General features: G+C 48.6%; 2 protein-coding genes across 5 annotated transcripts; one reads left to right on the top strand and one right to left on the bottom strand.

Annotated features, from left to right (window-relative positions):
* Positions 1–34,672: 34,672 nt before the first annotated feature.
* Positions 34,673–104,927, top strand: SPTB (spectrin beta, erythrocytic; the record flags this gene model as incomplete). The annotated part of the gene is made up of 35 exons (XM_084239607.1): positions 34,673–35,122; positions 51,315–51,466; positions 52,566–52,739; positions 53,658–53,749; positions 54,123–54,203; positions 54,487–54,602; positions 54,963–55,075; positions 55,874–56,061; positions 57,669–57,786; positions 58,653–58,811; positions 59,651–59,953; positions 60,615–60,765; positions 61,387–62,257; positions 63,338–63,475; positions 75,719–76,475; positions 76,715–76,917; positions 77,025–77,115; positions 78,288–78,434; positions 79,691–79,954; positions 80,348–80,554; positions 80,969–81,058; positions 83,565–83,843; positions 84,400–84,530; positions 85,354–85,558; positions 85,806–86,180; positions 87,506–87,750; positions 88,736–88,874; positions 89,300–89,384; positions 90,122–90,318; positions 90,564–90,613; positions 91,145–91,220; positions 101,865–102,127; positions 104,140–104,313; positions 104,575–104,617; positions 104,760–104,927. The coding sequence occupies exons 1-35, from the start codon at positions 34,975–34,977 to the stop codon at positions 104,925–104,927; spliced, it is 6,993 nt and encodes a 2,330-aa protein (XP_084095733.1). The 5' UTR covers positions 34,673–34,974.
* Positions 104,928–109,744: 4,817 nt separating this feature from the next.
* On the bottom strand, positions 109,745–135,003 carry PLEKHG3 (pleckstrin homology and RhoGEF domain containing G3; the record flags this gene model as incomplete). Of its 4 annotated transcripts, XM_084241316.1 has the most annotated exons (18): positions 109,745–110,478; positions 110,980–112,393; positions 114,020–114,136; positions 114,735–115,016; positions 115,897–115,961; positions 116,373–116,462; positions 118,916–119,014; positions 119,264–119,297; positions 119,506–119,592; positions 119,825–119,917; positions 120,192–120,374; positions 120,622–120,753; positions 120,830–120,980; positions 121,086–121,132; positions 121,437–121,506; positions 122,697–122,794; positions 123,571–123,957; positions 134,980–135,003. In XM_084241316.1, 18 exons carry the CDS (start codon positions 135,001–135,003, stop codon positions 109,745–109,747), a joined length of 4,107 nt encoding a protein of 1,368 aa, XP_084097442.1. The 4 variants fall into 4 exon arrangements, with proteins under 4 accessions (XP_084097442.1, XP_084097445.1, XP_084097444.1 ...); XM_084241319.1 differs by lacking the exons at positions 116,373–116,462; positions 134,980–135,003 and adding an exon at positions 115,520–115,542 and having other exon boundaries at positions 114,648–115,016; positions 115,923–115,961; positions 123,571–123,951; XM_084241318.1 differs by lacking the exons at positions 116,373–116,462; positions 134,980–135,003 and having other exon boundaries at positions 114,648–115,016.
* Positions 135,004–142,793: the final 7,790 nt, after the last annotated feature.

The following is a 142,793-nucleotide window of genomic DNA, read 5'->3' as shown; positions in this document are numbered from 1 at the left end:
AACCCAGCTTCTAGAAAACGATGGTTAATAGTGTCTCATTTGGGAGAGGGATTATGTGGGAAACAACAAGTGGAGGTTATTAACCTTGAGAGAGACTCAAGTGAACCTCAAGAAAATACTTTTAGTAGAGAGCCAGAATTCAGCTATGGGGAATTAGAGTGAAGCTGTGGTGAGGGGGAGAAGGCAGTGAGTGCAAACTGCTTTTCAGGGAACTCGATGGAAAAAGGACTGTTTGAGACAGGAGACATGTCATGGAAATTTTGTGTTGGAGAACACAATTTGGAGCTGAGCAGCTGAGGAGCCCTTGAAAAGGAAGTTGAGGTGGTAAGGCAGTGAGAGTTGGGGAAAGCATTGCTGGATGGTATGCGTCTCTGGAAGGTTCCAAAGCACCAAATAGGAGATAGGGTAGCTGGTCAGCATGGCCATGCTTGTACCTTAATATAGATGACCAGTGTAAGCTCATAAACAGTTGTCAGGCCCCTGTCACATGCAGAGCACCATGGGAGATGACCAAGTGCATCCCATCCTTGTGAGGGGCTGCATGGGGCTCCGCACAGGGGCTTTGTGTTACTGCTTGTTCTCCATGCCACCAAATGCCTGGCACAGATTACCACATGCATTTGTCCACACCATGGCAGATTTGCTGCACCTGTGTCACCACATACTGAGGCAGGTGCCATCCCCTCTCTTCTTTTTTAGTGTTCTTTTGTGCAACATATGACATATGTGACACATGTGGAAGCTTGGAAGCATAGTAATAAAGCAACTATTCTTTTTAAATTTTTAAAAATTTTCTTACATTGTTCTTTTTCATACAATTATTTGATTTCTCCCCTCAGGGGTAGTCTCCATAGTTCTCCCACCACCGTATCACCTGTGAACCGTCACCATAGTCCATGTGTTCTTCCCTCCCATTTTGACCCCTCTCACTCCCTTCATGTAGGCCTCAAATCTATAGTTTGCCTGTAAGTTTTGTCTTTTTCCTGACCCTCTGTAGGTTTCCCTATATTCCATCTATAAATGAAACCATCTGATATTTTTCTTTTTCCTTCTGACTTATTTCACTGAGCATAATCCATTCCAGCGCCATCCATGTTGCTGCAAATGGCATGAGTTTATCTTTTTTGATCACTGAGTAATAATCCATTGTGTATTATATGCCTCATCTTCGTGACCCACTCATCTGTTTTTGGGCACTTGGGTTGTATCCATATCTTAGCTGTTGCAAATGATGCAGTGACCATTCTTGTATTCTCACTTTTGCACCTACCTCCGTTCCCCTCCCCTTTTCTCCATGCTCAGATACCTCAGGTCCTATTTCTCTTGAGAACGTGGACACATTTATATTGGGACTCTTCCTGTGCCTCTCAATGCTGAATTCTGGGGCACCTGGGCTTTCTTTAAAGCAGGGAAAGAATAGATGATGATCCTTTAGGGGAAACAAAGGGGCTCATTCAATGAGTTGGTGAAAAGTGAGCCTGCTGGTGATGATGATAAGGGAGGATCTTCTTTCCTGAAAGCTCTCTGGGTGTGAATGCATTTTCTTTGCTTGGTTCATGTCACTGGGGGTTTTCCTTCATGTCCACCGAACTAGAGGGCTCTTTGCTAGGAAGTCCAGCTCCTGCCATCCCAGACTCTATTTGGGGGAAGGGCAGAAGCCCAAAGTTCAGGCTACATTTGCTCTCTTGGAGTAAATTTTTCTTTGACTCTAGGAGTATGAAGTATTTCATTCACTGGGAAATATGTGACTTCAGTTTTTGCCAACTTTACCTTTCGTCACTGAGATGAGGGGGGAGACAAACTTTTTACTCATACTCTTTTCAAGGACGCTTAAATTTTTCTTTTTCTTTCTTTCTATTTATAAATATAATACAAATTTTATTAATTTATAAAATATTGCAGAAATACACACTGTAGAAAGTAAAAGTTCCTCATCCACCTTTCTTATCCCCTTTTACTACAATTTGATGCATATTTCTCCAACATTTTACACATATACTAATAAAATAAACAATTGCTATTTATGTGTACTTTTTTTTTTAAGATTTATTTATTTATCTATGCAAGCACTGGGTACAGTCAGAAGCGCGGGAGGGTGAGAGGATTCACCAGAGCCAGAGCGGAGAGCAGAACAGGCAGACCGATGAAGTACACTGCTGAGGGGAGCAGTGGGCGTGGCAGGAGAGGTCTGCGCGCCATGTGGGACCCTCACCCAGTGGCCAGGGATCGAACCGGCGCTGCAGAGGCTGAGGGCAGCTTTGCAGCCCAGCGCTCAACCTCTGTGCCACCAGGGGAGGCCCTATGTGTACTATTTAACAAGGTCATTTTACCACATACACATACCCCTAGATTTTCCTTATTCAAAATGGTTCCTTTGTGTGGAAGAACCATACCTTATTTAACCAGTTTTTAAATGATTAGTTTGTTTTTATTTTTTGGTGTGTTTTTGTTTTTGCTCTAACCAATATTACAGAGCTAGTTTTAAACTGCTAGGGTGTTCAGTAATAAGAGGCTCATTAATGAGTCCAAGTGGAAATGGCAGGTTGGCCTCTGTGCCCCCCTCCATGCTTTCCTCACAAAACAGTGAGAGATCTCTCCATCATCCAAGGGCCGCCTGCCCCTTTTAGGCACCAGACACCAGCCTTTTGTTAGGAAGTGTTCTTGGACCAGATAACACTGCCATTTTGTTTTGAGTTTCTGCTTTCCTTCCTTCTTTTCTGCCTCCTCCTCCTTCCTTCCTCTTACTAACTCAGTGTCCAATCGCAGGTTCCTCGCTGGTTCTCTCTTCCAGTCACAGTCACCTAAGAATGTCTAGGCTCTCCATGTCTTACCCTCCTCCACAGGGCCTCCCGCTCCCCTCCCTTTGATCTCATTTTATCCCCTGCTCGAGTTTCCAGTTTCTTTTAGGTGGAGCCATTGTTAATATCCCCTGGCTTCTCCTGTGGTGTCATCTGCAAAGTATACTAAATCTACGCTTCCCCAAATCATCTACCCTAACCTTTAAAGGATGTAAATACAAACCGAGTTAACACAGTTGCCCCTTGGCCTGATGTCACCTGGTACTTGTCCTCACCCTCTGTACTGTAAATAGTAAATTTCCATTCCTTGTGAGGCGACTTCATTTCTAGTGGAAACTCCTGCTCTCTGGCGTGGCACAGAGTACATGCTTTGGCTATGGTCTCACCTGGCTTCCAATCCCGGTTCCAATCCCGGTTATCTACTATGGCCTCAGTAGGTAACTTCATCTTTTTGATTTTCATTTTCTTCTTCAGTAAAATGGAAATAATGATACCCTTCTTGCAGATAGGATTGCGCTTTAGACTGGATAAAATGTGTGTCAGATGTCTGGCATATGGTAAGTGGAACAAAAATGATGGCTTCTATTGTCATGATAGCTTGGTTTCTTGTTAGCAAATTTGTTAATTTTTAGCTGAGTTCATTATGTTGTAAGGGGTAAAAGAATCCATGCACCCGAGATCCGACTAGAAATGGATCCCATAATTATGTAAAATTTTGAACATAAATATTTTTGCCAACTAGCATTCCTGGCAATAATAAATAAAATAATGCAACAAATTTAGGAGAAGAATTCAGATGTCTCTTTGAAATCGCTTATGCTAGAAATAATTTGTATTTCCCAGAGAATAGCTATTCCTTTGTACCCCAAATGTTTTCCAGCATCTGGATATTTTTTCTCTCTGAGGTTCAGTAGTTGAGTTGAAAGATACTCTTTGTGGTTTGATTATTACCACAAATATGCACCAAAGGGCTTCTAAACAAAGACTTTCCTAGATCATTTGAGGGATTGCCATAGATTAAAATGGAGATGGTTCTCTCTGTACCTTTGGTGCTTGCTTGCTGCGTTTTGGGTTTCAGACTCTGCATTCTGGAGTTACTTGGCTTGATGTCCACTCTTTACAATTTTGGTGCTAATTCCTCAAGGTGATACAATGGGCCATATGGACAAATCATAAGGAAATTAAAACGTGAACCCAAATTTTCATTGAGTCCCAGAGAAAAACCAAGAACTTTGTTCCTCACAAATACAGGTAGTGAAATCATCCACAGTCCCACAGCACATCAACAATATCTCCTGCCAGCTTTATCTCTTTGTGCTAGCAATTCTCATGCCTCCCTACAGCAGTTCTCCCACACCTGACACCAGCCAGTCTCTCTTCCAGTGCCAACCAGGAACAAATTCTTGAGGCTCCCTACCCCTTTTAGGAGCAGCCACCTCATTTGAGGTATTTCGAATTCCTACATGGACAGGCATTCCATAAACCCTGGGAATCTTCCATAAACTGTTCATTGCCCTGGATGGAGCAATTCATAAACTCAAGGCATTCTGTTTGCAAAGTTTGCTCCTACTAATCCTTTTGGGGCAAGTTGGATAGTATAATACCTGACTTTTCAATGGAAAAAGTAAGAGAAATGACTTGCCTAGTATATCCCAAAGTTATTACCAAGACTGAATTTTCTCTTCAAATCCTGGCTACACTTGCTCCTTTGCTGAACTTGGCTAAGCCTCATGTGGACTTCATGCTGAGCTAGCTTAGCAGATGGCTCAAAGGCAGGCCAGCAGTGCCCAGAAAGTTGGATGGTCTGATGCTGAGGGGAAGAACTTAGTGGGCTCCTCCCTCCCTCCTGCCGGATGTTGCCTCTCTGGTGGCTGCTGTGGAGAGTCTTGGTGAAGGACTCTTGGCCCGACCTTGTAATGTGAGCGGTCGTCCGGAAGCTTCTCTCCCTTCTCAGGAGGTGAACTGCCTTGTAAAATACCAGCAGTCTTGTCTGCTCCTGAGGCAAGCTACCTGGACACACAGCCTCTTGAGGATTACTGTGTTTTGCCTGCTTGAGCTAGGGGGAACCTTCAGACCCCAGCATTAGTACATTGCTGTTTTTGCTTCCCTCCCTGGAACCAGGGAAGGAGGCTCTGCGGCCAACTGGGCTGTGTTCATCCTTGCCATCTGCCAGGCCTCACTCCTCGGGCTGGAGCCTGGGCTGCTGCCAGTGCTTCCGCAGTTGCCTGGAGTCCCAGCTCAACCCAGGTGTCCCGCTGGGGTCGAGTTCCAGCCCTGCTCTGCAGCCTTGTGAGAGAAGCTGGGGAAGGGTGGGGTCCAGTGAGTTCCCGCTGAGGCAGTCATGGTGGATAGGCCCGACTGAGTTTCTCCCTGCTGGCACTCAGACACTACAGCCGCCTGGTTTTCTTGCTTTGTTGTGTGTTTGGTTTTAGTGGGTTTCATGGTCCCAATAACTACAAGAGGAATTGTATGAAAATCTAAGTTTGGAGGCCACGTACTAAGCTCACACTTCTCTCCAGCTGATTGTTACAGCACAGAGGGAATGCTATCTTGTGATAGAAATATTTTCTTTAATACAGTTCTTTCCCTTTTCATTTCCCAAAACATTTTTAAAATACTTCTAGAGTGTTATCTTCATATATCATAAAGAATAATCGTGTTTAGAGTGAGATCCCCTCTGGTGATGGGCATCTCTGATCTCCACAGTTGAACTACCAGTGGTGAGAGGAGTTCTTGCTAGACTTCTCATAGCATCTCGTTGACAGTCTGTGTCTCTCACATTTTCTCTCCCTCTTTTTGCTTTTTCTGAGCTGTTGCTGCTGCTGCTGCTGCTGCTTTTTGGTTTAGTTCATTGCTCCCCAAAGCGTTCTGCTGGTTGGGAAGCTCTTGGCCTGGTTAGTAGAGCATGAGGGCCGCCCTCTCTTCCACGGAGCCAACTGGTTCCAGGCATCCCTGCTGTCGTTTGACCACAGTGGTTGTGAAAGGCACCTGCTTTCTGGCAAATGGCCATAAACGAAGGGCAAGAGCCCCAAGGATGATCTCATTCAGGCGCAGTTTCCTGAGGGTGGTGCTCCTCCATCTGAGGGCCATAGCTGCACCTCTTAGTCAACGCCGCTCTGCCCAGTGAACTCACTGGTTGGAAAGTTTCTGGGGTTAGGTAGCGATAGTATTTTGTTCACCTGGAAACAGTACCAGGTTTCTCAGTTTTCCCCTTAATGAAGGGCAAGGCCTTGGCTGGAGGCAGGGTTGAGTCTCCCAGCATCTTTAAGGATGGGATGGAGGGTATGTTGAGGAGGTTTCCTCTCACCCTTGTGGCTTCCTGAGCCTGGTTAGTGGGAATTCCACAAGCTCGGCTGAGGCATAACTGACATAAGGAGTGTAGCGTTGGGCCTTCTGGAGGGAGAAAGAGCTATGTCCAGTCAAGAGTCTGAAAAGCTATTTATTGAACATCTTTGTCCAGTGGTAAGTGTTAACTTTTGCTAAGCTCCCACCAAGTGTGAGATCCCAAGCTCTTCTGAATTATTAAGCCTGTCCTTTCTCTTGCTGTTTTTGTGAGTAGCCTATAGACAAGCCTGGGTTTCTGCCATTGAATGAAATTGTCCTTTGACCATGTATCTTGCCCTACCCACCCTCAAAACTCTATCTTTTACCATCAAACATTTCAGAAGAACAGGCTACACTTAATATTTTGTTATTCATTCCACTCCGCACTGCCATTGGGCTTCTGTCCCCATAGCTTCACAGAAACTGCTCTCACTGTAGTCACTGGCTGTGAATAACTAAAGCTCCCTGTGTTGGACACTGTTATTTGCTCCCTGCTTCTGGGATCTTTCTCCCTTGAGACTTCCAGATGTTGTATCTCCTGGTTTGCCTTGTTCTTTCATGACTCTTCCTCCGTGGAGGGGGTTCCCCAGGTTCATCCTTGGTTCCCATTTTGGACACCCTATGCCCTCTTTTGGGGCAATCTTATCTACTTTCAGTGTTTTTGCTGCCACCTGTTTATTGCTGATGATACAGTAATTCCATCCCAGACCATTCCCCCAGGTGTAGGATATCTAGACTCAGGCTAAGCATTTCCGCTGGGACATCCAAGAGGATGTCTGAGACTCCTTCTGCTGGCCTTGCACAAGCTTTTTTCTCATTCTTTGCTTGTCTGATTTTTCCCACAAGTATCAATTTATAGGTCACTTCCTCAAAGAAGACTTTCCACATCCCCCAGGCTAAGTGAGGCCTCCCTGTTCACTTTTGCCAAGTCCCCTGTTCTTCTCCCCTGCGTCTGTCTGCAATTTGTGAATTGAAAATTATTTGCAATAATTTATTAGCTGTTTGTCTTGCCTATTGTACTGAAAGCACCATGAGCAGAGAGACTTTATAGTTTGCTTCTTAATTATATATACCCAATATCTAATACCATGGCTAGCACAGAGTAAGGACTTGATACATATTCTGACCCATTTAAATCATCATTCCTTCTCCTCAACTTCCTCCACTTCTTGTAATTGCCATCCTAGTCAACCACCATCACTGCATCACACAAGTTGGAGAAGTCATTCTTGACTTTCACCTTCTTGTAACTTGTCATTTCTATCACTCACCAATACCTCAGACAGTTTTGTAGCCTGATCTCTCTGCCTCATCTAGATTACCAGAATCTCAAATTCATGCCCACATCATCTCTGCTCTCAACTACTGCAGTACTATTCTAATCATTTTCCCTCCCTGTAATCTTGTCCCTTATATATTAAATTCATCCTTCTATATCCTACCAAAGGGATCTTTTAGAAGACAAATCTAGCCACTCCATCCATTTAAAACTCTTCTTGATTCCCTATTACTCAAGTTCCTTACATGTTGTAAGGCCTACTGTGATATGGCCCCTGTCTGACTCTCAGCCCTCTCCAAGCTCCTGGCAGTTTCCCATGAACTCCAGGCTGTTTCTTCCTTTTATGCATTGCTTATGCTTTCCTCTTTCTTGGAGTGCCCTTGCTTGCTATGCCTACCTCCTCTCCTCTGTCTCCTTCAATACTTGAATAGTTCCTTTTCCTCCATAAAGACTCAACTCTGATCCCTACCCACCTACACTAGCAGAAGATCTTCTGTACACTTCCACTGTACTTCCATGAAAGCTCTGGGTCTATCTGTTTCCCTCTCTCCTTTTTTCCTTCCTCCCCCAACATTATATTAGGTCCTAGTCTGTTTATTAGGCTAGGCTAATAAATAGGTCTTAAATACTCAACTTCCAGTTCCTGAGGGCAGGGACCAGGACCAGGTTTTAACCATCTTTGTAACCCCCATGCACAGCGAAGTGCCTGGCACACAGTATGCCTTTTAAAGCAAAGAACTGGATGAGCTTGATACGATGGGACTGAAGGACAAACTTAGACTACTACCACTACTACTACTGATATTAATAGGAATGTTCTGCATTCTTCCCAGGTATCAGGTATTGTTCTAGATATTTTACATATATGAGGTCTTTTTCCAGTTTTATTGAGAAATAATTGACATCCATCACTGCATAAGTTTAAGCATACAGCAGGATGGTTTGATTTTTATATATTATGAAATGATTACCACAATATGAAATTATTTTTATGGTGGCTAACATCTGTCATTTTGGCTAACATCTGTCATTTCACAGAGGTACAATGAAAAAGAAAAGAAATAAGGAAAAATATTCCCCTTGTGATAAGAACCCTAGATTTTACTCTTAACAGCTTCCCTGTATACCATGCAGCAGGGCTGGCTATATAATGTTGTATATGACATCTTTAGTACTTACTTTATAACTAGAAGTTTGTGCCTTTTGATCATCTTCCTCCAATTTCTCCTCCCCAGCCTTAATCTCTGCCCCTGGTAACTACAAGTTTGATAACTTTTTCTATGAATTTGTTTATGGCTTTGTTTATTTTTAGATTCCACATCTAAGTGAGTGAATACAGTATTTATCTTTCTCTGTCTGACTTATTTAACTTAGCATAATGTCTTCAGCATCCATCCACGTTGTGTAAATGGCAAGATTTCCTTATTTTCTTTATGATTGAATAATATTCCATTGTATTTACAAACACCACAATGTCTTTATCCGTTGATGGCCCCTTAGGTTGTGTCTATGTCTTCTTGGCTATAGTAAATAATGCTACGATGAACATGAGGGTGCAGATATCTTTTTGAGTTAGTGTTTTCATTGCCTTTGGATATATTTCCACCATAAGTGGAACTTTTAGATCATATGGTAATTCCATTTTTAATTTTCTTGAGAATCCTCCATACTGTTTTTCACAGTGTCTGTATGAACTTGCATTCCACCAACAGTATACAAGCTTCTCTTTTCTCCAAATCCACACCAGCATTTGTTTTCTTGTCTTTTTGATAATAATCATTCTAACAGCAGTGAGGTGATAGTTTATTATGGTTTTAATTTTTATTTCCCTAGTGACTAGTGATATTAACACAATTAACACTAGTGATATTAACTAGTGATATTAACTAGTGATGTGGACATTTCTGTGGGCTGTGGGTTATTTGCAGGGAAGTTATGTCAGGTTCATGAAGAAGACATGTGGGTTAATGGAAGACTGGTTTGGGGTCATCTTTGTCCTGTGTCCAGTAGTTTTCCTAATTCTGATGTCTGGGAGACCAAGCTTAGCCAGTCGGTACTCTAACACCTTCTTGAATGGGGATGAAAATACATGAAACTCTGGCTATCACTAGTACCTCAAAATATTGTTTGACAGGAGGAAAAGGTGGCAGGGAAAAGTAGAAAAAATTATGGCATCATTGGGAAAAGAGGCTATTGAGAAGAAAGGAAACAGTATCACCATAAAAATAATTTAATAGTTTTTGCATAGATAGGTAACCTAAAGAATGAGGAGAAAATCCAAAGTTCTGGTGTTCGAACTGCCTGGTTTCTCCCAACAGTTGGAAGCTCCATTTAGGGGAGGGGACACAAGTACCTTGGCCCAGGCTGTGGATCTCTGAAAGCAGCTAGGTTCTGAGAGCCAGTACTGAATAACGGCTCTGAAACTTGAAGGTGTTTGCCAGTGTGTCTGTATTGGTGTGATGGGATAAAGGTACTTTAAGAAATAGGAGGCAGTTTATAATATCTGAGATTGAATCAATTAGTTCTAAAAATCATGCTGGTAACGTTTCAAGGTGAAGTCTAAAGACTCCATTCAGAGGAGTGTGTGAGTAGGGTTTGGGGAGACCCCTTATCCTTCTTTATAAGCATTAAACAGGGTGGCCTGATACTTGGTGGGTGTTCAAACATTAAATGCTTCTCCCTGCCCTCTTCACAGATGAAAACACAGGAATTGGCATACTTTTTCAGTAAATATTTTTTTACTTTGTGGGCCACAAACAGACTCTGTCACACATTCTTGTTTGTTTGTATTATAATTCTTTAAAAAAGTAGACTCTTAGCTTAGAAACCAGTTGGGTTTGTTGTTTGATAGTTCATAGTCTAGCGGAATAATCTGGCTCTAGCTTCAGGCTCTGCCATGTGCAGTGTGAGTGTTCCAAGGGTCCCAGTTTATGTTAAACCTTGTCTGAGTAGTAGAGCCAGTCTAGCATGAGGTGGGTTAACATTCTAGACCTGGGGTCTGCAAATTCAAGAACCCTGGGCCAAATCTGGAACTCAGGGGTCACTGATTGCTGAAGGAGAGCAAGAGGTTACCTACCACATCGCTTTCCAGGCCTGCTGATTACCATGACAACAAATTGAGTTTTGGTTAATGGAAACAGCAAATGTCCTACTTTAAGGGTAACTGTGTACTAGGAATGGCCCTCATCTTAGTAAGAGGAGAACCCCTGACATTGGAGTTGGAGCAGATTACCATTCAGCAGGCAAAAATGCAAAGTTCTACCTTAAGATGCACAAATAATTGCTTTGTCTACATTGAGTTAGATTCAAATGTCCATGTTTTAATAGACTGGGACCAGAATTTCTAATTATATTGGTGTCATTCCCTATTTTTTTCAAGGGACTAAATTGACTTAAGTATTACTATGATGCCCATTTGTTATTATAGAATGGATTTTTAAAAGTATTGAGAACTAAGAGGAACCAGGACTAACCAACCTTTCACCTAACCCCCCACTCAGGGAATGGAAGCTAACTTTGGCTTGTGTTGTTTCCTTTTTCATGCCAACTTTCTAGTCTCTGCTCAACTTCTTTGAAGCCATAGGGAATATGTGTATGGAATTCTCAATTTTTAAGGTTTTAGGAACACACTGGAGCACCATCCTATGATCAAACATGTTCTTTTTGTAGCAAAACTTACATTTACATGAAGGAGGATAGTTGAAGACTATCAATTAGCCTAACCTTATTTCAGGGTAGATTTTGCCATCAAATGAATTACAGCCTTTATGGTTTCAGAGATTTTTGAGTTGCAATTTCAGAGTTGTTCCAGATAAGGGATTATGATCCTTTTGTCTCTTAAATTAGGCTGAAAGCTCTGTGAATGAAGGGAATATATGGACATAGTAGGTGCTCATTAAAATCCAGTTTTTTGAAATTAATATAAACATGGTGTAAGTCAAAAGTGTTATGCAGCTATGGGTCAACCAGCCTTTATTAATTTTTCTAATTTCAAATTGTGTTTTCACAATGTTGGAATTCTCCCTGAGTAACAGTTAAACTCAAAGCCATCTTGCTGGATCATAGGCTGGAAAGTTAGTAAACTAAGTAAAAGCAATTGAACTCTATGTGTTGTGGAGGATGAACTGGCTACTTTGTGGGTTGTCTTGCAGTTTTGTACTTCACTAACTACAATATGCACAATAATTGACTTACTAAAAATATTGATGAAAATGAAATATTGGTGAAAGTTAATTGTGCCATAGTCTTAACTATTTATCTTAACCATGCACCAAACATGACTAGATGATGTACTGACAGTATTGGAAATGTTGCCATCAGCAGGAGCTGGATATGAGGTCATCCTCTCAGAATATCTGGCCAGCTCTCTTCCCAAGGCTGAGGCTCATTTGATTTGGGAGCTCCTACTTTGAGAGAGATGAGGGGGATTTGGAGTGGGCATTAACACAAGTAAAGAAAAGGAATGTGTTTTTACATGGGGTCCACAGGAAAAGGCTGAAGTGATTTGGGTCATGATACTAGAAAATAAGAAGTGTGAGAGTGATCTCTTTACATGTGTGCTTATAACCAGATTTCTAGCTAGTATTAAATGTAAAATAGGAGGAACCATCATTTGGTTATTTTTTAAAAGGAGATTTAAATGACAGTAAAAGAATTAAAACGAATCATTAAAATCATACACGTGCTGGTTATGAGTCACCAGAAGAGATGATTAAAAAGGGTCATAGATGGCTCTTCTTAGGGATATTTAAGGTCAGCCTTAAACATCTCCTTGATCAGTATAAATATAAGATACAGATGAGAGGGATGAAAATATAGGTAAAGTGTGATCAGGTGTGATCGCCTAGTCAGCTTGTGCAGGAAGTGGCATGTGAGGTTGATGTGGAGTGCTTCCCTATGGAGAGGGCTGCACCCAGGAAACAAGGAACACTCTCTGCAAGAACTGGTTTGTGCTTGCTGAATTGACAGCCAACGGTGGGATGCCCTGTCAGGCGTGGACTCCACAGCTAGTTTTGAGTGGTTTATTTTTAATCTGACCGGAAAAGGGAGGGAATATAACAGGTCAGCATTTCCCACCAGCTGGCTAGATGTCTCATGGTAAGTAAATGCTCTCATCCCGACTCTCTAAGTCCTGCTGGTTGTTTTCACTTAGGAGTTTGGTGGTTCCTCCTATTTCTGCCTAGGAGAATATGTTATAATTGAAAGCCAGTGTAGCTTGAAGGAGCTTTAGCCAACCTAGCAAGATATCTGAAGGATAGCTCATTTAACTTACCCACGGACATGTCCTGGAAATGTCTTCCCTAGGTGCCCTCATTAGGGACCGCTAAGGCTGAGACTCCGGCCTGTGTCTGAGAGGGCTGTCTGCAGATAATGTTCTGTTCATTCTCCATGTGCATGGGACACATATTCTCACTTGACCAAGATTTTGACTTTTGGTGTCTCTTCAGAAGAGAAGAGCAGCAACCAAGTTGGACTTCCTTCAACAGGTCTGTTGGATCACTATTTCCTAGTGAAATTGTTTGAATTTTCTGGAACTTTGAGGACTGATTGCTTGTCCAAAACTTGGCTATATTTTGAGGCTGCACAAATTTATGAAAACTGGGGAAATCACACCCTGAGGTGATTTTGCACATTGGCAAGTGGTTTTTCTCGCTGTTAAGAGATACGAGGATGTGGGTGCTACTAATGGGTAATTTGTTTCTGAAAGCTTAGTGGACTTACTACAGACCACCCTGGATCTTGATATTCATACTTTTGCATTTACACACACACACACACACACACACACACACACACACACACACACACACACACACACACACACACCCCCTTCTCTACCCTGAGGTTGTGGCTAGAGTTCCTATGTCCACTTTCACTTTATAAACAATACTCTAGAATAGAGTGGAATCTGATTAAGTTAACTTTTTTCTTAGTGTCAACATCCAAGAAAGTGAAGGATCAATGAGACAGTCATCTCTGACCTGTGTTTAGACCCGGTTTAAATGACCCTTGTGTGCATATGGTTCGCATAGTACCTGTGCATACTCAGCTATATCATCTCCCAGTCATCACCTTACTCTAAGGGGATCATGAGTTCCTGTCTGTCTTTCCTGCAGCATGCTGCCATGAGTCCTACAGGTGCTCAATAAATATTAATTGAATTAAGCAACTGTCACAACACAGGTGCACACATTTCTCTGCCCTTAGCTTTCTACCAGCTACAAATACAACTTGTTCATTCAGCTCTTCTTGCAGGAGCACAGGTCCACCCCTCTGTGCCAGCACAGGCTTTCTGCCATTGGTCATGGTCTAAGTGCCTTTAGCCCACGTGCTCTGCTCAGCACAAAGCCCTGCTAGCCCTCATGCCCAGATCTGATGCAAAACATGCACACAGTTTTGAAAGGCTGTGCAGCTCCCCCATTTTCTCTCACTCCAATGCTTCCTGACCCTTCCAAGGGTATAAGAATAAGCTCCACTCCCTCCTCACTTCTGGGCCAGGGTTTTTAATTACCTTGCAGTCTTTGTTCTGTTGTTGAGATCAGGCTTCTCTCTGTAGGGAGAAGGGAATTCCAGCCATCCTGATGCATTATAATCAAGTTACTCACCACAAGTCAGGAGTAACAGTTCTCTGCTTTCATTCTGATCACAGCAGGTGATAGGGGAAGGTAGCAGCTACATTTCGTGAGGTAATTTAGGCTGTGGTTGCAACAGTGCTTTACAGTGGTGGTTTGTAATCATTTAAGAACCATGAAGCCTTTCAAATTTTTAACTCTATGGTCTACCAACTTTATGCATAAATGTAGAATCTTTAAAAAAAAATTGGCCCCAACTATATGACTACAAAATATATTTAACAAATAACAATGCTCACATTAAAAAACAAATTGATAAACTTTTAAAAAGTGAAAAAAAATTTAGTCAAAAATGAAATGTATAGATGAGCCTATTGCAGAAACTCATTATTTTGCAATGCTGAATACAAATGGGAACCTCTGGTCCCTAAAAAAATGTTCATTTCAAAAGCTGTTATACCTTAGATGAGTCTGCAAGCTGGGCAGTCCTGCTGTCTAATACTAGTGTAACAAAAGAACTAGCAGATAAACTTTTCCTTTTCATCTCTGGAATCCTACAGTTTGGGAAAACTTCTTTAAAGTCTGAGAGCACAATACAGTGCTAAGAAAATATTTGTGGAATGAATGATCACAAAGCTGCAAGTTTTGTTCTCATGTCCTAGTTAAGAGGAAGAGAGTGGCAGGCTTTTTTATTTGAAGGGCTAAGATTGCTGCTTGTAAACAGGTTGGCAGTTCCTAAAGACACACAGCCACGTGTGCCCTGCAGTCAGCGTCTGCTCTGTATTTGTTTGTGTTTGTAATATACGTACCAATCGGCATACAGAGTTCTCAACATTTGGCGGGCTAGACAGCTACTTCTGTTCAAAGGCAAACACTTGTTAAATGAGTATTTTCTGATAAGGATGTCCACATGCAGCGGGTGTAGCAAAGTGTGTCAGGCACAAAGGGGAGATAAGGGGAGCGGGCCAGTGCTGCTGTGCCCAGATAATGGGTGGGGGTTTAGGAGGAGTTTCTTTCATACAGTCACAGGTTGGTTTGGTTATGGAGTAATTTGGATTTTTCATTTCTCAGTGTTTTGCATGTCTGTCCATCTCTCTGTCATAGGTACAGAGAGCAACAAGTGCTCAAGGACACGGGACTCCTGGGTCTCATTTCTGGTGGGTGTGACTTGAAAAGCTCAGGCATTGGGGCCTCCCCTGGTGGCGCAGTGGTTGAGCGCTGGGCTGCGAAGCTGCCCGCAGCCTCTGCAGCGCCAGTTTGATCCCCGGCCACTGGCGAGGATCCCACATGGCGCAACAGACCTCTCCTGCTGCGCCTGCTGCTCCCCTCAGCAGTGTATTTTGTCAGTCTGCCTGTTCTGCTCCCCGCTCTGGCTCTGGTGAATTCTCTCACCCTCCCACACTTCTGACTGTACCCAGTGCTTGTATAAATAAATAAATAAATCTTGAAAAAAAAAGAAAAGCTCAGGCATTTTAGCAGTAGCAGCTTCCTCTCCATCTCAGGGGGTGCATGCAGCGCTCACAGAGGGAACAGGTACCTGTCTGTTCTATAGTTTAGAAAGAACAGATAGCATCCTGAGCCCTGAGGTCATAGCTCAAGTGTGATCCGTAGAATGCAATTAGGATGTCTTTGGGAAATGTTTGAGTAGTTTTGGTAGCAGTGGAATGGGGAGTGGGAAAGGATGATAGATCTGACTTTCATACACAGGAACTATTTTTGGAGAGCCCTAACATCTTCATATTCCTTCTCCATTGAAATCCTGTTAAATGTTAACATTTAACAAAGCTGAAATTCATCATTAGTGGAGATTTGTCCAAAATTTATGCCGTCAGACCAAGGTCAGCCAGGTGTGGCTCTCACTTCACCCCTTGTTTCTCGTGGTTGTGTGACCATGGGAAGCTCTTTACCTTCTGTAAGCTTCAGTTCTTTCATTTGTAAGATGGAGAGAGTGAAAATCACTCATATGAGTGCATTGGTAATGAAACGAGAGCAGTACACCAGGCACAGAGGATGGGACTTCCCGTGTACTAAGTACTCAAGAGATGACTGTTACTATTTATGTTGTTGCTACTGTTGTCATCTTGTTTTCTGTGGACGGTATCCCACAAGTGCCAGTTCTTGGAGATACAAATTCCTGTTGTGTGTGGGAACCTGACCCCTTCACATATGAGTACTCAGCAGTCTGCTTGCTTAAAATGCAGAATTGTCTGGAAACAGCTGTGGACAGGTCACAACTGAGCTTCAAACAGAGGATATTCATTCACTGATAATCAAGGGTGACGGTCAAATGAAGACAGGTTGACTCTTCCAGCCCATCACGTTCCCACAGGGCCTCCTGCTAAGCAGCTCATGGCAGCTTGGTTAGCATGTACTCATGTCAGGCTTTTGCTCAACATGTGTGCCATTTTAAGGGTGGGTAGATTCTATTGTCAGATCTCAATGGCAGACTTCTTTGTTAAGACATTCTAAAGACCTAGCGCAGATCACTTTTATAATTAAAAATAATCTAGGAAAAAGTAGGTTGGTTGAAAGAAAATACACCAAATTAATAATGGTCCTGACTAAGCTAAAACACAGCCCTATTTGGGAATGAGAGGTTAGTGGTAGTGGGGCAAAGGTTTGGGTTGAGGCACATGAGCAGATGTTAAATGAAAAAGTATTTGGGGTTGCTCTCTGTGCTTGGCACTCTGTTAACAACTCTAAATACATTATCTCCCTTGATCCAAATAGCAGTGCTGTGAGGTGAGGACTATTATAACTCCACTTTAGAGATGAAGAAACAGTGAGGAACTAAATCCAGAACCTTACCCCTGGCAATCTATCTCTAGCCGCCCCTAATCACTGTTCTATACCGTCTGATCAAAGTTGCCTTATTTCTGCCACTAAATGCCCTGCATGCTACCCTGTTTCTTTCTGGAAGATGGCTCAGGCCCTCGCTGAATATAGGCATGTTGCTGCCATGTACTAGAGAACATTGAAGTGTGGGAAGCTCTTTGGAGTTGCTTGCAGACTATTTTAGCAATGACCCACTCACTTCTCTGCACCTTTCAGATGACCTACCCTGGCTATGTGTCCACCACCCTGGCCATGCACACACCTCCCTGGGAATGGCAGACACTTGGCGGCTCTTACTGCCCCTTGGTCCAACCTAGCCGTTTGGAGTCAGGCCTCTTTAAGGAAGGAATGTGGTAGCAGATACTTTGCAAGCAGCTTAGCCTGATTACAGGGTAAGGTGCTGACGTGCCATCTAGTTGGGAGTTTCTGGGTAGTCCATTTGCAGTGCTTAGAAATTGGGGTACCCTTGCCCCGGGTGCTTTCTGATGATAACATTTGCCGCGCTCTGTAACAGAGATGAGAAGGGTGTTATCAAACTGCAGCACTTTGGAAATCCTTCTGCAAGAAACCCTCTTCTAGTTCTGCACCTTGGGGTTTCCTTGTCCTGTAAATAGGTACATGTGTGCTGTGTTAAAGGGACCCTAAAAATAGAGAGATGACTGAAGGAGGATGCTGGGGAACTAAATGTAAACATGTTTCCTTCTGAATCTGCCACTTGTTTGTCCTGGGAAGTTACCCTGCTTTATTTTTCTGTCTTCTCTTCACTGATTGGGGAGGTGGGGGTGGAGGTGCTTGAAGATCCTCAGAGAAATTGTGGGTCTGATGTAGACTGCAGAGCCCATGTATGTACTAAAAATTAAGGGTTGGCTTCACTGTGACCCTCAAGGGCCTCCTCAGCCTCCTCGGCCTCCCGCCATGATCTTTCTTTCCTGATGCGTTTCTTGATGTCCTGGTGCCTGGCATTGAACTGGATGTGGAAGAATCTGTCTCAGATGATTTAAAGACTGTTCATAAGCAGCCAGCTCCTTTGATCTCTGCATTCCTTCCTGCGGAGGGCTTAGGCAGGCAGGCCTGTGATCTCAGTGGTTAAGGGCAGGGGCTCTGAGTCAAAGTTGGAATCCGGGATAGGAATCCTGGCTCCTTCACTTACTAGCTGACTGTCTGGGGCAGATCACTTAACCCTCTAAGCCTCAGTTTCCCTACCTCTAAAACGAGGATACTGTGAGTGACTGCCCCACAGGCTTGTCTAAGGATTCAAGGCAATAGTGTTTGTAAATACCAGTGCCCGGCACAAGGTAAGTTCTCAATAAATACTTGATGACAACAACTTAGCTGAAGAAATTCACCCCCTGTTACCAGGTGAGAGAACTAGAGCACAGAACAGAGAAAGCAGTTTCTCCAGTTGTTTAAATTATCTGTCTTGAGGACAAGGACATTCTCATTATGAGCATATACATAATAATATGCATTGAGAAAGTATTTTGTTAAGTGCATAGATGCTCGTAATGATTTTCCAAGCTACCAAATGGGCAAAAAGGATGGAGACAGCAGCAAAATATAGAGGTCATGTACATCTCCCCAGTAATGTTTCTTCCCTAGAGGAAGGTGGTCACTAGCCTAGTGGTTGACACACAGATGGGCTTCAAAGCATGGCGCTCAGAAAATGTGTGCAGCTGAACTCCAAGTACATGAAGGAATGATGAAGAAAGGGTTCTGGGGGGTCACACTTCAGCCAGGTGAGGTATACCAACAGGTGTTCTTCAAGTCACAAGGAGGTTTCCTAGAATAGCTTCAGCTTTCTTTTGGGGAACTGGTGTCCTCCAAGAGTAAGTGCAACATTCTTGCCCTGTTAAGTTCTGGGGATGCATCTATAAATAATGCCAGAGTTATGTATATGACCATGTATTTGAGGCAGTCCACATTATCCTTACAATTTTTTAAAGTTTTTGATTTTTTAGTATTTATAAAAGGTATTTCGAAACGTTGAACCGTGAGTTTAAACAAATGTCACAAAAAATATCCACTCTGCTGACTGTCATTACCATATGCAGGAAAGATCCAAATAAGCATGTTAGCATGGTGGGGTATTCTCAGTGGCCAGAAAGGCAGGAAGTAGCCCATTCTAAGTACTTAATCTCTAAGTCTAGTTTGTTTAACTGAACCTGAGATCGATGGTGTCTCTCCCACTTAGTCCATAGGGTCTTTAGGAGGATCCAGGAGAAACTGCGGAGGAGACCTCTGAGAAACATTGCTTACATGAGCCCTGTCATCAGCACCCAGCTCAGCTATTACCTCTTCCAGAAAAATTTCCCTAGTTTCTCTATCTTTTAATATTCTGTCCCACTGCTGTAATCCCATGACATTTTATTTACGCCTCTCTTTTGACACTTAAAACAGTTCTGTGTTTTTTGTAACGTTGTTGATATCCATGTCTTAGGCAATTCTGAGGGCAGAATCCATGTCTGTGCCATATTCGTATTCTCCATTATAGTATCTTCCTCCAGAAAACCCTCTCATTATTTCAGAATGTAACAACTATTTTACATCATTACCTGAGCAGTTCATAATAATGATAGGTTCTCAATAAACAGTTTTTGTCTTTTTTAAAAAAGATTTATTTATGCATACCAGAACTGGGGTACAGGACAGAGGTGTAGGGGGTGAGAGGATTCACCAGAGACATAGTGGGGAACAGAACAGGCAGAATGACTGAAATACACTGCTGAGGGGAGCAGCGGGTGAGTCAGGAGAGGTCTGCTGCGCCATGTGGCTTGCTCCCTGGCTGAGTATTGAACTTGTGCTGCAGTGGCTGCGGATTGCTTCATAGGTTGTGTCTTAACCCTTTGCACCACCACCTAGTTTTTGTCTTTTTATTTGGTTTTTATATACAGTAAAATTTACTCTTCAAAGTACATTTCCATAGGTTTTGACAAATGCATGCAGCTGTAAAACCACCACAGCCATCTTCACCCCCCAAAATTTCCTCATGTCCCTTTGTTGCCAGCGTCTCCTTCACCCTAACTCCTGGCACTGCTTTGTTTTCTGTCCTTATAGTTTTGTTTTCCCAGAGTCATATAAATGGAATCATGTTACAGTATGTAACTTTTTGAGTCCAGCTTCTTCCACTTAGGATAATGTATTTGTGATTCATTCATGTTGAGTGTATATCATTTGTTTCCTTCTTATCACTGAGTAGTATTCCTTTTCTGTGAATGTATCATAGTTAGTTTACTCATTCACCAATTAATGAACATTTAAATTATTTCTTATTTGGGGTATTGTTAATAAAACTGCTATATAAACTTTGCATAGAGGCTTTTATGTGGAAGCTTTTATGTGTTTTCGTTTCTCTAGGTAAAAACACGTAGGAGTAGCATTGCTAGGTCATATGGTAAATGTATGTTTAATTTAAGAAACTGCCAAACTGTTTTCAAAGTGGCTGTACTATTTTTGCATTCCAACCAGCAATGTTTAAAAACTCCATTTGATCTGCATCCTGACCAGCACTTGCTATTGTCAGCATTTTAAAAGAAATAGCTCTCCTGAATAGTATGTAGTATTGTGGTTTCAATCTGCATTTCCTTAATGACAAACGAAATTGAATATCTTATCTTATAATTATTTGACATGCATGTAGTTTTTGATGAAACACCTATACTTTTTATTCATTTTAATCAAGAGAATATTTTTTCTTATTAATGTGATTTGAGAGTTCTTGATATATTCTGGATTTAAGTCCTTTATCAGAAAAATGTTTTGCAAATACCTCCTCCTAGTCTGCAGCTTATTTTCATTCTCTTAATCTTTCAAAGAGCAGACTCTTTATTTTGATGGTCAAATTTATCAAATTTTTCTTTTATGATACCTGAATTTTTTATGCATCATATTGTTGCTGACATATCTAAAATATTTTGCTTAACCTAACTTCACAAAGATTTCTTTCCTGTTTTCTAGAAGTTTTATAGTTTTAGCTTTCACATTTAGATCTATTATCTAATTTGGGTAAATTTCTATATATGATGTGAGGTATGGTTGAGATTCATTTCCTTTCTCATGTGATGTCCATTTGTTCAGTACCATTTGTTGAAAAGACTATCCTTTCTTCATTAGATTGTTTTTGTAACTTTGTCACAAAATTGCCCATGTATATTGCCAGTCTATTTCTGGACTTTATTCAGTTTATCTGTCTGTAAATACTTGTGCCATACTATGCTATTTTGAAGACTGTAGATTTAGGGTGAATCTTGAAGTCAGGTAATCTGAGTCCCCTAGTTTTGTTCTTTTCAAAAGTAGATTTGCTGTTCTATTTTCTTTGCCTTATGTAAATTTTAGAATCCGCTTGATTTATACCAAAAATAAAAAAATCCTGCAGGAGTTTTGATTGGCATTGCATTGAATTTATAGATCAGTCTTGGAAAAAATGACATCTTAAAAACACTGAATAGTCTAATCCATGGGCATTGTATAAGTTCTCCATTTTTTTAGATGTTTAATTTCTTTCATCAATCTTTCATAGTTTTTAGCCTATTCTTGCATATATTTGGTTCTGTTGACACCTAAGTATTCTATATGGTTTGGGCTACTGTTATTTAATAAAATCTGTTGTATTAGTGACTAACCAGTGCCAACCTACTTGTGAATACTTGACTTGATTCTGTCATCAAATACAGGATGCTAGAATAGGATTGGCTAATACATCAAAGTCCCTAGCCATGGCCAGGCCAGCAGTGAGGATAAGAGATCTCAGGATACTCTAGAAGGCAGTAAATGTAGACTTCATTCTGACACCCTTCTATGTTCTTTAACCTTGGGCTGTACCTTCTCCTCGTATAGAATCTGCCTTGTAGCACAAGTTGTACACAAAATTAAGTCCATGTGTTTTAGGGATTCTCTAAGAGGAGCTTTCTCTGTAGGTGCAGTTGAATCCCTTACTTGATTTGAATATGCTGAGTAGCCTGTCCAACCTAACCATTTTTTTTTAAAGATTTATTATTTATTTATACAAGCACTGGGTGCAGTCAGAAGCATGGGAGGGTAAGAGAATTCACCAGAGCCAGAGCGGTGAACAGAACAGGCAGACTGATGAAGTACACTGCTGAGGGGAGCAGCGGGCATGGCAGGAGAGGTCTGCGCACCATGTGGGACCCTCGCTGGCAGCCGGGGATCAAACTGGCGCTGCAGAGGCTGTGGGCAGCTTCACAGCCCAGCGCTCAACCGCTGCGCCACCAGGGAGGCCCAACCATTTCATTTGCCTGGTTTGGTTCCTTAACTGACTCTTTCAAAACCCTTATTTGTGTGAGGTATTATAATCCCATAAGGCCCTTATTTAACAGTGTTCCCTGGGCAGGATACTCTGGATCCTTGAGAAGAGAGTCAGCTTGTTCCATCCAGTTAACATGTACTAATTGAGTATCTCCCTTGCACAAAGACCTCCAGGGTGAAAAATGGCACCTTTCCCTTTGAGGACCTTAAAATGACAGGGAATTAAGTTGTCAAAGTCAATTTTGTTTGAAAGTGGAGATGTCAGGGTAGATCTAAAAGAGTACTGCTTGGGTCATTCAACCCAGTGGAAGAACCTGGCATCAAGAGAGGGTGGGAGCCTATGGATGCTTGAGGCAGAGATGAAAGGGAATGAGAATTGCAGAAGGGGTAATAGAACAAGCCCAGTAGACTCCACCTACCATGCACTTAACTTTTTGCTCTGAGAGAGTGAATATTGAGCAGACCCACGAACTTGATAATGAGAGATGCTGTGTATTGCAAATAGCAATACCTTGAATTATCTATGGTGCTATACAGCTTATACATCCTTTCCATATAACTTTGTTTAATCTGTACAACAGTTTCATGTGGTAAGTATATGAATTAACTGTTATCATAGAAACTTTAAAATAAATTTTTATTTTAATTTTATTATAGATGAGTAAATGGATATAAATTAAGGAGGAAGCTGTGCTCCCCACAATTATCCAGAAAATCAGCTTCTTCCATCTGTGGCCTGATCCTTTAGGTCCTAGGAATTAGGAAAGAGAATTATGGGGAAGATTTTTATGGGTAACATGCATGTCACTTCTGCTCATTTGATCACACAGCCACACCTAACTACAAAGGTGACTGTAAGATACCTTCAAGTTGCAGGTATAAAAAGAGTAGAATTTGGACGCTGGAGGCCACAGAAGTACAGGGTGTGTCCCTCATTTTACAGATGGGGAAACTAAGGTACAGAGTAGTTAAGTGACATATGGAAGAACAGAGAAATAACAGCTAACAGTTTGAGTGTAGGTGTATATAAATGGGGCACTATACATAAAGGTCTTAGTAAATTCCAGGTTCCCTTCCTAGTTTTAGGCCCTTCTACACAGTTCTATAATGAGCCATGTACTTTTCCGGAGGACTGTGGGTAGCAGAGTGAATACATGAGCCAGTCCCTATGGTTTCCATTAGCAGAACCAAGGGAAGGGGACTAAGTGGACACTAGTGGCCCAAAGGTTCTCTCTCTGCAGGCCTGTAAGACTGTGCAGGGCAGGAACTGGCCCTGCCAGGTCTGAAGAGATAGCACTTGCCTTTGCTGCTCGCTTGTAGGCAGCTTCGTGTAAATCTCAGAGGCCAGTCCTCCTGTGTGAGACCCATCCTGGCTCAGGATGGGAAAACCCTCTAGCCAGCAACTGTTCCCTCAGGAACCCTCGTGGGCCCAAGCAACTTTTAAAAGATTGCTTTTAATTTGATTATTTTAAAATCTCTAACATAAATGAATAACTAAATTGGCCCTCATAACATATATTATTCATAGACACAACTTTTAAAATAGCTCCTTTTTGTTCATGTGGTTCATGTGGCAGAGATACATGGATAGAAACCATCTTATGACTGACATTTCTGTGACACAAGAAAAAAATATATAAAAAGGCTTCTCAACTTAAGTGGATTGGAGTTTTCCTGGCTAGTTGAGTTCACCTGTATTTTCAGCTAAGGAAACTGAGGCCTGGGCTAAGCCAGAGCAGCTCTACGGGGTTTGAGATTTGCAGACAGTTGTAGGACCATGGCCCTGTTGTCATTGCCCACCCCGTCTGTAACCACAGTCCAGCCAAAGAGGGAAAAATGGCAGGAATGTGTGGTTGAGGCATCAGGGGCAACTGTGACAATGAAGGGATCGATGCCCAACTTGAATCCATGGTACTACTGCTCCAGGCTGCATTTCCAACTCCCTTCCCACCTTGACCTCCAAGCTGGCTTCCAAATAGTGTCCTCTGAAGGAGCCCCTCTTATCCTCATAAGTTGCAATGCTCTGCATTCTGCATTCAACATTTTGTAACCCTTTTCTTATTCCTGGCATCACGCTGGGCAGTTGGGACAAAAGAATGAATAAGGATGTCTCTGGCTTCAAGTAACTTACAGTCTATTGGGAAAGATAGAAATAAATTATTATCCTACAGTATGTTTGAATGCTTTGATGAAAGTAAGCACTGAATATGATGAGAAGCTTCCCGACTCTCACTGCACAGGGGATGGCGGTGGAGATGAGGTTTCTGGAAGGAAGTGAAGGTCAAGGTGAATTCTGAAGGATAAATTATTCTAAAAAAGGAGTGTTTTGGGCCTCCCTGGTGGCTCAAGGGGTTAAGCACAGCATTCTGTAGCTACCCGCAGCCACTGCAGCAAGAGTTCGATCCCCGGCCAGGCAGATACCTACATGGCGCAGCAGACCTCCTCTGACTTGCCCACTGCTCCCCTCAGCAGTGTGTTTCAGTCAGTCTGCCTGTTCTGTTCCCCACTCTGTCTCTGGTGAGTCCTCTCACCCCTGACACCTCTGGTTGTACCCCAGCTCTTATGTGCATAAATAAATAAATCTTTAAAAAAAAAAAGGAGGGTTTTCTGAATTTAGGAAACAGTATATTAAAAGAGAGTGTCCAGAGAGAGCCAAGACTATGAATAGAGCTTATTAAAGCAGGGGTATATAATTGAGGGGAGTTGGGAGGAAGGGTTGGGTGGAAACAGTGTTCAGATAGGGGATGATCACAAAGGGCAGTGACTATGATTTATTGTGGGTTTTTTTTTTTTTAAATAGAGGCATGCTTTATTTATTTATTTGTTTGTTTGTTTTTTTGTTTGTTTGTTTGTTTGTTTATACATGCACTGGGTACAGTCAGAAGCGCGGGAGGGTGAGAGAATTCACCAGAGGCAGAGCAGGGAGCAGAGCAGGCAGAAGGACCGAAGTACACTGCTGAGGGGAGCAGTGGGCGGCAGGAGAGGTCTGCGCGCCATGTGGGACCCTCCTCTGGTGGCCGAGGAGCAGCCGGGGATCGAACCTGCGTCGCAGAGGCCGCGGGCAGCTTCGCAACCCAGCGCTCAACCGCTGCGCCACCGGGGAGGCCCTTATTGTGGGTTTTAATCTATCTTCTGAGGTAGAAAAGCACCATTAAACTATGGAAGTACATTATCATATTTGTGTTCTAAGATCATTTTGCATGATCTTTCTGACTGCAGTATAGAGGATGGGCTGAGCAAATGGAGATACAAAGAATTCAGCAGGAAACCACGAAACTTATGAGGGGGAGTAATGGAGACATAGTAGGATAAAGAATTGAGAGACACTGAGGGTACCAAATTGATGAGATCGTAGGAGAGAAGGAATGGGGGAGATCATGACACCCCAGGTTTTCTTGGGTCATTGGAATTTTTGTGGACAGGGAACATCACAGGAAGGACTGGACAGGGATGGTGATGGATTCATTTCAGGCTCATATTGGGTATGAGGGGCCTGTGGAACTTCCAGGTAAATGTTCAGAGAGAAATTGGAAATTATAAATGGAATTTGATGAGTTAGATTTGGAAAGCATTAGTTTGAGATAGTAATTCAAGTCATGGAAATGAGGGAGATAGCCTAGGAAGAGTATGCAGACAGGAGTGGAGTGGGGTCCCAGGATAGAACTTTGGGGGCATCATGATTTATGGGACAAAGGAAAAGTAACCCACAGAGCAGACCAAGGAAGAAGGGTCAGAAAGTTAAGAGAGAGTAAGGAAAAAAAGAGAGAGAGAGAGCGCGCAAGGAACATGTCCTAGAAGGCAAAAGAAATGATTTCAGGAACTTTTGGAATGGTCAACAGAATTTAACACTGCTGAGAAGTCAAGATAATACCTAAAAATCATTTGTTTTAAGCATTAAGGAAGGGAGGTATTGGTCACCTATAGCAAGAATAGTTTCATGAATGATGGAGGAAGCCAGATTTTAATCAATTGGTAAGTAAAGTGGGTATGAGATGAGAAAACCCTCATGAATATAGTTAAAGATGCTATATCTGTTCTTACCTTAGGAGCAGTGGGCAGAGGTCATCATATTTCCCAGTTCATCACCATCATTCACTAGACAAGGTCCCTCCCCTGACTAGTTGATTGATTTATTTCCAATTTCCTTTTACACTCCTCTCATTCCACCTACAGGCAACTATTTCCATATGTTTGAGAGTTTCCCTTTTGTTTGTATCTGTTCTTATGTATATTGTTCTCTATGCATCTGTTTTAAGTTGTATCAATGCTGTTATAAGCTCAACTTGCTTCTTATTTATTTTACCAGTGCTATTTTTGAGATCCTCCCATCTGCCATGTGTCCACCTTGTGTTCATTCTCCCATTTTACTCTCCATCCCCCAGTAATGGGCACACAGTTTATCTCTACAACCCACCACGTCAGCCAGTGCTGCAGCAAGCATCCTGGCCTATGTCACTTGTTATACCTGTGTGAGAATTTCCTTGGTCTCTATGCCCAGAAGCAGAGCTACAGAATGACAGTAACCTGCGTGAGTGCTGGCAGGCTGCCCTCCAAGTGGCTGGGCCAGTCCACGCTCTGCTGGCAATGCTCGAGGTTTCTGCTCTGCACGTCACCATCGACCCCTCCCATTATCCAGTCTGCCTGTGGTGTCTCCTTCTTGTTTAATCTGCATTTCTTGGGTAACTTAATTAGCTTGAGTGTCTCTTCATGGGGTTTTAGCCTTTTGGGTTTCCTTTTCTTTTAAGTCACCTGTTTGTATCTTGGCAATTTTATCAAGAAATTTGGCTCTGAAAGGGAGAGAAAGGATGGCAAAGAGAGGTTTTATTGAGGCTGGGAAAGACTTGAGTATGTTATGAAGATGGAAGGGATAAAGAGCTAAAGGTTATCTTCATCCTAGCATTTGAAGGATTGACAGAGGGGAGGATGGTGGGAATCTGGCCTCACCAGTAATGGCAATGAGATGGCAAGGTGGAGAGGGAATGGGCTTGAGGAAGGGTATTGGTGCGAGGACCATCATCAGTTTTCCCTGGGTCTGTCTTGACAGCCCCCTTTGGCATAGAGGATGCATGGAAAGGAGAAAACTGACTTCACTGAGATTTTATGAAAATAGTGTTGTTTCCAAATGTTTGAAAATTGTATTTGTTTTAAATTTCAAGGCGAGATGTCAAATGTTCAGTATATGGGATATGACATAAAGTTTTAGAACCACAGAAGAGGGACCTATAGATCCTCTCCAACTAGGATCCTCCCCTAATGGAAGCAGAGTTAGCGTGGCTGTGAGTTCAGTACCAAAGGGCTTTGGATTAGACTCTGTGTGGCAGAGAGTTGCTGAAAGCTCATGGGTATAGCGTATTGTTATGAGAGTTGTACAGTGTGTATTGAAAGTGCCGAAACAAGACAGTCTCTGAACAGACAGAACCGGACCATTACACAGATACAGGTGGGAAAATGGTAAGGGATTGAGGGAAGTGGAAACTTCAGAACATAAAGGAATGATGAATGAGAGACACATTACAGTTGTAATGACTGGCCTTGGTGATGAGTGACTATTGAGTGGGAAATTAAGAATAACATCCTCCCACATGTACTCAATACTTGGATGAGCTGACTGAACGAGGAGTATGTGGATTGAGGAGAGGGCGGGATGGAGGAGTTAACAGAAGCTCCAGACTTTGAGCTTAGAATTCTAGGAGGAGAATATTTTTTTTTTAATAGAGGCATGTTTTATTTATTTATTTATTTGTTTGTTTGTTTGTTTGTTTGTTTATACATGCACTGGGTACAGTCAGAAGCGCGGGAGGGTGAGAGAATTCACCAGAGCCAGAGCGGGGAGCAGAACAGGCAGAAGGACCGAAGTACACTGCTGAGGGGAACACCGGGCGGCAGGAGAGGTCTGCGCGCCATGTGGGACCCTCCTCCAGGGGCCGGGGAGCAGCCGGGGATCGAACCGGCACCGCAGAGGCCGCGGGCAGCTTCGCAACCCAGCGCTCAACTGCTGCGCCACCGGGGAGGCCCAGGAGGAGAATATTTACTGAGCACCTGTATGCCCCAGACACAGTACTAAGCACTGGAATGCAATAACAAATAAGGCAGACATGACTGCTGCCTGCAAGGTGTCTATAGTCTAGGGAAAAAAACGAAGAAACCAGCAGATGTAGGAATAATTACCATTAGGAGGAGTGCTGCAAGGAGTCAAGCTACAGAGGAGTCAAGCAGGATGCCCTGGCTGTAGAGAAGACACGAAGTGCCCCAGGCAGAGGGCACACATGCTGGGGAGGACAGGATGACCTGAAGAACTGAAAGGAGCCTGCTGGTGGCGTGTGTCACATATAGGGAGAGGAGCTTGTAGAGGGAGACTGGAGTCAGACGACGCATGGCAATAAAAAGGCATTACCTTTTTTTTTTTTTAATTTTTTTTAAAGGGTAGCTTTTTTTTTAAGATTTATTTTATTTATACAAGAACCAGGGTACAGGCCAGATGCACGGGAGGGTGAGATGATTCACCGGAGACAAAGCGGGGAACAGAACAGGCAGACTGACGAAATACACTGCTGAGGGGAGCAGTGGGTGAGACAGGAGAGGTCTGCGCACCATGTGAGACCCTCGCCTGGTGGCCGGGATCTAACTGTTGCTGCAGAGGCTGCGGGAAGCTTCGCAGCCCAGCGCTCAACCACTGCCCCACTGGGGAGGCCCTGTATGACTATTTTTTAAATAACATTGATAACATTTTAATAATAAAGTTAACATTTTAGTGTACAAATTTTCTAAATATATATCAAAAGTATCATGTGTCTTACCCCAAGGCAACACTTAATTTCATTTGCTCCCCACTGTATTTAAGCAAATTTCAGACTACAAGTCATGCCCACTCCCTACATACTTCAATATCTCTAAATATGTTCTGTTTCTTGCATAACTAATTATCACACCTGACATAAATGACTCTAATTTCTGGTTATTATCTAATATTAAGTCTATAACTCAGATATCCCTGGTTCTCAAAAATGTGTTTTGATAGTTGCTTGATTTAACATCCAAACAAGTTGCATATTACATTTGCTACTAGATCTCTTAAGTCTTTTGATCTATAGCAATTCCTGCTTCTTTTTAAATGCACTGACTTATTGAAGTAAAATCAGTTATCTATAGAATGTCCCACCTTCTGAGTTTTGTCTCTTTGCTTCCTCTTGTCTTTTAACTTCTCTCTTTATCACATACAATTCCTGTAAATGTGGAAGTTAGTTCTAAAAACTTGATCAGGTTGAGGTTCAACTTCTTTTGCAAGAATGTCATTGGTCATGATGTCCTTTATGATACATCAGACAAGTATCTAATTGTCCTATTTTCAGTGCTGCTAAGATTTATTTGTGAATTCAGGAATTGATAACTTGACCCCATTATTGAGTTCCCCATCAGCCTCAGTGGTTTTATTTTTTTTATGGTCTTTTCTGAGTCAATTTCTCCGTAAGAAATATCTCAATGATTATTTTAAATAATTTATTTACACTGTTTCTTTCCATTTCTAAGGCTGAGCCTACACTATCTCCCTGGGCAGTTTTCATCAGAGACGAGACATGACTGTGGGCATTTTGAAAAAGTCTCCATGGAAGAAGAGAAAGTGGACATTTGAGTTTTCAACCCAACTGCCATAAAATGTTAATTTATTCTGGGAGAGGAGTCCAGTTGCTAACTTGGAAGGACTTGGGAGAGAAGTAGGACTGGGTTGTAACAACTTTCTGTAAATGTAGATATTGAACCTGAGGATCCCAGTAGAGGATCACTTTTGAGAACTACATATATGAAGAATCTCATCTCTCCTCTTCCCTTTAGTCATTTGCCCCTGTGTAGGAGGTGAGGTGCTGATAGATGCTATTAAGATAGAGATCAGATGGGCCAATCCTTATATCAAAGTTGAGCAGCACCTGTTCCCCAACCAAATCCCTGTAAGAACCATCAGGGCTGTGAAGCCACCCCCTCCCCCATTCCAACAGCTGCAGCATAACTGGAGCCAGTTCTTAGTAGGAGATTTTTCCATGATGAGGGTGAGCAAGTTGTGACATGAAGTCCCTGCCTGAGGACAAAAACAGGAGCAGGAAGGTTTTGGCTAAGGCCTCACCAAATAGCAACGGACTATAATGACCAGGATAGTGCATGCATGGGGACCTTGATGGTGGCAAACATGGACAGGATAAAGAACCCTGAGCCTCACCCTGGCCCTGCTAGACTGGTAGCCAGCAGGCTGGGTGAGAAATGTGGAGTGGAAGAGCTGAATGTGCTTTGGGGAGGAGAGCCACTCGGCCCGGGCATTGTTGGTGATGCCCACCTGCTGGAGAGGTCATCCACAGGTGATAGCTTACCTGGGCCCCACTGGCATCCCATGTTCCTGAAACTCCTGTTCTGCCATCCTGAGAGCTATGTGCTCAGTCTTAGCCATATTGAGACAGAGCTATAATTTTTTGGTGAGGATGTCTGGTAGACAGATGGAGGTGCCAGACTAGATCTTGGGGTAGGGGAGGAGGTTAGGACTCAGATTTAGAATTCTCTGTACTGGGTGTCTCATTGTTCTCATGCCATTTTAGTGAGTGTGTTTGTACACGTGTATGTGTATTTATGTATTTGTTCTTTAAGGTGCCTGTGAATATGCAGTAAGATTATGATGGAAGAAAGTAGGAGACTCACTTTTGGTAAATGCATTGGCAGAAAAGTTACCAGGAAAACCTTAGGATTTAATCCCTGGCCTGGATTGCCATAGTGCCAAATATATTAAAAGTAGGCTTGGGATAGCAAAGTGGATTTGGGCAGGGCAAAACAGACAGCAGTTGAGGATGAGAGACCTTATAATTGGAGAGAAAATGAAAGTAGAGTGGGTCTAAAGTCTCAGCTTAAAGAAGATGGTGTCGGAGCTATTGCAACAACCTCCACACGCTCCTGCAGAAGAAGCATGGCATCACCCCATATTTGCCCCCGTGTCCCACTCTTGACAGACCTGTGGGCTTTGTCAATTCTGAGGTCTGAGTGGCCCAGAAAAGAGGAGATGGGCAGGGAGGGTAAGAAAAGAGAAGCACACCCCTCTTCTCCTGCTCAGCACATCAGGCCGCCACAGTGAGTCTTAACTGGAGTCCCGGCAGCATCCCCAGACCCAGGTCAAAGAGGAGCTGCTGCTGTATCCATCAGCTTCTTTGGTTCCCAGCTACCCCTAGGGCATAGCACCTGAGGTTGACTTCTGGGCCTCACACCTGATGGCAGAAGCAGATGGGTTCCAGGACACACATGTGAAGGGTGGAGCTGTGCGTTGTCAGTTATGTGACTGCTGTAAGTGAGCGCACTTGGTCAGATGAGCAGCCAACAAGTCTTCTAGGGACTCAGCTAGGGCTCTAGGGACAGGGGGCGCCAGAAGCACAGCTGGTGAGGGCAAGCCTCTGTACCGTGCCTTTGGACATGGGCCGGTTCCGGTACCAGAGAGGCAAGTGGATGATGGAGAAGGTGGGCTGTCCTGGGCTTGAAGCCACACAAGCTGGAGACCACCCCCACACTTTGACAAGGGTCTGGTGGACTAAAGGGAGGACTCTGGGGGCTTGAGGGTGAAATGGGGTGTGGATAAACAGGGAACTACTTCCTTGGCCTTTGTCCTGGGTGTGCTGGCAGGGGAGTGAGGTACAGTTTAAGGTCTATTTTCAGCCGTGTACCTGCTGTCCTCCGTACTCATGAAGGGCCACTTAGAGGCACAAATGATTTACAGCCTAAAAAATGTGGCAAGTTCTCCTCAGACACCAACTGAAATGTCATTTCCTTACTTCCCTGTTTGGTTAGTCGTCCGTGAACCCCAACATACACTGTTCTTTTCAGTCATTGCCTTTTCTTTATAGTTAGCTCTTTGAAGGGCCATTAAGACTATTAGAAATAGGCAAGCTGATACTAGGAAGGTGCTGAGTGAATTTGGCTTTAGATATCTTTAGACTTTTGTTTTTGTTTTCTTGGAATAAACATCTGTAGCTTTCCTGTTTTCTTCTCTTCTGCCTCTCACAGCTGATTCTCCAAGTCTCCCCTTGCTGCTGAGCACACCGCCCCCTCCCCCCAGACTCGAACACCATCTGGGCAGGCCGCTGGGTGGGCACGGCTGGGGGAGCAGGGGAAGAGGCTTCCCTTTGGTTTCTGAATCTTTCCTTGGTGTATGTATGCGGGGACCTGACCCTTCTAAAAACAACCTCGAGTTGTGTATTCAAACACACACATGTGTGTTTTCACATTCCCGGCAGAGCTGCTGCCTGGCTGCCGCCTTCTCTGAGCTGCGGTTGCAGGAGGCATGGCGTTTTTTAAGCAGGATGAATTGTTGTCGAGTGGCTGCGCTACTGCACCCGAGGCTATCAATCTTGTCTTGAATGCTGGGTCTGCTGGTCGGCCTGCTCAGGCTCATCTTTCTGGGGCAGACTTATTTACGGAGCTACAGTAAAGGTAATCTCACTCCCCCCGCCAGCCCTGCAGCCTGGGCCTCTGTGCGCCACTCTTAAAAATAGCCTGAGACAAGGAGAGCTAGAGTCCAGTTACCTCCTGCACGCAGGATCTGATCTCACCTCCCGTCTGGCAGCTCAGCCTTTCTCAGGCCATAGGCCTGTGGCCCAGTGGGAGGTGGTGGGCCTGGCGGTCCCTCTCGCACTCAGAGCTCCCAGTCAGTGGGGGTTCCCTTTAAGGGAAGTGGGGAAAGGACAGGGCGTGATTCCCAGCTATCTTTACCCAGCCAATGGCGTGGGAAATCACAGCTTGAAGCAGTGTGCCCATCTCTGGAAGATGAGAGACTGTCCAAAGGGACAGGGGTGTTCCTGGGGACAAGACTGGCATTGTGGCACCTGCTGTGTTTGGGGTGATGACTGGTTTCCCCACTTTCCTCCCCTCTGAATAGCAGAAACACTTTTGCCAAGTCTTGGAAGGTGGAGAGTGCCCTTGTTCCCAGGTGCCCTTGTTTGTCCCCCCTGTGTCCCTATAATCCATAGGTTCAAAGGGATGGACTGGGCTACAGTTTGGCTTTTGATCCCAGCCATGGCAGTGATTCCTAGATGACCTTGGGGAGGCCGTATCCTGTATTAGGCCTTGGTTTTCTCTTTGTGCAATTAGGATGGATTATTCTGGCTCCTGTCTTACCTCAAAGGGATGTGGTAGGATTGATTAATCAGATTGCGAAAAGGAGTCCGAAGTGATTCTATCTTGAAAAATTAGGGCTGTAGCACTGCAGTTATATTCGGATTGTTGAGCTTACTTCAGTTCACGGGTGTGCCTGCCTGCCTGCCTGCATGCATGCATGTGTGTGTGTGATGAGTGCATTGTGTGTCCTGGGGTGTATGAGTGTGTGTGTAGACTGTCTGTGTGCTGGATGTGAGTGTGTGTGAATGTGTGGTGTGTGTATACTCTCATAGCCAGAATGGTTTACCTCACGGCTCACTAGTTGTCCACACTGTCATTTTCTGCCTCCCCACCCCCCGCCCTCCTTTGCTCTCTAGGAAACAAAGACTCTGAACTCTTTGTTTTCTCCTACAGACTTGATCTGGGATTCTCTTAAATTCCCCAGGAACTTGATGAGTGACAGGTACAGGTAAGGAAGTTAAGGCTGAAGGGAAATCAGTCATTTCCAAAGGCTCAAGACATTCAGGACCTAGTCTGGCCTCTTACCTTCCTTTTCCCTCCCCAACACTGCCCTCACTCTTCAGTTATATCACCAGGTTCACAAAATTTGCCACGTTTGGACTCGCCCCTTTCCATCTATCCCTGCACAGTATGCTTCCTTTAGGAGTCACCTTAAACTTCCCTCCCCTGACACCCAGCCCTGCAGGGAGGCCCTTGCCTTCCTCCTCCTCTCACCAGGTGTGGCCCACATCACACTTCATTGTAAATGCGTATGTGTTTGGCTGCCAGAGCATAAGCTCCTGGGGACAGGGCCCTGCCCGTCTTACTCGAAATTCCTTAGCACAGGCCCCGCCACCCAGTTGGGGCTTGTTACATATTTGAATTAATCATGATGGATGAATGAAGAAATGAATGAAAGAAGGAATGCACAAACATGGGAATGTGGGCAGCCTCAGGCCTGTTGCTGCTGATGCCTGTGTTCATTGCATAGATGACCACACACAGCTCCACTGTCTGGGGGTTCCCTCACCGCCACCTCCTCAGCGTGCTGATGGCCTTGACTGGACAACGGGCTCAACTGGGCTCCTCAGTCTGCCCTGGGCTTCAGAGAGACATGTCTGAGTCTCTGGTCACACTTCAGAGAAGGCAAAACCAAGAGCTCAGCTTTCTGAATTTGCTGCTGGGAGGCGTAAACTTCCCCCAGCACAGCTGCTGGACTGGTGGCATCAGTGGCATCTCAAAGCTCACATCTCTCTCCCCCCACTGCTTCATGCTGGAGTGTGACTCAGCCGACTTCCAGCCTCCCTCTCTCCTCCTATGGCCCCACCTCCTGGTCTAGGTTGGGTTCGGGCCACAGTCCACTGGGTGAGGCTGTTCTTTCCTCTGTCTCTGGCTCCCTGGAGAACCACCCCTGGTGCTTGCCGCGGCAGTAGCAGTGGCTTTGGAGAAAGCAGCTTGCAGCGACTGACATCTCCACCTGCTGGCCGTCCTGACCCTTGCTGCATGCAGCTCTCTGTCCCCACCGCCACTGCTGCTGTTACTGTTGTTGCTGCTGCTGCAATATTTTATAACCAACAACCCAGAGACCCTGGGTAGGAAGTATGGCCCAGCAGATGGCTCAGTGCACTGCTTCCACAAGGATCTGCTTCTGCTGGATGCTCCGAATAAGTTTCCGCTGAGAAAAAGTCCGAGGGGGTGGGAGCTAACCCTCTGACTGTGTTGCTGTCCCCTCCAGGGACCTTTCCATGAAGACTGAGGCAGGCATCGTAGCTGCTGAGAGCCTGCTAACATGACATCGGCCACGGAGTTTGAAAACGTGGGCAACCAGCCACCGTACAGCCGGATCAATGCCCGCTGGGATGCCCCGGACGATGAACTGGATAATGACAACAGCTCAGCCAGGCTCTTTGAGAGGTCCCGGATAAAGGCTTTGGCAGGTACTATTTGGGGCATTGGGGGTTAGGGTAGCTGTCCTTGCACTCCCAGGCTTGCTCCCCTCCCTGCCTGTGGTGAATCCTCTGTGTGTGTTGGGGTGAGCCCAGCGGGGTGGTGGTGGAGATGTGGTTGTGTGACTCCAGAGAGGCCAGGCCTCTCGGGAGGGCGCATAGGCTCAGAAAACCTCTGTTCCCACATGTCCCCCAGTGCCTCCCAGGCAGGTGGTGGTGCCAAGTGAGCTCTGCCCTCTGCTTCTGTCCTGGATGACCTGTGGCCAAAGTCAGAAGTAAGAGAAAGTCTGGGTGAAGGAGTGGCTGAGGGGCTGGCCAGCTGGGCAGAGGTGCATGAAGCCTCTGTGTGCACACCGCTTGCTGCCTCGCCCTGGATAGAGGAGTTATCATCATCCTCTCTGTGGTCCAAAAAGGACAGAATGGTTTGATATGAAATTCAGAACAGATAACATCCTTCCCACACTGGCTCAGAAAGGAGCATTTTCTGGATTAAACCTCTCAACCTTACACTGGAATTAGATTTTCACTTGGCAGTTTCAGAGAGAGAGAGAGAGAGAGAGAGAGAGAGAGAGTGTGTGTGTGTGTGTGAGAGAGAGAGAGAGAGAGAGAGAGAGAGAGAGAGAGAGATATGAAATCTCTAGTAGAAATGCTTCCTCTCCCCCTGCTGGCTGAGATCTGATTTAGAGATTTCTTTTTCCCTACTAGCCCCTGTGACCACTGCCTCCCTGGAGCCTAACCAAGGGTAGCAATATTCTGACCCAAAGTCCTTAGCCAAGAAAAGAAAGTGTGAGTTGTACCGGGTGGGGTATGGGTGGATTCCTTTACCCGCTGTACCCTTCATGGGCCCAAATCAGACTTGTTTTCCTCTTGGATGGCTGTTCTCATCTTATACCTGTAAGAATCAGGTGCAAGCAACCCTCCTTTTTCTGGAATGACTTCCCACTGCCCCCATGATTTGTGACTATCCAAAGTCCATGGTAGTACTCCTCCACTTTCCCTCCCTCCACTTTGCTCCCAGATGCAAGGTCTGGCTGACCTTGAGGCTCAAGCAGGACCCTAGGCCCCTCTAGACCATAATGACCTTTCACCTCAAGAGTATCTGGGTATGCCATCTCCATAAAAAGAATGGGATATCTCATCCCCTTATTGTAATGGGTAATCCATTGAGGTCTCAACCATCACCCTTCTTTTCTTAATCTTTATAGGATGCTCCTTTTCTTTTTCCTTCATTTCCTCACCACCCCTAACCCCACAGAATCCTTCCTTGGTTTTCTGTGGGGACAGATAATAGCATCAAGCCCTTGCTTTTACTTGTATGCAAGTCTAACTTCTAAATAACCAAGCTTGGAACCCTCGCCTTTGCCTGTCTAGTTTTACCTTCCTTATATCTCTGGCTGATTCTATCTGGCTGCGGTGCACCTAGTGATACAGGTGGAAGGAGAAAGGTGCCATATTCCATAAGCTTTGCCAAAGGACAGCATGAGGAGTGGGGCTGCCTTTATCAGAGGTCCTTTGATCTGTTCCCCAGATACTCTGTTTTTTAAAGAAACTAAAATAAATTCCATTTTAACAGTTATCTGTTGTATTCCCTGTATGTGCACAGATAGCCCCCCAGCCAGGTGTGGATGTGAAGAGGGAACCACAGAGATGGAGTCACTGTAATATCTGTCTGTAAGGAGTTTGTGTTCTTTTAGGGGAAATGATGATATTCATAATTAATTAGCATGAATAAAATTAGAGAAGTATAGAAAATGTATATAATCAAATATTAATGAGAGACAAAGGAGGAGATGCAGGGGGAATCAGGGACTGGTTTGTGGAGAAGGCGGTATCTGGGTTGGGAGCTGCAGGCCATACTACTGGCCTGTGGCGATATGGCAGCCATGTGTGATGTGCAGCCTGAAAAATTGGCAGAAATGGGCTGACCAGGAAATGGTTATTCAGCATCTTCCCTGGTCTGGGCTATGCCCATTCCTCACCCAGAGCATGGGTCTCCTCTTCCAGAGAATCTGAATGTAGAGTCACATGCTTGCATCTTCGTGATGCAGATCATCTGGCTAACAGGTAAACATGGAAGTTTGGGGTCCATTCAGGTTTTTAAAAATAACCATAAACCTAGTGGCTTCCTAACTTTCTGGAGGGTCCATGCTGAGTGATCTGAAAGAGAAGCTAAAGCTTTGCTGCTAAGTAGTGTGGCTGGATAGAGCTAGAGAAAGGGAGTGTCAGTTTTAACTTCTTGACATTTTTCTCTTCAGTACTGTCTTGGGGCTGTGCTGGTGGTTTAGGCAGGGAGGGAGCAGCCTTTCCAAGGAGGCTCAGGAAGCGGAAGCTGTCTTTGGTCACCAGCATGTCAACATGCTCCACAGTGGCCCCTCATTCCTAAGGGTTTTCAAGTAAAGAAGGCATTTCTTGTATGATGGTGGTAGACTTCTTGATAGGTATATGTGGCAAAGTTTGAGAGACTGGAATTTTCTGAAATTGAAGGTCTTGGATGAGGAAGAATTTGTCCCAAGACCCAGATTCATGGCTCCACCATGAATGTTCCCACTAACGAGGATGGTTGAATGAATGAATGAATTTCCTGTTTTGTAAAATGGGGACAGTAGTACTTTCCCAAGACTGTTGTGAAGATCACATAAGATACAGCTTATGAAAGTCTTTTTAAATAAATGATTAAATGCTAGGTGAATGTTAGTATTTACTGGAAATTGTCTTCGTGATGCAGGTTTCCCCTGCTATGTAAAAGCAGAGCATCCATATGAAACCTGCTGTGAACAAAAGTGGCACAAAGTGAAGAAGCAATTACCACTAATTTAATTTAGATGGGATTTTGCCAGACCCCCAGAATAACCTACCAAACCATACCAAATAACACATAAAACTTAAATAACACCGACCTATGGTAAAAACAGGAATGCTATCATAATACAAAGCTGCCGTAATGCAGTTCCAGGAGAAGGGGCATGGTGGTACACCTCGCTGTGCCTGGCACGCACCGCCTCCAGCATGGCTGCTACAAGATACATGCTGCATGCTATTTTCACCTTTTGTTGTAAAAGCAAAAATCCGCTTTGAATTTCTTTCAGCTGGTGAAGACAGGTACCAATGCAGGTCTTTTGCAAAGTTGAAGTTGTGTAATGTGAACTTTCAAAAAGTGGGGATGCCTGTATGTGGGGATATCTTTTTGTCCTTTTACTTCTCTCAATTTCAGGCACTCAAGAGCATTAGCTCAATCATTGACTTGGTTACCTTGGCCTGTTCTAAGGCCTCTTTCTACCTTCTTAACCCCACACTCCTTTGACTTAGAAGACCTGGGTTGAAAGAAAGCCTCAGGGACCAGGGGAACTAGGGGTAAAGCCTGTAATTGTAGTGTTGAGCTCCATCCCCAGAGACTTAAATGCCTGTGGACATAAAGCCCCATGCTGGGCAGGTCCTTCCCCATAGGACAGCCAGTCAGATCCCAGCTGCAACTCTGCAATGCGTGAGGGTGATCTGGGAGGCCCAAGAAACCAAGGGAGAATGAGTGCTTATTAGATGCTCTTTCTGGCATAGTCTGTGTCTGCTTAGTGACCCATGGTTAGAAATGCATTTGGTTAACTGGATTCCATCTTTCCTGCCTCCTAAGTCAACTTCCTCTCAGTTCCAGAGGAAATACTTTCTGTTCTCCCTTTCAAACCATTTGCAGTTCTCTTCCCAAAGCCAAATTAAATAAGCCATCTGAATACTCTGTGTGGAAACTACCTTGCTGCTGTTCCAATACCAGCCCTCTCTACAGAATGGGATTTGAAACTGTGGATCTCTCTGACTAATGTCAAGGGAGGAAATGGGTGAGAAAAGGCCACAGGAGATTCCTAGAAGAGGAGGAATTTGACCTTGGCAATGCCAAGGGGAGGGCTGGGGGCCCAGCAGGAATATTTGCCCAGTAGGTCCCTGGCAAACGTTCTCTTTCAATATCAACCTCTAAAGCTAGCAGCTCTTCATGAGGTTAAGTGGTGGGTGCCCTGAGGCTTCATTCTAAACAGGGGCCATCCTCTGTTCTGATGCCTCTAGGACCTTCCTTCTCTGTGAACCTGCTTTAAAGGATTAGAGAAATGGGGGCAGCTGAGAAGTCCAAGTTCCTATCCCTCCACAAGGTTCTAGCCTTCATGTATTGGTAGGAAGGCTCCCAGTGTCCCCTAGAGCCACCTTCACTGTCACACCCATTTCCTATCCTTCCCGTTTTCGTACTGGGAGCCATTCCATCACATTCGTGGCCCTTTGGATAAGGGAAGCACTGCAGGCTGCAGGACTTCACCAGCCAGACTGCCCACCTCTGTGCTCTCCTTCCTTATCCCCCGTGCCTGCCTGCCCACTCACCACTGAGTACACTGGCTGTGTACCCCAGTGACTTGTGAGGGTGCTGCCTCCAGACGGAGTCGCCCTGAGGCAGGAGGAAGATGAGGAATGCAACAGATACCACCAAAAGAGATACGCTGTACCTTAGCCTCCCCGCTTTCTAACCACTCTGCCTCACACATGCACACTGCTTGGCATCCCATGTGCCACCCACTGCGTGGTTCCTAGCTCCCTGTGTGTGCACGGAGACGTCTAGAAGGTTGCCATGCAGAGAGCAATCTAGAGCCCCCTGAGAAGCCAGTGAGAAGGAGAGAGCCCTCCCTCCTCCTCTTTGGCCTGTTTACCGAGGGATAAACTACAGACTGCACAGGATCACCCTTTTAAATCAACGTATACACAATTGTGTAGCCCACTCTGGTTTGGGTTTTAAATCTGATTCCAAATGATGCTTCAAACTAAGGATGAGCTTCCTTTCTGCATTACCTGTTTGTAGCCTTCTTATTATAAATGAGATGAGGCCAAGGAGTGAGGTTGGCCGAGGACAATCCAGGGAAGGAGCAGCGCAGCAGGTGCTCTGCAGGCTGTGTCCCTGTGTTCTGAAGCACGGTTGCTGCCCCTGAGCCCTGAACATCTTCCAGGCCTACTGCACCCAGACCCCAAGGTTAAGTTCCGTGACCCCCATCTGAGCCCTCAGACGTGCCTCCCTCTGCCCACGGCCTTGGCTCCCAGGGTCTCCCCAGAGAGGGTGGTCTGGATTCCTTCCTGACTTGGGTGGCAAAAGGAGATGCTTAGCCTTGGCCCCTTTCCCCACCTGCACCAAGGTGACCCTGCACCCAGGTGTCCCAGTCACCTGAGGAGGGCTTTATGTCTGGAGGGTACTGACTTCTTTCAGGAAGACAAGATTTTGCCACAGTGGGTAGCATCGGCACATCTTGGCAGCCTGTAAAGTTGACAGAGTCAGATGCACCTCTGCAGACCAGGGCATCAGGTGCTCGTGGTCCGATTGTCTCTCTTACGCGAGCCGTGAGAGCAAAGAGGGTGTCCTTCGTGAGAGGTTTTAAAAATGTCTACTGCTCAGATTTCAAAACCTAAAATGGAGCTTTATTTTGAGACTACATATTGGGAAAATAGACTATTCATGGAAATATCTATAATCACCAGCAATCATTTTAATGTACTGTCAGGGAGAAAAATAATTGGCTCAGCAGCTTTCTCTTGGAGTTCAGCCACAATGAGCTCCACCCCCTCCCCCTAGACAGGCCATGCAGACAGACCTGTGAGAGGAGCAGGCGCTGCCTGCATGGTATGGTCCAGGGGAGCTTCCCTCACCAGGCACACACCTTCCCCATCGCCCCCTGACCCCTCTCAGTAAAAGCTGCTTTTCTTTGAGAAGCTTTGCAGAACCAATACAGTTCCTCTTCCCTGGGTGACTGCTATCTATCATCATGAAGATGCTTTATCAAATATTAATACATCAAAGTTAATAATAAGACTCTCTTCCCTCCCTATGCAGTGCAGGCGGAGTGAGCTGTGTTAATAATCTCCTCCATCTTTGGGACATTCCTGTGGGCTGTCAGCTTTGTTCCCCAGGGCAGGCTCTGACACCTGGCCCTGGCTGAGCTACTGGCTTCTGGCAGCCCCCGGCACCCAATGCCCCACTTGACATGGCCTTGCTGCAGGCTTCTTGGCTGGAGAGGTGCCAGGGGTGTGGTTTTCAGAGCATCTGTAGCAATTGTTGACTTCGGCTTTTTATTATGTCATTGAGAGAATGACAGGGAGCTGGTAGCAGCCTGAGTGTCCGAGCGCATTTTGCCTCCAGACCCTATGGCCTCAGACTCTGGAAACCAGATAAACCAGGGAATCTCATTTTACAGTCTAGTGAGAAGGAAGTAGATCAAACAATCATGTGTGTATCTATATACATACAGGCACATGTGCATAATGACAAATTATAATAAATGCTCTTTTGCAGCTAAGTCCCAGCTGAGAACTGTGAGTTTATGATATAACCTACAGTGTGGAACTCATCCGAGGATAGTTGGGGCTTGTTTGAGAGCATGAGGGCCGTGGTGGATGGAGAAGGAGAGTCAGCTGTGAACCACATAACAGGGCCTTCGTGGGCCATGGGTGTCTTCAGAGTCTCTGCAGGAAGTAGCAGGCAACCCAAAAGGGTGTGTGTGGGGGGTGACTGAGGAGTTGAATGAAGGGATTATTTGCAGAGGAGTGGCAGGGTTGAAGGGTCAAAGGTGGGAACCTTTAGCAGCAAGAGCTGCAGGCTCTCAGGACAGAAGCTATGGTCTTGAGCAGCCAGAGGGATAGACTACTCCCAACCCTTCTAAGTGCTTTTGCAAGAAGTGACATGGTATGTTGGGTTTTTAAGATCGTGTTGACCCCAATGGAGAGAACAGGTGGTAAGGAGACTGGGAGCTGATTTGATGGCCCCAGGTGAGGAGAAGATGGTCCATCCTAGCAATATCATTCTTTTTGCCTCCCTCATTAGGTGACCTTGGCCAAGTCACTTTTCTGCTCCCTGGGGCCTCAGTTTCCTCACCTGTAAAGTGAGAGGCTCTAACCAGATGATGCTTAAGGCCCTTCCATCTCTTGTAGCCCGAGAGTCACCTTTAGAGCCACACTAACCACATGCCACTTTACCCTGATCATGCAGCTTTGCTCCCTGGTGTGGAGAAAGGAAATCGACCCCTTTGAGCAAGTCAGTGGGGGTTCCAGAAGTTCTCTGTTAATTATAGACTAGGCTAGACTAAGCTGACTCCTGGACTGTCATGACTTCTGTGACCTCGTGTTCTCAGCAAGGGTAATTCCTCCCTGCAGTCATCACCTGAGTATGTGATAGTGCTTCTTGAGGTCTGTACGGCTGCTTAGTGCTATGGGTGCTTCTTATCCAGATGGTCTCATCACCCTTCATCCACTCTGGAGTAGGAAGCATGTAGCTATAACCACCCCCCTTTATAGATGAGGGACTTCACCCAGCAGGACATGCTCAAAAAGTATTGGAACCCCATGGGTAAAAATCACCCCAGTGCTATTTGGGGCACTGCTCCTGGGCCTCTTGACCACCCTTCAGACCTGCATTATCTCCTTTGACTCTCACCCAACCCCCCTTCCATTTTTCCTTCTTCTATCACCCTCTTAAGCCTCTTTAATCAAAACTTTGAACTCATTTTTGCTTATGTCTTACAGCCTCTGAACAGTCACTGCTAGGGCCAGCTGATCCTCATTCTGTGCTGTTGTTCAGATCAGCGCCTGTGATTTCATTTCCATAGTTGATATGTCAATGGGGCTATGTCACCTCAAGCACAGACTTCTGTAGCCACCTCATAGCTGGTTTCCCTGGCTCCGTCCTCTCTCCTGTCCAACCCCATTTATGCAGGGCAGTTAGAATCATTGTCCTCCAGCAGATTGTGAGTGAGGTGTTGCTTTACTTAAGAACATCCAGGTTCTTCTTTACCTGAAGTAGAAAGTTCAAATTTCGTAAACTGTTGTTCAAATTCTTTGCTCTAGGTCAGTTAACTGCTGCTCACCCTCACCCCTAAAACAGGCATGCATGTACCCACATATGCCACATGTATATACACACATGCACATTTGCCAGTTTCCTCTTGAGGGGCTTTGAGCAAACTCTGTTTCCATCCCTGCCATTCCAAAAGCATTCTCATCTTCAAACCTTGGATCAAAACCAACCTTATTAAAAAAGAGGAACTTTTTACTTAAACTGGTCTGTGATCATTTTTCTTTCCCATTAATATATAAAGACCCTGTTTTATTTTTTTTAAACTATAGGGTGATTACTTTTATATCTTTCAAATATTTTTATTACACAGAAATATATATTTAGTGTAGAAAAGATTAGCAAAGGAGATAAACTAGAGCATTGTTTATGTCCCATATAGATATTTTAATGCCTATAGGACTGTGTTTGTAAGTATAAATATTAAAATGTTATCCATAACATTGCAATATTGGAACATATTCCACTTAGGATGTACGATTAATATTTTCACATCAGTAAACATGCAGATTATTATTTTCATGTTTATAAGGTCCTTCTTTATATCAGTGTACCCCCAATCCAGTTACCCAGCATCTCAGCATCCAACTTCAATCACTTTTAAAATCAATTTTATGTCTTAGTCAACCCTAGCTAGTTTTTATTTTTTAATTTTTTAAATATTTATTTGTTTATTTATATTTATACAAGCACTGGGTACAGTCAGAAGCGCGGGAGGGTGAGAGAATTCACCAGAGTGGGATGCAGAGCAGGCAAAAGGACCAAAGTACACTGCTGAGGGGAGCAGCAGGTGGCAGGAGAGGTCTGCGCGCCATGCAGGACCCTCCTCCAGTGGCTGGGGAGCAGCCGGGAATCGAACCAGCGCTGCAGAGGCTGCGGGCAGCTTTGCAACCCAGCACTCAACCGCTGCGCCAACGGGGAGGCCCCCTAGCTAGTTATTAAATCCTTAAAAGCATGGGAACTATGTTCTAGATGATCATAATCCCAATATAATTAAAAGTTGTTTGGTTTAAAGGAAAAATTCTTCCCCAAACTCTTTAAGCAGGAAGAGCAGAATCCATGCTACCCACATCATTTATGGTGTGCCCAGAGCTTCTTCCCCTGTTTGAGGCTTTATAATGGATTGGCATCTGTGTCCCTGAAGTTTGTCAGGTCATAGGTGTTAAGTATTGCTCACAGGGTTGCCTAAGCTCCAGCTGCCCAACAGGGAGAATAGAGAAATCCCAAGGCGTAGGCTTGGGAAGGGCTGAACATTAAATGATTGTTTTTTAGGGCCAGGCTAGGAGTGGTCTATGGTGGTCTTCCCCCACTTGTCCTCCTGACCCCTGACTTTACTAGTAGCTGAAGGCTATGCACTTAATCAGTGATTCTTTTCCCGTAGGCCTGTGAGCTTTATATCCTATTTTCCTTCACCACACCTATTATTTCTTACCATAAACTCATATATATGTTCATTGTAGAAATTTTAGAAAACCTAAAAATGTCACAGTCTTACCCAACACCCAACTTTAGCTTTTTCTATGGATTAAGTCTATAAAACTAGTATCATACATGCATGTGGTTTTATAATCGGAGTTTTTTCCTTTAAATATTGTATCCTTTCTTGACATTGAAAGTTCTTCTACAACTTTATCCATATCCTCATAAGGCTACCAAAATTATTAAATAATCCCCTGTTGGTGAATATTTAGTTGGTTATTTTCTATTCTTGAGAACAGGTTTTTAACAGAGAAAAAAAAGGAAGCATAAAGTATTCAAAAAAAATTATAGGAAGTCATAGCAATTAAAAATAGATGGGCTCAGAGCTGGGCAATTAAAGTTGCAAAGATAAGACATTTCAGTTTTACCATTTGGCTTCAGAACAGGTTCTTATTTTTAAAACAGCCCTGCTGAGGACTTTTAATGGCAAACCCTGGAATGCCCATGACATCAGGAGGTAAAGCAGGTACCAGAATAGGCAAGGCCAGTGCTCACATGCAGTTGCCAGAGGGAGGAGGGGAGTTACAGAACCCAGAGGAAGCCTGGAGAAGGGGTAACACTTCTCCCATTGTAGGGGATAGTCAGGGGGCATGATCTCAGAGAGCAGCTGTATAGTGGTCTGGGCAGCCAGGGTTTTGTCCCAGGGGATGTAAATTACGCTATGTGATTTTTGTCTGGTGAAAAGTCTCTGAGGCTGAGGCACACAGAAAAGAACTGAGCCATCTTGGAGAAGGGGAGAAGAAAAATAGTTTTAACATTTTGGGCCTCCCAGGTAGCCCAGGGTTAAGTCTCAGCGCTACCACCTCAATGTCCTGAGTTTGATCCCAGCCAGGGAGCTAATAACATGGCACAGCAGACCTCTGCTGTTTCACCCACTGCTCCCCTCAGCAGTGTATTTCAGTAGATCTGCCTGTTGTGCCCCACACTCTGTCTATGGTAAATCCTCTCACACATAACCCCACCTCTGGCCTACACCCCAGTTCTTGTATGCAAAAATCACTAAAATCTTAAAAAAAAATAGTTTAGCATTTTCTTTAGAAAAAGAAAAATGTGTATTTCTGTAGTGAATAAGTGGTATATATACCCAAAGATAGAGAAGAGCAAATACGTTTTACTCCCAACTCAGTCCTGCATACACCCAGATCTTTCCTATTACCAATCTTATTAGATGTTCATGTATCATTCCAGGAATATTTTATGTATACATTAGCAAGTGGTCTGTGATTTTCCCAGTCTTTTTGAAAACTATACATCCAACATAACTTGAAAATTATGTTATTACATAAGTATACATAGTACCTAAATTACATTAATACATAAACAGCCCCCTCATTATTTTTTTAGAGCAATATAGTATTTCATTGTGCAGGCGTATAATTTTAATATCTGTTGGTGGACATTTATGTTGTTTCCAATCTTTTGCTCTTCAAAACATTCTATGAGCAATCTTACACATGGATTATTTTGCAAATACATGAGCTTATCTGTAGGGTGAATTCCTGAAAATGGAATCACTGGGTCCAAAAGTGTGTATGTTTATATATCTAATGGGTCTTGCCAAATTGCCTTTTATATCCTCTCTGGCAACATATGACCGAACGCTTTCCCCCACATTCTTGCCAACACAGAACTTTATCAGACTTTTCAATCTTTGCCCATCTGATAAGTGATAATAAAGTGCCTTGGTTACTTTCATTTTACTTTTGGCTTTTCAGATGAAAAATTTCATGTGTACAAAAGGTAAAAATAAGACTATCATGATCATAACCTAGATTTAGCAACTGTTAACATTTTATCATATTTGCCCATTTCATGGATTGAAGTATTTTTAAAGTAAATTGAAATTCAGCATAACATTTTACCCCTAGTACTTAGTATGTATCTTTTCTTTTTTTTTTTTTTTTAAGATTTATTTATTTATTTATACAAGCATTGGGTACAGTCAGAAGCGCGGGAGGGTGAGAGAATTCACCAGAGCCAGAGCGGGGAGCAGAGCAGGCAGAAGGACCGAAGTACACTGCTGAGGGGAGCAGCGGGCGGCAGGAGAGGTCTGCGCGCCATGCGAGACCCTCCTCCAGTGGCCGGGGAGCAGCCGGGGATTGAACCGGCGCTGCAGAGGCTGCGGGCAGCTTCGCAACCCAGCGCTCAACCGCTGCGCCACCGGGGAGGCCCTTAGTATGTATCTTTTCTAAACAAGAACATTTCACAGCTGACCATATTGCCATCATTACATCTAATAAAATTAGTAATAATTCCCAAATATAATCTAGTACCCACTTAATATTCATATTTCCCCACTATTCTCAAAACAGTCTTTTATGATTAGTTTGTTCAAACTAACTAAAGTCCATATGTTAGATTTAGAAATGGGCACACTTTTAATTTGTACTTGTATGATGAATAGATGAGAGACTTAGGTTGATTTTTTTTCTGTTAACCGTTTACATTGTCATGTGTATTTGCTATTGGATTGTTGGATCTTTTCCTTATTAATTATAGTTGTTCTTTACGTGCTTGGTAAATAAACCCTTTGTAATATGAGTTACAAATCTCTTTCTTCATGTTTGACTTTGCTTATGGTAGTTAATCCCATAAAAAAATAGGTTAGCGTAGTTGAACTTTCACTTTTTTATAGCGTTTATGTCATATTTAGAAATGCTTTTCCTACACTAACATCATCAAAAATATTTTACCATGATTGACTTTGGGGCTTTATTATCATTTCATTTTTCACATTTCCATTTTTTCACCCAAGTAAAATTTATCCTGTCTGAAATATGAATTTAACTAATTTTTCCTGGGTCACTATCTAGTTTTGTCAACAACCTTTATCCAAGAATCTATCTTGAAATGCCACCTTTATCAGATATTAAATGCTTATATGTACTTGGGATTATTTCTGTTGTGTTGATATGTCTATCCACATGCTAGTACTACACAGTTCAATTATTATAACTTTATACTGTGCTTTAATATTTGATTGGAAGAACCTGGGAAGTAGGTATTTTTGTCTTTCCAACAAATTTTCTAATCACTTGCCTAGTTCCCCTGAATTTAAATTGCAGAATATAAATGAACTTAAAATAATATTAAATATATAGATTCCTTTAGGGTAAATTGATGTCTGAGGTTTCCTATTCAAGAAAATGGGTGTGCCGTGTTCAAATCTTTTGTGCCTTGGGAGTCTTTATAGTTTTCTTGATAAAGATTTTGCATACCTCTTTTTAAATTTGAGCTGAAACAGTTTATCTTTTTATTATCTTTGGGAGCCTTATAAATTCCTATTTCTAGAAATGATCCTGCTATACCCTCAATGGTTCCCTTTTGCCTCTGGAATTAAATCTAAACTTCCCAATCTTCCATTCAAGGCTTTCCATGTTAAGTTTAAAACCTCTTTCCACACATTTGCTTCTTATTTGTAGCTACTCAGCAGCCCCTGAACAGGTTTCATCCTTTTATGCCTCTTTGCTTAAGTGCACTCCATCTCCCTGGCTCTCTCCTCTTCTGCTGTCCAAAGTGGTTTTCCTCATGAGGTCCCCCTTGAATACTCTAATTAGAAACGATCTCTCTCCACTTTAGTCTCTGACCATTTATTCTCTGCCATCTATTTGGTAACTAATGCAGTATTACCTCATGACAGCTTTTGCATTATTAAAATGAGCTGCCCTTCATCCCCTGTGTGGTCTCAAAATGAACTTGGGTTTGTGTCTTGTTTCTTCAACTACATGGTGAGACCCTTGGTGAATGTGAGCCTGCCTGGTGTTCCTGACAGCATTTTAGGACAGCCACACTACTAGAAGTGATGACAACAGTGATTGTTAGCTTTCATGTCAGCTTTCTGGGTGCCAGGTCCTGTTTTAAGCACTTCTTGTGAGTGAACTCATTTATATATGAATAAATATTGAGTATTTTGGTGTCATGGGTTTATTTGAAGTGTATTTTCACAAGTATTTTCTGAGACTCAGTGGCTTTGAGTCAGGTGGTGCTGGTAGACTTGCCCCCTTTTCTGCACTGATAGGGCTAGGGTTCAGGAAATTAAGTCTGGTCCCTGTCAGGGCCTTGCTGAAGCCTCCTTTCACAGTGGGTTCCTGCAGGCTTGCTCAGTCTCCAGGGGACAGCAGGCCCAATGCCTGGCCACCCTCTGGCCTATCCCTACCACTAGGTTCCCAGCCCAACTGGCTCCTGGCCACCCACCTCTCCTGCACTTGGGAGGCTCTGGATGAGCTCCTGGCCTATACTGGGAGTGAGTATACTGAGCAGGCTGGTGTGGGGCAGCTGGAGCAAAGAAGCTAATGGGAATTAATCCCCACCCCTGGGCCTTTTTTCTCCATATGATCATCATTAGCCTCTCACGATCTTTCCATGTCTCAACATTATAAAGTGTATCAGGGTGCTGGGGATTCTGGACAGATTCACCCCGACCTATAAGTAACAGGCAGCCAAGACACTCCAATATTTTGGAGTCCTGGAAGCATCATTTGTGTGTTGAAAATGGGAGATTTAAGGGTAATTTCTAATACCTCTGCACCAATCTATAACCCAGGCAAGCAGCCGGAATTAAATTCCCTGTTCCCAGCTGGAAGCATGCTGTACCCTTTGTCAAGCACAAATGTCTCAGTACCCATGTAATGAAATTTTTGGATTCTTAAAGACAGAAAAGAAAAAAGGACTTTAACTTTTTGAAATAATTACATCTGAAAGGCCTAAAAAATTCAGCCCCTAGCTTAGTTTCACAGCCAATTTGAAGCGCTAACCAGTCACACAGCAGGTCTCATTTCTAGGGAAAAGCGCCTTAGAACTGTGACCCATCCGTTTAATCTAAACATGCCCCAGACTACATGCAATAGCTTTCTGTCCAGAAGACCAGCAAAGCTTCAGTTACATTTTACAGAACCTGTCCTTGAAATCAGGAAAGTGGTTTAATTTGCTGCCAACAAAAGGGTCAGGGAGCTTGCTTTCTCCTCTGAAACATTGCCCAGAATGAATGGATGCCACTTGAATTATATATTTAAATAAGATTTGCATCATCAGGAGTAGTAGTTTTCCTCTTCTTGGAAATCTTATTTTGTTGGCTTCCATGGAGTTCTTTGTCTATGACTACAAAGTACACCACGCATTTAACAGAGCGATCTGCCTCAGGGCTCAGAGAGAGAAGCTGTCTGCCCTGTCCCTGAATTCCCCACCTCCACTCAGAGCTTGGAACCTAATGGTTGTACAATCAACATTTGCTGAATGAATATGTGAATAAAGAATCTGAGTTCCTAACACTAAAATAGCCATGCTGCAGGAAGGAATTTGATGCTGTGAGTCTCAGAAACTGCCTGGATTATACCCTAGAGGCCTTGCTGGCTGGGCAACTCTTTTTGTTGTTGTTAAATCAGACATTTCATAATTGAAGAAGCCAGCCCTTCCACAGTCTGGGCTCAGCTGAGAGCACATTGAGCCTGCTCCCACAGCACTGATGTTCCCTCCAGGCTGGGCCCCTCTGAGTCTGCTCCGCATGTGGCCCACCCCCATGTGTTCCCCAGGGCTCCTCCGGACCCAGCCACACTGCCAGGTTAGCTTCTGCTGGAATCTTGAACCAAGTGCCCAGAAGTCTATTGCCACAAACTGTTGACTAAACCAAATGGAACAAATGTGCGTCCTTCTCTCTGCTCTTCCTTTGTTTCTGTCTTTTCTGCTATTCTTCTCACTCTCTCTTCCCTTCCCCATTGCTTGCCCTTTTCTCTGTGCTATTCTAGCCTTCTGTCATCTCGCCAGCATTTTGTTCAAGCTTCGCAACCTAACTGGACAGGTTACCAGAATTTATTTGTACAGAGGTGCTAGAAGGTCACTGACCTGAGCTGGTACCACATGGCCCAGAACCCTGGCTCTGCTGATGCTGATTATGGGGGGGGGGGGTCCCTGGGGGAGGAGGGTGTGGTTTGTTTGGGGGAAGAGGCAGGATATCATGTCAGCTTCCCAGGTCTGAAGATGGACATCCCCTGCCTGCCTTCTGGGGGTGAGAAAGACAGCAAAACATGGTGGCTAGCCCCCAGCCCAGCCTTCAATATCCCTAACCCCACATACGCCACACTTTCTGCTTCCTTGCTCATCATGCCCTCTACTTCCCAGGAGCTCCCCGAGGGCAGGCAGTGATGCCTTTATGTGCCATCAGCATAGGAAAGGCCCGCCACAAATAGGAGCTGAATAGGCAGCAGCTACAACACTGCGCCTGCACGCGTCTGTGTCAGGAGGCAGGCCTCAGAGGGGTGGAGGCATGAACAGGACTTCCCTGGTCTCAAGGAGCCTGCGTGCCATCTTGCAGGAGAGACAGACTTTCAGTTGTTGAGTACAAAGAGAGACATAAGAAATGCCAATGCAGGGGCATCAGGCACACAAGGAGAGACTTGACCTAGGTGAGGTGTCAGGAGAAGCACCCTTTACCCTGACTCCTAGGACTAGTAAGATTAGATGAAGGGAGTGGGGTAAGGTAAGTGGAGAGACCATTCTAGGCAGAGGGAATATGTGGTGGGTGTATTTGTGAACTCAGCATTAAAATCGGAGCTCACTGGCGCAGGAAAACATGGCTGAATGAGGGGTGTCTTGAAGCTGCGCGTAGAAAGTTAATGGGAGAAGTCTTCTCAATGTCCCAGCCCCAAAGGCACATGGATCCATGTTGCAGAAGGCTGCTCTAGGATCACAGTGCTCCCGGGAAGGGGATGCGATGGATCCATCAACCACCTCTGCCAGGGATGGGTGAGGGACCCTGGAATTAAGGTCAAACCATTTGGCCCCGTGTCACATTTTGCTCTGACCCCTCCAACCTGAGGCACCTCACTCAGGGCTCTTCTCCCCTCCCAGATGAACGGGAAGTTGTTCAGAAAAAGACCTTCACGAAATGGGTGAATTCACACCTGGCACGGGTGTCCTGCCGAATCACCGACCTCTACAAGGACCTGCGCGATGGGCGGATGCTCATCAAGCTGCTGGAGGTGCTCTCTGGAGAGATGCTGGTAAAGCCCCTCTGTGCCGTGGCCCTTTTCCCTGAGCCATCGGCCCCTGTTTTGGAAAGACATGTCCCAAGAGTATCTCCAGTGCGCACAGCCTTCCACGGTTTCTCTCTATTCTTTGGGAGGTTTCAGTGCATAGTGGTGCGAGGCCTCCCTGCAGTTGACTGGGTTATTCAACCTCTTCCAGAATTTTTTGCCCCCTCCTGGGTATTCCCACCCCTTCATGCTTCTCCCAGCAGCCACTCAGAGACCTTGACTTCTCCGCTTGGGGCTGAGCCTCTGTAAACTGTCTGCAGAAGTCACACCCTCACCCTCCTGGGGCTAAGACGGGGGTTCTGTTAGCCAGCTGGAAGAAAGTGTAGAGGACTATTTGCTGTGATCCATCACACCTACAAGTGGAAGTTCATTACAGGCCCTTTTAGTTGTAACCTACCACAGTAGTATTGCCCCAGGGAGAAGTGGTGGAGGGTCTTGATTTGCTCAGTTACTTCCTTTGTGAGTGGAGGCCTATCAGGTCTTTGTCTTTTCCTTCATTGTAAAGTGAAAGAAATGACACCTGACCTGGAGGAAATACCCTAAGATCCTTGGGGTTTGAATGAAGGTACCACATTCTTCCGTTGCCTTTTCAACTCCAGGATCACGTTCTGCCTCTTCCCTGCATTGAAATCCACTAGAGCAAGTGCCCACTGAGATGGTGCAGTAACTCATCAGTGATGGGTGCCTAGAGTTTGGGCTGAGGCCCTGCAGGGGTGGGAAGGGTGGAGGTTGGATGGCAGGGAAGATCTGTTGTCAATCACCAACCAGTTGTCAGTTGTTTTAGAACTATGCCTGGCACACAATAAGTGTGCAATGAATTATCCGTTGGGTTAGTATTTGAAAGTGACTTATTGCCCGCTCAGAAGGTTTTATTCAGACCTGGGAGTGTGCCCGAGGCAGCCTGGTGCTGGAGAGAGGGGAACTTCTGAGCTTGCTGTAAGGATGGGGTTGTAAGCATCAGAATGAGTGTGGGAGCAAGAGTTTTGTGTGGAGGGTGGACGCTGATGACCACTTGGTCCAGGACCTTATGGTTCCCCATGCCCACGGGACCTCTGCTGTTCCCCAGCCAAAGCCAACAAAGGGGAAGATGCGCATCCACTGCCTGGAGAACGTGGACAAGGCCCTGCAGTTCCTCAAGGAGCAGCGTGTACACCTGGAGAACATGGGCTCCCACGACATTGTGGACGGCAACCACCGCCTGGTCCTTGGCCTCATCTGGACCATCATCCTGCGCTTCCAGGTGTGTCCTGGGGGGCAAAGGGAGGCGGGGGAGCCTCTCAGGGCCAGACAGAGCTGGGAGTCTTATAAAAGGGCAAGTGAAACGTGAGTGTATATGCACTTTCTGGGAGGCTAGAGGCCTGTCAGAGGGACAGTGCTTGTAGGAGAGTGACCATCCCGTGTCACCAAGTTGCTGGCTCTCAGGTGAGCCATTCGGTCAGAAGTATAGTCTTTTCAGGGTGAAGATAGAAATTAGTGGCTGGGCTGAGATCTGGCCAGAAGACGTTTTTAGTCCTCTGTCCCCCAAAATGTATAAATTTTTGGTTTTTGAAATAGTTTGATTTAGACATTGCAAAAACTATACAGAAGAACTGCTTTCATCTTTTTCCAGAAATTTTTCTTTCCCCACCCTGAAATTCAAGGTACAGATTTTTTGGTGAGGAAATTTAGAAGGAAGGAAAGCAGGCCCTTTCAGTTTGGGGAGGGGAAGACAGGGAGGAAATAACTCACAACTGAAACTGTTATCCAAGGAAGCTCATCCAAGGTGTCCAGTCTCACTGTCGTTGGGTGCGTAAGATTAAGCAGTAATAATAGCAGGGCTGGGGAGAATGAAAAGACAAGGGGAGCTACTAGCCAAAACTCAATACCTTCTAACAAAATACAATACCTCCTCTCCTGGGAGGAATCAGGGTGACTTGTCATGCATTTTCGGCATTTTATTAGCGTCATCAGATTTGAGCTCTCTGGTCTGACATGAAGAAACTGTCCCTGCGCCGCTGCAACTGACTAAGCAGGGGGCAACAAGCCCCCTGACCTCGGGGCTTCAGGGTGTGGTGTTGCTGCAGCACTGGCTTCAGAGGGATGGCTACAGAGGAGGAGAAAGGGAGCCTCCCAGAGAAAGCAAATCTAATTCCTCTCCCTCTTTATCCTGTGCCCTCAGATTCAGGACATTGTTGTCCAAACTCAGGAAGGCCGTGAGACGCGCTCAGCCAAGGACGCATTGCTGTTATGGTGTCAAATGAAGACGGCAGGGTATGCTGGGAAGCAGTGGCTACCACATCCTCGTCATTCCCCTCAAGCACTGCTGTCCCCAAGGGACACAGATGTCGTCACCTGAACTGTAGCAGCTTAGGTGTAATTGATGCCAAGTCTGCCTGACCTGATTCTTCAAGGTCCTGAACACAGACTTCTCTAAGTTGCTTGGGTTAGACTACGGGGTGCCCTGGGGAATGTGAGGCTCTTGTGCACATCTCTTCATGTGGCTCAATGGCTGCTCTGATGTGGAAGTGGCTTGAGAAGGCACAGGTGCATTCCTTTGCTGGTGTCTTGGCCCTCAGTTCATATGCTTGTTTGCGACTCCAGAAGAACTTTTTTTCTCATTTCTTGATATTTCTCTTGGGTGCAGCTACCCCCATGTCAATGTCACCAACTTCACCTCCAGCTGGAAGGATGGCCTGGCCTTTAATGCCCTGATACATAAGCACCGGTAAGAGGAGGGAGAGGGCTGTGGGCAGAACCCCTGGCAACTGCCCCAGCTTAGCAGGGATGTCCCTACCCCAGTTCCTTCTCCATTCACCCTCAGCATTGCAGCTTCCCTGACATTCCCGTCATGCCCCTGACCCCCTTCCTACATGGTGCTCACAGCTGCCCCTTCCTCTATTGCTTGTGGGGCTGCCTTCAGCACCTGCACAGTGTCCACTTCATGCGGGGCTGCCCTATTGGTGAGAATGCCATGGCCACCCCCTTTAATCATCTGGCTTCATCCCCAGCCCCGACCTGATTGATTTTGATAAACTGAAGGACTCCAATGCCCGGCACAACCTGGAACACGCATTCGACGTGGCTGAGCGTCAGCTGGGCATCATCCCGCTCCTCGACCCCGAAGGTGAGCCAGCACTCGCTTCAGCCAGCCCCTCAGTGCAACATGGGAGGTGGTGCTCGGGGCATGTCAGACTGCTGGGACACCAAGAGAGTTCAGGCCATGTACCAGGCAAACTGTGGGCTCAGCAAGGGCCCCCTGGGCCTGCTCTTCATATCCACCTTGGTTGCCAATATCTCACCTGGCCCATTTAAGGATCATGTTGGAATCGCCTTTTTCCTCCTCCTTCGGTGGTTCTAATATGGATTTCATCTTCTTGCTAAATCACAGATCATTACTCTTCCTTTCTCTCCCACTGTTTGTCATTTGGTGCCTGTAGTACTGACTTCTGGTTTGGTCCTGAGAGCAAACTCTCCCCCCTTGCAGATGTCTTCACAGAGAACCCAGATGAGAAATCCATTATTACCTATGTGGTAGCGTTTTACCACTACTTCTCCAAGATGAAGGTGCTGGCGGTGGAGGGCAAGCGTGTCGGCAAGGTACTGAGCTGTTTGAACCAGGGAGTCAGCTCATTTTCCTGTCTGCCATACCCAGACCTTGACTGAGACACCCTAAGAGCTTCATGTCTGAGCCCCAGCTGTGGTTGGGGTGCAGATCATCGCTCATCAGTTTCCTCCAAAACCACCCATTGCCAAGGTGATAGCTCCCAAACTGAATTCCAAAGCAGGTTGATGGTCTGTCCTAAAAGAGGTCACAGCCTCAGCTCTGAGCCTGCCTTCCACTTGCAGACCTATGTCTCATGACCAAGACGGGCTTCATTTGGTTGATTTATTGTGACCTTCAGGCCTCTTAGGCTCCCATGTCTGCAAGGAAATCACCCTGTTGTACAGATTCTTGAGCCAGATTTCTTTCCCTGCCGGGTTCTTAGCTACTTAAGGATAGGGACCACTTCTCTGTCATCTTTGTGCACCTGGCTTTTAGCAAAGAAAGTGCTTGGAAGCCCTCCTTCTCTAATACACTTTTGTAAATAGACAAGACCTTGACCCTTCTAGTGGCTGATGGGCTAGGACCTGGGGGCAAACAGGAGCTGCTCCTGAACCAGGCAGGGCCAACTCCCTGTGTTGTAACCAGCAACTAAGGGGAACTTTTCCCACTTCCAGCCCATTCCTCTGCTTTAAAATAATCTTGGTCTTGGGCAACAAAACCAATATAGAACACCCCAGGGTTTGAGAGGAGGGTGAGTCCCATTTCAGGGGCACCATGACTGTGGGCCCCATTGGTGGCCTCTTTGGTATTGTTGCCCATCTATGAGAAAAACTAATGAGGCAATTCCCTAGGTGATCGACCATGCCATTGAGACTGAGAAGATGATTGAAAAGTACAGTGGGCTGGCCTCGGATCTGCTCACCTGGATCGAGCAGACTATTACCGTCCTGAACAGCCGCAAGTTTGCCAACTCACTGGCTGGGGTCCAGCAGCAACTGCAGGCCTTCAGCACCTACCGCACTGTGGAGAAGCCTCCCAAGTAAGGGCCGTGGCTCGGGAGGGCGGTGGTCTCAGTGGCTGGAACAGTGATTGCCAAAGGTAGAGCCAGGTGCTGGGCCTCATGAAGTGCATCCTCAAGGTCAGAGAACATCAATATGTCACCTGCTTCATCTGCTGCTTGCCTTCCTGGTCTCAAGCCATCAGCCTATAGGAAACAGGCATTGATGAGTAATCCTGACTCATACTCAGAGAAAATACTTTCCCACATCCCTAAAGGGGGCAGGAGTGAAGGTTTAGGCTTCAGAGACTCTTCAGAGAACTTGTGCTGGAAAGTTCCTCTCTCATCTATGCACAGAGCTGTGGGGTTGTTTTCTGGTACCAGCCTCTGCATTTCAGCCCCAGATCTCTCTGGGTGGGGCCTGTCGATCATCAAGTCCATCCTTGTTACTCTGCTGTCACTGCTCATCCGCAGAGCACCTCGCTTGCTTCTCGGGACCTCTGCCCCACGCAGTGTATGTATGAAGAGCCCATATGCATGTGCACACACACACATGCAACCATGCACATGCACACAAGGGACGTTCCAGCTCACCAGCCTTAGTTGGCCAGCTCTCCGCAAATGACTTCTAGCTCATCAGTGGTACCCTCTGTCCTGTTCCTCCCCTCCCCACCTCCCACACTCTTCATTCATGACTCTCAAACAAGGAAAGGTGAGACTCAGAGTCTAGAATGTAAAATAAACAAGTATCTGATTTCTGATCTGACACTAACCCACTTTTAAAGTCCTGAATTCATTATAGATAGCATCCCCTGTGAATCTGCTAGCCACTATACAGGTGATATCTCGTGGCTGTGTAGATAGTTGTCGGGAGCAAAGCACAGGCTCCTGAAGTGCCCTTTAGCAGTCAGGTGGACCAGGCTGGCTTCGGGGCAGTGGAGGAAGGACCTTGCTAACCACTGATCCTCCATTGCCATGTGGAGGTTGTAGAAGTGGGTAGAGATTTTGCTGCCTGCTGAAATGTGAAAGAGCCCTGTCACCTGGAGCTTGGACCTGGCCCTGCACACCCTTCCCGCTGCCAGTTTCAAAGCCCAGCCTTTCCTCCCCTCTCCGGAGCATCTGACCTCTGGCTTGTCTGGAGTGCTGGCTCATCACAACTCAGGTGGTAGTTGTTTTCACTTGCAAGATGTGCTTACATGGGTAATGCTGCTTCTAAGGTTTTATCAATTCACTCAATAAAAAACTACAAAACTACTCCCATATCTTCATCGTATGCAAAACAGGGAACAGTTTCTCTGTATGGATTGATAAAACTTGCCGTCTACAGGAACTGTCAAAATACCCCGGTTAGCCATTCCCCTGTAGAAGCAAATGTTAGATTAGCAAATGCTGAGATAGCTGTTTTGTTTTCTCTGGTTTGTATCATAAAGACTTGGCTCCGACTAGATCTCAGTAAGTATGTTAGCTACATTAACAGGTTAATAGTACTATCCATCTCCTATCCATCCTCTTTACTTTTTCTTTGTGTTTAAGAGAAATATGCTTCATTATTCAAGCTTCACGCTGCCAGGGCTCCAGGTTGGCTTCAGCAAAAAATTTGGCCATTGGGGATCTCAACACTAATCTACCTATTTCTGTGTTCTTGACAGGTTTCAGGAGAAAGGAAATCTGGAAGTCCTGCTTTTTACCATCCAGTCCCGAATGAGAGCCAACAACCAGAAAGTGTACACGCCCCATGATGGGAAACTAGTGTCTGACATCAACCGGGTACAGCAGCATTTTCCATTGCACCTTGCCAATGGGTTGACAGAGTTCCTGACGTGGGCACAGGAGATCGTCACTTGTCAGGGTTAAACCAAGTCCCTTTCCTTGGTGGTCTTGATGACATATGCTAGCCATTGGGATGGTGTCTAAACCTAGTTCTAAGAGGTCACACTCCACTCATTATCCATCAATTCAGCCTTCTTTTCAGACACTCAAGTCTATTTTTCAGGCTAGTTTGGTTTTTATTATTGTTGTTATTATTATTAAAGATTTTATTTATTTTTGCATAGAAGAGCTGGGGTGTAGGCCAGAGGTGTGGGGATTGAGAGGATTCACCAAAGACAGAGTGGGGATGAGAACAGGTGGATCTACTGAAATACGCTGCTGAAGGGAGCAGCGGGTGAGACAGGAGAGGTCTGCTGCACCATTGGGGTTAGTTCACTGGCCAGGGATCTAACTCATATTGTCATGGTGATCGTGCTGAGATTTAACCACTAGGCCACCAGAGAGGCCCCCAGACCTAGTTATATATGATATTATAGAGGTTTGGAGTCTTACCACCTGGAATTCTAATAGGCTAGTCCGTAAGAATTTTCTGAGTGTCCACAGAGACAAACACCATTCTGTTAGATCAAGAACCTGAGCCAGGTTTAGGGGAAATTGGGAGGGCACGACCAGTGCTCCCTGGACCTGGGGTTGGCCTGGATAGGAAAGCCGAAAGATTGCTGCTGATCTTTGATCGGCCACCACCTCACCTCAGAACACGAGGCTCTGCCCCAGGTTCCTGAAATCACTCAAGATTGACAAGACAAAGCCCCCAAAGCTGGGTGTTTCTCTTGTGCCAAGAATTCTCCCTGTCCCTTGTGCAGGCCTGGGAAAGCCTGGAAGAAGCAGAGTATCGGCGGGAGCTAGCCCTGAGAAATGAGCTCATTCGGCAGGAGAAGCTGGAGCAGTTGGCCCGGCGCTTTGACCGAAAAGCCGCCATGAGAGAGACGTGGCTCAATGAAAATCAGCGCCTTGTGGCCCAGGTAGTAGGGGACCCCCTTCGGGGAGACAGGGGAGAGGAAGCTGACCTCTTGGCTGCAGCAGGAGAGGTCTCTCCCCATACTCACTGTCTGCCCCCTGAGATCAGGTGGATTAAGAGTCATCTGCAGAAGCAATGCTCCAGGGTTTTAAGTCTCACTTTTAGGGAAGAGTCTCACAATCCCAAAATGCCCCTGAAAGTTGTCTTATGTGACAGCTAATGCTGGTGACAGCTAATGAACCAGTGACAGCTAATGCTGGTCATCAAGGTGTCTGGTGAAAACAGGCTTGGGCTCTAGGACCATGTCATATTTCACTAGCTTAAAATTGACCCCAAGGCTGATTTCTCTGCTAGAGCATCTGTTCCTTCTCACTTGGAGCTTGGAATCAATTAAATTCTGCCCAGAAAAGGGAAAGCACGGATTCTGAGAGCACTGGAGAGTGTGTGTGTACCTCAATAGCTCGGAGCTGAGCCTTCTGTTTACAGCTCATGGCTTCCAAGGAAGCACAGGTGTTCCTGCCCAGAACCGGGTGGGGCCACTTGGGGGAGGGTGACGGGTATAGGCAGGCCACAAAAGGGCTCTGTTAGTAATATGTACACAGCCTTACCCACACATATGGCACAGTCAGTAAAACCTCGAACTGCTTTTCAAGGTTCTTGTGAGACATTTATTCTCTGGAACTTGGCTCTGATCAGATTGGCTGAAAAAGACAGCAGAACTGACTGCTTGGGGACCGGCTTTCCCTTCCAGCAGTTGTTCTGAAGGGACTTGCTTTTTCTGTGCATTTGGGGACTCGCCAGGGGAAGCCTGACCGAGCTGTCTGTTTCTCCACCGCGGAACAGGATAACTTCGGGTATGACCTGGCAGCTGTGGAGGCCGCCAAGAAGAAGCACGAAGCCATCGAGACGGACACGGCCGCCTACGAGGAGCGGGTGAGAGCCCTGGAGGACCTGGCCCAGGAGCTGGAGAAGGAGAACTACCACGACCAGAAGCGTATCACAGCCCGCAAGGACAACATCCTGCGCCTGTGGAACTACCTGCAGGAGCTGCTGAGGGCGCGGCGCCAGAGACTGGAGACGACCCTGGCGCTTCAGAAGCTCTTCCAGGATATGCTGCACAGCATTGACTGGATGGACGAGATCAAGGTGGGCCCCAGGGACCACTTGTGCCCCACTCTGCCCTCTGCCCAGCCCCCAGATCAGACCTCATGAGGGCCCTGTAGTTAGACACCTCTAAGTCAATCACGTCTCTGATTCAGAATGAACAGACTGCTTGGCTTATTCTGTTCTAGATGAGTTACCAGCCCAGGTCACTGTATCCCCAGTAATCAAGAAATCCTGGGTTCACAGGTGCCAACCTGCAGGGAATAGAAGAGACAGGTATTAACCAGTAGTTTGAAGAATCAGGCTCTGAGTGAAATCATGATTTGACTCCAGTTAAGTGTCCAGACACCTCCTCCCATTAGGAGAAGGGCAACAAAGAGTCTGACTCCTGACTCTCCTCTTCCTCTACCACAGTAGCTTCCAACTGAGGATGCACATCAGACTGACCATGGAGCTTTCTAAAAACATGCCCTAAACCCAAACAGATGCAGGCAATCGAGTGTGGGACTCAGGAGTCCATGAGTGATTCTGATGGGCTCTCCCAGTGGGAATACCTGCTCTGTAATTTCTTCCAAGCTGAGCAGCAGCCATTTCCAGCTGCATCTGACTCCCCCTGGCCCAGATGCATGGACAGTGCCTGCGGGGAGAGGCCTCTTCCTCTCTCCTCATTTCTTCTACCCTGTCTGCCCTCCCTTTTTGCCAGGCTCATATCTTGTCTGCTGAGTTTGGGAAGCACTTGTTGGAAGTCGAGGACTTGCTCCAGAAGCACAAGTTGATGGAGGCTGACATTGCCATCCAAGGGGACAAAGTGAAGGCCATTACCACGGCTACTTTGCAGTTCACTGAGGGGAAAGGTGAGGCCAAGAATGTCTCCCTGTTGAGGCCTCTGAAGTCAGAGCCCCATCCTCTGGCTAGCACTCCACCACCCAGCTTGGATAAATCTCTTAGTTTTAGAATTCTGCTTCTTTCCTTAACTGATGAGGCAAGAAAGGCGCTTGAAGGGTAGCAAAACTCTCCAAGGAGCAGGCAACTGTTTTGGTCGGCTATAATCGGAATGTGTTTATAAGCACCAGTAAGGCATCATCCTGCTTTCATTCTCTGTGCCAGCCCAAGTTACAGTAGAGGCAATTTAGGTTTCTAGCCTCAGGTGTTAAATGGGAGACTCTGTGGCCTCGAAGAATCAATCATCTTGAAATGTATGTCTTGGATTTTTAAAAAAATAATTTCACATTGTGCTTTTCTACTAAGAGCTCACCCATCTTTTAACCTCCCTTATTCCTGAAGTTTTAGTGGGGATAATTTTAAAGAATTTGGCCTGCCCACTGAGCAACTGGGACCCCCTATATCCAACCCCCAAACCCTAGTGATATAGCAGGTTGAGATTGAATGGTTTGAGCGTGACAACTAATCAGAAGCTTGCTTGGAAATGAAGCCCTTACCCTTTTTGTGCCCCTTCCCCCTGCCTTTCCTCCCAGGATACCAGCCTTGTGACCCCCAGGTCATCCAGGACCGTGTCAGTCACCTGCAGCAGTGCTTCGAGGAGCTGAGCAACATGGCAGCTGGGCGGAAGGCCCAGCTGGAGCAGTCCAAGCGGCTCTGGAAGTTCTTCTGGGAGATGGATGAGGCCGAGAGCTGGATCAAGGAGAAGGAGCAGATCTACTCCTCGCTGGATTATGGCAAGGACCTGACCAGCGTGCTCATCTTGCAGCGCAAGCACAAGGCCTTTGAGGATGAGCTCCGAGGGCTGGACGCCCACCTGCAGCAGATCTTTCAGGAGGCCGAGGCCATGGTTGCTCGCAAGCAGTTTGGACACCCACAGATCGAGGCGCGAATCAAGGAGGTGTCTGCCCAGTGGGACCAGCTCAAGGAGCTGGCTGCCTTTCGCAAGAAGAACCTCCAGGATGCTGAGAACTTCTTCCAGTTCCAGGGTGATGCGGACGACTTGAAAGCCTGGCTACAAGATGCCCATCGGCTGCTCTCAGGGGAAGACGTTGGGCAGGATGAAGGGGCCACACGGGCCCTGGGGAAGAAGCACAAGGACTTCCTGGAGGAGCTGGAGGAGAGCCGTGGGGTGATGGAGCATCTGGAAAATCAGGCCCAGGGCTTCCCCCAGGAGTTTCGGGATTCTCCAGATGTGACCAATCGTCTGCAGGCCCTCCGGGAGCTGTACCAGCAGGTGGTGGCGCAGGCAGACCTGCGTCGGCAGAGGCTGCAGGATGCGCTGGACCTGTACACAGTGTTTGGGGAGACAGATGCCTGTGAGCTATGGATGGGTGAGAAGGAGAAGTGGCTGGCCCAGATGGAAATCCCAGACACACTGGAGGACCTGGAGGTCGTGCAGCACAGGTCAGAGCTGGCCCTTCTCTTCCTCTCTCCCTGCACCCCCCGTCTCCCAGCATCTGCCTCGTATGGTAACAGCCTCTCAATCAACCAGGGTCTTTTTAAGAGGCCCTGGGATGCCCTCTATTGCAGAAGCCGGAAGTCACAAGCTCTGATCCAGCTCTGTGGCTTTGGGTGCTTCACCCCACAAATTTTCACAAACTGAAATGAAGGGGCCTCCGTAGATCAGTTCTGCAGTTACTTTTAAGCCATGCAGCTTTCGTTCAAATGAACTGTGTATATTCCTGACATACACAGAGGGAAGTGGGACTGAAGTGATTTAAGGAGGAAGTAGAGGCCAGGACCTCGCTAGCTCTAGTTCTGTCACCGCCCATAGAGACAGTTCTCGGTCTCTGCACCCCAGGGATTGCAGAGAACAGTTTGTAAACTGGCAGTCTACAAGGCCACTCTTATTTGTGGGGTTGAGAGCCCCTCAGCATTCTGGCATGGGGAAGCCACCCCCAGTCTGTGTGGCATCCCAGGATCCCAAGCATAGATCCAGGGAATTGAAGAGAAGCCACTCCCTGGGCATGCCATGGTGTCCCACTCTTCTCCTGGAAGGGTCAGCTGTCATAACTACAGCCCCCTCCCTCAGCAGCTCCCCTTCTCCTATCCAAGGACAGAGCACCTGGCTGGGAGCGTGTCCTTCAAGTCAAGGTGTCAGGCCGTGGCTCTAGGGGCTAAGAGCAGCAGTCGAGATCGTAGAGGCATGGTGGGTGTTCTCATGACAATTGACACCCCCTTCTACCTCCCAAAAATGCATACCTATTTCTTCCTCTATGCCTCTCTACTAAGCCAGAGGTCTAATGGTCAGTAACCATCTCTCTCCTCACCTGGTCTTGGAAATACTAAACTGTGAAATGGGATCCATGAACCAGGATGCACTGACATCTTTCTCTTTTTCACCACCACCCCGCTTTACCTGCCCAGGTGTATTTAGGAGGTGGACAGCGAAAGCAAGAGCTACACATTCTGGAAACTGAATGGCCCCTGGCCATGAAGTGGCTGCTGCTACCTCACTCATCCTCATTTTCTCTGTCATATCAGGTTTGACATCCTGGACCAGGAGATGAAGACTTTGAAGGCTCAGATTGATGGTGTGAATCAGGCAGCCAATAGCCTGGTAGAGAGTGGCCACCCACGCAGTGGAGAAGTGAAGCAGTACCAGGACCACCTGAACACCAGGTGGGAAGGGCGAGGGCTGGAGCTGGGAGCATTTTCTCTTTGCACCTGAGACACCCTGGGGAATGAGGCCCAAAAGACAGGAGGCCTGCTATGTGATGCCAGGCTTGTGCCCTCAAAATCTTTCTTGGCCACTGTCGCCTTCTACACCGGATCTTCAGCAGCGAAGAGAAGGTTGTGTGTGGTGACCAGCCCATGGAGGGAGGGAGGGAGCTGTGTTCCTGGGGGCACGGGGGATAAGGGGATGTCCTGTGTGATGGAGGAGACATTCTGAGTGCACTGTAGTTAGAACTAGGCCATATGGTACCCAGGCCACATTTCCTTCTATGTTCTTAGGCAGGGAGAAGTGCTTTCTGAGAGCTCTTAAGTACTGTCCATAAAGGAAGGCCCCTGCTTGCACCACAATGCAGCATTGATAACGAGGCTGGCTTGAATGAAGAGGAGAATTAGCAGGCAGCCTTGAGCATGCTTTGTGGGCAGAACAAAAAGCAGCCCCTGAGGAGCCTTTGCAGATGGGGTGCTGGCTTTCTGTACAAGGCCTAATTGGGGGAGCTCTGAAGACAGAGCACACACCTGTGCCCCTTGTTTGTTACCTGGGGCCCTGCATACACCATGTCACAAGTTCACCACCTCCCCAGCTCTGGGCCTCTTTCCTTTGGTGCCTGAGCCTTGCCCTGCCTGGGACAATCTGAACAGTATGGGAGGGGATGTTGGGGAAAAAGGGGTTAGTACAGTGGAGACCCTGGTGGTAACCTATGGGAAGTGTAGGGGGTGGCTAGAATACTATGGAGTCAGTAAAAAGGGCTGATGGTCTTAGCATCCAAAGATGGGACTGCCATTCATGAGAGTCCCCCCTAACTCTTCTGCAGAGAAGGAGGATGCCTCGTGTGCTCCTCTTTATATTTGGAGATGATGGGGCTGCACCTGTGAGAGACAGACAGGTAGCCCCTGTCACCTACGCATCTGTGGTCTTAATGAGCCACACCTAAGTGGCGTGCACCCAGGCACTTGCCGTGCTTAGGTGAGAAAAGGAGAACCCGAGGCTTTGGGGTTTTCCGTTTTCCATTAAATCTGAGGATTGAAAGCTTCCTGAGAAGTCACGTGGTCTAGCTGTGTCCCCCACAAAAGCTGTACCCCTGAACAAGCGCTACCAGAGATGGGGAGCTCACCCCCTTCCCATGTGGCCCATCCCTTTATTGCTTAGGAAGCTCAATCTCACATCGAGTGGAAATCTGCCGCCTTGAAATGTGTGCACACTTGAGAGCACAACTTCCTAGATTCTTTGTCCTTGTGACAGCTCTTCAAATATTTTTAAAAAAAACTGTCATTCTTCACCTCTACCCACAGTTCCACCTCCATCCTTCTTCCGTTCCCCCTACCAGTTGGCATTCTCCAACTACATAGTCCAAATCCTGCCCATCTTCAGGTCAGTCCCTGTTGCTTCCATCCCAGTGTCCCAGATGCAAAACTCTCATTTCCTCGTTTGTACGGATTAGAGCTTTGCATTCAGTCTTGCATTGTAATCACTTTTGTGCTAAAGAACCTTCCTAATAGAGTATAAACAAAGGAAGAGCTCTGCATTCACATGTTGCTCACAGTGTTTTGAGTAACTTGCGTTTAACCATCTGAGGTTCCCTGTTTGGAGTGTCCTTTTGACATCTACCCATTTGTTTTACCCTCTTATTATTCAGGTCTCAGCACCCACATTAGCTTCTTGGAGTAGCCCTCAATGACCGTCAAGCCCATCCAAAGAATCACATACCTCCCCCACCTAGCCCCTCTGCCTCTATTCTGTTACCTGATTTTTTTTTTTCATTGCACTTATCACCCCTTGATGGATTATAGTCTTACTTATTTGTCTGTGCTCGCTTTGCTTCATGCATTGCTGTATTCCCAGAGCCTCATCACTGCCTGGCACAGGGTATACGATCATTGTACCATAAATGGTTAATAAGTAAACAGACACATCTGAAATATCTTCTGCCAAGCTTGGCACATACTTCTGTCAAACACTTACTGAATACACGGTGACCTTCCACCATGTGCATTCCAGGTGACTAACACCTTTCTAATGGTGTTGGTCAAACCTGGACTCCTGATACGACCTCGCTAGTGCTGACTGCCCACTCCCTCCAAACGATGCAGTCAAGAGAGAAAGTGGGCACACTGAACCCCAATCCCAGCCCATCCCTGGTGTGGCCTCTGCTTGGTGGCTGTATGAGACCACACCAGGAAGGCCTAGAAAATCCCCCTGGGTATTATTAATAGGGGGCACAGCCAGACCCTCTCCGGTGGCTTCTGGATGGGGCTGGGAGATCTCATCGCCTGGACGCCTCATTATCATTTCATAGAGGCTGTGAACCAACTCAGAGAAAAATTTCACCTCCTTTCGCCTGAATTGTCAGCCTTGGCATCTTCTGTGTATCAGCACAGAATTCCCAGAGCTTGGGGACTTCTTGGTCTAGGAGGGGAGCCAAGAAGTCTTTGGGCTCTCTCTCTGCTCTCTTCTGGTGTCCCTGATCTTTCCCAGGCTTATCTTCCTACCAGGCTGGCTGCTGATGTCTCACTTTGGGAATGCCCTTCATGGGTGTTATACAGCGTGTCTGCCCAGTCCCTCCAGCTCCATCCCCAGGAGTGGGGGCAACAAAGATGAGTGCGACTCAGGGCCCCATCCTTCAGTGAATCACCCCAGTGAAGGAACTGGAGATTGTCTCATTGACATATAGCTCAGATGACCTCCACCAAACCTGCCACTGTCACCCCTGTACTCCTGACAGCTCCTGATTCGCTTTGCTTAGTACATGATGTGTACATAGACGTTTATACTGTAGTTATAGCATGAGCCATAAGTTCTCTCTAAATCACATATTTCCTGGAGCAAAGTTGTCTGGCTGCCTATTCTCCCAAAGGCTAAAGATACTCGGGAAAGATGGGCTCAATTAGCCAATCAGTTTTCAGCAGACTCTCGTGAGCTCCTGTAGTACCGTGACACAGAACGAATAAACCCGGCTCTGAGAGGTGTCCCTGGCAGTGTTAGGCTGGGCTGGTGAGCAGCTCTTTCTTTTTTTTTTTTTTTTTTATAAATTTTATTGTTATATTCCCCATACAATTGCAGCCCCCCATTCTGACCCCAATCCCTCCCCTCCCGCCCCCGCCCCCCTAAAAGTGTCTCTGGTTCATAGTTTTTTGTTGATTTTGATTTTCACTTTCTTATAGTTATTCATTTTCCTGGTCCCTTATTTAAGTTTTCTAGATTCCTGCTATGAGTGAGACCATCCGGTATTTTTCTTTTTCTTTTTGGCTTATTTCGCTGAGCATGATCCCTTCCAGCGCCATCCATGTTGCAGCAAATTGCATGTGTTTATCTTTTTTGAATGCTGAGTAATATTCCATGGTATATATGTACCACATCTTCTTGATCCAGTCATCTATTTTTGGGCATTTGGGTTGTTTCCAAAGCTTAGCTATTGTAAACAGTGCTGCTATAAACATAGGGGTGCAGGTGTTCTTTGGAATTGATGTTTCTGTGTCCTTTGGGTAAATACCTAGGAGTGGAATTGCTGGGTCATATGGAAGCTCTATGTTTAGTAGGTCCAGAAATCTCCACACAGCTTTCCACAGTGGTTGGACCAGTTTGCACTCCCACCAACAGTGCAGAAGAGTTCCTTTTTCTCCACACCCTCGCCAACATTTGTTGTTGCTAGTTTTTTTAATATGTGCCATTCTCACTGGTGTAAGATGGTATCTCATGGTAGTTTTGATTTGCATTTCCCTGATGACAAGTGATGTTGAACATTTTTTCATATGCCTGTTGGCCATTTGCATTTCCTCTTCAGAGAAGTTTCTTTTAAGCTCTTCTGCCCATTTTTTGACTGGATTATTTTCTTTGTTGTTGTTGAGATTCATCAGCTCTTTGCAGATTTTTGTGATCAGTCCTTTATCATTAGTGTTGGGTGCAAAAATGTTCTCCCAGTTGGTGGGGTTTCTCTTTGTTTTTGTTATTGTCTCTTTTGCTGTGCAAAAGCTCTTTAATTTGATATAGTCCCAGCTGTTTATCTTTGCCTTCACTATCACTGCTTTGGGTGATGTGTCTGTAAAGATGTCTTTGATGTGCAAATCACGTAGTGTTTCGCCTATATTTCCTTCTATATATTTTATGGTTTCAGGTCTTATGTCTAGTTCTTTAATCCATTTTGAGTTGATTTTTGTGTATGGTGTGAGGTGGTGGTCAAGCTTCATTCTTTTGCATGTAGCGACCCAGTTTTCCCAGCACCATTTATTGAACAAACTTTCTTTGCTCCAATGCATAGTCTTTGCTCCTTTGTCAAAGATTAGTTGACCATAAACCTGTGGGTTTATTTCTGGATTTTCTATTCGATTCCATTGGTCTGTATGTCTGTTCTTGTTCCAATACCATGCGGTTTTTGTTTTTTTTTTTTTTTTTTTTATAAATTTTATTGTTATATTCCCCATACAATTGCAGCCCCCCATTCTGACCCCAATCCCTCCCCTCCCGCCCCCGCCCCCCTAAAAGTGTCTCTGGTTCATAGTTTTTGTTGATTTTGATTTTCACTTTCTTATAGTTATTCATTTTCCTGGTCCCTTATTTAAGTTTTCTAGATTCCTGCTATGAGTGAGACCATCCGGTATTTTTCTTTTTCTTTTTGGCTTATTTCGCTGAGCATGATCCCTTCCAGCGCCATCCATGTTGCAGCAAATTGCATGTGTTTATCTTTTTTGAATGCTGAGTAATATTCCATGGTATATATGTACCACATCTTCTTGATCCAGTCATCTATTTTTGGGCATTTGGGTTGTTTCCAAAGCTTAGCTATTGTAAACAGTGCTGCTATAAACATAGGGGTGCAGGTGTTCTTTGGAATTGATGTTTCTGTGTCCTTTGGGTAAATACCTAGGAGTGGAATTGCTGGGTCATATGGAAGCTCTATGTTTAGTAGGTCCAGAAATCTCCACACAGCTTTCCACAGTGGTTGGACCAGTTTGCACTCCCACCAACAGTGCAGAAGAGTTCCTTTTTCTCCACACCCTCGCCAACATTTGTTGTTGCTAGTTTTTTTAATATGTGCCATTCTCACTGGTGTAAGATGGTATCTCATGGTAGTTTTGATTTGCATTTCCCTGATGACAAGTGATGTTGAACATTTTTTCATATGCCTGTTGGCCATTTGCATTTCCTCTTCAGAGAAGTTTCTTTTAAGCTCTTCTGCCCATTTTTTGACTGGATTATTTTCTTTGTTGTTGTTGAGACTCATCAGCTCTTTGCAGATTTTTGTGATCAGTCCTTTATCATTAGTGTTGGGTGCAAAAATGTTCTCCCAGTTGGTGGGGTTTCTCTTTGTTTTTGTTATTGTCTCTTTTGCTGTGCAAAAGCTCTTTAATTTGATATAGTCCCAGCTGTTTATCTTTGCCTTCACTATCACAGCTTTGGGTGATGTGTCTGTAAAGATGTCTTTGATGTGCAAATCACGTAGTGTTTCGCCTATATTTCCTTCTATATATTTTATGGTTTCAGGTCTTATGTCTAGTTCTTTAATCCATTTTGAGTTGATTTTTGTGTATGGTGTGAGGTGGTGGTCAAGCTTCATTCTTTTGCATGTAGCGACCCAGTTTTCCCAGCACCATTTATTGAACAAACTTTCTTTGCTCCAATGCATAGTCTTTGCTCCTTTGTCAAAGATTAGTTGACCATAAACCTGTGGGTTTATTTCTGGATTTTCTATTCGATTCCATTGGTCTGTATGTCTGTTCTTGTTCCAATACCATGCGGTTTTGATGATTATGGCTTTGTAGTATAGTTTGAAGTCTGGGAGTCTGATGCCTCCATTCCCTTCTTTTTTTTTCAGGAGAGCTTTGGCTATTCGGGGTTTTTTGTGATTCCATATGAATTTCATCAATAATTGTTCTATTTCTTTGAAGAATGACATTGAAATTTTGATTGGAATAGCATTGAATCTGTATATTGCTTTTGGAAGGATGGCCATTTTAATAATGTTTATTCTTCCAATCCATGAGCAGGGGATGTCTCTCCATTTCTTTGTGTCTTCTTCTATTTCTTTTAACAGTGTTTTATAGTTTTCTTTGTATAGGTCCTTTACCTCTTTTGTTAGATTTATTCCCAAATATTTGATTTTTTTTGTTTCAATAACAAAAGGGATGGTCTTTTTGATTTCTTCTTCTTCAGATTTATTGTTTGTGTATAGGAAGGCTACTGACTTTTGCGTGTTGATTTTGTATCCTGCCACTTTACTGAACTGATTGATGAGTTGAATTAGCTTTTCTGTGGAGTTTTTGGGGTTCTCTATGTATAGTATCATATCGTCTGCAAATAGTGATAGTTTGACTTCTTCTTTTCCTATTTGGATTCCTTGGATGTCTTTCTCTTGTCTTATTGCCCTGGCTAGGACTTCCAGTATTATATTGAAAAGCAATGGTGAGAGTGGACATCCTTGTCTTGTTCCAGATCTTAATGGAATTGCTTTCAGCTTTTCACCATTGAGAATGATACTGGCTGTTGGCTTGTCATAGATGGCCTTTATGATGTTGAGGTATGTTCCTTGTATCCCAAGAATTTCAAGGGCTTTTATCATGAATGGGTGTTGCACTTTGTCGAAAGCTTTCTCAGCATCTATTGATATTATCATATGGTTTTTATATTTCTTTTTGTTGATGTGTTGGATAACGTTGATTGATTTTCGGATGTTAAACCATCCTTGTGCCCCTGGAATGAATCCAACTTGGTCGTGGTGAATTATCTTATGGATACATTGTTGGATTCTGATAGCTAAAATTTTATTCAGGATTTTTGCATCAGTGTTCATTAGGGAGATTGGCCTGTAGTTTTCCTTTTTTGTGTTGTCCTTGTTCGGTTTTGGTATTAGTGTAATGTTGGCTTCATAGAACGTGTTTGGTATTGTCCCTTCCTTCTCAATTTTTTGGAAGAGTTTGTGAAGGATAGGCACTAATTCGTCTCTGAATGTTTGGTAGAATTCATTTGTAAATCCATCAGGTCCTGGGCTTTTGTTTTTGGGGAGGTTTTTGATTACCATTTCAATTTCGCTAATTGTAATTGGTCTGTTTAGGTGTTCTATTTCTTCTTTATCTAGCTTTGGGTGATTGTAGAGTTGTAGGAATTTGTCCATCTCCTCTAGATTGTTAAACTTGTTTCCATATAACTGTTCATAGTAGTTACTGATTATTCTTTTGATTTCTGCTGTGTCCGTTGTGATTTCTCCTCTTTCATTGATGATCCTGTTTATTTGTGCTTTCTCCCTTTTTTCCTTTGTGAGCCTGGCTAGGGGTTTGTCTATTTTATTGATTTTTTCAAAGAACCAGCTCTTGGTTTCATTGATCTTTTGGATTGTTTTTTTAGTTTCAATTTCATTTATTTCTGCTTTGGTTTTTATTATTTCTTTTCTTCTACTGGTTTTGGGGTTTTTTTGTTGTTCTTTTTCTAGATCTTTGAGCTTCGAGATTAGGTTGTTTCTTTGCGTTCTTTCTTGTTTCTTGATGTGAGCTTCTATTGCTATATATTTTCCTCTTATTACTGCTTTTGCTGCATCCCATACATTTAGGATATTGGTGTCCTCCTTGTCGTTCAATTCAAAAAATTTTTTAATTTCTTCTTTGATCTCCTCATTAGTCCAATGGTCTTCCAGTAGTGTGGTTTTTAATCTCCATGAGGTAGGAAAGTTCCTTGCCTTCTTTTTATGGTTTATTTCTAGTTTGATGCCTTCATGGTCAGAAAAGATGGTTGATATGATTTCAATCTTGGTGTATCTGTTGATGTTTGTCTTGTGCCCCAGTATGTGATCGATCCTGGAGAATGATCCGTGTGCGCTTGAGAAAAATGTGTACTCCATTTTTTTGGGGTTTAGTGTTCTATAGATGTCTGTTAAGCCCAATTGCTCTAGGTCTTTATTTAGAGCTTTGGTTTCTTTACTTATTTTTTGTCTTGTTGATCTATCCATTGTTGATAGTGGTGTGTTGAAGTCTCCCACTACGTATGTGTTTTCTCTGATGTCTGTTTTCAGAGAGGACAACAGTTGTCTGATATATTTTGGTGCTCCTTCGTTTGGTGAGTATATGTTAATGAGTGTTATTTCTTCTTGAAGTATTGTCCCCTTGATCATAATGTAGTGACCATTGGGGTCTCTTTTTATCTTTTTGAGTTTGAAATCTGTTTTATCTGATATAAGTATAGCTGTTCCTGCTTTCTTTTTTGGTCCATTTGCTTGTAGGATTGTTTTCCATCCTTTAACTTTGAGCCTATTTTTATCTTTTGTAGCTAAATGTGTTTCCTGGAGACAGCAAAAGGTTGGGTTTTGTTTCTTAATCCAGGCTGCAACTCTGTGTCTTTTTATTGAAGAGTTTAGTCCATTTACATTTAGAGTTAATATTGATATGTTAACATCTGTATTTGCCATTGTGTTTGTCTTTCCTTTGATTTTATTTATTTATTCTTTTAATAACTTTTTTTTTTTTTTTTGGCCTTCTTTCATTGTTATTCGTCGCTCTGAGGTTCTGGCTTTAGGACTCCTTGTAGTATTTTTTGGAGTGGGGGTTTAGTTGCAATGAAATTCCGGAGTTTCTGTTTGTCTGGGAAGGTCCATATTCTTTCTTCAAAGAGGAAGGAGAGCTTTGCGGGATAGAGTATTCTTGGTTGGCATCTGTTTTCTTGGAGTCTGTTGACTATGTCCCTCCACTCTCTCCTTGCCCGTAGTGTTTCTTCGGAGAAGTCTGATGTCAGCCTGATTGGTTTTCCTTTGAATGTTATCTGTTTCTTCCCTCTTGCCAGCTTCATTATTTTTTCCTTGTCCTGGATTCTTGGGAGCTTTACTATTATGTGTCTTGCTGTATTTTTCCTTTCGTCGTGGAAGTTTGGTGTTCTTCTTGCTTCTTGTATATCAATTTTCAGCTCCTTCTTCACATTTGGGAAGTTCTCTTCAATTATCTCTTTGAATATTTTCTCTGTTCCTACATCTCTCTCCTCTCCTTCTGGTATTCCTATAACTCTTATATTTCCTTTCCTCATGGAGTCAGATAGTTCCCGAAGTCTTTCTTCGTTCTTTTTCCTTCGTACTTCTCTTTCCTTTTCTGTTTTGGTTCTTTTTATTTCTGCGTCTTCAAGATTACTTATTCGTTCTTCCATTTCATCTATTCTGCTTTCATTGCTTTTCCCAGAATTCTTTAGTTCTTCCATTAATTCTTTGATCTCCTGCATTTCTTTTACTTCCCTCTTTAGGGACTCAATTTCTTTCTTCTGACCATTGTTTTCCCTCTCTAGGGACTCAATTGCATTCTTCTGATCGTTGATTATTTTTCCCTTATCATTGTTTTCCTTTATGACTTCTGTCAGTTTTTTAATCACGGCAATTTTAAATTCTCTTTCTGGAAGGCTCAGAAATTCTTCCAAGTTATTGTCGTTGCAATCTGGGGGCTGGCTTTCTTTTTGTGGTGTGCTTTTTCTCTGGAGAGTTGCTAGGTTGCGTGTGGTTCTTCTCCTCCCTACTGTCTGTTTTCTAATTTGCCGTATGCGTTGGGACACTGTGTTGTTGGGACTTGCCGGCATCTTGGGTGGGCTTCTCTGTTCCCCTCTGGTTCTTCCAGGAGTCATCTGTCAGTTTCAAGCAGCCTTTACTGGAGAAAGGTCCCTGTTCTAAAATGCCGATGTGGGGACACACTCCCCTGTGCGCCTGGTCTGCCCCGGCGGTGGGTTCCTGCTTCCCTCTGGGCTTGGACTGCAGGCCAGAGGGGGTCTGGCGTGGGCGAACTTCCCCCGCTCACCTCTGGCTCCTGAGGAAGCCTTCTGCAGGTAGTCTTTACTGAAGAAATGTCCCTGTTCTAAAATGGTGATGTGGGACACACTCCCTGCGCTTCTGGTCTCAGGCACACTCTTCTGCGCGCCTGGTCTGCCCCGGCTGTGGGTGCTCGCTCTCCCTGTGGGCTCAGACTACTTGTTCAGAAGGGGCCCGGTGTGGGCTAACTCCCCAGCTGGCCACTAGCTCCTTCAGTAGCCTGTGCTGGGGTCAAGTCGCTAGGTGGCACCAGAGATCTCTCCTAGAGCCCTTGGGGAGCTGATTTTCCACCCCGTGGGACAGGGAGCAGAGCGGGGATGGTAGGGTACACCTCAACAGCTTTGGGGTGCTGTGTCTGCCTTGTGCCCCACCGTCGTGGGGAACCCACGCCCCTAATTTCGTGCCCCGGGTCTCAGTTCCAAAGCCCTCAGTTCCAGGACGCGGGCTGTAGCCTAGATCAGTGGCGCGGGAATGGCGCCTTTTGAATCCCGCTCCCCTGCCTGGGCGCCTTGTTCCTGCTCACTCAGGGAGGGCCTCGCCCGGGTCTCAGTTCCAAAGCCCTCAGTTCCAGGACGCGGGCTGTAGCCCAGATCAGTGGCGCGGGAATGGCGCCTTTTGAATCCCGCTCCCCTGCCTGGGCGCCTTGTTCCTGCTCACTCAGGGAGGGCCTCCGCCGTCTCCCCGCAAGCCTAGGTCGCAGGCGCGGGGACCTGGGCAGCTGCAATCCGAGCGCCGCTTTCGCGCAAGCTTACCGGGCGGCCGGGGCTGTGTGCTGGTGCTGGTCTCCTCCTGGTGGGCGGGGCTCTCTTTTTAATGGCGCGTGGAGCTCACCTCCGCGGCGGATCCTGCAGGGTTCGCCTCAGCTCCCGTTCACGGGGTGTGGTGGCTGAAATAGTTCCTTTCCACTCACAGTCCCGCTTGCTGCATCCGTTTTTCTTGTTGGGCGTTTTGGTTTGTTGTTTCCCTGGTCTCTGCCGGTCGGAGAGTGCCGCCTCTGTGGGCGGGGGAGGGGAGCAGGGTTCTGCGCTTCCCTCCCTTCTCGTCCTCTTTTATGGCAACTTTCTTCTTCAGGCAGTTTGCTGGAGTCGTCCGTTTATCTTCCGTGTCCCAGTTCTCACTGGGACCTGCCGCTTTTCCTCCCTATTAACTTTTTTTAATGGGAGCTCTTACTCGCAGCGTCTCCTCGCCGCCATGTTGCTCCGCCCCCTCTCTCCCATGCGGTTTTGATGATTATGGCTTTGTAGTATAGTTTGAAGTCTGGGAGTCTGATGCCTCCATTCCCTTCTTTTTTTTTCAGGAGAGCTTTGGCTATTCGGGGTTTTTTGTGATTCCATATGAATTTCATCAATAATTGTTCTATTTCTTTGAAGAATGACATTGAAATTTTGATTGGAATAGCATTGAATCTGTATATTGCTTTTGGAAGGATGGCCATTTTAATAATGTTTATTCTTCCAATCCATGAGCAGGGGATGTCTCTCCATTTCTTTGTGTCTTCTTCTATTTCTTTTAACAGTGTTTTATAGTTTTCTTTGTATAGGTCCTTTACCTCTTTTGTTAGATTTATTCCCAAATATTTGATTTTTTTTGTTTCAATAACAAAAGGGATGGTCTTTTTGATTTCTTCTTCTTCAGATTTATTGTTTGTGTATAGGAAGGCTACTGACTTTTGCGTGTTGATTTTGTATCCTGCCACTTTACTGAACTGATTGATGAGTTGAATTAGCTTTTCTGTGGAGTTTTTGGGGTTCTCTATGTATAATATCATATCGTCTGCAAATAGTGATAGTTTGACTTCTTCTTTTCCTATTTGGATTCCTTGGATGTCTTTCTCTTGTCTTATTGCCCTGGCTAGGACTTCCAGTATTATATTGAAAAGCAATGGTGAGAGTGGACATCCTTGTGGTGAGCAGCTCTTTCAAAGAGGCTCCAACCCCAGGCTCCCGGGACTTATGTCAGGCCTTCGTGTATCTCCCAGCATCATTTCAGTCCTGCTCTTGAAGGTCGAGAGTATGCGATCCATTCTAATTGTAATCCCAGCTCCTCCCCTCCCTCTCCTTCCTCGTCTTCCCCAGGCCTCCTTCCTCTTAGAGCCCAGGACACTTCTTTTATGTCCCAGACACCCTGAATGTGGGCTTAGGCATTTCCTCTAGGGCAGTGGGACCCTATGTCCTGAGGCATTCTTGAAGTTTAAAATATTGGGGAAATTACATGTTTACCTGAAATTCAACCATATACAGAATCACATCGTTGCTTGTCTCCCTCTGATGGAAAGGTTTGATTGGTAGTTCACATGTTTTGCACAAAATTGGATAAAATAGATCTTTGTTAGGTAGATGATTTTATTCAGTGTACCAGGTCTGTGGGGGGTGACTCTGGTGGGAAAGCTGGGAGGACTTAAGAAGAAAGTGTCTCTGCATCCCCGTGGCAGGTGGCAGGCATTCCAGACCATGGTGTCGGACCGGCGGGAGGCTGTGGACTCGGCCCTGCGGGTGCACAACTACTGTGTGGACTGTGAGGAGACCAGCAAGTGGATCACAGACAAGACGAAGGTAGTAGAGTCCACAAAGGACCTTGGCAGGGACCTGGCGGGTGTCATTGCCATCCAGCGGAAGCTGTCTGGGTTGGAGCGCGATGTGGCTGCCATCCAAGCCCGCGTGGGTGCCCTGGAGCGGGAGTCACAGCGGCTGATGCAGTCCCACCCTGAGCTCAAGGAGGACATTGGCCGGCGGCAAGCGTATGTGGAAGAGCTGTGGCAGGGCCTACAGCGAGCCCTGCAGGGCCAGGAGGCCTCTTTGGGTGAGGCCAGCCAGCTGCAGGCCTTCCTACAGGATCTGGATGAGTTCCAGGCCTGGCTGTCCATGGCCCAGAAGGCTGTAGCCTCCGAGGACACACCTGAGTCCCTTCCAGAGGCCGAGCAGCTGCTGCAGCAACATGCAGCCATCAAGGACGAGATTGACGGGCACCAAGAGAGCTACCAACATGTCAAAGCATCTGGGGAGAAGGTGATCCATGGCCAGACAGACCCAGAGTACCTGCTCCTGGGCCAGCGACTGGAAGGCCTGGATTCCGGCTGGGATGCCCTGCGTCGGATGTGGGAGAGCCGTGGCCGCTCCCTCGCCCAGTGCCTCGGCTTCCAGGAGTTCCAAAAAGATGCCAAGCAGGCTGAAGCCATCCTCAGCAACCAGGTAGGGAGACATTAAGGACTGTAGGTAGCGGGTAAGGGTAGGGAGGGGCACAGCCATGCCCTGGTAGGTCTATGAATGTGCTAGAGAGTTCAGGGACCAAATTATGCTTCTTTTGGGCTCTCTCTGGCCACTAATTAGAGGGACATGTCTCTGGTGGCTGCACTGGGTGCTCCTGCCTGGCAGACCCCCACTGCCTCCTTGGTTTATCTTCATCCTTGTCTGGAAACTTGCTTCTACAGGAATATACTCTGGCCCACTTGGAGCCCCCAGACTCCCTAGAAGCTGCAGAGGCTGGGATCCGGAAGTTTGAGGATTTCTTGGTGTCTATGGAGAACAATAGGGATAAGGTCTTGAGTCCTGTGGACTCTGGAAACAAGCTGGTCGCCGAGGGAAACCTCTATTCAGACAAGATAAAGGAGAAGGTGCAGCTGATTGAGGACAGGTACTGTCCACCCCCTGGATCACAGCAGGAACTGGGTAGGGCTGGCCATGTTGCTTGAGGACCCAGGCCCGATATGGTCATGACTGTGCTGCTGGCTTCCATTCTAGGTACAGGAGGAATGATGAGAAGGCCCAGGAGGGCTCAGTTCTTCTGAGAGACAACCTGGAGCTCCAGAACTTTCTCCAGAACTGCCAGGAGGTGAGGCTGCAGCAAGGCAGGGCACTTCACAAGAGCATCTTTTCTCAGAGCAAAGTGCCCCAGGGGTGAGATGGCCATGGGGATCCTCTTTGACTCAAGGGTCTGGGATGCATGAGTGGGAGCTCTGAGAACTGGGTGGCTTAGATCACCCTCTTTCTCCCTTTTTTTTTTTAATCTGGAAAGTTATCTTTTGGTTGGTCAATGGGTAGCCTAAGAATCATCTAGAGCCCTGGTCAGGACCAGCCAGCTTCAAAGAAGTAAAACTGGTGCATTCACAGAGTCCCATGCTTAGAAGGCCCTGAACTTAGTTTAATGCTCTGCTATTGCCATCTTGAAATTGTTACCAAGTTTGAACATTTTTACTTTGCACTGACCTTGCAAATTATGGAGCCCAGTGCTGGCTCAGGTTAAATGCAGACTCCTGGGCCACATTCAGGCCCAGATGGATCAGAACGAGAAAAAAAAAAAAAAACACATTTTTAACAAGCCTCCCAATTGGAGAGCTTGCTCCTTGCTCGGCCTGGGGGGAGCTGTAGAAAGAAGTTCTTGACCTACACTCCCGGTCCCTCCATTAGTAGTACTTCCATGTGGAACAAAACTTTCTCTGAATTCTCTCTTGCTCTCACCTTCATACCCTCTCCTTTTCAGCCCAGGAAGTTCTGTTTCATCTCCTTTTGCCCTTGGCACAAACCAGACTCTGTATGATACTAGGACATCTTGGGAATGTGGGATGCTCATCACAGTTCTTCTCTTGTTGTTAATTACAGTACTTGCCCTTGACTTCTTCCTCAGATGACCATTTCTGTGTTGGCTAATGATTTCTCACCTTACTGTCAGTGGGTTTCTTCTCCATTCACTAAACACTCATTGAGTTCCTGCAACTTGCCAGGTCTGTCCTCAGTCCTGGAACTGTGGAGAGAAGAATAACTATCCCCAGGGTCACACAGCACACACTCTGGTGGAGAAGACAGGCGGGGCCCATATTTTAACCCAGGGCTTGAGTTGCCGGTGCTGAAGTTCAGGCTCCATGTTCGAGAGTATTTCTCCTCTGTACTCACACTTCTGCTTGGCCTTCTCCTTCTGCAGCCAGAGGTGGGCAGCAGCTCCTGTCTGAGCCCCTGGCCAAAGGAGAAACATTCGGGGATGACAGCACCCCCTCTTTCTGCCTGCAGCTCACGCTCTGGATCAATGACAAGCTGCTGACATCTCAGGATGTCTCCTATGATGAGGCACGGAACCTTCACAACATATGGTTGAAGCATCAGGCATTTGTGGCAGAGCTGGCCTCGCACCAAGGGTGGCTGGAGAACATCGATGCGGCAAGTCAAGCACATGGGGGAAGGGATGTAGCTGGGGGTGGGGTGGGGGAGTAGATCAGATAATGCTTGTCTGATAGAGGCTTCACTAATCTCACTGGACAGCATTCCACTTGGAAGTGAAAAGACTTTTTGTAGCTAGTAGGAGTTAAACCTCCAGAGTTCCAGACTCATTGAAGCTGCTCAGAATTAGTGCCTTTCTGGGTCACCTAAATCTCAGGACAGTTCAGGAGCATGTGGACACCCAGGCCACAGTTCCTGTGTCCAGTGCCAGGACAGCAGTTGTCTCTGATTGCCCTCCATTATTCTCACCAGAGCACTGTCTTGTAAGGGACGGGGAAATATGTGAGATGATCAGAATGGTCCAGGGTACCAGTGGCCTCGCCATTTGGATGGGGGGGGGGGGCACCAACAGGGAGTGGTCATCCATCCCCTTCGAAGATGGGGACCCCAGGATCCCCTCTATAACCAGCTTACCCAGAGCTGGTGTTAGCTCTGGCAACCAAGTGCTTTGTTCCTCCCTGCTGTGGGCATGCAGGAAGAAGCAGCCCCGGGGTTCACCTCAGGTCGTGTTCCATATGGGTTAAGGGTGCAGACTCCAAGCCAGACTAACTTCTCAACCTCCCTGCACCTCATTCTCTTCATCTGTAAAGTAAGGATAATAATAGAGCCTACCTGATGGAATTGTGAGCACTAAATACTTAAAAGAGTATATAGCACTTAGAATAGTGCTTGGCAATTATTAGACACTTGCATGATAAATACTATTGTTAGCAGTTGGGTCTATATTCCTAAGCCCAAGTCATATCACATACTGTACACCCTCCCCCAAAAGGGACATTTATGTAAGTAAAAACCAATAAAGACAAACTCAGTAAAAGACACCACCGAAGGTTAGTGCACAACCTCTGGGAAATGATCACGAGGGTGGAACTCCCTGGGGGTCACCATGCTGGTTATGCATGGCTAGATCTTAGATCATTCCCCACCCCCCGATATTTTAGTACCGCTGATCCTTATCTGCAGTTCCCATACTGCAGTCTCCTTGAGTCATTTACCCCAAACATGAGCTCCCTGTCCCACCTTCTGCAAATAACTCAGAGGGTGCATGGTCTTTCAATTGAGCCTCGCCATACTACCAGGCAGATTCTTTGCCTCTGTGACCTCCTCTCCATTAGCCCTTTGCAACTACCTGGGGCCCTGGCTGCTCCAGGGCCACCTGGCCTCAGGGTGAGCGCTCTTCTTCCTCCTCCATGCAGGAAGGAAAACAGCTGATGGAGGAGAAGCCCCAGTTTACAACCGTGGTGTCCCAGAGGCTGGAAGCCTTGCACCGGCTCTGGGATGAGCTTCAGGCCACCACGCAGGAGAAGGCCAAACATCTCTCAGCTGCCAGGAGCTCTGATCTGCGCTCGCAGACCCATGCTGACCTCAACAAGTGGATCAGCGCCATGGAGGACCAGCTGCGGTCTGACGACCCGGGCAAGGACCTGACCAGTGTCAACCGGATGTTGGCTAAGCTGAAGGCACGTGAGGGGGTTGTAGACCTGGAGTATTGAAATAGAAGGGATCTTGGGGACCAAGTTTGAAACCTAGAAGTAAGTACTTCACCTAGAAATAAGTATTCCTTCTGAAACTCAGCTGGACTTGCTTTTATCAAGCAAAAATGTCTCCTGATTCATAACCCATTTTCTACCCCTTTGCAGCATGTCAGGTAGGGACCCAAATGTGGGGATCCAAGCTACATGAGATGTATCGGACGGGCCCTCAGAGAAGGGAAAGATGAGAGGGGGTATCAGGGAGACTTCATGAGGAAGGCTGAGCTGGGCCTTTAAGGATAGATGATGTACGGATAACGAAAGACAAAGGGCTGCACAGGTGCCAAGACCAGTGCTGACACTGTCACCTTATGTCCCCAGCGTGTGGAAGACCAAGTGAATGTGCGGAAGGAGGAGCTGGGAGAGCTATTCGCCCAGGTGCCCTCTCTGGGAGAGGAGGCGGGAGATGCAGACTTGAGCATTGAGAAGCGGTTCCTGGACCTCCTGGAGCCCCTGGGGAGAAGGAAGAAGCAGCTGGAATCATCTAGAGCCAAGCTGCAGATCAGCCGGGACTTAGAGGATGAGACGGTACAAGGGCCATGACCCCCCTCCACCGCCTTGGCAGCTGCCACATCACTGTGGCTGGCTGCGGTCCAGGGAAATTCTTGGTAGCAGATGTCTGGCCATCTCACCCCTTTATCTCTGGGTTGTTGTGATGATTACATTAAATATAGAAGTAAAGCCAGGGCATTTTGAATGTAACTCACTCTCATGGGCTTTGGGGCCAGGCAGACTTAAGTGTAAGGTGCAGTTACATCACAGGTCACCACACAGGTTACCTGGAACCTCAATTCAAAATATTTGTAAAGGGGGGATAAAATTTAGTGGGATGTTGGGAAGAACCAGGGAGATGGCAGGCAGAGCTCTGTCTGGCTCATGGTGAGAGCTCGGGAAAGGGAGGCCATCATTGTCATCTGCTGTCCCTGCTTTCTGGACCTACAGCTCTGGGTGGAGGAGAGACTGCCACTGGCCCAGTCGGCTGACTATGGCACTAATCTGCAAAGCGTGCAGCTATTCATGAAGAAGAACCAGGTACGTCCTGCCTCACTTGGTCAGTCCTCCCACCACACACACACACATACACACACACACACCCCACACCCCACCCCCATCCTGCCCCAGAGAGGTCCAGTACTAACCTGCAGAAGGCCAGTAACAGCAAGGTGTTGTCCTTGTAGGTAGCTGATGGGGCCCCAGTCTGTATTTGTAGTGTCAGCAGAAAGAGCAACTTTGGTGATGGCGGAGAATTCTAGAAGGACCATGGAGGGGTTGGGGAGCCAGGTGCTTTGGGATTGAGGCCATTCTGGGCACAGGTAAGTAAGCTAGAAGAGGTAGATTTGGGTGCCCAGTTAACATCGAAGCTCCCAATTAAAGGAGGGGGCCTGGTAGAAAACAGTATTCTCAGGAGCCTCAGTTTCCTCAGTTGTAAAATAAGCCAACTAGTCTTTCTAACACTAAAGACTTAGACTCATTCTAGCCTCAGTAAGTGCTACTAACAAAGACTTTCAACTCACCCGTCTGACGTTTGCTATTATAGGAAAGGGCTAGATAATATGGATGGGGTTCCCCTCACCAAGAGAGGGAAGGTAATCTCTAGGGAGAGCAAGGCTACCCTAATAAAACTTTTAGGCTGGCTGAGCTAAAACCTAAATCCCACTTGATCACTCCCTCTACCACTGTGGTTCTCAAACTCTAATGTGCGACAGACTCACCCAGAGTCTGGTTAAAATGCGCTTGACTAGGCTTCACTCCAGATCTGCTGACTCTAGGAATAACACCTGATGGTCTGCATTTCTATCAAGATCCTGGGTAAGGGGTGGCTGCTGAGGCTGCTGCCACACTGGGGCTTTGAGAGCACGGCCCTCATGGCTTCTCATAGCAACTAGAACAAATCCATCAGGTGTCACATGAATAAGGCTCCCCTCTGGTTGTGCATTAGAATCACCTGGGGAACTTCCAAGCTCATGAATACCCACACTCTACCTCAGATCAATGGATCAGGGTCTGTGGGGATGGGGTCCTGGCGTGTTTTTCAATGAGTAACCAGGGTTGAGAACCACTGTCCTGCCTGACCTGGCCCCTGCCTAGTCTAAATCTCCTCTCACCACTTTAGCCCTCCTTCAGAGTTTCCCAACTCTTCTGCCCTTCTTCTGGCCTTTAGACAGTACAAAACTGGCTTCCACCCCAGGGACTTTGCACTTGTTCCCTCTTGCCAGCAACACTCACCCCCCTATCCTCGTGTGGCCACCTCCCTGACATCATTCACGTCTCACTCAAATGTCACCTCAGAAAGGTCCCTCCTACTCCCCATCTACAGCCACCACCACCACACCATGTAGCCTTTCTTCATCTTGATGGGGTTTCACTGTGTAGCTCCTGTTCTGTGTATTTACCCATCTAGTTACATGTTACCACCTGTTCCTCTAGCAGAGCATAAGCTGAATGAGGGCATGAGTTTTGTTGATCTTGTTTCCATGTTGTCTCTAGACCACAAAGCAGGTTCTAGTATATAGAAGGTAATAAATATTGAATGAATGATGTCAGGGAAGACGACATAAGTAAGCACACAGCACAGGAACCTAGAAAGGAATTGTGTACAAAGCAGCACCTTTTTAGGATACCTTGCACAGGTCATCGGATTGCACAGAAAGTACCAAAGCAAGTGGAGCAGACCCCATGGCTTGTTTGAAAACAATTGCAGAAACCATGGGAGGTTGCCAAGATCAAGATTCCAAGCATAAAGTGTAAAAATGCATTTCAGCAAATTAGGTCACTTGGAGATTTTGCTGTTTCTGTACATTTTAAATGTTTAGTCCCAATAGTGCCCACGGGTACTGCTCTCGGCCTTGCCCTCCAGATGTTTTAGACACCATGGGAAAAGGTAAAAGGAAAGAAATGAGTTGTAAGGAGCCTTGGGCCCATATGCACAAAAGCACCTAGCCTCAGGCCTCAGCACCCAGAAAGAGAGTAACACACGGGGCACATTTCCTAAAGATAAGAGCTGACTCCATCACGAGAGTGGGAGGAAGGTGCCATTTGGGTGATCAGAGGCACAAACTGGAAATAATACAAAGTTCCCAAAAGATTGGAGAGAGAGAAATTGGAAACAAAACAAGAGGCAACTGTGACCTTTGCTTGGGATGGAGAGAAAGCTGTTTGAGCAGGTTATCAGAGGCCATTTAAAACTGCTTTCCTGCAGCTCAGAAACCAACCTCTGCTGAAACATAGGACGAATAAAGCACAGTCAGGAGCATAGGTTCCAGGTCAGGGAGGCTCAAGTGCATCCCGGCTGTACACGTATTGCCCACCGGTGACCTCACCCGCAATGGGTCCTGGGTGCTCATCTCAGAAGGCACCATCAAGGTGGGAGGACGCGGAGGGTCTAGTGCCATGCTTGGCATGTGGTCATGGCTGTTTTTATGGCACCACCTGTTCTGCTCTAGCTTCCTGAGCTGGAGCAGGGAGGGGGGCCAGGGTGTCACCCAGGTACCCGACCCAGGGACAGGGCCCCCCTCTGAACCCTTCCTCTCGGCTTCAGACGCTGCAGAATGAGATCCTGGGCCACGCACCGCGGGTCGAGGATGTGCTACAGAGAGGGCAGCAGCTGGTGGAGGCGGCCGAGATTGACTGCCGGGACGTTGAGGAGCGCCTGGGGCACCTGCAGGGCTCCTGGGACACCCTGCGGGAGGCAGCGACCAGCCGCCTGCAGCGCCTGAGGGATGCGAGCGAGGCACAGCAGTACTACCTGGATGCGGGCGAGGCTGAGGCCTGGATCAGCGAGCAGGAGCTCTATGTCATCTCTGATGAGACCCCCAAGGTCAGCTCACGCAGGGTGCCAAGACCAAGGGAAAAGCTGGGATGGGCAGGCTATGTGGGTTACTGCGAATCCAGATGTGTGCAGAGTGAGGGCAGGAGGAAGTTAACCAGGGACCCCCTAGATTCTGCCTATTCTCTGTTGGTACATCCTCCTCAAGATACCCCACCTCTTGAGAATACCCACTTATAGCACACGTGCTGCTGTAGCTAGGGTTCCCATTAGCCAGCTTAGATTGGCTGCACACCAAGGCTGCTTCACCTTTCCTGTGCTGTGGACTCTGCTGCTCTGCTCTGCTGTGGTGGTAGGGGGATTAGGAGATCTGTAAAAGCTGAAATGAGAGAGGAAGTTTCCTGGGAACAGAGGTGGGGCTGGGCCTGGGAGAGAACTTGAGTAGCTCTCAGGTGAGCATCCAGGTAATGGAGAGAAGTGGATTGCACGCATTATGTGGAATAAGTGCAGGAAAATGAATTGGGGCCTGCTCTGTGGGTACCCCGCAGCCTGGCTATCCCTACCTCTGGCACCTGTTCCCACCCGCCCTGACCATCCTGCTTCCTAGGATGAAGAGGGCGCTGTGGTGATGCTGAAGCGGCATTTGAGGCAGCAGCGCGCAGTGGAGGAGTATGGGAGGAACATCAAGCAGCTGGCTGGACGGGCCCAGACCCTGCTGTCTGCAGGTCACCCTGAGGGGTGCGTGCACCAATGGGGGCAACTTGGCCAGGTCACGGCCTTCAGGCTGGGGGCTCCTTCAACCAGTGTCCCTTTGGGTCCAAGTGGGAAAAGAGGAAGTTTTTCTGGAAAACATGGGTTTGAGAAAACTGCTTTCTGGACTGCTGATGATTATGCCTGGTTTTATGTGAGTAACTTCAAACAGAGCTAACTCAGGCCTTGTTTGCCAGGAGACCAGTCAGAGCCAGAAGAGCAAATTTCCCTCTTGGTAAAACAAGGGCTCCACTCCTTTGAAGAGGTAGAATATGCTAAGAGACTGAAGACTCGTTTTGTTTCTCCTTTCATGGTCCAGAAGGCACTTCAGGATCTACAGTGTCTCAGCAAAGTCACTATGTAGGGGTGAAGGAGGAACACCCATCCCAACCTGAACTGCTCAGGTGTATGGGTTCTTCCCAGATCCAAGTCCACTGAGCCACATGCTTCAGGCTGCCCCAAGTGTGGGCCTGTCCTCAACTGCCTTTAAGGCATCCATAGCTGCAGGTCCTTGGCCCTGAGGGCTGCACCCCTGCTCTACACATCCCCCCCAGAGCTAAGCAGGGCACACTGTTCCATCAGCCTCCTTGGGAAAATAATACAGAAGGTCCCCACTTTGTCTGAGCTTCCCAGAGTAATACACCCCTGAGATATCACAGGGTGAATCCTTCTCTCCCCAGCTCTTCCCCAGAAAAGTCACCACTGTTTCTTCCATCCCTGCCACGGGGTTGTGGGGAGGGAGCTTGACTTCTCTGAGCTGCTTGCTCTGGGTTCTCTGTTGCTATCTCTGAAAACTTATTTTGAACTCCAGGGAACAGATCATCAGACTTCAGGGTCAGGTGGACAAGCAGTATGCAGGGCTGAAAGACATGGCAGAGGAACGCAAGCGCAAGCTGGAGAACATGTACCACCTGTTCCAGCTGAAGAGGGAAGCCGATGACTTGGAGCAGTGGATTGCAGAAAAGGAGTTGGTGGCCTCCTCCCCAGAAATGGGGCAAGACTTTGACCATGTAACGGTGAGTACTCACAGTGTCCACCATCTTTGTCTTGCTCTGATACAACAGAGTCATCCAGACACACAGGCCCTGGCTGCCTGCACAGAGGGGCAGACACATGGGCATGAGCTTAGGCCACCTGGGGAAGGTGTGAGCACTCCCAGCTTCAGATACCGGAGGGGCTTTCAGCAAAAGTCCGCAGCTAGTGTGATGACACTGCCCTACCCCTGAGCCCCAATAACTACATTTCTGTCTACCCCACATCCAGCTGCTCCGGGATAAGTTCCGGGACTTCGCCCGGGAGACTGGGGCAATTGGGCAGGAGCGGGTGGACAACGTGAATGCCATCATTGAGCGGCTCATCGACGCGGGCCACGGCGAGGCGGCCACCATTGCCGAGTGGAAGGACGGGCTGAACGAGATGTGGGCCGACCTGCTGGAGCTCATTGACACGCGCATGCAGCTGCTGGCTGCCTCCTACGACCTGCACCGCTACTTCTACACGGGCGCTGAGATCCTGGGTCTCATCGACGAGAAGCATCGCGAGCTGCCTGAGGATGTGGGGCTGGATGCCAGCACTGCTGAGTCCTTCCACCGGGTGCACACCGCCTTCGAGCGGGAGCTCCACCTGCTGGGCGTGCAGGTACCGCCTGTCCTGTCCCTTCTGCCCACTCACTTCCCCATGAGCAACTTCCCAGGGGGCCCAGGGGTGTCAGGGTCTCTCCTGGCTTCCAGAGGGGGATAGCCCTAGGTTGGGGTCCAAGTGATGTCACCTCCTTAGAGAGGCTACAGGGCAGGGCAGGAAGGCAGGGAGCAGTATCTTTCAGACATTCTAAAGTAGTTCTTTAAATTGAATTCTTACAAAAAATCTGATGTATAAAATACCTTAAAATGCAGTTTCTCTGGTGTGCAACAGCATTATTAGTGAGCATGTATATAGTGCTTTTCTAAGCAATATGTGCAGTCACTGAGCCTTTATGGCCACTTTCCGAAATAGTGCTAGTATTATCTGCATTTTATAATGAAAAAAGCAAGGCACAGAGGTAATAAATGAGTTGTCTGGGGAAATGCAGATAAGTGGAGCCAGGGTCAGATGCTGATATTTTGAATCTAGACTCCGTGCCCTGAGTCACCAGGCCCCCTCCACTCATCACTGGGTGCCCCCTGATGAGCCGCTGTAGGGTTCCACAGAGCACAACATGGCAGTGAGGGCAAGGGCAAGAGTAAGGAGCTACTGGGGGCTCCTGGGCTTTCAGTGGAGAAGAGAGAGATGGCAGGCTCTGCCATCCTGCACTGACCCAGAGGGGCTCAGGGTTGGAACACCAAGGTAGGTCCTAGGTTCACGTGGAAGGGGGACTCCTAACGATTTGTCTTCCAACTGGAGGTAGGCCTGGCGTGTGGTTCTTGTGCCCTGGAAGTCCGAGTCCCTGAGGCTGGTATTCCCCCCCACCTCATTGCCGAGGTCTCAGGGATGAGACTGCAGCACCATGGGCCTGGCCTCAGACTGGCCTGAACAGCTGTTTCCTTGGAGAGGGCATGCAGAGTGGGTAGAATGGGGACTGAGGAGCCTGCTTCCAAATCCAGGCACACCCCTCTACAAGCAGAGTGACCTTGAGCCAGTCTCTTAAGCTTCCTGTGCCTCAGTTTCCTCATCTTAAAAACAGGTAACAGCACTTTAAGTGAATGTAGAGAGTTATAAAAACATGAAGTGTTTAGAACAATGCTTAGTACATACTCTATTACCACACTTACAAAGAAATCAAAGGGCAAAGTGCCCAGCTCAGTCCCACATCTTCCTCAAAGCCCAGGGGATGCCAAAGCAAGGTGCTTTCTTCTCCAGCACCCTTGGAGGAGACTGGGTCCTGCAGTGCCCTGCGGAGGGAGGCAAGAACAAGACAGCAGCCGTCGGCCTTCCCAGGCTGAGACACATCTGTCTGGGGAATGACATCCAGTTTCTCCCGACCACAGGTACAGCAGTTCCAGGACGTGGCCACCCGCCTGCAGACAGCGTACGCAGGGGAGAAGGCAGACGCCATCCAGAACAAGGAGCAGGAGGTGTCTGCGGCCTGGCAGGCGCTGCTTGACGCCTGTGCTGGGCGCCGCACCCAGCTGGTAGACACAGCAGACAAATTCCGCTTCTTCAGCATGGTCCGCGACCTCCTCTCCTGGATGGAGAGCATCATCCGGCAGATCGAGACCCAGGAGAGACCCAGGTGAGGGGACACCCCAGAGGCTGGATGACCAGGACACGCACTGGGGCTCCTCCCTGGAGGAACCATGTGGGCTGTGGGTACACAGAACCTGAGACCTGAGAATACAGAAGTGCTGAGAGTGGCAAGAAAGATATTGCCATCAGGGCCTGGAGAGGGGGCGGGTTCCACGGCCAGCCATGAAAATAAGCAGCTCCCACATCCAGAGCTGAGCAAGTCTGAGACTGTTCATCCTCCCCCAGGCACTGGCATGTGAGGCGGGCAGGTAGGGGGTGCAGAGGAGGGCGCTCATTGTCCATGAGGGATAGGGGCAGAGAACACTCTGCATTTTGTGTCATGTTCACAAATTACTGCTGGACCATAACTGTCCATCTGCCCCCAAGGGGCAGGTGGCCAGGCCTTTATATTTAACATCATTATTGAGATGTAATTCACACACCATACGTAGCAACCATTCAAAGTGGTTCATATATTCACTGTCGTACAATCCCGCTACAAAGTTTAGGTTTTTGTCACACCAGGAAGAAACCCTGTGCCCCTTAATTAGTGATCCCTCCTGTTCCCCCCCCCCACCTCCCAGCACCTGGCATCCACTAATGTGCTTTCAGTCTCTAAATTTGCCTAATCTGGACTTTCCCTGTAAACAGAATCAGGCTGCTTTCGTTTAGCACAGTCTTGTCAGGTTCCGTGCATGCTGTAGCGTGTGTCGGTACTTCATTCCTTTTTATGACCAGATAACATTCCCAGACCGATTTGGGTGCCCCTGCCCCCCCCCAACCTGGCCCCCGACCGGGAAGAGGCTAGGACGCCTGTGTTCCTGCTGGGACCGGGCTGGCAGAGGCTTCCCTGGCTGGCCAGAGAGGGGCAAGTGGGTCCAGACTCACCGGCAGGCGGGAGGTAGCCCCCCTGGCTGGTGCTTAGCATCAGGCCAGAGTGACCCAGTATTTCCTTCCCGAACCCCTCCCGCACCTTGCCCTTGGCCGCACAGGGATGTCTCCTCAGTGGAACTGCTCATGAAGTATCACCAGGGCATCAGGGCAGAGATTGAGACCCGGAGCAAGAATTTCAGCGCCTGCCTGGAGCTGGGCGAGTCCTTGCTGCAGCGGCAACACCAGGCCTCGGAGGAGGTAAGGAAGGCTGATCGAGAGCCCCTCGTGTCCTTTCCTCACTTCCTGGGAGGGACTTGGGCTGTGGCTTCTCCAAGGAGGTTCATCTTTCTTTCACTCATGGAGCCCTGGACTATGTGCACACCCAGGGATTAGAGCCCCCAAGCCCACTCCAGGAGTTGCTGCTGAGTGGAGAGAACAGCCTCATACCCCACCCAGTGCCCAGGTGTGCGGCCTTTGGAATTGGTGGTGCCTGTGTCCTAGGTGAGGCACATGAACCCCAGAGAGAGTCAATGAATTACCCAAGGCCGCACAGCTGGCCAGTGTCAGGGCCATTAAGATAGGTGTGTGTGACCAAGCCTCACAGCTTTTGCAGGACCCACCTGTGCCTGCCTCAGATGGTGGAAGGGCTACAAAGCCTGTGCTGTTCTCCCTTCCTCCCACAGATCAGTGAGAAACTGCGGCAGGTGGTATCCAGGAGGAAGGAGATGAACGAGAAGTGGGAGGCCCGTTGGGAGCGGCTCCGCATGTGTGAGTGTGGCCTGGGAGTTAGGGAGCCCGGGGGCCAGTGTAGGAGGGGTAACACCATACCACTCTCTCAGGAAAAGCCCCCCACTGTACCATTCATCAGCTCCATTCTAGGGCCGAGGGCCACAGTGTCCCCACAGAAGACCTGAGTGGACACACCACAGGAAGCCCACCTGTAGCCAGAGTATCCCGTTCCCTGTCTGTCCGCTGCCCCACCTGCCCCCACCTCACGCCAGGCTGGTGTCCCGCTAGAGCTGCTGCCTGGAGAGGGTCCAGGGTGTAGTGCCAGTGCGTCCCGGAGGTTTGAGCTGACTATCCGGGCACAGAAGGAACTCTGTCCTCCACAGCAGGAGACAGGGGAGAGGTAGAGAAAATGCCCCCACTCAGGAGCCCAGAACCCAGGAGGACTGGACCAGCCCAATGACTACTAGTGCCCAATTATGTGAGATATCAGGGCTGAGAGGAAGCATTCAAGGCAGAAGATTGCTCAAAGGGAGACATCTACTTACGTTTGGTTTTTAAAATAGATGGAGATGAGGATGGGGTGCAGAGTGGGGATGGAGTGGCTCAGGCAGCAAGCTGTTCCCTGGCTCAGGGATGCTGTGCTCGTCTCTGGCCTCTGACCACTAGCCCTGTGTGTGTCTAAGGAGTGGTCTCCAAGGCCCAGCACCTTGGCGGCAGCAGACCCCTGGGTGTTAAAAGGTCTCTGGTGTGAGTGTGTGGCTTGTTCTCCGTGGCAGTGCTGGAAGTGTGCCAGTTTTCAAGGGATGCCTCTGTGGCCGAAGCGTGGCTGATCGCCCAGGAGCCCTACCTGGCCAGCCGGGACTTTGGACACACAGTGGACAGTGTGGAGAAGCTCATCAAGAGGCATGAAGCTTTTGAGAAATCCACAGCCAGCTGGGCAGACCGCTTTGCTGCCCTGGAGAAGCCTACCACGGTGAGCCTGAGGCCCTGGTGGGAGAGAGCTATGCCTTGTGTCAAGAGCTCCTTAGTCAGTGTAATGACCTTGGCAGGGGTGAGAGTGCGGAGGGCATAGGTGCGGGCCCTGACCTTGGAAAAAATAACATCAGGGGATAACTCCAAAGGCAACGCTGGGGTATGTGCGAGTTATTTTTAGGGAACGGTGGTCCAAGAGTAGGCTCTGTTTTGTGCTGCTCTGACCTCAGCCTTTTTCTTCCCCAGCTGGAGCTAAAAGAACGCCAGACCCCTGAGGGACCTGCAGAAGAGACTGGGTGAGTAGGGGTGGAGAGGGCTGGCTAAGGCAAGGAGGGAGTAGGAAGGAAAAGGAGGGTGCATTTAATCAGAAACATCCCCCCTGACGTTTTAACAATATGCACTTGACCTGGAGAAGGTCTAGGTCACACTGGACCCTCATCCATTGGAGAAATCCAGGATCGGGAGCTGGAAAACCACAAGGAGCTCGTTTCCCCCAAATCACAGTGGCCTAAAGCCCCCATGTCAGAAGAAGGGGTGTGGAGAGCAGTGGCAGTTGTGGAACTGTCTCCCCACTCTGGGAAACACCTGGACATGTGCCCCACAGGCTGTTCGGCCTGGAACCATGTCTGTTTCTGAAATACCTGTCTCACTTTTCAGTCAAGGCAGGTTTGGCGGCTCCTGGCCTAGCACCTACCAGGTTCCAGGAGGCCTGGACTGGGAGACACTTGGCACGTGTTCTGTGGGTGAGGGATGGAAGCCAGGCCTTGAAAGTGGGTGCTGGCTTCAGGAAGGTGTGTGTTTTTAAAGAGGAACTGTGTCTTCCGTAGGCCTCAAGAGGAGGAAGGCGAGACAGCAGGGGAAGCCCCCCGACCCCATCGTGCAGCCACCGAGAGAACATCCCCGGTCAGTTTCCTGTCCCATTTGTCTAGTTCCTGGGAGTCGTTGCTGCCAGAACCCGCTCATCCCTACTAGGCTCAGCCAGGGCCGAAGGCAAGGCCGGGCACTCGCTGCCCCAACCCCAGGCTCCTCCTTCAGATCCGGCTTCCATTTTTTACTCAGGTTTTCTTAATTCCTAGAATAACTTCCCTCTTCCCTTCAACCCAGAAGAAACTAACATGCCAGTCCACTGGCATGACTCTATTAGCTTGTTTTATCTAGTCTAATAAATTTTATTGTATAAATATATCACCATCTACATGAGGGGAAGCAGTTTACACAGAAGTGATTCATTTTTATACACCATACTCTCCCCTTTTCCCCTCAATCGCCATCCTTAACAAACTCCCGTCTCCCCTGCCACCACCTCCACACACACCTGTGCCATTACACCACGCGTATACACACAGTAGTACAAATACACCACCTGGCCTTGCCTGCCCCAGCCACAGCTGGTGCAGTGAAGTGAGGATACCTGCCCTTCTGGCAGATCCCACCCTCCACAGGACAGCCTTCCCCCACCATCATGGGCACCTCCCTGGCTGATGCCTGTGGGTCAGTGTTTTGAATAAGCAGCTGGTTCTCAGGCAAGAACAGGCTTGAAGGAACCTGCAGGAGTGAGGGAGAGCTTCAAAGCTCCCAGGTGTCAGGGCCAGACACCCATCTTGTAGCAAAGGAAGAATGTCAGAGTCCTGGGTGAAGGGAGGGCGTGGGAGGGAAGGACCCAAGTGGCCAGCAGCCCGGGGCATAAGACTTCAGGACCTTGCCTGGGATAGGTCCCTTAGCTCAAAGGACCCAGGGGATCTGTGCAAGGAGCCTGGGTCCTGGGGCTGAAAAGAAAGCAAGAATTCAGCATGTGCCTTGCATGGCTTCACTGTGTGTATCCCACCTCCCCAGGTGTCCAGGTAAGCTTGTTCAACTGTTGAGGGATTAGGGAAACTGACATTATAGGTGGAAATTTCTGGTAACCCAGCCACCCCAGAGAAATAAACATATAGTAAGCATTTCCTATTCAGTGAGAATCCCTGTCATGTCCAGATTTCACTTCCCGCAAGTCACACTGACACACACACACACGCACATACACGCACACACACGTTCACACCCAACTCCCTCAATGGCCACGATTTCGCTGAGCTGCACCAGCTCTTCATGTCCAGCAGAGGGCGCGCCTGGACCCACCGGAGAGTCTCCCAGATGTTCCCTCTGAGGCACCCATTGTCACACGTGGGGGCCTCTGGTGGACTTCATCCCAGCCCCTGTTCCCAGCGACAGCCCCCTTTGGAAGGAGCGAGAACTCGGGACTGGCACGAACTCCAGACATGGGCTGGACCGTCCCTGCCTCCTGCTCCCGCCTGCGCTTCGGCTGTTTCCCTGTGTCTGTGTGCAGTGGTGTCCTGGGTCTGCGTGCTCCTTGGGGCCCCTGAGCAACTCCATCCCTTGTCTGTGTCCTGTGTGTCTGTGCAAATGTAATCAACCTGTGCATCAGAGCCGCCTCCATCCAATACCTGAATGTCACCAGGTTGAAGGCTGGGGGTGGGAGGGCAGTGACACCTGCCTGGACCTGAGCATCTCTCAAGTGAACCCGCATTTGAGACTTCCTAGAGAGGCAGCCACTCCACCAGATGGGAAAACTGGCCTGTGCCCGACACCAGGAAGAAACCAGATGGCGAATCAAATGAACACCAGGCCCGAGGCCTCGTGGAGAGAGATTTCCTGCTGTTGCTCCTTTCTGAGCCCTTTGTTGAGTTTTCATGAGCATCCACGAATCTCTGAGAGGGTGTGATGCTCAATTGGGCTTCAACATGAGAAGAGAAGCGTGGGTCCCACGCAGGCTGGGAAACCTTTACAGAAACCGCAGGCCTCTCCCAGGAAGGGCCAGCCTCCACTATGCCTTGTCTCTGCGAGAGGCCCAGGGCGCGGCGGCTCTCCTGCTGTCCCACGTGTGTGGTCTGGTGTCAGTGCTCTTAGAATAGAGCGCGTGGTGGTGGCTTCCTGTGAAACCCCTCACTAGTGCATGCCGGCTTCCTGCTCGGGGGGACGGATGGGAGCGGATGGGGCACCTGAACCCCTGTCTGGACCTCTGCACACCGCAAAGTAGCCATCTGCCCCCACACCGTGTCATGCACATGTGTGCACACAGGCTTGGCGTGCCGCTCCACGCTTCAGTCTCCAAGCACGTCTCTGTGTGGTTCCATTGCTTCCCTCACCCATGATCTTTGCACACCAGAGCATATTCTGGCAAAGCCCCATCCTACATACAGGTAAGTATATAAAGGCATGTGAGGTCAAGCAGAAGAACCAAGGATGGCTCCTGGGGAGTGGAAGTCAGGATGTTGGGTTCTCATCCTTAGTTTTGCTGGAACTTTCCTGCACGATTTTAGACAAACCATCAAATCCTCCTGGTTCTTTTCATCCTTATAAAGCTCTCTGTAGGACTGCAGAAAGTCTAGAACATTCCTGTATGTCAGCAATGCACCTAAATAAAGGGGAGGACTGGGAGAGGCAGTTTCCCCAACTTCCCTCTAGTCTATTCTTAGTCCTAAGAAACTGGTCCATTTGTTCGGTGTTTACCTTTGTCCCTGTTTGGGACAGGGAGGCAGGGACCTCAGCTCCTGCCAAAGTCGGTGCCTTGAAGGTGGGCTTTGGGTGTCGGAGGGTGGGGGCGCTGGCATCATGCAGAGCCATTTCCCTTCCTCAGGCCTGGGGTACACTCTCCCCAACACCTTCCTCCTCATATGTCTCCCCCTCATCCTGCGTGTGGTTCTGGGAAGGACTTGGGGGTCATGGTAGATGTCAAGCTCTGGGTACCTCAAAATCCCTAGTCAGCATCTGTAGTGATATGTTGGTTATTGAGATGTTGAACTTGATTTTGCAAAGAAGTGGTATTGAACAGGGTCCGAGTCCCTTCAGGCTTAAGGCCCCCCAGCCAGCTACCCCGGGACATCTTCCCCCACACCATATCTTTTTCCACTGTGTGGCTTTGGGATGGCAAGTGGAGCCTGCCATAGAAATTCTCCCAATAGGTCTGCTGTGAGGACTTGAGGGACATTGCTGAAAGGGATTGGTGCTCCCAGCAGCTGTGACAAAAAAAAGTCTGTCATCAGGGCTCGCAGCTTGGGGCAACCATGTCCTTCCTGTCTTTTCACAAACCTCAAAACTGGTGTAAGGGGGGCCCTGGGACACGAGGCCACTCCAGAAAGCAGCTGCCTGGGTGCCAGTCACGCCCCTTCACCATGTGGGCCTTTTACCCAAGGCAGCTCACAGACGTAACAGCTACGTGTGACCTTGCAAGATTGTCCGCGGCTGGCTTCCCAGGAGGGGAGGACTGGGCATCTCATTAGGGCCGAATGTGGGGAGTTGAGACTGCCATGTACGCCGAGTCTCACTTCCAGAGTCTTAGAGATTGATGTGGCTTCAGGGAAATAGCCAGCACTTGCGAATGTGAGGTTCAGAGCCTCAGGGGCTGAGCGGGCACTGGGCCCTTGGCTGGCACACCTTACAGCCATGCCTGGCTGCCTCCAGCTGTTATCCGCCCCCTTGGCAATCTGGGCAAACCCCCTCCCCCTCCCCCAGCAGCAGGGACCCCGGTGGGGAGATTGAATCAACCAGCAGCAGCCCAGCTCTGACGTCTTTGGATGTGGGTGTGGAGGCAGCAGCTGTGTTTCTTCTTGCCACGGCCAGCTCCCTCCCCTCCCCGGGAAGCTGAGCTCAACTGCAATTTCAGTCACTTTGCAGTGAAGGCAAACTGTGTTTGTGGGTAATGAGCAGACCCAGCCTGGAAAGAAAGTCAGCTTTCCCCTAGACAGGGGGTGTGCCCCTGTCTCCCCAGGATGCCTGCGTCGGCCTGGCAGGGGCGCGTCTGCCTGCAGTCTGGTACTGCACCCTGGTACACCCCCAGAGAAACCCACTCTAGGCTCTTCCTGGACATGTGTCCACTGCAGGGTGTGCCGGCTCCTCTCTTTGTTCTCCCGTGATCTGCTGGCCCCACTCATCCCAGGCATTTCCTAAGTTCTTTCTCCCAAGCTGTGCTTCAGAGCAGCCCCCAAACTGGCAGGCGTCTTGACAAGACTCGTTTACACTATTGGCCTTTGAAGCTGATGACTTGACCACTGGGCAGCGGGCCTGGAAGGGGAGTTGGTGTCTCTTAACTCTTTTCAGTCTTTCTAACGCTGAGTGTCTGCCTTGGGGGCCCTGAGGAATCAGCAGCCACCAGCCGCTTCAGGCAGGGACCCGAGGCGACCGCCGTGTTGGTGGGAATCATGAAGACCGCTCCGGAGGAAGTCTCGTCCCCATCTCGCCCGTGATGGCTGTGGAACAGGTCTCCCCCTTCCCGTCCCCAGGGACCCACACGCCACCCCCCCTTGCTCCCCTCTCACTCTCCCCACTTGGGGGCCTGCTGTTCTGAGTCCCTTCAGTTGAATCCCCAATTGTTGGCTCAGACAGCTGGCTCCTGGGGCACAGTGTCCAGCCCCTCTGCTCCCCACCCCCACTTGTCATGAGAGCCCCTCACCACTGCCCTCACCAACCTGGGGCCCCTCACCAGCGGCCTCTTGGCTCAATTCCTCACGCTGCTTTCCTGTTCAGCCACAACTCCTTTCTCTGACAGGCGCTTGTCTAGGCTCACCCTGAATTGCCATCTCTTTGTGTCTTGCTGTCAACAAACCATCTCCTTTTTTGTCTTGTAAACAGCTGTTTTCTGAGCAGGCTTCCCAGTTTGCCCACAACCTTTTTACGGTCCAACCCTCACCCCCAGAACAGAGCCCAGCAGCAGACACGGGGCGGGTAAGAGTGGCTGGTCTCTAGGGGTCTAGTGACAGGTCTCCTCTGGCCTCCTCCAGGGCGGCTCTGACGTGGTCCCACTGCCTCAGCCAGTCTTATGTTGGTCAGCCCATCTCTTACAGCAGGATCCCCACCACAAAGGTGTTTCCTGGGGAGCAATAGTTCTCCCGCCCTGGCTGCGGGATTTACTAGGAGCACAGCATGTGGAACCAAACAGACGTGCAGCTTCAGTTTTCACTCACTTGACGAGGGCTGTGTGCAGGTCACTCATTCACCCCCACCCCAGCTTCCTTCACCTGTAAAACAGGGGTCCTGAAAATGCCTGCCACAGAGAGGGTGCGAACCGGAAGAGAGTGAAGGTGGAGGTAGAACATCTGGCAGCTTGTCGGTGATTATTTGTCTTCATGTTTCCCTTTTTCTCCAGCCCTCATTCCAGTCCTTCATCCCCTAAAAGAAACATTGCCATAGGGGTTCTCACACCAGTTCCTGGGCCCCCTCTGGGACTCCTACACACCTGGGCTCAGGCCTTGCTGGCTGTTTTGTGTCCCTTGCTCTCTGGGGTGTACCCTCACACCTGAGTGCTCACTCACCAGCTCTGCCTCTACAGAAAGTCCCCTCGCCTGTGTTTCCTTCTTTGTTGATGTATCTAAACTCATCTAGCATCTTCTAGCACCTCAAAAAGACACTCTGTGGTCTCACACCAGGTTACTTTCCTCCTGGGAGCTGGAGAGTTGATGATCTGTGTGCCACCCCCCACACCACCTGCTGGCTCACCTTCAGCCCCTTCCATTTCCAGAAGAAATGCACGTGTCTGTCCCTCTCCAGGAATTCTTGAATCTCCTTTGTAGAGGAGCTGCTCCATCCTCTACTTGCTTGCCCTTCCTACCCAGGCCAGATCTCCTGCAAGGTAGCACCCTAGAACATCAAGCTTTCAAGACTCGGCTTGACCTTGCAAGACTCTGCAGACGGTGAGGTGGCCATCCTTTGCCGGGAGCGAGGCTCTCCCTGCTGGTACCCTGCCCCCTGCCCTGACATCACTATCCCAACAGGCACTTAACACATTCTCCTCTCAGTGCCCCTGCCTCTGACCCTCAAACCAGAGAATCTGGCTCCATGCAGCCCCTCCCCTTATTCCAGGCCCATCCCCTGGACCCTCCCTCCTCAAACTGTCACTCCCACCTATGGTCTAGACGGCCCAGCCACCCCTGCCTGACACCAGAATTCCTTCTAAGCTGTTGTACCCTCCTCTTTCATAGTGTCCCTTGGCTCCTTTGGGGGGTGTCTCTGGGCTAGGAACCTTTCGGGTGCAGATGTGCACCCTCTGCACAGGGTGTTACCAATCGAGGAGGCCACTGGTCAAACCCAGCTCTCCCCAGCTTGCCCTTGCCTCTGTCTGATTGGCCTGAGGGCTGAAGTGTCAGGCCTGCTGCCTGAAAGCATAGAGGATAGAAAGAGTCTCGGGTCATCTCTTCTATCCAGGATCTTTAGCAGAAACTGTCCGCCTCTACAGCCACACAGGCAGCCAACTCTGGAGTCTGGCTCCTCCGCCAGCCCCTCCTAATGCTCTGCTATGCTCAGCCCCTCTGCCATTTGGGCAAAGCAGCTTCTCCGTAGCAGAGCTTTGCTTGGTTCTAGGGGTAGCGTAACTACCTTTCCCAGCTCTCTCAGAAATCAGTGCAAAGCATGTACCCCTGGGCCCCATGTGGGCATAAGGGTCATCCACGCAGCTGGTCAGCTAGGAAGTCCTTGATGGTCTGGCTTAGAAAGAGGCAGGGACTAATTCACTGCAATCACAGGCCTCAGCCCACTCCATCAATAGGTTTGGAGCCCTGGACCCAAGCATCCCAGGTCACGGGTACACCTCTGCCCAGTTTCTTGGCTCCCTCTGCTCCTTCCCTGCCCGTGTTGTGTGCCCACTGTCCTGCCACCACTACTGTCAGCTCTGAAATGCATTGTGTGGACAGGGAAGCAGACGCCATGGCCTGCTTCAGTGCTGCCACCATCTCGTGATCCCATATGGTCAGTGAGTTTTCTGGAATTCAGTGTTCCTATCAGTTTTCTAGGGGGTGAACTGCCTAGCCCAGGCCTTTTTCTAGCTCCAGAATTCTGAAATCTTTCTTGCATCAGCCTCTGCCCTCTTTAACACCCATGATCCCCTAACAAAGACCCCATCTACCTGCATCATCCCCTTGGCGCGACTGGACATTAAGACCACAGACTAATTCCTTGCCTTTTATGAATTACACGTTAAACTGACCTCTGTGCACTCTTGGAGCTGAGGCTCTGCTCAGGGTGTGGCCAACCGAGGAGGCCCCTGGCAAAACCCAGCTCTCCCTTCCCTCTGTGCATTTCACTGTGGACACCAGTGCCCCAGGGTAAGTTTTAAATGTTTTTGCTTTGGAAAAGGGGTTAGATATTGATAGATCTCTCTTTTTTTTTTTTTTTTAAAGATTTATTTTTATTTATTTTTTTTTATTTTATTTATACAAGCACTGGGTACAGTCAGAAGCGTGGGAGGGCGAGAGAATTCACCAGAGCCAGAGCGGGGAGCAGAGCAGGCAGAAGGACCGAAGCACACTGCTGAGGGGAGCAGCGGGCGGCAGGAGAGGTCTGCGCGCCATGTGGGACCCTCCTCCGGGGCCAGGGAGCAGCCGGGGATAGAACCGGCGCTGCAGAGGCTGCGGGCAGCTTCGCAACCCAGCGCTCAACCGCTGCGCCACCGGGGAGGCCCGATAGATCTCTCTTATAGTCTTCCTTGGAGTCTTATTTTTGCAAAGTAATGAGCTCTTCATAAAAATCCAATTGTAAATTATCAGAACCTTCCCCTTAGCAACAATAGGCTGTTGCCCCAGTCCTGTCTGGTGACCTCTGCCTTCACCTGAGACTCCTCCCTCTCTGCTTCCCCTTCAGTATTTCTGGTGAGTCCTCAAGTCCCTGAAGGACTTAACCCTCCAAATAACTACCCCATTCCTGCCTGAAGCCTCTGAGTGCTCCAGCTGAAATGGCTGAAGGCGGGTAAAGATTTGCCTGCTGGTGTCTCCATCATAAGCATCCCTTTCTCCAGGCACAACAGGGGTTTTGAGATTGCCGCACTAGCCACATAGGGCAGTGACTGCTGCCAACACCTGAAGAGGGGGGATGGGTGGGGAGGGGTGAAGGGTCATGAGAACCAACATTTATAGGCTCAACACCTGGGCTTTGAACCCTGGTGCAGGTGTGTGCATAGCTCCAGAGTCATTTGGGCAGGAGCAGACCCTCAGAAGGCTACTGTCCCTGGTGGGAGAACAGCACAGGGTTGAGGGAAGGGGCTGTTTCTGTGAGCAGAGACCCTATCTGGTATCTGTCCACATGGCCTTCTAGAAATTCCTTATTCTACCCCCATCCTCACATTATTCCCCTCTTCCCCAGAGCTGGCCATCCTCCCTTAGGAGCTGAGAGGAAGAAAGGATTGGTCCCCAAAGCTCCTACCGCACCTCCTGCTGCACTCCACCTTCATCCCATCTCCATCTTTCTCATCTGTGCCCCATCCCCTGGCCCAGGGAGGGAGAGAAGTCCCAGCCCTGAGCCTGGGTAGCAGCCCAGGAATCAAAAGAAACATGTGATTAAGTTGGGAAGTAATCCTGGCAAAATCCATCTTTATTTTCAGAGGACAGTTCCAGAAGCAAGGACAATGGAAGTGAAAGCATAGGAAGAAAATGTGGACACACAGGACAGTTCTCTAACAAATGTAGAGGCTGGGTGAGAGGGCACACGTCTTATGAGGGTCTGGTGGGCTTCCCTCCCTGTAGCTGCATCTTCCCCGAGGCCCCTGAGCAGGGCTGGGGAGGGCTCTGACCCATCACAGGAGGAACAGCATAGACAGTGCCTCACCCCCTGAACCCCCTCCTGCCCCCGAGGAAGAGTAGCTTTGGGTTTGAGGCTAGAGCTAGAGAGGTGGGAGATACGAAGAGGCTTCATTTTCTGCATTTATAATCCACCCCCAACCTCTATACTCAAGTCAGGAGTTGACCTGATTGGTTGGTCCACTGAAGGCCCCCAAACCCAGGCTCCAAGCCCCCTCCCTACCACTCCTGTCCTTCCTCCCTGCTAGAGGATATCCAGGCAGGCTTTGGGGTATCTAGATCTTTGTGGCCATTGCTGGTTTATTGCAGACAATCGGACACAGATTCTGCAAGATGCATAAAAATGAGTATGGTCCAAGCCCAAATCTCAGGAAAAGGTGCCAGCACTAGAGATGTGCTGCATGTACTTTGTCACCATCGATACCTGTTAGCTGTGTGACCACCGGTGAATCATTTAACCTCTCTGTGTGTCTGGTTTCTCATAAAGGTGTTAGACTAGGGTAGTGATTTTCAAACTCCTCCAGCGCATTATCCTTTCTTTAAAGGGAATCTTACCAACCCTAACTTGCAACCTGGCTATTGAGCTGCCCTAATTTGATGGGCTACCTGCGTGACTGTTTTGCCTTTCAGCCTCGCTTCAGCCTCCCTTTCTGTTCTTTCGTGCACATTCTCCCATCCCTCATTTCTCACTTCTCTGCTTCGGGTTTGAGCCATCTTCTGAAGGACCCACACACAGGTCTGCTCTTTTCTGGATTTTCCCTGGCACTCATCTGGGACTTCATCTTCAGTCTTTGGGGGCAGGGAATAGGGAGCAGGAAAAGGAGCATTCTCTACCTGGGGAGGCTCTTGGGCCGGCGATGCCCTTGGTCTTTCAGGTGTGTCCAGACATGGCCTGCTTGGGGGCCCACTGGACTCTTTGCACCTGGTGCTGTGAGGTCAGGCCTTTGGGAGAGGGTTCTGGCTCAAGCTGGACAGTCTTCTGCCCTTAGAACTGAGACCCACCCATTCTTGCCCCACCTGGCTGCCTCTACCCCTACACCTGCCTGCCTCCTTTCGTGCTGCAGCCATACAAGGGCAGATCAGCAAGGTCTCTGCATAAGGAGGTGGCCCCCTGGGACATGGGGTTGCTTCCCCTTCTTGGGGGCACCTGACGTGTAGTGCTTGGCTCCACTGGCAGCCCTCACTGGTTCTGGGCCAGTTGCATCCCACCCTCCAGAGGGAAGTGCAGAGGGTAAGAGGCACCATTTTTCCTGGGCCACACTTCCCCCTGTGGGTGACCCTACACTGTTGCTGCACCTTCAAACAAATACCTCTGCAATGACTTCACTGCCAGCCAGAACAGGGCAGCCTGAGGGTGGGTCTAGGCCTTTTTAACTCCTGAGGTGATGGTAAGAGACAGCCAGAGCTCAGCGCCACTTCCCAGCTCCCGCAAATGCTTGCCAAGTGATGAGGGCAGAGCTGTGTCTTGCACCGTGGCCCAGAACAGTCTGGGTTCCCCTTTATAAGGTGGTAGAGAGACTTTGGACGTGATGCCTTTAGCTTTGTGGCTTTAGATACAATTGGAAGGTTAAAGAGGAGTTCCCACTCAACATCCCATCTTAGCCAAAACACTCTCCATGGAAAGCTGGCCAGAGCCCCCATATAACTTGGTCAGAGTTGGAGGGTCTGGCGGACATTGGCCGGGAACCAGGGCTCTGCCCGCAGCATGGAAAGCCCCCTGGGTGAGATCACTGAGGCCCCTTTAGCTCACTCTCAGAACCTCCTGTTGCTGCTAGGCTGGAGTGAGGGGGCAGGGATGGAGGCAGGGGGCATGGGCAATCCAGGGAAGCAAGCTGGGTGGGTCGAGTCAGCGTAGGCCAGGAGGTGCCAGCATAAAGGAACCGGCTGGGGGTGGTGTGGGGGGCTGCTGACGCCCCAGTTCTGCCCAGATTTGCCATCCCTGGATCTGAACTTCCAGCAACGTGTTCTCCATATACCCCCCAAGCAGGGGAAAGAAGAGAGGCAGTGGCCTCAGGACCTGCAGCCGCCACCCCCACCAGGGCCACATGAGGAAGGACGAGAGGAGAAAGCCGGCGGGGATGAGAGGCCCACCACAGAGCCCCTCTTTAAGGTCCTGGACACACCTCTGAGCGAGGGCGACGAGCCCACCACGCTGCCAGCCCAGCGGGACCACGGGCACAGCGTGCAGATGGAGGGCTACCTGGGCCGCAAGCACGACCTGGAGGGGCCCAACAAGAAGGCGTCCAACAGGTATGGGGGGTGGAGTGTCAGGGTCGGGGTGGGCAACATGGGCATGTACTGGGGGAGGGTCCCTCTGCTTTGGGCCTGAGTCTTCCTGGTTCCGTCTGGGACAGCCATGGACTTCTGGACAGCATGGGAAAAACCTGTCTTTAGTTCCTGAGTTCAAATCCTGTGACCTTGTACAAGTCACTTAGCTTAATCTCCACATTTGCAAAACAGGATGATAAGAATATGACGCCTCCTCAGTAGATGCCACACCTGGCACAGGCTGGGAACTCGGTGAGCCCTAGCAGTTCTCACTATCCTAGGGCTGAGTAACAGGAAGGTAGGTTTTGGCACTAACAACCTATCTTTGGCCAAATCCCATTTTTTAACCAACGTGGGCCTCAGTTTCCCCAGTTGTAAAGGAGGAGAGGAAAAGTGGAGTTGGCCTAGCTGCCTTCCAGGGGTTGCTCCCTACTGTCATTCGATGACTGTGACCCTGGGGGATTCATTCACAGGCTGTGTCCTCTCCTGCCAGACATGCCCAGGCTTGGTCTCTCCAGGGATGCTCCTGCCAGGAGTCTCCGGGGTGGCAGCCCAGAGTCCCAGCCCAGGGCAGCATCAAAAGGTTGAAGCCAGCTAGTCCTGGGGACCTCCAAAACCATTTCAAATTCCTGAAGCAGCTTTGGGGGCTCAACAGCCTTGAAGCGATTTGTTGCTTACATGAAGTCCACCAGGAAAGAGGAAACTAGCCTTTATCGAGCACCTACTATGTGCCAGCATTATGTTAGGATTAATAAAATCTCTGCAATCTCCCCTGAAGTATTGAGGTTTGCATTTTTCAGACTGGAAATGGAATCTCAGAGAGGTTAAGTCATTTGTTGGAGGTAAAGTTGTATTCCAACCCCCGGCTCCTCCTCAGGTACGGCCTTGCTTGGGCTACAGGGTGGTCAGGGTTAGGGGGAAAGTCCCAAGCTATGAAACGGTTATGCAGCCAGCTTTGTACAGGTCAAGTTCTCTCTGTGCCCTTCTAGTCCTTCCTCCCCATGTGCCCTGCTAGTTCTCCACCTCCCTGGCCTCCAAAGTGGAGAGGGAGAACAGAGAGCAGGGAGGAGGGGAAGAAGAAAAGCTTAGTGCTGGCCCTTGTTCATCACTGTGAGACCACAGCAAGTTGCCTGTCGGCCAGGGAACCAGCTCAGGTCAGCCCTCACGTTAAGCTCATGAGCTTGTCCTCACCAAACACTAGTTGAGATGAGCCTTGATTTGCAAAAATGTCTTTAAATAGTGCTAGTATCATATACTGAGCACATATCAACAAAACAAATAACCAAAACAAAGCCCTGCTCCAGTTACAGTGCTGCAGAGACCAGCAGACACTGATGGGTGCGGGGATACTTTGAAAAGCTTACACTTGGTTTTAGACTAAAATAATTATTTTAATCTAAAATTATTTAGTTTAAAAATAATTATTTTAGTCTAAATGTAATCTAAGTCTAATCTTTAAGTCTAATCCCCCAGGGTTACAGTCATCAGTTTAGACTAAATTATTTTTAGACTAAAATAATTCTATCTCAAGGTAAGATCAACATTAGAGGCAAAGATTAATGCACAAGAATGTTTATCAAATCACTCCACTGTAGATATTTTCTAGTATTATAAGACCCATTATAAAGGGATTATTTTTATATCGCTGTTTGGAATTATTTTCAAGAAATAATTTGAGAATATGGGAACATACTACTGATGGGAGCCAACTTAAAAGCAGGACCCAAAATTGAATACACAGTATAATCCAATTTTAGCAATATGTACATAGAAAACAAGTATCTGAACAGAAAAAAGACTAGAAATAAAATGTTAATAATAGTTAGCTTTTGGTGGTTGAATTATTACATGCAGACAAGTTTATTCCATTTTCTCAAATGGTAAAATGTGTTGCTATTTATCCAGGCACAGAGAGTGTAATTCAAAAAGGTAAAGATTTGCTTATAAAGGTGCTGGATCAAGCCCGGGTGACCTGCCTGTCTGCCTCTTTGCAGGTCCTGGAACAACTTGTACTGTGTGCTCAGAAACAGCCAGCTGACCTTCTACAAGGACGCCAAGAACCTGGCACTAGGGGTTCCCTACCATGGGGAGGAGCCCCTGGCCCTGAGACATGCCATCTGTGAGGTTGCTGCCAACTACAAGAAGAAGAAGCACGTGTTCAAGCTGAGGTGAGGCGCCTGCTGCCGCTGCCCTGGCACCATGCGTGACCAGACACAGGCCCACTGTCTGGGACCAACTCCAGGCCTGAGTTGCCCCATGGGGATTTTTCAATGAGGCCAATATTCCAAATCTGTACCTCTCTCTCATGTGTGCTACCTGAGAGGGCTGTGGTCAGGGGGAGGCATAGGGGGCTTTGGGGCTGGAGCAGCCCCCTGCCCAGGGACAAGGCTCCAGACCAGTCCCATGTCAGGAAACCCCTGTCCTCCTAGGCTGAGCAACGGCAGTGAGTGGCTCTTCCACGGCAAGGATGAGGTGAGTGCAGGGCCGCTTCGCCTGCCAACAAAGGGGCGGTTGGGGGAGACCCTAGCCACCGACCTCAGGTCCCCTCAGATTGGGCAGTCCTAGGGTGGGTGGGAGGCAGGACATGTGGGGCCCTGACCCTTCCGCCCTGCAGGAGGAGATGCTGTCGTGGCTGCAGGGCGTGAGCACCGCCATCAACGAGTCCCAGAGCATTCGCGTCAAGGCGCAGAGCCTGCCCCTGCCCTCCATCACGGGCCCGGATGCCAGCCTTGGCAAGAAAGATAAAGAGAAGAGATTCAGCTTCTTCCCCAAGAAGAAGTAGCCTCTAGTGGCGCCCCACGGGTGGGGCCTGGTGGTGGGTGCCACAGGGACAAATGCCGCCCATCCTGGAAGGGACCAGCCTGGTCCTCCTCCTGCCCACCTCCCAGGCTGCCCACTGCCTGCCGCCTGCCTGCTCTGTGTTGTCGGGTCGGGCCCTGGGGCCCACGCTGCACTGCAATAGCTGCCTTTGCCCGCCCGGGACCTGGCCCGACACCTGCCTCCGCGCCCTTCACCGCTGTGCAGCCCTGGCTCTCCCGCAGAGGGAGCTCGGAGCTCCAGGGACAGTGGCTCCCAGCGCCAGGACTGAGAATGGAAACGGTTCTCCTAGGTACATGGCCTCCCCCGGGGCTGAGGGCACGCCAACACCCCAAGTCTCAGAAAGCTGGAGAAGGTTTGTGAGGTTCCTCTAATGGCCACCCCCTGTGTATTGGGCTGGCCTCTCCCCTGGTTGCAGCTTGGGGAAGGGAAGAGATGTTGGAGGAGTCTGGCCCATCCTGAGGGGCATGAGGGGCCTTCAGGAGGCCCATAAAGCCCTTGCTCTGGGCAAGGCCTGCTTGGGACCCCTCAGGTACCCCTCTCCCCTGGGCTTCCTTAGAACAGGGACTCACCTCAGGGGCCACCACATCCCTCCCGCTGTCCTCTCACCTAAAAGGGGGAGGGCCCCCTCCAGGTCTGTGGGTTCTACTTGGCCGCCTGCCACCTCCACCAACCTTTACTACCACCATAGGTGGTAGGAGGACTCTTGAGCTCTCAAGCTGCTCCACTTTAAAAATTACAGTTAGAACTTATGGCTCAGGCCTGACTGAAGGAGGTAGGTAGGTCTCCACACTGCCCAAGGCTCTGCCTCTCCAATCTGGAATCCTCCCCCACTCCCCGTAGCTGCCAAACCAGCAATATCCACCTCACACCCAGGGCCTCTTAGGGAGATGATGCAGGTCCCCAGATACACCTGGAGTAGAGCATCCCGAAGCCAAATGGCCAGTGGTGCCCTGTCTGCAGCTGGTCCCATCTGAGGGCAGTGGCTAGACAGACAGCCAAGTCTGCGACCTGTCACCCTGAGGTGGCAAACATGGCTCACACCTGGGTCAGTGCTAGGGCCAGAGTCTTGAAGGCTGGACCCCTGATCAGCGTCTCTTGAAGTTCCTGGCCTTGGGTACCAGTCACCAAACATCCCCCAGCATCCCTAGCTCAACCAAAAGGGGCCGTGTCGCCTCCGACCCGAGGGAGACTTCCCTGTGCTGCTGGGAGGAGCCCACCAATCCACAGGTTTCCCCACTACTTCTGAAAGCAATACAACTCGAGCCCGGCGTCTTAACTGGGGTTAAGTTCAAAAGAGGGCTGAAGCGGGGGGCAGCAGGCGTTTCCCCTGGGGCCTGCAATTTGTTTCCATCACCTTCCCTACAGGAAGGAGCCTTCAACACACTAAGATAATTCCCTGGAAATGAATGAGGCTCAGGTAGGAATGGAGGGAGGGGGGCTGTGGGGGGAGAGTAAGGCATTCAGTGACTAGGTCTTCCCAGAAGCCCCTCACTCAGTACAGCCAACTTCAGCAGACAAGAATCACAGGGTGAAGTTCTCCTATGGAGCCTGACTTCCCCCCTCTCTAGCAAGGGTCTTTATTTGGCCTCTGCAGCAAACCCTGCAGCCCTCTTTGCATCTACAGGGAATAGCTACTGTTCACCAGCCTCTTTCTACACCTGGGGAAATCAAGGCAGGAGGCAGCGTGCCGACTATACTCACCTGGCACTATGAAGGCCTCTGGTGCGTCCGAGGGCACGTCCTGCTCCCAGGCGGAGAGCAAGTTCTTTACTGAGAGCAGATGGTGGCAAGAGTCTCCCTCAACTATTGCCCTGGCCAGTCCTTAGGGAGCCAAGGGTCACCCTCTCCCCTCCACGTGTGCCAAAGTAGCACCTAAGGTGAGGAATTTCCAGCAAGCAGCTCCACACACCCAAGAATGAAAGGGACCCAAAGAGCTAGACTCTCACCACCCAAGCCCCCCCCCCCCCAGACTGGGCAAGGGCAGCCGGCTGCATGTGACCCACTGTCTATTGCCAGCTCCCCTTGCACCCCTCCTTCACAGGCCCCAAGACACTCAACCAGATGGACAAACTGCAGGCTCCCAGCTTTGGGAGGCGCCTACGCCACACTGGGTCCAAGCCTCCCAGTGCCCCCGCAAGGTTTCTTATTTTCCTCCTTACATTTTCTACTTTGCAGCCTTTTAACAGTACCCCCAACTAGGCTGCCGCAGCTCCAGTCCACACCAGCATACGAGGCTTCCTCCCAGGGGCAGTTGGAGGAAGCTCCTTCTGGGCACGGCCGGGTGGTCCTCCTTCCCTCTTGCCCAGGCCTCAACTGAGTCTGGCTGGGTGTCCTTGGGCTTCCCTCCCCCAAGTCCCCATAGCAGGGGGCTTGTGGAAGGCTCAGCTTCCCCATATACTACTCCTTCCTGCCTCCTGGAGGGCAACTAGGGTCCCCGAAGCTGGTCCTGGCCCTTCAGCATTGGGGGGCAGAGATCCAGAGGGCTACATGGCTCAGTCCCTTGGACAAGCAAGCTCAGGGAGGACACAAGAGAGGAGGTGGCTGCAGAGGACTGCAGCCCTGTTGGGCACAGACCATGCAATCTGGGGCTGGCCCCGGGGCCGGCTGGGCCTTGTCCTCTACCTGCTCAAATGTGCTTCCACCAACCAGAGGAAACCCATTTACTAGTTTTTCTAATAAATCAATTAATGCTCTATATTTCTGTTTTTCACTTCTCTAGCCTTGTTTTCCTTTGAATGGGGCCAAGAGGGCAGGGTCGCGGACCATCATAGGTCAAGAGAGAGCCATACCCTGACCTGACCCCAGGAGTCTTATGGGACAACTCTGACAGCTCCTGGCCCCATACCTCCTCGCCCAAGACCCTGAGAAAGTCTTGTTCCTGCATCCCTCTATCCTGAGGGCCTGCTGCAGGCATTTGTCCATGGGGTTCAGGACAGAGAACTCACCCTGCCTGAACTTCAGAACCACCAGAATTCCCATGCCGGGTACTCTGCTCCAGTGGGGTGATGTCAATTGGTGTGGATGGAGGGGACCTAGGCATCACCAGTTTTAAAAGACCCCCCTCCGGTGACGCTAATGAACACCCCATGAGAACCACTGAGCTGGCCCAGGGGCCCAGACATGCATAGTGGTGTGTGAGGCTCACCTGGGGAAAGTGGCGTTAGCTACAACGGCCCCTGAAGACTCTGAGTCAGGAAGTTTGAGAAGCAGTGACTCATCCATCTCCTTCAATTTTCAGCTGAGGAAAAAGCAGTCTAGGTTTCCCAGCTAGGGACCCAGCCCACGCCATTACGACCACTTAGTGTCACTTGCCTGGTGGAGCAGCTCTCGCCCGCGACTGTGGATGTGAGCCCGGCACAGCTGAGGAACACGAGCCAGCTCCCCGTCTGCTTCCACTGGGAGCGCCTCGGCTGCCCCCCATCTCCCCTCCGCTAGACTCGGCAGCTCCACCTTCAGCTCGAGTCCTCCCAGGTCAGACTTGCGGGGCCTGACCCGGCAGACACGCGGACAGTGTAGGGCGGGTCTACCTCCTGGGCTCCCCAGTCCCCCTCCCAGATGCCAGCCAGAAGAAACAGGACAAAACGAGGCCAGTACACCATGGAGAAGGGGCAAAAAAATGCAATTAGAAATAAGGAGGTGTTCCTAGCCTCTTGGAATCAGACACTTTAGAGGATGGGAGGAAAACAATCTATTCCAGAAAAAAAATGCACTTCTGCCCTCACCCAATGTTGGAAGCCACCTTAAGGCATTTTTAGGTTCCAGATTTGAAATCCTTACCTGTTAGGATGTCTCCTGAAAAAGAGAGAGGGTGAGAAGTAAAAGGCACCTGATACTGGAAACTTCAGCTTATTAGAAAAATGTTCTAGTCCCGCTCCCCCGCCTTTTTCAGTCTGACTTTGGCCTTTGGGGCAAAAAACCAAAAGCTGGCTCAGGGACAGGATGCCAGGCTGGGGATGGACAGAATTCCATGGAGCAGTTGGTAGAATTTGGCAGAATTTCCCTCCACACCCCGTGCTGCCCTAGGCTCTCAGGAGCCCCCTAGGGCCTCCACGACCCCCACGTCCCATCTCCACCAAGACATCCCTGGCTGTGATCCACCTTCCCACCCAGCCAGGCCCAGTAAGGAGGCCACACACAGGTCGTTTGGTCAGCACTGGTTATTGCACCATTGGCAAATAATGAAATGTGTGTACATTAGCGACAACCACAGGGTCAGGGAGGCAACCCACAAAAGTACCTGAACAGAGTCCATTACATTCTTCACAGGAAGGGAATCAACAACAAAAACACACAACACACAAACATACCACAGCATGGAAAGCAATAAATTATGGGCCTCATTTCTGCCTGGAGCCTAAGAAAAGGCAGTTAAAAAGCAAAGCCTCCCCAGGTCACCTTCCTGCATCTCCCTGGGGTGGGCTCCTCAGTCTGGCAGTGGCCAGCCCATGCTGGAGCCGGGCTTGCTCTCCCTGGGAAGAGGTGAGCTTAAATATTTGGCTTCTTACCAGAGAACTATATACAAGGAAAGCGGCCACGCTGGCCTCAGAGGGGCGGGCTGGTGGAAGGTCACCTTGAACCCAGGGGAGCACCAGCGTTCTCACAGGCAGCAGGTGAAGACCCTTGCCCAGTACACCAGAACCTTCTTCAGGGGGAAACAGAGGTGAGAGTCTTCAAGGGCCCTAGGTGGAGCTTCTGTGAGCAGGGTGAGCACAGGCTTGAGGCAAATAAGCCAAGCTTCCTCCCCACACCACAGACTGCACCTCCTACCCTAGGGCTGCATCAGCCTACGGAGTTCAAGGCCTGGAATTTCTCCCTTAGGTTTCTCACCCTACCCTGGTGGCTTGGGTCCACTTGGTCCTTGGGGGCCTCTTCCTTCGGCAGATACTCTGCAGACTCCTGGAGATCCTCGCCCGGCCCCTGCATGGCCACAGACAAACTTGGTCCCCGCCTGCTCCCCTCCCCCGGCCCCACTGCAGGGCCCGGCAGGGGCCCCTTCTCTATGACAATCACCCTCCGGTTGTCCTCCAGGGTGAGGTCAGCAGTGACATACAGGTCCTCCTCTCCGTTAGGCACGCCTTGGGGTAACTCCCCAGAAGGCTGAGGCTGGGGCGCCTCCAGACCTGCCTGGCCCCTCTTGGTGCTCAGGCTGCAGCAGCGGCCCACCCTGCCCGACGGAGGCGGCTCCACCACGTTCTCCGGCGCCGAGCGGCTCCGGTTGACAGGCGGGGCTCGGGGCCGGCTACCCTCAGCCTGGAGCGCCTCGTCGTGGGAGGTGTACTTTGAGCACAGCTCTCGGACATCAGGCCAGTTGAAGGTCTCGGTGTCCAAGGGACTAAGGGGGCTTCGGGTGGAGGGCCGGACTCCAGGCGAGGGGGTCCTTGGGCTTGCAGCAGAAGGACTGAAGGAGAAACGCCGGGGTGACATCTCACCAGCAGAGCAGGACTTGGGAAGGCTGTGCTCCTGGGCCACCAGCTGCTCATAGCTGAGGAGGGACAGCACTGGCTTTCTCCTACCTGTGAGGAGAGAGTGCCGCCTGAGTCCTGGGCAGGAGGGGAGAGAGGAGGGCTCTGAAGTGCCTTCAACCCACTGTCCAGGCAAGGCTGGCTGCGAGGGTGTGGGTGTTACAGAAGAGAAAATCTTCAAAATGAGAAATCTCATTTACTATGCATGGCCCTTTATAGGAAGAATGAAGGAAGAAACAGGAAGAATGGACAAAAGAGGTGAGGAATCAAAGGAAAAGATGACAGCTTCTGCTCTCTGAAAAGAGGGAGTCATGGCCTCATTTCCTCACAGGTCTCTGCTACATAGAAAGGGCTGGGGAGGGCAGTGGAAGGCGTTTACCAGGGTTGCAGGCTTGGCCTATTATGGGGGCTTGGCCCTTTGGGGAGGGGTCTAGCCTTCTCTTTGGTAGAGGCTCTTTAGGGGTCACTCTCCCCAGGAATCAGGGGGCTCTTTAAAGGGTCTTCCATCCCCCGACTTGTGGGCAGGGCCTCCTCCCGCTCCCATCATTGTACCTTTGTCCCCCGGTGCTCCAGCTTCCTCCTGCAGGTGCGGGGTGGAGGCACTCTTCCCATCCCTTTCAGGAGAAACCTTTTGCCACTGCAGCGGCGGCCTGGCTGGCGCTGACTTGCTCTTGATCCTGAGGCTGTACTGGCGGGCCAGCTGGTAAACCTTGTTCTTGACTCGCTCACTCACGTGGCCATCTATCATGTGGGAGAGCTGCACAATCCGGGGGTGCAGTGGAGTCACCAGCTCCCCCTGGGCGCTGCTGCTCAGCTCTTTTACCAGCTCCTTCAGCTCCCGGGCCAGGCAGGCCGGACTAGGCCTCTCGGTGGGGGAAGTACTCTCTGGAGAGGCCGTGGCTGACTCCTCGGTGATGGCCCCCAGCTCGTGCTCCTCCAGGATGAAGAGTGGCTCATGCATATCAAAACCATTGGACTGGCCTTGGCCTGGCCCCTTCCGAGGGCCCCCAGTGGAAGATTCCATCCCCTCCCAGATCTTCACAATTTCTGAAGATGGGCGGAACTCAGCATCAGTGATAGGAGCGGGGTCCTCAGGCCCTGCCTGATCTGGTCCTGGAAGATCAAACAGGGCCCAGGAAGCCGGCCGGGAGCCAACCTGCCTCTTGGGCCCCAGCGGAGCTTTTGGCTCTGGATCTGGCCTGGGAAGGTTGTTGAACCTGGACACGGAGTTTCTCACCAGCCCTTTGGGGATGTAGGAAAGGCTCTCCCGGCGCCGGACACTAAAGCCCGCATCGTGGTGCTCTGCATTTTCATAGTAGCTCTTGATTTTGTCCAGCAACAGCCGGTCTCGGGTGGACAGCATCGACTCCTTCTTCTTGCAAGAAGACCTGTCGGGCTCCACTGGGCAGCCTGGGCTTGGGGGTTCTGTTCCATTGACAGAAGAGCCATTCTCTGTGGCCTCCGCCATAGTCATGTCCACTTCTGGGGGGAGCTGAGAGCTGAGGGACTCTGTGGTGCCCCCACGCGGGGCAAGGCCCTTCTCGCTGCCTTCCAGGCTGAGCACACTGCTGCTCCGGCTGGTCAGCCTTGGGGTCCCAAAGCCACTGGACTTGCCATCCTCTAGCGCCAGGCTGCTCCGCCGAGAAAGGGTGCTGACGAACCGCTCAGCAATGACACTGGCCTGGTCCAGCACAGAGGGTGGCAGCAGGCTCTCGGGCTCCTGAGTGGCCCCGATTTCCTCCTCCTCCTCCTCACTGCTCAGAGGCTTAAGATCCTCAGTGCTCTCAGCCACCATGAAGTCCGCCATGTCACCCGGGTGGTCCAGCCCCAAAAGCCCCTGGTGAACATCAAGCTGTGCTTCTAGGGCTCCAGGAGACTCTGTGTCTGAGGGCATCTCTTCAGTGCTGGCACCTTCCATGGTGGGAAACACTTCTCGCTCTGTCCAGGGCTCCGGATCAGGGTCAGCCTGGGTAGCAAGACAGCTTGTGTGAGCCAAACCCTCCCTCATGCGACCCGAGGCATGAGGGACACCAGGGAAGGGCTGCAGTTCAGGGCCCCCGGCAGTCAGCACAAGCTGACTTAAGAGAGGGGCTGCAGGTGCTTAAGGAGAGGAATGCAACAGGGTCCCTTCAGTCAACCTGAAGCTGGGTGCCCACGTCCTCAGACCCAGGGAGAATCCTTGGAACATAAATGGGGTGGAGAGAGGGCACTGCTCAGGGCTCAAGGGGCAACCTGTATAGGAACTACAGGAACAGGCAGGAACACGCAACACAGGGCCAGAGGCATGACACAGGACTCCCTGCCGATGGCAGGCAGTTCCCTAAAGCCCTGGAGGCGTCTCCCATGAGGCTGTTCTGTGTTCAAGCCCAGGTCTGAGCCACAGGAGAGGCCATTCCAACTTCCCATGTGGGTCAGGTCCAGGGGCCCCAGGACCATGTTCTAGAATCCTCTAGAAGCCTGGGAGTCGGCCCGGGCAGTCCGCCTCCATGACCATGCGGGCAAATGCCCAAGCAGATGCACAAGGAAAGAAGTGAATTTGAGAATTCCCTCTTGACCACCTTAAAATCATCTGAACCATGAAAAGGGCTGGCATGGGCAGCTTTCCAGAGTTTTTTTGGGAGATGATCAAATACTCCTAAGCAATCAGACCTGATTCTATTTGTTTTAGTCCAGACTATGCACAGGAGGACCCATAATCTAGACCTGCACTGGCCAACACCAGCCACACCAGCCACCACTGGCTTGCGAGCACCCAAAATGTGCCCAGGGCAAACTGAGAACTGCTGTAAGGGCAAATACACAGCAGATTAGAAAGACTCTTTCCAAGTATCTGATTAATAGTTTGTAACATTGATTACATATTGAAATGATACATTTGGATATATTGGGTTAAATCATTTTTAACATGGCTATAAGCAAATTTGAAATTACACATGTGCCTTGCCTTCTATTCTCACTGGACACCTATGCAATGCCATCCAAGTTTCTCAGTCTTGTCCTGGCCGGGGCCTACCCTGAGGTCTAGGCCTCATTACCTTCTCCTTGTAACTCCAGGAAAGCAAAGGACTCCATTCACCTGACCCACAGGATGGCAGGTAGAGGTGCGTGGGCTTCTGACTCATGGACCCAAGTCTGATCTCAGCTCTGCCCCTCAGAAGATGCCCAGAGTCTGGCACTACCACCTGACCTCGCTGAGCCTCCTTCTCCCTTCTATAACTAGGGAACAGGAGAAAGAAGAAAAAATTCGACACAGCGATGGCGTCTGCTAGGCATCAATGCCCTCCCCTCTGTCCAGGTGGGCACAGGCACAATTTAAATGTCTGGCCTGCTGACAAGGCAGCCTGGCCAAAATATGAGTCACTTCCACTGCACCCCTGTTTCTAAGTCAGGGAAGATGCTGTCTATTCACCAAGCCATGCACGCCCTCGGGCCAGACAGACTTCCTGAAGGGCTGAGAGCCCTGGGCAATAGGGAATCCCTGCTCCCATGGGCCCAATGGGAGATACCATACTTGAAAGCCCCACCTGCAGGCCTGGAGAACTGGGTTCCAGGTACCCCTATAGCATCCGCCTTCTGACTACAGGCTACTCACCTCTGGCAGGGAAGAGACAGACTCTACGCTCATGCGCTTCTCAGCACTGGTGGTCGGAGACCGGCCGCTGGGCCTTCTGCAGCTCTTGGGGCCTTCAGACTCCCTGCGCCCCTTCCCCTGCAGCAAGCAGAGGGCCTAAGTCAGATCCCAGGCCAACTGGGAACTGGTGCCTTCTGGGTCCCCACACAGGTAGCACCTACTGAGCCCTGAGGGGGCTGGGGTGCACTGAGAGCCAACCTTGGCCCGGAGCCATTCCACAGTCCACATGGACTGCAGGGGGCCCAGAAACCCCTGTCACGCATGCAGCCTTGGACAAGCCAACCCACCAGACCCTCCTCCTGCCCCCCTCCCACCGTCTCCTACCCCTTACCGGCTCCTCCCCTGCCCCACGGCCCCCACCCCTCTAGTCATGCTATTTGGGTAGTACATTGGTTAGCGCCCAGTACTGGAACCGCACATGCCAGGGACTCACTAGGGCGTGAAAGCGAGCGAGGGGTTAAGAAGTGCTGATGGCAGGAGTAAAAGACAAGGACAGGGGCGGGGAGGGGGGCAGGAAGGGGCCTCTTGGATGGGCATGCACGTGCCAGGGAACATGCAAGGAGGAGGGGAGATCAAAGAGACACCTCACCATAGCGCCCCGGGAGAAAAGTAAAGCGTTGGCCCGATAGTGCCAGCAGTGGAGGGCGGCCAGCAGGGAGCTGGCAAAGTCGGCTACCTGCTCCGCCACTGCCAGGCTCTCCTCCTCCTCCTCCTCCTCCTCCTCCTCCTCTGAGCCTGGGGGCTCCGGCCCAGGCCCCTTCTTGCTGCCTTCATGCCCTGCCAGGGCCTCCAGAGAGACCTGAAAGGCCTGCTCTTCCTCCTCCTCCTCCTCCACCACCTCCTCCTCCTCCTCCTCCTCCTCCTGCTCCTCCTGGGCAGCCCCCTCAGCTTCCGACTGCAGGCCCGGAGTATGGGGGTGCTGCCCAAAGTCCAGGAGAGTGCCGGCACTGCCCGCATGCTGTCCAAGAGCACAAGACCACTGTGACGGGCCTCTGGGCAACCTCCCCTCCTCCTGGTAGTGGTCAGTGGGGTGGGGAGGTTTCACAGAGAAAGTCACACATAGTCACCCGTCCCTGGTGTCCACGGGGTCCAGTGAGGGTAAGGGGGTGGGGAGTGCAGGGAAGGACAGGGCAGGTCTCAGGTGGGAAGCTAGGACCAGCACCTGGCTAGGAACTCAAGACCGAGAGAGGCCTGCCTGCCCCAGAGAGGGAAAAATGAGAGATTCTAGACTGGGCAGGCCACTCACTACCAGGGTGCCATCCAGGAAAAGGGTAAGGAGGGGCCCCCGGGACAAGGGCCATGGCTGATTCATCTCTGTGACCCTCATGACACAGGGCCTGGCACACAGCAGGTGACTGACAGGTATTTGCTGAATGACTAAAGATAATGAGCGCTCAGGGGGCTGGCCGGGAGGTCCCACCCACCTCTGCACGGTCAGTCTCCTCCGCCCACTGGCCTTACCTTCATTCCTGCTGCTCTGGTTGCTGCAGCCACCGAAGGGTCCCAGCATGGACAATGGGGTGGAGAGGGGTGGGGGAGGAGAAGAGGGGAGATTCATAAGCCAGAGAAAGAGCCCAGAGGCCCTTGGGGAAGGTCTCACCAGGGGCCCTAAATCCCAGGACCTTCACCCCAGTCTCCTGGGGTGGGGCGATACAGAATGGCATAGGCCTGATTGCTCCTGCTGTTACTGAATACCAGGTACAAGGTGTGTGCAGGGTGGGGGGGCCTCAAACCCTCTACCCAGACCGCATGGGGTGAAGTGCATTCAAGGGAGGAACAGAGGCAGAGCCCCCCTTAAAACTGTCCTCTACACCCCACCCACGTGTTACCCTCTTCACTTCCCGCCCACCCCTCCTACACTCACCTTTCTCACTGAGTTGCCTCAGCAAGTGTCTGGTGGGCTCTGAGGAACAAAGAAATTAGAGAGTGAGAGCAGGTCTGAAAACAGCCGTGCAGGCCCCATGCTCACAGAACCACCGACCCATCACCAGCTCAAAGTCCACTCTGGTTTGGAGCCGCACAGCTGGAGGGCCTGAGTGAGGCCACTCCCACCCTGCCCCAGGGGCCTCAAGAACCAGCAGCCCCCAGGAGCAGCTCTGCCCACACCCCTGCGTCAGCCCACCCCTGCCTTCTTCAGTTCTGGAGCCACAGCCCACTCTGTACCCATCCCACCGACCAGACCAGCCATGGCTCCAGAGGGCCCTGGCTGCACCTCAAGCAGGCTACCCCCTCCCTGAAAGGAGCACTTCAGCACATTAGCTGCGCCCAACACCAAGCCCCTCACAGCGTCCAGGCTGGAAAGCAGAGGTCGCACCCGACTTTCTACGGCCCTTAAGGCCTGGCACCATGAAGCCTCGCTGCCCGCTGGGGAGTGTTGCCCGGCTGTGCAGGGACTGGCCAGGCTCTGGGGACGGGATAAAAAACACATCCGTTAGGCCGACGGTGTCACCATCTTGTACCCTAGCCCTTTCAGAGACAGACCTGAGACAAACAGGCAGGTGAGAGGACACTGCCTCAAGGGACGTGTCTTGTCCCTAAGGGGGAGCCCACTATAAACGTGGCGTCAGAAGGAAACTCCTGTTCCTGGGCAGGACAGCATGTTACAGAACTTTGTTCCCCGAGCAGTGCACAATCCAGTGTGCTCGTACTCTCTGTGCACACTTAAGTGAACATCCAGTTTTTTAAATGAGAAACATAAAATGCTCTATTCTTTCATTTCATTTCAAGACGTGTAATCCAGAATATTAAACAAGCGACAAGTGATGACAACAGTGCCTTACTTATCCACACAGTGTCCTTATCTGCCCATCTCAGCTTTCTGGAAGGAGGCGGCAGAGAAGGCCCAGAGGCCATCAGAGAAGAGGACCTGCACTGGCCCATCCTCCCTCCAGTGACTTCCTGGCCTGCTATGACACATGCTTCTCAGAAGTTTAACCAACTGACTTCTAGCAAACAGAAGACGGCAAGGAGGGCTGCTACAGGCAAGTGTGCTGGGGCAGATGAGAGTAACACTTTGCCATGTCAAGATGGACACACACCTCAAATGCTAGCTGTCTCTATGGCAACCACCATCCTACCTGCCCTTGGAGGCCCTGGAGCCTCGTGCAAGGAGGCTGTCCCCGCATACAGTGACGCCACTGCACCCAGGCAGGGAAAAGAAAAGGTGCACTGTCGTCAACATCCTCTACCTTAAAAAGGCTCAAGAATTTAAGCATTTTTAGAAAGATATCTGTTTCATAATGGTTACAGCTAAAACACAAAAACAAGGGCCTCCCCGGTGGCGCAGCGGTTGAGCGTGCGGCGCCGGTTCGATCCCCGGCTGCTCCCCGGCCACCGGAAGAGGGTCCCACATGGCGCGCAGACCTCTCCTGCCGCCCGCTGCTCCCCTCAGCAGTGTACTTCGGTCCTTCTGCCTGCTCTGCTCCCCGCTCTGGCTCTGGTGAATTCTCTCACCCTCCCGCGCTTCTGACTGTACCCAGTGCTTGTATGTATGTATGTATGTATGTATGTATGTATGTATAAATAAATAAATAAATAAATAAATAAATAAATAAATAAAGCATGCCTCTATTTAAAAAAAAAAAAAACTTAAAAAAAAAAAAACACAAAAACAAGTAAAACCCAACTGTTAATGTTTGCAGGCTAAGGTCTAGCGGTATGGAATGTGTAGCTCTAAAACAGCTCCCTTCCCACGTGCCTGGACAGCTACCGTTTAGATGATGCTGTGACAGGCACTGTCACCACTGCTACCACCGGCACCGCGGCCGGCACTTACTAGACACATCCGTGTGCCAGCAGCTTCTGACTCAAAGCTATGCGAGTTGATGGGGAGGGCTGGCGGCACCACAAGAAGAGAAAGGAGAAGCAAGGAAAAGAAAAAAAACCACAGACTTATAAAAGAACACCCCCTACTTAATAGGCTTTTAACACTGGCCCCATAAAATTTCTGCAACCACGGCAAGTCCGCGTAGGACTCGAGATCTATCAGGAGCCTTACCAAACAAAACAAAACCATAAGAACGATCTTCTAGAAGATCGAAGCCAATTAATTAGTCCACACAGTTGTTGGGGCCCCTTCGGTCACAGCCCATCATAGCCCAGTGCACCTCAGAGATCCCAGCCAGGACAGTGCTCCCTGTCTCTCCCAGGGCCTCTAAGGTAGCTCTGACCCCAGCTCCCACCTGGTGCCTGAGTTTGACAGATAGCCTGCTGGAGTCCAATCTGCCCCTGGGCCCCAGACTGATGGGCAGAGTGAAAACAGACACAGAAACACACACGCAATACCACGGGAGCTAAGAAGAGACTCAAGGTTTTCTCTTTTTAAGTAGACGATTCATTCCACTAAGGCCATGGCAGCAAGGCCAGTCATGGAAGAAAACAACCCAGGAGTGGAAAATGGAACTTTTCCCTGAGACCCAAAGTAAATATTTCCTGTCTGGATTTGGTGCCACTTGAAGTCTAACTTGTTTTCCTCACATCCTCCTTCTGCTCCACTGAACCTGGCTGGGGACCATCCATGATGTCCAAGCATTTTTCCTGGCTGATTCCAGACTGTGTCCAGGAAGGAGTTAAGAAGGGGTACCAAGGCCTGAGTGGACGGCATTCCTCGGGTCTTGGGAAAGGTGGGCTGCCCGCCCAACCACGGTGGGCATGGAAGGGCCTGGTGGGGGCAGCACCAGCACAGAGAGACGATGCTCCACATACCCACTGACCCCTCCAGTGCACCCCGCATCCTGCCTTGGCCAGGATTTCCCAAAAGGCAAGAACTGGCCCCTGGTACTGCTGCAGCAGTTCCCACCTATAGAGTAAAGGCCCCTTGAAGAGGCCCCTCTATACCACACACAGCCCTTCGCTTACCAGACTGCCGGCGCCCCTGGCGCGCGTGGGTGGACACCTCATCCTGTGAGGACCAGGCTTTCTTCAGCCGCTCTGGACTATAACGGTACCGATTGGGATCTGCACCAGGAGGAAGACAATCAGGCTTTTGGAATAACATCAGCCTTGGCCAAGACTCTGTGCCAGTACCCAACCACACCTCTGCCCCCCACCCAGCTCCAGGGGAGCACCCTCCTCCTCTTCCATCTTGCAATGTGCAGGCACAGAGTCCCACCCTGGAATAAAAGCATCAGGCAAAGCTTCCCGCAGATGCAGCCTGGCCTACAAAAGCACGCAATGAGGATAAATCAGCAGAAAGGATACACTTACAGTAAGAATCCATTTCCAAGATGGCTTCCTTGGCCTGGAAGAGAAGGAAACGCAGCTGGTTAGTACTTGGCTGTGAGTCCTTTGCTTCCCTCGGCCCAAGGACACACTCTTGCCACACAGGGATACCCCACAGTGCTGCACTGAGGCCCGTGGCTGTCCAATGGAAACATCATCCAGAAGTTGAGGCCCCAGAAGGGCTCTGAGAGGTACCCAAGCCAGGCGTGGGGGCAGTGGGAGCTCACCTTCTGGGGGATGGTGGTATGGTGGTTCTCCAGGATGAGCCTCTTGATGTGATGAGTCCAGTTCCGTTTCTCCTCCACTGTTCTGGCCTAAGTGGGCCAAGGGAGAGGGAGGTTATTGTCACAGGCCTGAAGCCACAAAGTGGGGGCAGAGGTAGAAAAAAGGGCTGTGCTGGGGTTTCCTTGACTCCTCAGGAGAAGCTCAAGAGGTGCCCACAAGGATCCCACCTTCCAGAGGGAGACAGTGAGGCTTGGCGCAGCTAAGAGAGCTGGGGAGGCAAGTTCTGGCCCCAGCCAGTTCCTTGGCCCGGCCCACCTGTACCTGGATATTGTACTGCTGCTTGCTGTGCTTGTAGTGGGTGACGGTGAAGCACAGGGAGTCTCTGGTGCTCTCAATCAGCATCAGGGAGGAGCACTGGACACAGGGAGAGGGCAGTCAAGCACAAGATGGGGGGCAGACTACCTAGGGCACAGGGTCCCCAGTCCCTGAAGCTTTCGAGGGAGGCAGGGAGAATAATCTCAGGATGGAGCTGTATCCACAGCAGCCAGGGCCTGATGAAGAGGACAGGGAGAGGAGCCCAGGCCCCTGGGAAATGGGAGAAGGAAGGGAGAAAGCAGGAGGGCTGGAGGGCTGGAGGGCTAGAGGGCTGGTGGGGAGGCAGCAGAGGAGACAGCGGCAGCCTCGTTACCGGGATGTGACCCTTGTAGACAAAGTGATCGCCCCGCTTCTTGGTGATGAGCAGCGCTTTGTCAAAGAGAAAGAAGGTCCTCTCATTGCGCACGCGATGCACGCGGAACGTGCCCTCCAGGACGAGCTCCCCATAGATGGTCAGGTCTGGCCCCTTCCAGTTGATAAGCAGGGACTGAATCTCCTGCAGCAGAGAAGCCCCAACCCCAAGGGTGAGGTTGTCCATGACCCTACTGGGACCCAAGAAGCTCCACAGACCCAGCTACCACTTAGGTCCCCACACACACATGCTGCCACAGGGTCCCTCCCAGAGAATCTCTCCCCACAAGACACGACCCCACAGCTCACCCCAGCAAAGAGCCACGTCCCCCACCTCCCATGCCCTGCTCAGCCTGACCCCGTATGTCCCTCCAGCCACCAGCCCAGGGCACCTGGAGCCGAACTGCATGCTCGTGCCTCCTCTTCATGTCATTGATGTACCAGGCCACACAGGTCATGGTGTCGATGGCATCTTCTACCACCTCGAAGCCCTCCTCTTCTTCATCAAAATGTTTGGCGATTTCCTATGCAGGAGACAGGAACTTAGCAGCCCTGGCCTGACCCCCACACCCCCACCGACTTGGCATGACCTTGGGTTACCTGGAGCAGCAGGTGGTACTTGAGGATGCGCTGCACAGGCTTTAGCAGGTAGGACCCCAAGGGCAGTGAGTGCTGCAGCAGCTCCTGGCGGTCCCGGAAGAACTTGGCCTGCTGCTTGTCCCGCATGCACTCCGTCAGGGCAGCCACTGAGCTGGGAGGGGACAAGGGCCTGTCAGCACCTGGGGAGACCTGGCTGGGAAAGTGGGATCTCCGAACTCAGCCAGTGGCTCTGCCTCCCCTCCATCCAGTTACTCACTTAGGGTAGTTATTGCAATACTGGGTGTAGATATCAAACTCTTGGCTCTAAGGAGAGACCAAAAAGTGCTGTCAGGAGACCCCCATGTGACTGTGATCCTGGGGTACCAACCTCAGGCTCCCCACCCCAGAACACACTCTGCCCACACCCACCTTCCCACGTGCCTGCAGATCCATCTCCTACCCGTCTGTGCAGGACATGCCCCCTGCCTGCAGCCCCTCACTCCATCCCAGACCCCATTCCCTTTCAAGGCAAGGTCCCCAGACCCAGAAGTCCTCTTAAGCTGGGGGTTCCTGTCTCTCTGAGTCTCCAACGAGGGAAGTCAAGGAGCAAGAACTCAGCCCTTCTTACCCTTTCGACAAAGCAGTGGGCCACAGCCACAGGGTCGCTGTTGCAGCTGTCCAGATCTCTGAGTAACTGGCTGGGTAGGGGAGAGTGGCGGTCAGACCCCGGACTGCCTGAAGCTTCCACAGCCACCAACACGCCCCCGTCCCCACTTCCTGGTGCCCAGACACACAGCAGCCCTGGTGTCATGCTAGGGTCGGCTTCCACCCTCAGCGTGAGCCCTGCACACGGCAGCAACCACAGAAAGACAGGGAGCAGAGGAGGCCCACGTGCTGGGCAAGCAAGAGAAGGAGGGGGGACACCAGTACCCACCTCGGGAGGGGACACGGCTCCTCTGTGGGCAGGAGTCAAACACACAAAAGCAGAGATTAAGGGGAGAAGAAGAGAGTGAGGACTCAAAAGGAAACAAGGCCCCCAATTCAGAAGAATGTGGGGGAGAGAGGAGTCCCAGCACCCCTCATCCTTAGCTGGGGCACTATAGGAAACCCTAGAAACAGTGCCCCCCTGCTCCTTCTCTTTTCCCAGACCTCCACCCCATCCTGCCTAAGCCTACCTGCCCCCCCAAAACATCTTCATTGAGCACAGCCGGGACAGGAAGTCCCTCTGCCCATTTTAAGGGGCTGGGATAAGCTCTGTCCTATCCTGTCGGCACTACCCCCTCAAATTCTGCTCCTCCAGGTCAGCACCACTCCCTGGGGAGTCTGCGGTCCAGGGTCAGTGCACTCTGGCCCTCGAGGAGCAATTCTGCTCTGAGCCTCGCCAGGTGTTGCTCAGCCTCCTCCACCACCTCTTGCCTGGCCTATGCATTCCCCTACTAGGTCGGATCCCCTCTGAGGAGCCCTGACGTCCCCTGGGGTCAATGGAAAGGCGGAGAAGAAATTAAGAGATGTGCAAGTGGAGAAGTCAAGAGGGACAAAGGGGCAACCCAGAGGGAAGAACATCACGTGCAAGGGTCCAGTGGTCCTCTGAGGGGGCACTGGCCCAGAGTGGCCCCAACACGCACACGGCCTCGCATTATTGCCCACGAGTGGCAGAAGGACATCAGCCCCGGGACACATGGCCCCAGCTGGTGCCCCACCCCCACCCCCCATCCGGCAGGCAGCTAACTGACCCACTGCACAGGGGTGGAAATCCTTCCCACCCTCAGAGAGCAGGCCCTGGACCCACACGTCATAGTCCGCGAGACCAGGGACATCCACAGCACCTGCCTGGCTCCACGATGGGCCTCACAGGCAGCAATGCAGCACGTCGGGCCCACGCACATACCTGTTCAGTGCATAGATGCTTTCTATGTTCCCAAAGAGGGCGCTAACTTGTTCTGGCTTCAGCAGTCCAGGCGTGTCAATGATCTTCAAGAGGTAGTCCTGCGCGGAGACAGGCTCTCAGCCCAGACCCCACCTCCCGCCCTGCATGACATGACGCCGTGGCCCCCCACCTCCTCGAGCCACATCTTTTTTCCTGCACTGCTTTTTACAGCAAAGAGATGATACCACCTACTGCACTGGGTTGGGTAGAGCCCCCCCATGAATGTCCGCTGGGAACCACAGCGCATGACCTTTTTTAGAAAGCGGATCTTCACAGATGTAATCACTTAGAGCTCTTGAGACCACATCGAAGTGGATTAGGGTCGGTCCCAAGTCCAATGACTGGTGTCCTTCTGAGAGTACACAGAGACACAGCAGGCACTGTGAAGAGGGAGGCAGATCGGGGCGATGCGCCCACAGCCAAGGCTGGCCAGCAAGCACCAGAAGCAAGGAGAGGCATGAACGCACCCTCCCACTGAGAGCTTCCAGAAGCAACCGATCCGGCTGACATCTCGATTAGACTTTGGCCTTCTAACCGAGAGACTCTGCCTCCATCTTCACATTGCCTTCCCTGTGCCCAAGCTATTGATCTGACCCAGAGACACAGGAAGTGTGGTTCCTCCACAGCCTCAGGGAAGGCAGGAGACGAAGGTCTCCCCACGATTGCAAGGGCAGTCGACCATCTGACACAAAGGTGTCAGGGGAACTGTCCTTCCAGGGCTGAAGCAGGTTTATGCGAGAGAGCTGGGCGACTGGAGGCCAGAGGTCAGCCCCGGGAAGAGATGGGCAGGTCCCTGACCACCTGAGCTTGGAGGCCCCAGCAGGGCGGGCCTCACCTCCACGATGCTGTGCAGGTCCTGCACGTACATGCGCTCCGTCTCCACGATTTCCCGCACCACTCGGCCCAGGTAGCTCAGCTTGTGCGTGGGTCCTGCTGCCCCCCGGCCATTGAAGGGGGAGAGGGGACCCCTCATGTTCAGCCAGCTGCTGGAGTTGTTGTTGCTGTTGGGGGGGTGCCGGTTGCGGGGAGAGCCTCCCCCGTTCTCCGCCAAAGGCTCAGAGCAGCTGGGTTCCTCCATGGCACTGTGGCTGTCTCGGGAGGAGCCAGATGAAGAAGTGGAGGAGGTCAGGCTCACCGGCCGCTCCTGGCTGCCGTTTTGGCAGGGGGAGGCAGAGACGGGCATCCTGGCATCGCTGCCTGGCAGGGGCACCGCAGGGAGATTCTGTGACAGAATGGACAAAGGGTCAAACCTCTGAATCCTCTCAGAAAGCAGAAGGGCAGCTGGCAGGCACTAGGGGAGGCGGCAAGCAGTAGTTACTGTTTTGCAAGAAAATATTGATGGATGGTGGTGCTGGTTGTACAGCGTGAACGGTACCAAAGACACTGAGCCACACCCCTAAACACGGTTCACATGTAAATTTTCATTATGTATATTTTCCCACAATGAAGAATGACTCTGAATTCCAAGGTGATCCCTTCCCTCCAAGTCCATGAGCATCAACAAGATTGCTCAAGGAACCTTCCTTCCCTGCTCTGTCGTTCCCAGACCACATCAAGGACAATGAAGGGCTCAGAAACTGGAGCCCCCAGAAGAGCAGAGGGAACATCTCTGCCAGCACGTGGTCAGGGGCACCTTCTGTTGGAAACTCAAGCGCAGCCCCACTGCGGGGGGAAGCAGTCAGGGGCTCAGGGCCGTAGTTCCCACCATCCTTGCCAAGGCTGTGTGGTCTGCTAGAGGCACACTTCTGAGCACGGTGCCTGGCACAGGGCAAGTCGGGCTCCATCAACTAGTAATACAGTGAAGAGAATGGGAGTTGTCAAAAGCGCTTTCCAAACGCCTGCATGTCGGAGCCTGCACTAGGGTCACCAAACAAGGACAGGTGAGCTCTGGCCCTTAGAGGCTAAGACAGCACACACGCCAGCGGGTAATACTCCCCCTTGGGATTGCAAAATCTCTGGGGCACCCCTGGCTTCACCATGAACCTGAAATGAGAGGGAAGGCAGAAGAGATGGTGCAAAGGGAGAGCCCACGCTACTCCCCGCCTCTGCCCCTGCCCCCACCCCCGGTCACAAGCACCTGACTGTGGTTCCCCGGACACAGGAAATTCCCCAGAGCTGAGCCATGGTGAGTGTGCCCAGGCACCCCTCAGCACAGCTAGATTAGTAACAAGCAGGAAACTGCTCCCAGGTGAGGCAAACACAGTCTGAGGTGGACTTTATTCCCAGAGCAGATGGTTCAGCTCACAGGCTGCAACAGCAAGTCATGGGAGGGGCTGTGGCCTTTGGGAAGAACAGGGATGTTCACCCCACCCCAGACAGCCAGGACTCACCGACACCACTTTCCAGGAGCTATTTGGTTGCTACTTTCACAGGAAACAAGTTCCTATGCACCCTTCTCTCCTCCCCTGACCAAAGCCTTCTATTCCAAGTTCTGGGGCTTAGAAGCTACTAGACCACAGGCCAGAGCGACCAGAAGGAAGTAGAAGATGCCATCACCAGTACCCTTGAATTTGCGTCTGGGCTTTCCGTGCCTCTGCCCCTCTGTCTCAGCACCCTGAGCTCTGGCTTTTGCAAACACTGTCTCAGGACACAATTTCCTCCCCTTCCTCTCAGTGCCATACCATCCCAATTTGTGTCTCTTATACCCAATCCTCAGGTCTCAGATTAGAAGTCACCCCCACTCTAGAAACTCCCCAGGAACCAAACATGGGGGACCTTAGACATAATCTTACAGCACTCTAGGGTACCCCCACTGTAGCAGCCACTATGTGAGACTGTAACTAATCTGAGACCCCCCTACCCTAGATTCCAAGTAACATAAAGGCAGGGACCCTAATGGATCACGAAGGGGAACCCATAGGTGCTTCTGAGCTCAAAGTCAGCCTCCACGCCAGCACGGCAGGCCCCTGTCAAGCCAGCACTTTTGCCACTGCACCTGTCAGCTGGGGGCAAGGAGGCTGGCCCTCCCAGGTCCTCTACATGAGCCTCTTATTTTGCAAATGAGGACACAGAGGCAGCACTGGAGCCAGTTCAGCCTTCACCTGCCCTCCATCACCCCCCTCCCACTAGGTACAAGACCAGGAGGGTTAACAGGAGCATCTTTGTAAAAGGAGTATCTTAGAGAGCCCCTTGAGAAATACAGCACTGCCACTTTTTCCTCCCTCCTCAAAAGAGCCTTTAAAATTAGTCAGCTGGGCCTTTCTGCAGAGCCAGTCAGCAGGGTAACACCATGTCATCCAAGCACAAAGAAAAAGACCCAAACTCAGCGCAGGCCCTTACTCCTCAGCTCTGTGGGATGCTGGTGCCTTTCACATCACATTGCAAAGTCAGGAGCACCCCATCTGACTGGAACAACAGGGCAGGGACTTATGGCCTCAGACCTTTCCCAGATCAGACCTGGGGTCAGCTGACTCCTACGGAGAGGCTAAATGGAAAAGGCCCAAGTCCCAAATGGATTAAACAGACCAGGTCACAGCCTCAAAGGATTAGTTACCACCCACTCACACACACACACTATTGGGGAGATTTCTTTCTAAAAGCTACATTCCGAGGGTCACTCTTTGTGGACCTCATTGACATTGAATGGGGTCCAAGCATGCCCAGGAGCTAAAGCAATTTTTCTACTTGGAAAATTTTTCTCCTGTTTAACAGTTTGTCTGCCTACAAGCCAAGCTCACATTTTTATTTTTTAAATTTTTATTTATTTATTTATTTTTTTGACCATGATAATTCCTTTAGTGTTCAGAGGTGGATATCAGTTTTCTTTTCTTTTTTTTTTTAACAGTGAGAAATTAACAAAAGATTTACTTACAAGGGTAATGAGAAGAAAGAAGATTTATTGGCTGATACTTCCTACCAGCAGTGCCATCTGAGCTCACAGTGCAAGTCAGAGCTAGAAAAGGGAGAGTAAGGGCACTCACACGTTCAGTTACAAGTCAAGCATGGCTGCTGAACTCCACCAGTTCCCAGCAGGTCTCTGTTCAGGAAGAAAGGTTCATGGCATGCCAGGAATTGTAATACTCAGCTCCAAGCTCACATTTTTAGAGTATGTCCTGTGCCTAAATCCCCCTGGGACTAAAACAAAGCATAAACCACAGCTAAAATGTTCTAAGAACTAGGGCTATAATAAGCCATTTATTCTTATAACACCCCCATGGGGGGGGGGGGTTCTGTTATCATCCTATTTTACAGAGCAGAAACTGAGGCCACAGAAGTAGCACATACTAGAGCCCAGATTTGAACTCAGGCACACAGCTCCTGCCCTCCCTAATGGATTTCACACCAGCTGAGGCCACAGTCTGAGGATTAGTCACAGCACTGGAAGTCCTGGCTTTGCCTTAGCATAAGCTGTGTGTTAGACATTAAAACTGCAAAGATCAGGTCTTTTAACATGGCACTTCACTTACTCTCCACTCCAATGTTGGGGGGCGGGAGGGAGGGAACACTGAGAATTAAAATTAAAATCCCTTATGGCTATTTCTAGGCATTCTACTGTGTGACCTCTGGCTATTCATTCTCTTATTGGAACAACATGGTAAAACACAGATGCCAGGTCAGAGGGTCACAGGTCACAAAAGAGTAAACAAGGCAGAGTACTAATGGGCACTATTAGTGGACATCATTGGACAGTGAGAGCAGAGACACCATAGTCAATTTGAGGTTCTCAAAGATTGCTCCCTACCATTACTGCGTGTGGAGTTTAGACTCCCACAGAGACAGCTAAGGGCCTGCCCTCATGCCCCTGTGCAGAAGCAACTTTCTCCACACCGAGCTTCACCCCAAAGCCAAGATTAGAACCCATGTTTTCACCCCCACCTTGGAAAACACTGTCTGCTAGGAAAACAGGATCCCAGAAAAGGGGTGACAGGCAGACAGCAGTGAAATCCACAGTCCAAATGGATTTCATCCTACCATGCCCAGTTCCCCTGTTCCCCTAAGCAATGCACAACTGTCGACCTCTTCTAGTTTCAGCATGAATCGCACCAGTCAATCATCAATCAGTGAACTGGCCTTTTAGGAAACTGTCTCTCACATTCTACCCCATGAAGGCCTCATTGACAATGTTCCTTACATCCTTTCCTTTTGAAGGGCCCAAGAAGTTCAGACATATAACTTTAAGGGTCTAGGGGGCAGACGAAGAAAAAGAGAGATAAGTTTCTCTAAACTTTCTAAATTTCAACCTTAGAATTTAAATTTTAAAAATTAAATTGCTAATTTTATCTAATATCTAGATATTTTATCTAATATCTAGATTTTAACTTTCTCTAAATTTAAATATAAAATTTAAACCCTTTCGGGCCTCCCTGGTGGCGCAAGGGGTTAAGCACAGCACTATGAAGCAATTCACAGCCTCTGCAGCACAAGTTCAATCCCAGGCCCCCAGGCCGGCCAGAGAGCAACCCACATAGTGAAGCAGACCTCTCCTGCCTCGCCTGCTGCTCCCCTCAATAGTGTATTTCAGTCAGTCTGCCTGTTCTGTTCCCCACTCTGTCTCTGGTGAATCCTCTCACCACCCACCCCACCCCCACATCTCTGGCCTGTACCCCAGCTCTTGTATGCATAAATAAATCTTTAGAAATAAAATAAATAAACCCTTCCTCCACCCATACCTGCCTAGGTTATAGGCCCCACCTCTCAATTACCTACCCTGAATACCCCCAGGCCCCGAGGCAGGCAGGCTGCAGCAAGCCCTTGGATTCCCGGCACAGCTGACTGGACCAAGTCCCACATCCGTCTCCTCCCTACTGTGCTTCAGCACCATGTCCCCAAGCTGACCTGCACCCCCACCTCCAACGGAAAAAATCACACTTCTCAAAACCTGAGCAGCCCAGTGTTGTCTTCTTGGCTCTCATCTTGCCACTGAGGCAGCAGTGAGCATCCTCCACTTCACAGAGGACGGTCCCACAAGGACACTCACCCAAAACCTTCTCAAGAACCTGGGAATTCCCAGGGCTCAGCCATATTCCCTTCTGGCACTCCCTTCCCAGCCAGTGGGCTAAGGAGAAGACTGGAGAGGAGCGGAGTGGGGAGACATGTGGTGGTGAGGCCTCTTTGCAGGCCAGCATGCCCAAGAGTCCCCAGAGAACATTTTGGTTGAGAGGCAGGGTTCAGGTGCAGAGGAGGCTGATGTCATCCTTTCACCTACTGCTCTCCGGCCCACACCCAGGAAGCAGAAGCCTGACACATCACACTGCTTCGCAGGCAGGCAGGAAAGGAGCAGGGGGGTTCCCCAAGGCAACTGTTCCAACGTCCACAGCCCAGTGAGGGAAAGTGGAGGAATGTGCTTGGTACCTGCACACAAGCCAAATCCTTCCCTTTCATCTCACAACTACAAACACTTCCTAGACATTCCAATGGCTCCAAACCAGAGCAGCCAGCAGATTTGCCCTTTCCCTGACATTCCCCCCATATCCTCTTTCAGGGCCTCCGCAGAGTACCAGAAAGAAGCCACAGAGGCCAACCAGACAAACAGGGAGGGAGCAATGCGAAGCTCCAGAGATCTCAGCTCAGATCCTGAGCTCACGCAGCTGTGCTCAGGGCACTTCTCAGCACCACCCCAGCCACACCACACTGCTCCCCACAGCTCCGCCCAGGCCCTTCCCTAAGTGAGCGCTGGGGGCCAGGGAGGCCAAGCCAGAAGGAGGACACCTCTCACCAGCACCTCAGGCTTTCCCAGGAAGAGGAGGACTCCTGAGAGGGTCTGGCTCTTTGCCCCTTCCTCTGACAAGCGGTTTCCTTACCATGTCCCTACAGACTCTAGTACCTTAAGAAAGGAGAGGGGAAGCTGCCTGGGAATGACTGTTCAACGTGAGGAGCGTGACTGTCACAGAGGCTGTGTAAACACCGTGGCCAAGGTTTCGGGCCGCCCAAACCCAGGCCTGTGGCTCAAATCATTTTCCCTTGGGAATTCATTTTCCCACTGCCCAAGAGCAGCAGGGGCTGCTGAGTGTGGCTGGGTCCTCCAAGCAGAACACAGCTGCAGGAAAGGACAAGGGTTGTGGCTGGCAACAGAGTCCTCCCACCTGGAATCTGGGAGGAAGTCTGGGTCTGCAGAATGAAGTCCAGAAAACTCCCTCAGCCTGGCCTTGGAAAAGATGGAAAGCCCCTGGCACCTTATTTCAGCAGGAACAAAACTCACCCAGACCCCACTGATCTCCCCATCACCCTTCCCTGCCACACTCTGTTCATGCTGTTTCTTAAATCTGGAATATATCCCAGATCCCTTCTCTACACAAATTTAGCCAAATTACCTCCTTCAGAAAGGCTTCCTCAGCCATTCCCAACTCCTACCACACACACACTATTGTAGACTGAAAACTTCTCCCCCCAAAAATATCTACATCCTAATCTCTGGATATAAGGAACCTGTGAGAGTTGCCTTATATGGCAAGAGAGACTTTGCGGGTATGATTAAGTTAAGGATCTTGAGAAGGAGTGATTATCCTGGATTATCTGGGTAGGCCTGATGTCATTGCAAAGGTCCTTACCAGAGGGATGTAGCAAGAAGCCAGTGTGACAATACAAGCAGAGGGGCGGTGAGAAAGAGCCCGCAAGATGCGAGGTGCTGGCTGTGCCGGAGGAGAAAAGGGACCCGGCCAGAGGATACAGGCTGCCCCAGGAAGAAGGAAAGAACAGGGAGCCTCCAGAAGGAACACAGCCCTGTAGACTCCTATTGACTTCTGGCCTCCGGAGGTATAAACTAATAAATGTGTTTTGTTTTGTTTTAAGCCACTTAGTTTGCCGAGGTGTTACAGCAGTAGTGGGACACTAATATAACACACACACACACACACACACACACACTCCCTTGAGCCCGAATGTCCCCAAATATCCCTGAAAGTTCCTATGCACAAGCTTTTCTGAGGACTAGATAGTACAACCTTTCTTTCTCATTTCCTTCCATCACCCCCAGAGGGCAATGCACACAGTAGGTACTTAATAAACACCTGCTGGAAGGACTGCAGGATGGTGCCTGGAGCAGCTCTCACCACTACTGTAGTCAGCAGAAAGATAAACAGTGTTTGAAGCCACTCCTGAGCCAGCTCCTCTAGACCTGTGAGTTTCCATATTAGTCACAGCCAACAAGCCTCCAATCAGCCAAGAGGCACTCAGGAGCAGAGACTGCACAATCACCCCAAATTAAATTAGGGGGCTGAGTTTGGTCCCAGACAGGTGAGCTGGAGCACAGCGGCTCTGCTGTGTCACACATTAAGTGGGAAGAGAGGAGAGTGACCCTGGAACCACTATGGAGCTTAGAGGAGGGGCTGCAATACAGTCCCCCCAAAAATATCCCAGGAAAAGCAGTCCACCAGGAAGTTTCACAGGAACACATACTATAGGCAAATGAGAGCAAATTACTGCTGATGAGAAACTACTATTGCTCACCGCCAGGGTAGGTCAACTTGGCTCCCAGCAGGCAGAAGACACAATGTCCCCAAAAGATGAAGCAGCCAAAGATGGTGCTAGAAATCAACCCTGGAATCATAGGAAGATCCAATGTGCCCAGAGGTCCCACTTCTCTGATGTCTGTATCAAAAAAGGCTCGCAAGACACTGCTCCTTATTAGCAAAATTCAAGAACCCAGCCCTGCCAATTAGCCCACTTGTTACTCCTCGCCCCACTGCAGGGGCTGCTTGTTTTGAGGTCTCTAGGCCGGGGAAGGAAAGAGGAACTGTACCTTCAAGAGTTGCAGCACTTACTATTGCATCAAGTTCAAAGGCGTTGGGGGTTATTAGCGGGAACCTGAATTCTTAGCAGAGGAGAGAATATGCAGGCATGTGTGTGCATGGGGGTCCACTGAGCATGGTGGTAAAGGACATTAAATGCCTTCAGAGGCTTTGGAGTTTGGTTTGAATCCCAGTTCCTTCACTTTACTGGCTGTGTGTGGCCTTGGGCAAGTCATTTGACCTCACTGAGCTTTAAGTTCCTCATCGGCAAATCAAGTACAACGATAGTACCAAGCTCACTGGTCTCCAAGACTGCGGCGGTACAAATGGAGCCACCTGTACATCATCTGACACAGTGAGACCGCCGGAGTGGGTAACAGTGATGATGTAGGCTGGGTTATTTTTTACTCCACAAGCACCAGAACAAGTTATTTTTCTGATTTATGCTTAAAATATTGACCCCCCCCCATCTCCAATTAATGATATGGTTCCATATTAAACATGATGGTCAACCCTCTGCCTTCCCACCAACCCTGTTTATCCATCCTCGATGAGCCCAACATCGATTGGGATCACAATCTTATAAGGGCAAGTGCAAAGCAATTCAGCTGGAAAGAAAAAACAATCTAATATTCATGCCCAACAGAAGGTCAAAGCAGAAAATGAAGTATAAATGAGTCAGAGTCTTTGCTGTAGCAGGCAGGGCGCATTCCACAGGGCTCCACAGGGAGAGAGACAGCATGTACTGCTAGGAGCTGCAGATGAACAGAGTTAAGGGGGACAGAAGGTCTGAGCAGGAACAGAATTTAAGGTACCTGGAGGTAGTAAAAACACAAATAAATGACCAATGAAAACTACCCTTGATACTGTTCCTTGGGTTTTAAGGAAAAAACAGTACCCAACTTCAGGGTGAATGCCTTGAGAGAGCCCAGAAAAAAATCAAAGGCACTGGGAAAAGCCCTGGTGTGCACACAGTTCTAAGTCACAGGGAATGTCGAAGAGGGGACAGCAGCAGATAGCGTATGAACAGCCCAAGGGCCCCCCGTCGGCACGAGCTCTGCTCACCAGCTGGATGGAAAGGGGCAAGGCAGTGAGCAACTCTCCCCACCACGTCTGCACTGGTCTTTAGCGTTGAGCCTCTTACCTAAGCTGTGAGCTTCCAACTTCACTAGACAAGTATTTTCAAGCACCCACTTTGCACAAGACTGTGTGGCAGGCTTGTGGGAGATAGATACATGGATGAATCACACAGCCTGCTCCCCAAGGCTGATATTTTACCAGGAGGAACAAGACAAGCACATCCACAACAAAAGGGAGGCGCACAGTGGTGTCGGGAGCAGTCCTGGAATTCAATGTTGCCGCCAGTTTGGGAATTCATTCAACACTTCTGAGCATGGAGCTAGGCCCTGGAGATACGGAAATGAATAAGACACTGTCCTTGTCTTTGAGGAACTGAATTCTAGAAGGAAAAATCATCATACAAACAGAGAATCCACAAAGCATGCCAGCAAATAAACTGTAACAGACAAGGGAGCAGTCAGTGCGACCTGGGGGTCCACGGGAGCTTACGGGAGAGGTGACATTTTAGTTGAGTCTTACATGATGAAAAGTTGTTCCAGGTGAAAAAGAGACCTGAAGGCATTAGATACAAACGCACAGCTTGGGAAAACTGAGTCCCAAAAGGACCCGGGCCACTCAAGGACCTGGGGAATCTGGCAGCAGAGGCCAGACTGGAAAGCAGACTGAGGACTGCCGGGGGATTTGCCAGCTATTTTGTGGACAAGTGCACACCAAGGTCAGCCCTGGGATAACGACTGAGACAGATGGAGATGGGGCTCCATGAGAATATGCTCCGAAAAGGTACAAACTGCTTGATGGGGATATGGCAGAGGGTGTTCCCATGGCCAAAGAATGTTCAAGAAGAATCCAGAGGCCAAGGTGCTGACTGTACACAGACAGCTCCAGGAAGGAGGGAGAGGGGACACTCAGAGAGCATGTGCTGGAAAGAATGAGGCCCACTCCAGCCACATGAAGGGAGAAGAGACAAGGCCTCAAACAAAGGTAGGAAGCTACAACATATCAGTTAATGCTTGTAAAAAGAGAATACCCACATTAGAAAACTAAATACCAGGTCCCAACCAGAAGAGACTCTCCTATTGGGATGCCAGGCCAGTACCTTTTAACCGGGCTGGTGGAGGGGTCAGTGTACATTTACTATCCAAAGGTTTTTTTTTTTTTCCCTTCCCCAAATTCTTATTTTCCCTCCCCAAACAAATTAGAAATAGGGGGCAAAGCTGCCAGCTGCCAGCAGAACAGCTCCACAAAACACAATTCCAAGCTTGAGGGTCTGGACCCGCTAAAGTGTATAAATATGAGGAGCCCCTTTTGTGAACCACTGCAATCTGCCAAGTCCCCCCAGCCTTCCTTACCCCTTGGTGAGTAGAGCAAGAGAAGAGCTCCAACAACCTGCCCCGGCTTTGACCTTGAGCCTGGTGCCTGACCCAGAGAAGTTAGGAAAATGAATTTTCCAAGGTAGGCCTGAAAGAGTCCCACTGTAAGTGTCAATTCCCAAAGGCAGCCAGCGTGCAGACAGCAGAGCCTCATACTTTCCCCTCATGGATCCCAATCCCAGGAGGGCCCCCTCTACGCTCAGCTCCTGACCCCACCCCCAGGTTCCTCACCTATCCTTCTAAGGGGCCTCAAACAGGGAGGCCCAAGAAACTCATCCAACCAGTTCCCAGGGGGAGGAGAGGCACTCTCTCCCTGGCTGAGATGTTACATAGATCAGAACGCTGCAGGAGGGGCAGCTGTCATTAAACCTCAAATTCTGGGTCAAGGGGATACACATGGCAGGTAGTGGCATGGCCTGGGCAGCCGGGTCCCACTATGGGGAAACCAAGACCTTGATTCAGTCTGGAAAGACATAGCCAGGATCAGGGAAGGAACTGCCCACTGACCTTCCAGTTCCTGGGGCCCAGGACTCTGGAAGTGGTGGCCACTGGTGTGGCCAATACACTCTTATGGTGCGTCCAGCAGGGACAAAAGAGGGAGAGACAGAACTTTCCTTTCACCTGCTCCACCTGCCAGCACTTAATTTTATCCAAAATAACCACTCTCTGTAGATTCTGGGTAAAGGAAACTTCAGGAAGAACAGATTAACTCTGCTTTGCCCATGTGTGTGGGTGCACTGCATCCCTCTAAGGACACCTCCACCACCCTTCTTTAACCACCCAACTCTGAATGTTCAGACATCAGAAGACCCTCTGAAACCTCCTAGCAAAACTATTTGCGGTCACCTCCGAAAGGAACACAGGATTGTCTTGCTCTTACTCAGCCACGATGGATGAATGCACTTGAATCAGCCAGGGCAGGCTGAAAAAGGACCGGTTCTCCTACACCTGCACCTGTGGGGTCCCCGGTTTCTGAACCCCTAAGGGAGAAAGCTACCCTTTTGTCCCAAAGCCTGTGACTGGCCCAGCTGCACAGGACAGTTTGGTAAGGCTTGAAGGCCAGAAGTTGAGGTAGTCCTGGTCACCCTTAACTCATGTTCCCTGGCCCAGGCCCAGCCAGGTACTTACCTCTTTCCTCAAAAGGGCACCCATCTGAGCGCCCAGGGTCCTGCGGGGTTGGGACACTGCATTTTACCCAGCACCGGCAGCCGAGCAGTTAACAGGCTTGGGCTGGCAGCGAGCTGCCACCAACAGCCTGGGGAATTAAAGCACCCGCCGCCTCCTGCAAAACCTCTTCAATAAACGTCCTATTCAGACTAGTTCCGCGTGTGGGTCATACTTTCTGCATTTCTGTCATTCTTGATTCCTGGGGGGGCCCCTAACACAGGAAATGTAGCTTCCCACCACAAATCAGCTGGTCCCTGCTGGGTGAGGACCCCAAGGTCCCACAGGTGAGGGCTACACCGCTGAGGACATGCCAATATCTCTGGCAATTAAACACAGAGGATACCAACTGCAGGAAGGCAAATACTGAAGATGCAGGAACAAAGCCAAATCATTCACTGGCACAACAATACTCCGTTTATGCAGCCCCTCCCCCAACCTAGGCCCTTAATAGCCTGAGGTGTTAACCCTTTGGTTTTCCTAACAGAGGAGGAAGCAGAGGGGAGGAGCAGGGATTACTACAGCCATTTTCAGATCAGGAAATCGAGGCACAAGGGGCTCCCAAGATATCAGACTAGAATAGTCTCAACGAGCATTTTATTAAGGCATACAAGACATTGTACTAAATACATTCTCCACAGTGTGAGACAAAGCACTCTAGGAAGGGCCACACAGCCAGCCAGGTAAGCAGTAAAGCCAGGGTTTGGGGAATCCATGCTTTCTCTGCTCTTCAGCATTTCCCAACACCAACCTATAGGGTCAGAGAGATGGAGCCAGAGATGGAATGGAACTGCACCATTGCTCAGCTCTGCCATGGGAATGCCCTCAGGCACTTACTGTCTTTTTATAGGTAACCCTGCTCTGCTCACAACAAGCTCACATAGTGAAAGAGGCCAAAATGGAGTCACCTGGGGATTCACAACTAGCCCATAGATGGCTCCAGAAAAGGCTATGTGACAGCAAAAGATGACCTGAGGACCAGCACATACTGCCCTTCTCCTTTGGTACCCAACAGCAGGGAGTACTGATCCGCCTAGCAGCTCAGTGAGTGCCAAGTATCCTAAACTATCTTCTTAACTCAATTACAGTCTCCTGAAGATAAGGACTAGATCTTCCTGGGGGTTTTGTGTCCTTTTTTCTTCCCACTCAGATCCTACTACTGGTTTTAGAAGCTGGGGAAACACATCCAGAGGATTGCTGAAGCACACAGATGGATGGTATTTTCTGGGAATTTACAAGAGAAAAGACATTCCAAGTGGAGGCTGAGAAAAAGATGTGGGAATGGAGAGCCAACCTGTTGGTTTCATCTTTGCTGCCCGGTCAGACCCAGGCCAACTGAAAGATGCAGAATCAGGGATGAGATGACCTCCTGTCTGAAAACAGGTCACTCAAATTCACTCATACTTATTGGTAGTATTGTTATAGAGCAACCCCGATATTAAATGGGTTTCTGGCTGTGGGTCCTCACCCGCGCGCTTTAAAGGGACTTATGAATACTCTACTACAGACACACACAAAAGGGTTAATAAAAGGTTTATTTACAAGAGGAAAGGAAATAAGGAAAATGTACAACTCAGGGAGAAAATAGGGAAATAAAGTCTTTAATGCGTCCTACCCAATCCGACGACCTGGAAACCCAAAGTCACTCCCAGAGCTGGCCGGATGCTCTGCGCTGGCCGAGAGCCCAAAAATGGAGAGCCCCCCAAAGCCCACGTGTCTGCCTTTTGTATCCACCTGGCTGTTTAATCCCACCCTCAGGTCCCAGCCACCTTCCCTTTGGTGGTGATGGGATTTGGACTTCCCAGTGTCTTTGGCTTTGACCTGGGGTGGGGGTGGAGTCCACAAAGCCTGTATGGAATTTGCTTTGGGACGGCCTTTTCCCCCTAACAGTATAAGAAGTCATAGGCGGGCCTCCCTGGTGGCACAAGGGGTTCAAACGCAAACTATGAAGCTCTCTGCAGCCACTGCAGCACGAGTTCGATTCCTGGCCAGGGAGATACCCACATGGCACAGCAGACCTTTCCTGACTCGCCCGCTGCTCCCCTCAGCAGTGTTCTTCAGTCAATCTGCCTGTTCTGTTCCCCACTCTGTCTCTGGTGAATCCTCTCACCCCCTTGTATCTCTGGCCTGTACCCCAGTTCTTGTATGTATAAATAAATAAATCTTTAAAAAAGAAGAAAAAGTAGTCATATGCCATGTGCTGGGGACATAGCAATGAATGAGACAAATCCTTGCTATCAGGTAGCTTACATTCAGTGGGGAAGAAAGACATACTAGGTAGACAAATAGCAATGTTTCTAGATAAGTGATAAGTGTTATGAAGCAGGGAGGGAAATACGACTAGGGGATGGGGGCTTTGTTAGGAAGGCCTGGATAGGCTCTGAGGATGTGACTTTCTAGCAGAGGCCTGTATGATAGCAAGTAGCCAGACACCCAGTACTCTGTGGGAAGAGACTTCCAACAATCTTTTCCTTTACCTTATCTCAGACACCCCCACACACATTTGATATGCCCCAGGCCTCATAATTACCATTAAGTGCAGACTTCCAAAATAGCTTGCTTTTAGGCATTCCACTCTTTGCAATAACTAAAAAGGAATCCAGTTTAAAAATTGCAAACTATGCAAGGAAAGAATTCATCACAAGGGAATCAAAAGATAAAACAAATTTGCATTCAAAGAGCTAGAAATAAAAGAAAAATCTGACATTGAAAAAGTGCTAAATGAAATAAAATGTGTGCTATTTAAATTTAAACACAATAGTTAGGTTAAACAAAAAACTGAACACAATTAAAGAGAATGAGTGAAATGAAAAACAAACTAAGGAAGTCATACTGAATTCAATACAAAAAGATAGAAAATATGAACATTAAGAAACAGGTGCACAGAGTAGGAAAAATTAAAAATGAAGGAGAGGCAATTTTCAAAGGTTATATATATAAATTTCCAGAACTAAAGACAAACATTAGTCCTCAGATTGATGGCACACACCAAGTTAAATTTCAAAGATACTCACAATTAGATACTCATAGCATACACACAAAACACCGAAGACAAAAAAAGAATTTTTCTCAAAGAACTATAAGAAATAGCAAGAACAACAATATTCCAATGAATGAGGTAACTTATGTGAACCGGACAACTTCTTAAATTATACAAATCAATGATTGACGTGGGAAGAAACAGAATTCTAATGCAAACCTGTCAGCAAGTGAAGAGACTGACATAATATTGGTAATTTTAAAGCTCCCAATAAAGAAAGATGCAGGACTAGATGCTTTCACTGGTGAATTATACCAAACAGTTAAAGAAAAATTAGTACCAGTTCTTCACAAACTCTTCCAAAAAATACAGAAGAGGGAATATTTCCCAACAAATTCTGTAAGGCCACATTACCATGGTATCAAGATCAGAGAAGGCACCACAATGAAAGAAAATATAGACCAATATTCCTAATATAGTCAGAAAAATACTAACAAATTAAATCCACAACATATAAAAGAGTATACACTATGACCATGTGGATGACCATGTGGATTTATACCAGAAATACAAGATTGGGTTAACACCCCAAAATCAGCAAATACTATTAAAGATGCTAATAGAATAAAATTTAAAACCAACTAATCACCTCAACAGATATTGGAAGGAAAAAAAAAAAAACATTTGACAAAGTCTAACACACTTCCATGATAAAAACTAATAAACTAGGAATAGAAGAGAACATCCCTAACCTCTAACCTTATAAAGAATGTTTTAAAAACCACATAAGTAATTCATATTTAATAAAGAGGACAAGGATGCCAGTTAAAGCCACTTCTATTCAACACTGTTTTGGGACCTCCCTGGTGGCGGAAGGGGTTAAGCACAGCACTGTGAAGCTATCCACAGTCTCTGCAGCATGAGTTCGATTCCCCAGCCAGCCAGGGAAGTGACCCACTTGGCACAGCAGACCGATACTGTCTGGCCCGCTACTCCTCTCAGCAGTGTATTTCAGTCAGTCTGCCTGTTTTGTTCCCTACTCTGTCTCTGGTGAATCCTCTTATCCCCGCATCTCTGGCTTATACCCAGTTCTTGCAAGTAGGCAAGAAAAGAAATAAAAGACATCCAGATTGAAAAGGAAGTAAAACTCAATTCACAGATGATATATATATAGAAAATCTTAAGGAATTAATTAATCTTAAGGAATTATCAATCTTAAGGAATTAATTATAATTATCAAGCAAAACTGGCCTAATACAAGGCCAGTACACAAAGTCAATGATATTCCTATACAATAGCAATGAAAATAAAATTGAGAAACAAAACAATTCTATTTATAAAAGCAGAAAAATGCATAAAATAATTCAGGGTATATTTAGCAAAAGAAGTGTAAAACTTGGATGCTGGAAACCACAAAATGCTGCTGAAGAAATTAAAGAAGACATGCAAAAATGTAAAATATTCATGTTCATAAATCAGAACATTTAACACAGTGATACATGTCAATACTTGCCAAATTAATCTACAGATTCAACTCAATCTTTTCCAAATTCCCAGGTGATATTTTTACAGAAATTAACAAGCTAATCCTAAAATTCATATGAAAAAGCAAGGAACCAGAATAACTAAGAGAATCTTGAAAAACAACCAATTTGGAAGACTCGAAGCTCTTGACTTCAAAAAAATAGTCATTAATATAGTACTGCACAGACATAAAGATAGACAAAGATTAATGGAACAGAATTGAGAGTACAGAAATAAAAAAATGCATTTATAGTCAATTGATTTTTAGCAAGGATACCAAGACAATAGGGAAAGAATAGTCTTTTCAACAAATGGTGGTAGGACAATTGGATATTCATATACAAAAAAATTAATTAGGACATCTAATTCACAGTATATGCAAAAATTAAGTGAAAAATAAATTATAAACACTATAAGAGCCATAATTATAAAACACTTATAAGAAAACATAGGACTAAATCTTTGTGAACTTGAATGAGCAATTGTTTCTTAGATACACCACCAGAAACACAAGCAACAAAGTCAGAAAAAAAAAATTGAACTCCATAAGATTAAAACTTCTGTATTTCAAAGGCCACTATCAAAAAAATAAAAAACAAAAAAAAAGTCATAGGATAGGAAAAAATATTTTTAAGTCATGTATCTGACAATGAACTTTCATCTAGAATGTATTAAGAATCCATACAACTCAACAATTTAAAAACAGCCATTTTAAAAATGGGCAAAGATTTGAATAGACATTTTCCAAAGATACACAATGGCCAATAAATACGTGAAAAGATGCTTAACATCATTAATATTAGCAAAATGCAAATCAAAACTATAATTGATACCACTTCATACCCACTAGGGTAGCTAAGACCCAAACAATATTCAGTAACAAGTGCTGGTGAGGATGTAGAGAAATTAGAAACCTGCACATTACTGCTAAGAATGTAAAATAGTGAGGCCTATTTGGAAAACAATTGCCATATGACTTAGCAATTCTACTCCTTGGTATATACCTATGAGAACTGAAAATATATATCCACACAAAAAGTTGTACATAATAACAATTCACAGCAACATTATTCATAATAGCTAAAAAGTAGAAAGAGCTTACTCAAATGCCCATAGACTGCAAAATGTAGTATAACCATAAAATAAAATATTTGGCAACAAAAAAAGAATGAAGAACTGATAACACGACGCAACTTGAAAATACTATGCTAAGTGAAAGAAGCTAGTCACCACAGACTACATATTCATGAATTTATTTATGTGAAATACCCAGAATAGGCAAAGTCGTAGCAATAGAAAGTAGATTAGTGGTTGCCTGGGGATGGGGAAAATGGGAAATGATTAATACTGAGTACAGGGTTTCTATGGGGGTGATAAAAAGTTGAGATTAGATAGTGATAATGGTTGCACTGCCCAATAAATATACTAAAAACCATTGACCTATACCCTCTACATGAGTGAATTTTAAGAAATATGGAATATAGCTCAATAACATTATAAATCAATCATTCAAGTCTTAAATGTAATAAATCAGCAGGAAAAGTATAAGACTTCAATAACTAATACTAGAAAATTTGGCTATTCCTCTGGAAAAAAAAAAAAAAAACTTAGTTCCATCTTACAAGGTTGAGTGGTTCTCAGCCTTGGCTGAACATGAAAGTCACCTGAGGCATTTCATAACTATGCATGGACTCCACCCCAAGATATTTTTATTTTATTGATCTGCTGAGGTGAGGCTCAGACAACAGTACTTTTTAAAAAGCTCCTCATGCGATTAAAGCTCCTACACACTTTAATGTGTGGCCAGGGTTGACAGCCAGTGTCATGGGGAAAAAATTCCAGGTAAATTTAAAATATAAGTATGGGGAGCAAAATATCAAAAGAAAATATATTAAACTAAATTTAGAAAATCAGAGCAAGAAAGGATTTCTTGATCAAGACTCCAAATTCAAACAACTGTGGTAAATCTGACATCAAAATTTTAACTTCCCTATGGAAAATGGCATTATTCATTAAGACAATTTAAAGATATATGCAATCTCTATAACCTTCAAAAGATTAGTTATTTGGGCCTCTCTGGTGGCCTATGGGTTAAGCATCAGCGATATCACCATCTCAGCCTCATCACCACCTCAGCCTCCGTTCCATCGCCAGCCAGGAAGTTAACCCCCATATGGCACAGCAGACCTCTCCTGTCTCACCCGCTGCTCCCCTCAGCAGTGTATTTCAATAAAAATCCGCCTGTTCTGTTCCCCACTCTGTCTCTGGTGAGCCCTCTCACCCCCCACATCTCTGGCCCACACTCCAGTTCTTCTATGCAAAAACAAAAAACAAACCAAAAAACCCCATGTATCAATACTTCTCCTAATTCCTACAAATCAACAAGAAAAAGACAATGGCATTTAAAACTCTGAAATGTATACAAGAACCTCTAATATATTGCAGCATGGGGTAGCAGGGGGACAGCTCTTTTCACTGTATCCCTGTTCCTTTTTGGAATTTGAATCATGGGGATGTATTTGGCTAATGTGCTTTTCATAAGGTGAATGACAAAGACCTACAACATCATAAATATGATTGGCCAATAAACACAAAAACTACTTGTCACTATCTGTAATCGAAGTGCAAATTTTAAGATTGTTTAAAATAATTCAAAAATACTATTTCATATCTTCCAAATTAAAAAAAAAAACACAATCTAAATGTTAGTGAAATAGGGGCTTTCCTATATCTGGTAGGACTATAAATTGGTTACAAATCACTTGGTGGCATTATTTGGTAGTATCTGGGAAAGCACAATTTATAACCTAGTAATCCCAGTGCTGACATACATAGTGGAGAAGATTGGGACATGGATGTTCAAAACTGTACTATTTATAGTGGTGAGAAAGTGGAAACAACCTACATATTCATTAATAAGGGAACACTATAGATTCCCTTAGTACAAAAGATACCATGTTTATGGGCCTCTTCAGTGGCGCAGTGGTTGAGAGCTGGGTTGCGAAGCTGCCCCGCAGCCTCTGCAGCGCCGGTTCAATCCCCAGCCACCGGGCGAGGGTCTCACGTGGCGCACAGACCTCTCCTGCCGCCCGCTGCTCCCCTCAGCAGTGTATCCTCAGTCTGCCTGTTCTGCTCTCCGCTCTGGCTCTGGTGAATTCTCTCACCCTCCTGCACTTCTGACTGTACCCAGTGCTTGTATAAATAAATATTTAAAAAAAAAAAAAATACCATGTTTAATTTAAAACATTAAAGTCATGGACAAAAATAGACAGCA

Source organism: Talpa europaea (assembly GCF_964194135.1).
Source record: "Talpa europaea genome assembly, chromosome: 8".
Lineage (NCBI taxonomy): Eukaryota > Metazoa > Chordata > Mammalia > Eulipotyphla > Talpidae > Talpa > Talpa europaea.
Note: the sequence above shows the minus strand (reverse complement) of the source record. Positions and strands in the feature narration are given on the sequence as shown.